This window comes from Melospiza melodia, chromosome 1, assembly GCF_035770615.1.
Source record: "Melospiza melodia melodia isolate bMelMel2 chromosome 1, bMelMel2.pri, whole genome shotgun sequence".
NCBI classification, from domain to species: Eukaryota; Metazoa; Chordata; class Aves; order Passeriformes; family Passerellidae; genus Melospiza; species Melospiza melodia.
Window position 1 is genome coordinate 30,082,312 of NC_086194.1, and position 143,299 is coordinate 30,225,610.

Genomic DNA, 143,299 nt, shown 5'->3' on the forward strand with positions numbered 1-143,299 from the left:
ACAAAAAGGGCGGTTAGACATTGCAATGAGCTGCCCGGGAACGTGGTGGAGTCACCGTCCCTGGAGATGTTTAAGGAAAGACTAGATGTGGCACTCAGTGGCACGATCTAGTGGAGGAGGTGGTGATCAGTCATAAGTTGGACTTGATTATCTCAGAGGTACTTTCTTAAACCGATTCCGTGATTCCAGGTGCGTGTTGGGGGGCCCCGACAGCCCACTCCAGCCTGGCCCGGCCGTGACCCGATCGCGTCTCGCGATCCTGCCCGGCGGCCGCCCACAGCGGGGCTCTAAGATGGCGGCGGCCGACACGGCCGGCGGGCAGGTGAGCGGGCGCGGCCCCTCCTCTCCCCTCGGGCCGCCCTGGCCGCTCCTCTCCCCGCCCGGCCCCGCCCAGAACGGCGGCCGCCCCGGCTCGGCCCGGCCCGTCGCACCCGCCCGGTCCCAGCGGCCTAGGCCTCGGCCTCTCGCTCTGCTCGGCACCGCCACCGCACCCCGAGGCGAGGCGCGCTCCGTCCTCCCCCGCGGGGCGGCAGCGAGCGGCTGGGGTTCTCCGAGAGAGCCCGGGCAGCCTTCCCTGTCCTTCCCGGGCCCGCGTGGTGCTGCGGCGCAGGGCCGGGGCTCCAGGGTGAGGAGAGGATGAGCTGTCGCCTAACGGAGTGTGCGAAATACGGATCTTTGAGCACAGCCTTCCTGTGAAACGCTGCCCCGGGTTGGTGCTCTCTGCCGTAGGTGTGCTTTCCCCGTTGTCATGTCGGCACTCCCCATCGCTGTGTCCCGCAGTGCCGGGGCCTGACTTGGGGTGTCTCACATCTGCTTTTCTCCAGAGATCACCTGGTGTTCCATGGGCACATTGTGCACGTGTAGTAACACAACTATGGCCATTTTTTCCAGACCCTCGCCCTTCCCAACACCTGCAGTTGGCAGCTGGCCGTGCCCAGTTCTGGGCAAAAGGCAGGGTCCCACAGGCGCTGTGGGGAATAGGCGGCCTGCGTGTGCCTGGCTGCCTCTAGCCGGAGACTCCCACACGTCCCACTCATTAGCAAATTATTTTGTGTAGGTTTAGCACAGCCAGAAACACGCTGCAGTGCTTGTGCAGCCAATACAGGCCACTCTCGACATGCCCGTCAGTGATTCCGAGCCATTTTATGCTCGTGAGGTTGTATCAATTTTGTGTTTTAAACAATAGTGGTCATAATGATGTTGGGCACAATAGCTCAGGTATTAAACCCATTTTTTCTGATATGCATTTTAGTTTTTATCAACCACTAGTAAGAGAGATCCATAATTCTTACGATAATGGGTTTTGTTGCTTTTGCAAGTTATGACACAGGGATATACTCTGAAAATAAAAATCGAGTCTGCATTTTTCAATGTTAAAGGTACAAGCAGAGTTTTCTAGATGTGTAGTTTTAAAAGCTCACGTGCATCGTTTAAAGTAAAGCTGCATAAAATAAAGTTGCAACTGTAGTGCAAAGTAAGCAGTTTCCTTGCTCATCACAAGTACTGGGCTAGCTGACCTGAGTGAGAAGCCCATTCTCCAGTTAACATATGTTAATTTCTTGTTTCATGTCTATCATCTATGATTCCCCACAGGAAAAGAAAATTAGTGTGAGTGTAGCCTAATCACCAGAGTATTTAAAATACAGACTGGAAATTTAATAATGCTCTATCTCTCTTAAATTATGTTACAGTTTGCTGTAATAAGGTGCTGTGATACATGTATTAATTTTGGTTACTTTAAACGCTGAGTTCACATATGTTACAATGTAATGACTCCATAGTGATACAGCATGTTATACTGACAAATGTACTGTGTACTGTCAGGCAATAGAAAAGCAGCTGAAGATTTGTGGCTATAAGAGCAATGTGGATGTCGTGGCACTGTATCTGGCTAGACAGTAAGTAAAATGTTTCTTGTTTTGACTTTTACTAAAAGTAGAGCACGCAGTAAATGGAAATCTCTCACAGTGCTTTCTGTACCAGGAACTCTGAACATCATTTATATGTGAAATACCAGTAAATCATATTCTTACATACTCCATGCATATTGTGAATGAAGAAATGGTAAAAGTGCACAGACACACAGCAACACTGTGCTCACAGCTAACAGCCTCATCCCTAGATACACAATCTGTCTCCAGCAGCCCAGAGTTGCTTGAGGGTCTGTGAGTTCCCAGAGTTGTACATGAATTTCTGCCATGGGGAGCAGAGGAGGGAGAGCTGATGGGCTGATCTCTGCCTGTTCCAACAGGCACATAAGGCTGGGTGGAAGGAGTATCAAGAAGGCAAATGAAAGAACACGGGACCTGCCCAGTCTAGGAACTGCCAAATTTCTGACCTCCCTGAAGAAATGTGTTACTGCAATGGCAAAACTCAGTGGTCCCACCCTTGAAATTACCTGCATCTGTACTGCTGAGAACTGAAGGGAGGGCAGGGCAAGATAAAGTGAATCCAAGCACAAGAACACTTCTTTTGGGCAGGCAGTGCTGATGAGAGAGCTGATCTCCTCTGAGAGCTTAATGAAGCAGCTTGAGATGTAGGGCAGATGAGGAGAAGACATGCTGAGTGAAGGAAGGCAAACTTTCATGAACCTGTGGGTGATCTGGGTTGATAGAGGTGTGTGCTGCAGCATGAACATGCTGAGAGGCTGCCATAGGGATGGATACATGACAGGACATACTTCAAAGTTTTGGGAAAGCGTGCTTGGAATTTCTGGCCAGGGCACAATTCCAAGTGTTGCATACCTGTCTGCAGCCTCACAACTGCATCCACTGCTCACATGGTTGATGGCATATAGAAAAACTAACGTAGTTTAATAATTCAGGGACAAGGTTTTTAAGGTCCCTTGGTCCAGTGAGTGAAAAAAAAGTCTTAAGGGATTAAGGGATTTCAGTATTGTCTAGTCTGTTTTTAGTGGAAATTATATGGTCTTGAAAATCTAAATGTGCTCACTAATATGTTTAAATTCCTTATCACATCTCCTGATTTACATCAAGAAAGTATTTGATGCTTTGTGAGGTAAAACATATAGTTACTGTCAAATTTCTTAAAATGTGCATTTTAGAAAGAAGAAAAAAGATATAATTTAAGGGAGAAGTTTCAATAATGAGAAAATTACAAGGGGCATATATACATACTTTCTGAACAATACAATTAATATACCACAGATGTAAAGAATTAAGACTGTGTATACAATCTTAATTGCCATATTTTCTGTTTTTAAATGCTTAAATGTGTGCCCTCACTAGCTTTCAAGTATTTTTTTGGTATAGAATAAAAAGAAATGCTCACATGGCAGATAAGTAAGTGATCTGTCTTCCCATTAAACCATTTTGGTAAAGATGATGCAAGATGGATTCTTTCATGATTGGATAGAAATGAACTCCTTTTATTCTATATCAGTTTATATAAACTTGAACCCCAGCCAAGCTCAGTATCAGATCATGCCTCCTTTAGTGTTGGTTTGGCATATTTTTCTGATAGCTGAAGTAAGAAAATGGAAAAAAAATTAATCAAATAAGAGGGAATGAGTTTATGTTTTTAAACGACTACCATTAAAGGAACATGAAACAATGTATTTTGGACACTGAAAGCTGTCATCCCAGGAAAACTGATTAACTTAGCAGTAGGTAGAAAAAGAGTGCTGCAGGCCAAAAAGGATCAGTTTATAAAAGACATACAAAGTCTGGAAGGCATGTAGAAAAGGACAGGCTCTTTTAAAATGTTAGAGGAATTAAGCTCTACCTGGGGCAAATTAAATGCCTTAATATGAAAAAAAAAAAAAAAAAAAAGCAAAGCAGCAAACCAAAACCAAAAAACCAACAGATTGAGGCTTGGAGATAGTGAAGACGAGGCTGTTACTAGACAGGGAGTAAAGCCAATTAAATGTAAATCTATAATCTAGCTATAGAGTGGCAGTGACCAAGAATATAAGAAATTTTGGCTTTTTTACCTGAAATGCAGTTCAGGGATGCACAGAAGAATTAGATAAGAGCTCTGTAGGAGCTCTGCATGTCCTGTCAACGGCCATCTGCTTGTCCCTGCCACTTGCAGTAATGTCTTTTTCTGTTACTTGTGACAGCAGACACATTAAGTATGTGTTTGCAGGGTTAGTTCCTACGGCTCATCTGAGGAAGCCAAAGAAACAGTTTAAAGTAGCAACACGAGAGGATAATCTGATTTTCAGTAGTACAAGGGACTAAAAGTATAGTGCCTCAACTTTGTAGGGTTTGCTCTCGACAGACTTTTCATTTGCAAGATGCGAAAAGGCATCCACCCTCCCTTTGTCTGTACCTGGAGGGTGTGTTGGGAAAAAAACAACCCAACAAGTAAAAAGACAGCATGGAAAGATAGAGACCAGACTATACAGTTGGAAAACAAACATGCCTTTGGCCTAATGATATGAGGTGAATTTTTATCAGTCCTATTACCTTCTGAAACACTGGCCTTCATCTTGCAACACATTAAAATCCACAAGAAAATTTTTATTATGGCGATTAAAAATTGTCAGGTAAAAGTAATTATAATTTTTCTAGTGGAAATTAAGAGCATTTATTTATAGCAATGAAAATAAAGAAGAGCAGTTAGTTAAAATCACTTGGTAGCTCACTAATATTTTCTGGTCAGTAGGCAATTTTTTATTTATAGCACACTAGCAAGCTCAAAGTGCTAGATACACAATGGAACATAAAACCATACTAGCACAGGGGAGATCATTTCAGCCTCAGTGGATGTACTAAGTTTCCATGAGAATAGGACAGGAATGGAAAAAAGGCAAATTTCACAATATACACTAATAGGAAGAATAATAAAAAATGCACATTGACATGCTTGATGTCTGCCTTCTGTTGGCTCCTCTGGCACTGTGGCTGGACAATCCCCACTGCACCTTCAAAGCAGTTTTGCTTTTAGCTTCATGTCCCCAGGGTGCCAAACCTCTCCTTCTGTGTTCTGAGCAGGATTTCTACAAAGTGCAAAGTACATGTGACTCAGACTCATAACTCATGCTGTTATGGAAAAGCAATTAATGTATCACTTATTTTGTTCCTGTTTCTTTGCCACCTGCTGCCTTGTTATGTTTGCAGGTGTGCAGAGTGCTTACACTGTCTCTGCCACCTTCTCTTTGTGTCTTTCTGTACTATAAATTCTAAGGAAGTGTGCCTTTCTGGTTCTTGTCTAATATTATTTATGGAAAATAAAATATTTATCAAATTAGTAAGCATTATTAATGTTAAGAAATTTATTACTCTTTTTTTTTTCTCCCATCAGAGGACTGAGAAGTATCCCAAGTCTATCCCAGTTTCGCAGATTAAGGTATTTGTGGATTAACAACAATAAGGTAATTAGATATTCCTTTAAAGAGCAGAACAATGCATCCATACTCCCTGATTATTATTTTGTGGTCTTTTCTAGCATAAAGTATTATATCTATTGTCAAACAAATAGATTCTTTTCAATTTCCAGGCTAATTTAACTGTCAAATATACAGATTTGAAGAAAACTCTTTTTTTAATTTGACATTGCAGAGCTAATATATTTTCCTTTAGATTCACATTAGATTTATAAATTCTATTTAAGGAGCTGAGGTTTTGTGCTAATTCCTGAGCTCCCAGTGTAATTGGAGCAGGCAGTTCTTGGAACAGGCTGAGGAGTGATGCAGCTGTGGGACAGGAGTGGACTGCAGAAAATGCAAGGCTCTTCTTTTATATTCTGGCAGACGTGCATAGTTTATTTCATGGCAGGCTGGTGGTTGAGGTGAGGCCCCTTTTTGATGTCATGCACATGAGAGTGACATAAAACTCTGTGAAATGAGTTTCACCCTGTGCACAGGAAGCAGCCCTGCAGGTCTAGGGATGACAGGGTATGAATATTTTACTGTACTGTAGTTTACATGACTTCTACAGTGGGCCCAAATTCTTCCATCTCCAGAATTGCTTGCTCAGGTAAATAAGTAGATCTGCAAGCAGCAGAAAGAATAAATTTGCATTCCCTGTCACTTCAGAGTACATGTATATCTGATGCCCCAGGCTAACATCAGTTATATGGCATCTTATGTCCAATTCATCAGAAGATCTCTACTAACTATTTATGAAAAGAGAAAATGCATAGATATATTAAAATGTTAAACTAAAATCACAGGTATAATAGGGCTTTTCCTTGTATAGTGGAAGGACATTAAAGAAAAAGAAGAAATGGCCTGATGACTAAGCTGAACTGATCTTGCTGATCAAAAAAATAAATAAATTGGAGTTTTCCACAACTCTCACTTTTCTTACCTCAGCAGTAACAAAGAACATTCTTTTGTTGTTCTATATAACTTATGTGAAGTCACTCAGTGGCTTTTCATAGGAGAAGTCTTACTGAAATGCCTCAATAGGAGCAGCATATTTTTCTGTACTTAATGATTTTATCAGAAAAAAAGCAAACTTCCAATGATTCTGAAAACAAAACTTGCCAAAAATAGGGGAAACCATTGTACAAGGGAGTGGAAAAACTTCTGTCTTATGCTCTTCCTTCCAGCTCTTAGGTGCTGTTAATACACAGAGCAAAGCACATTGATTTCAGAGTCAGTGGCAAAATTCAAGGACTGAAATAATTCCTTTCCTGACAAACTACTTTTTGTCACAGAATTCAGAATCAGGAATAAAATTCTGTTTGTTGTTCTTGCATTTAAACTGTAAGATACAAAGTTCAGCACCATTATAACTCCCATTTCTCAGTGATTATAAAGCTCAGCTTGCTGTCCCACTGCAGATACTTTACCTTGCACTGGAGTCAGAAGTGTGTTGGAATTGAGCTCTCCAAACAAGGTGTGATTCCATAGGAACTGAAGACAACTCTTTATTTGGAATACACCCATATTCATACTGATTTTTTATTCTGTAACTAATTGATTCTCTGAGTATGATTGGATGACATTTCTGATGAATAAGAACCATAAGAACCATTTTGTGCTCTTTGAGCTTGCTGGTAAAATAGCAATTTAAAAACAAGATGCTGGGCTTATTCAAATGACATATTTCAGGAATATTCTTAAACCAATGTAGAATTATTATGCTCTACAAGGGTCTTTTAACAATAAAAATTATTTCAAATATGAATAGAAGGAGAGAAAATGTGCAGACCAGTCATTTGAAGAAATCTCTTTCCAAATACAAATGTTAAATGTGTAGTTCAAAAAATTAGGTAAGGCTCTACTGCTTATATTTGATTTGTAATTAGTACTTCTAATGAAGGTTCAGTTGTCAAGAGAATCCTTAAACCAAGAGTCTTAAACAGAAATATAAGGAACTACCTGTGGTTAAACAGTTTTCCAGAGGCCATGTTTATAATTCTCCAGCACCACATTCAGAGTGACATATAACAGTTTGCCTAACTCTAATTTCAGATCCAAGATTTAACCTTCTTGATCAAAAACTATTACTTGACTGAACTCTATCTCAACAATAATGAGCTGACAGATATATCAGGTACCAATCCTCCCTTTTTAAGTTGTTGAGCAGAGGCCTATACTTTCTTTTTTCTGTATTGGCATTCAAATTTATAAAACTGGATTACAGCGAGTAATTTACTGGTTGAAAGATCCTATGTATGTATAATTAATACATGATAATTATTAGATATTTAATTTTTCCAACATACTTGAGTGACAATAAGATGATCTGTTTATTCTGGTTTAAGGGATGAAATGTCATTCACTTTATGTCAGGCAATTGTGAAATATTTTTGATCTTACATGATCATATTTAATATTGAGAATTTATAACCAGAAGTATTTTGCAAAGTTACTGCCAAACCTGATTTATTTTAAAAATGCATCTGTCTTATACTTCTATTTTAGTTTTGCTTGTCCTTGTAGATTAAATGGCTTTACCAGACTTCTAAATTTGTGAATGAACAGGCCAAAGCATAATACATTTCTAACTATTTTAGACATTTAAAATGTTAATTTATCTTTTTTTCTGTCCCTATGAAATGCTGGATGAGAAATGATGTTGATTTGTTTCTGTGAGATTTCAATCAAACTTTATCTTTGAAAGACATAAACATAGATACAAGAGACAATACAGGTGATAACAAAATATGGATAAACAGAAGGGTATCATTAGTAAAGAAATGTGAATAAAATGCTGTATATTATTTGGAAAATGGAATATCTTGATGTGTGAGGATGTGAACACAGTCTGGGTCAAAGCAATATTTTGTAACAGCTTTTTAATACATCAATAATTACTTGAGACAGAACTATTTTCTAAGGAATGCACTATTTACTACTTGTGAGACAAAGGTAGTATTAGGTATATACTGTTCTTTGTCAGGCAAAGGCAATATTAGGTCAAGGTAAAAGGAAATTAATTAACCAAAGATTACAGGGATATAGGAGGAATGAAAGGAGGTAGAAGAGAGGTTGCAATTGAAGCTGATTTGTTGATGCAAGGTAATGGGGACAAATGGAAAAAATTGGAATGAAAAAAAGGCATGTGCTTAAAGGATGTGACTAGAAAGGTGAAAAGGATATTGAAATATTTTTAATTTATTGTTTAATTAATATTGAACTATTGAAATATCTTTTAATTTGTTGCTTAATTAACACCTCATGCAATGTGTTACTAAAAGACAGGCATACATAGATAACTAAAATACCAAATTCAGTGTACAGCATAGCAAAATATTGTTCTAATAAAGGCAGCTATGGTGAGAATGATTAATGATTTTTTCATTTTATTTCAGGTGCTCTGAAACACCTATGTTCCTTGCAGATTCTGTTTCTTCACAACAACGAGTTAAGAAAACTTGGCAAAACAGTGAAGGAATTGAAAGGAATGATAAGCTTGCAGACTCTAAGTAGTACCTTATTTTTATTTTGCAGAATAGCAAGTAGTAGCTTTTTAGTTTCTTACCAGGATGTTTCTTGTCTATTTCCACATCATTTGCCAATAGCTTTTGAAGTTAATTAGCAATTTCAGCCAAATTTGACAGAAGAAAGAGATCTCTAAGACATGAAAATTCCACAAAGAGTACCTCAACTGAGAAAAAACTGCTAAGTGAGTTCAGAAGTGAACTTTTTGGCTGCTGGCTGCCAGTAGCTTGGATGATGTCTAAGCAGTTTACAGCTGCCTCTCTGTAATGGAACCCAGGAGTAGGGTGAGATTATCATAGAGGTGAAAGGAGTTGAAAAATGGGTGTTAACTGCTGTTGAGACTGTGAGTGATAGCTTATAGAGCCCAAATTCCTGCCTCATTAATTCTCTTGCTTATAGAACTTCCTTTCTGCATCTTTTTGGCAGACTGGATTTCTAGAGTCTAAGAATAAATGTACTTTAGGTGTTATTCATAACAATGTCTGTTAAGGAGCATACTTTCTGATACACTGGCTGAAAATGAAAATTGCACCATCTCTGAAATTTCAAATGAAGTCATACAAGACAGTGTTGGTGCCACTAAGTTACAATATAAGAAGGTAGGATTATATGCTAATAAGGTATTGAAAATGAAAATATAATCAGTGTTTTTCCATGATTCTTAAAGGAATGTCAACATAGGTCATGCCAAATGCTTAGTACTTGGAGAAGACAGTAAACAAGTTTTGTGCCTTGGTGACATGGTTAAGGAGGTGAATGTCTGAATGTCACCAGGCCACAACACCTCCTTAAGCATTCAGAAAACTGAATGTGTGATTGTGGGAAAGGAAAATATGAATGAAAAATTAAACTTTTAATTGAACTTGACCCTGAACTGAAACTAATAAAAACAAATCAAGTGTTTAGGAAGACAACATGCCAGCCAAACTATTGAAATGCTTGTCATTATATGCAAGATAGAAAAATGAGTCCATTTAAGAATGCAGTTGTTTGAAGTGATTAGGCAGCGTCTGGAGAGACATCCTATGTATGAATGGTGCAGTCACTTGAATTTAATGTTAGCTCTACAAATTAATAAGGAGCTTCAACAAGCACAGGAAGTTTGTTGTACTTTTTGCAACCATCTGTGGGAAATACAGAGCAGATAGTTAAAGTGCTGCTGAGTTATTATAAATGGCAGTTACAAAGGCACAGTGACAATCGTATGCAAATTGGACCAGCCACCACCACAGAAGTGTCTGAAAGAACAATCAAACAATATATATAATATATTGATCTACCCTAATTTAAAAAAATTGTTGTTTAGTTCAAATATTTGTACAAGAATAAAAAGTAATCAATGGGAGAAACTTAATGACCTTAATAATCATAACTTTAAAGTCATTCCTTCATGATCTTTGCAGTCACGAAAAAAATTGTCAACATGTTTGCTTCAAGGGGATTTTGTAATAATGAATTCTCAAATTAACAGGTCTCTACTAGGTTAATAAAATGCTCTGTCATATTTGAAGTAAATTAAATTAGTAAATGAACAAAATAAATTCTAAAAGTCATATCCTATATATCGTATTACTATATAATTTATCTGCCTTCTTGCAATATTAATAAATATTGAATGGGTGCAGAATTTGCACTGTGTAGCTTTGCAAAGGGCTGTGTCCACAACTCACTTTTATAAAACAAAACCAGTGAGGCTTCTCACTGTTATGAGGTAGATCTTTTTTATTGCTAATCTGATTTAAAGAAAAAAAGTCACTCGCTAACCCTCAATAGAGCTTCTGGATGCTTAACAACATTTTATTATTTTGTAGCTCTTGGGGACAATAGAACTATTAAAAAACACACTATTATTGTTTGCTTCAGGAGTGGCATCCAGCTGCCAAAATGTTGCATTTCTCTTGCTGAAGGCTCTCTTGTGATTTTAGCCACTGCCCTGCACTGGATGTGTAGCATAAGAACCGTCCTTCAGCAGGTGTCTAGGGAAGACACTCAGCTTCAGAAGATTTACTGCACGTGCTGCCTGCAACTGCAGCCTTTTGGGAGACTCAGAGTGCTGCCTTATGGGCTCACCCTGTGCTCACATATCCCTTTTGGAATCCAAGATTTTTGTTACGTACTCTGTAAATTGCCTCAACTGATTTATTGTCCACAGCTGATAGCATGCTGCTGCTAGACCTCAGGAAACTCTCTTGTTCACTATGTTTCTGCCCCATGTGGCAGAGGCACACTGTTTTCCTACACTCCAAATAGAGAAAACAGACAAAACTGTGGAGGAAGAAAGCATTATCCTAATTTGTACAACTAAAATTGCATGACCTTGACAAGAAAGTAGATAGCTCAGCCAGAAACTGATCCCAGATGTTTTGTAAAACAAAACCATCTTGATCTGTACAAGGGTTGAATTTGTTGTAAAAATGAGTAGTAGAAAAGTGCACATTCTCTAAAACAAACCTTCAAATCAGTGTTGTTGAGCAGAGACATAATCCAAGCAGCATCCAGATTCACAAGTTTAATATCAGACCTGTTTTGTGCCTTGGAAAATATTCTCTTGAATATTTTTTTGTTCTACTACCAAACATACCTGCTTTTAGAGATCTTTCTGAAACATTTTTCTGAAACATTTTGGAGTGCTGTGGTATATTTTCTCAACTCAAGAATAGACTTATCAGATACATACATAATATTCTTTCTGATTAACACTTTCTAGGAAAACAATTCATTCAGTTAAAAAAGAACTTTCTTTTGCTGCCACCTCGTGGGTGTTTAACTAATTTTAAGTACAGCAATTTTTAAAAATACGTTCAAGAATGAAAATAAAAAGTTCTCTGAATACATGAACAGGTGTTTTCTATGAAGGAGAGGACAAATGCTCATTCCAGCCTTGTTGCATCTTCAAAATACCTGTTAAATCCCATCAAGCACTGAGCCCTTTCAGCAGTCCTGAAGAACATGAAATTACATTTTGTAGGTTACAAATCTGTGTGGAATATTTTCCAACTTTTTTCTTCTACTATCTCTTACTTGCTTCTGTAATACCATCTTCCTCTCTGCTAAATGACAAATTCTTTTTTACCCTAGAGCAAGTATTAGCCACAGCCTCTCCTCAGAAAAACAGGTGACTGCAGACTCTAGCAGTAGTTGTAAAGATGATTAATTTAAGATTTTTTACCCTGCTTTCATGTCAAGGTGACAGCCTCCTGATTTTTTTTACTGTCTTAGAAGAACAGCATTTGTATAAGGAAATAAAAAGCATTATAATGTTTTTTATTTAGAAAAGAGCTCCCACCCTACAACACTTGCTTGTTTATTAGCTCATCTGTGAATGAGCCAGTTTCTATTTTAATCAGCCTCAGATATCACTGTCACTTATCAAACTGATTTGGCATGTGAGCTAGGCTCATGTTCCACATCTGGCCAAGCAGCAGCACAGGGCTGATACCTGTCTCTGTGTTGCAAAGGTTTGGTTAGACAGGTAGTGTGAACCTGAACATAAACATTTTAGCCAAGTTGCTAATGAGCTTTTGGAGCTTGGCATCTCCAGTGTCAAGGAATGCAACTAGAACCCAGGTTCTTAGGAATTAAGGCCCTCTGAAACATTATTCTCTTATGTTTCTTGAGTTTTCAAACTCATCATCTGTCAAAATATCAGAAGGCTGTGTATTTGCATTTTATATTGTATCTGTGGGATACAGCCTCTTATCAGCTCTGATAGTGTCCTAGGTGATCATCTGATATTAAAAACTCCTGCCTCCTACAAATTTTGTGTCTTACATTTAAGCTGTCACACATAAAAGACCATTGCCATTTAAAATAGGGATTACCTAACACTCCATAAGAAAATCAAAGGCAAACACCTCAGTATTTTTTGCTATAAAGGTTTGGAGTGCATGATGACACCTTCACTGAGTTCTTGCCAGTGGTATTTTGCGTCTCTGCAGTAAGTCAGTTCCTGCAGTCCATGTTTAGATGAGTAATTTCACATGTGAAAAGTGCTTATGCAGCCTGAGAACAATCTGAATTTGATATTTTGTACAAAATCTTTGGCTCCTAGTGACCTTTAATTGTCCTGCCTTGCAAAGTTGGTGTTTTGCTGGATTTGCTTTTTTGTGACATTGGGGCTTTTTTTCTGTGTTTGTTTTGCAGACCTATTCCATAACCCTCTGGAATATGATCCAGACTACCGTCTCTATGTGATTTACTTCCTTCCTTCAGTTCAGCTCCTGGACAGGAAGTGTAAGGACTGCTTTCCTCTCTCACAAAGCACTGTCAGCTCCTTTTGGTTCTAACCAGTTTGGAAACATAGCTGAAATTACCCTATCTGTTGTTTCACATGCATTTGTTGATAGAGAAAGAGAACTAATCAACCAGATACCTGTTTTTTGTAAGATTTATCAAGAAAAAAGAGTTTGCATGGCATAAACACTGTCAAATGTTTTTTATTTCTTTTTAAATTATGTTGGTTTTTCTTGTATCTTTGTTTATTTGAGTAAAGATAAAAACGTGCTTAGAAATGTGTACCTATCTCTGTGCATTCACTGGTATATTCACATGGGTGAGTGTGCTTACTTAGGTTTGTACATGTTTCTGTACAGTTTAAGTACATATATGCACATTTTTTGATAAGGTAAATGCAGAACAAGCTTTCAAATATAATAAATGTCCACAAGTTATCAAGAGATCTTTCATAGCTTGTCTACTGAAAATTCTACAGAAAAAAAAAGTTCTTAAGAATAGCCAAATTTTAAATCAGTGAATCCATAAACATGCCACAATGTACCCAGAAAATCACCTTTGGTGATTTTTATCTCTGGTATAAGGAGAACTGTGTGACTGACAGGACTGAAAATTACTGGAGAGCACTGAGAAAGTAGCTGATTCCTACCTCAGCTCTGTGAGGAAGCAGTAAGGAAAATCCAGCACCTTGAAAAGGGACTGAGCAAGGCAGGTGCAGGACATGTGCAGGTGCTGGGGAGCTGTGCAGCTGTTGTGCAGGAAAGCTGCTGCATGGGCCCCAGCAGGTGCCAGGGGCTGATGAGGAGTTGCTGGATCTGACCAGGTGCCCATTTGCTCACAGAGTCATCATTCTGCACAGGTACCCCCACTCTCCTGAGCACTTGCTCTGGTGTTACACTTGTGCTTAGCACATCTGCCAGGCTGTTACTAAAATATCACTTTTTGACTGGGGAGCGATGACTGAAGCTTAGTGTGCTGAAAAATCCGTGTTGCATTTACACGTCTAGAAACACTTCCTGAAAACTTCCTGGACTTCATCTCCTAACTACAGTTCTACTCTAATCAGTCCTGGATTAAGACTTGAGGCAGTAATTTGTATCAAGCTGTATCCTGGACTTTCTATTTAGTGAAATATTTCTCTAAAACATCACAAAGCTTCTTCACCATCTGTAGAACATTACCAGCATAGTCCTGGCTGTCTCCTTCACACAAGACATGTGCTCATGTTCCACTACCTTCAGGCATGACTACTGCAGTTCCTTCCTAATTGGTCCCCTAGACACCATGACTCCAAAACTTCCCTGAACTGAAAATCCTTCTGCCAGTTACTTGTTCTAAAAGTTTAGCTGACTTCTGTTCCATAGCTAAGTACTAGATTAGTTTAAGGTTCATAAAATTAAGCCACCATCCCCAATTTGATTTAACAGCCTCAAACCATTTGTTTAAAAATTAAAGTTATTTCTCTTAAAGTGGAAAACAGGAAAAACTTAAATTTTTCTTCTGATTGCACTCCTAGGGTTTTCCCTGTAATTGACCAATGGGAATTGAACTGGTCTTAAACCAAGACTTGTTTTTGCTATTCATAAAGACACTTCCAAATCTTTACTTACTTCTGCAGGAGATCTCATTTAAGCAGCACGAAAAATCTTGCTTTCTAGCATCTTCATTTAAAACTTCTGATCCTACTGCACTCAGAAGGAAATACTTTACTGTATAAGGCTTCACCCTAAAGCCTTAGAAAGTATCACTCCATGTTCCCATTTTGAATTGCCATGAAATTGTGTAATTATTATTATTATTGTTAAAAAAACTGCACAGAAAATGTATGAATCACCTTTTGTATGCTGCCTTTTCAACTGATAGAAATAAAATTAATTTTTCCGTATCCCTTTTAACAGTAGTTACCCAAAAAGAAAGGGAGTCAGCACTTAATCTCTATAACCCCAAAAAGGCTTGGATGATGCAGTCAGTGGCTTTTGAGAAGAGAGCAGACACATCCCTGGGGACAACAGTGGGATCTGGCAGATGCACTCAACCAGCCAGAAGACCAATAATGCCCTCAGGTATTTATAATGCTCGAAGGAAGGCATGCATTTTTAGGTCATTTGAATTAGAAATGTTTTTTTTTCATTCATCTGATAAAACATTATTGGTTTTAGTAATAAAATATAAATGCATCAAGAACTCAGCTGGTTTGCTTCATAAAGTAAGTAGTCGTGGCAGCAGCAGGCAACAAATGAATCCTTCTACTGAGACTATTGTGGCAGATAAATTCTAGTCATACCCTGTAGTTACAGAATTGTCCTTAAAGATAACTGAAAAATTTCTGTCAGTAAGAGTCTTGTGTTTAGTTTTACTTTTATTTAAAACATCTCAATCGACTTCTGACTCTCAGTGCTCAGCATCATAAGAGTTTTGATGCCCTCTAGTGCTTTTACAAGATCATCTCCTGAAGAAAATATTTTCTTCTAGTGTTCTAAATTGTATGTATCTGTTTTGTAAGCAGATTCCTCTTTATGTTTTCCAAGCTAGGAATATTTTAATGATGTCTTATAACAGCATGTAAAGCAATTTTTAGAGTTCCTAAACCATCCAGATCTTGAAGGCAGCATGAAAGCAGGTGAAATACCAGCTGGAACCATGAGACTTGTATCACAATCCAGAACCAACTTTGAAATCCCATACAACCTTGTCAGCTTCTGATGTTTTAAAGATAAAAACCCCACCGTTGTGCATAGATAACTGAAACTGTAGCACTTTATATAGTGTAGATGAAAGTTTAGAAAGTAATCAAATACTGCAAGTTTTTTTTAATGTATATATCACAATAGTAAAACTGAAAGCAGTGTATTTAACAATGATTTTGAAGAGGTTGGGGAAAGGAGGATAGTTTAAGCATATTTAATCATTTGTTTTGCTGATGATTATCAAAGTAGGCAGACAGCTGTTTATCTCTACCCTGCAATCTTACACATCTACAGTGGCATCATTTTCTGTGAAAGGAAAAAAAGCCTGGATATGTCTGTCTACAGGAAATAAAATACAAAAACCTTAAAACTACCTACACTTAAAACCCAGCAAATACTTGCTTCCATAGTAATTTAATAAAATATTATCTTAAACATTTGAAATCATGTGCTAGTTTTCAATTAATTTGAACAAGCAATTTAGGATCAGGATAGCAATCAATTCTCAGCTACTCAAATTGCTGTACAGCCATTAACATCATAATTTGAACTTTCTCTTATAGGTCATGAATTTGGAAATAACACTAATAGGTAAGTGATATTTTCAGTGTCTTCTTCCTTTTGCATCTCTGAAGCATTTAAGTTCCTCTTCCTCTTCCTAACTAGAGAAAATGTCTAGTAAAAATGAGCATTTGAAACAGTTTCAGGTCTTTGCATTCAATATCAGTGCAACTCTACCCTAGGTTTGTTGTCTAAATTTTAGTATTGAAAGGTATTCCACATTTGGGAATGGGTACATGAAAATGCCATTTATTTGTAAGATCAAACACTGATCACTAGAAAAAGCATGCTCAAAGTATTAGAGCATCAGAATAGCTGTTCTGTATTATGTCCCAGAAAATGTTCTCCTGACTGGCTGTTCAAAAACACACTCTCTGGAAAATATTATGAATTGTAGAATGAAATTGTTTTATTCTGTATAAGATGTTAATTTTATTCTGTTCAGTTTCAAAATCATAGAAATAAATGTAAAAGTTTTATCTCTGTGTCTGGATTGAGACAGGAGAAAAGTTGCATTTTAATGTGATGACATTTTAGATGCAAACTTTGTAAGAGCAGATTTAGGTACCAAAGAGCAAACTTTAGGTATCAGGCTTGGCTTTGCTTTCTAGCTTTACACATGAGAAGATTTGAAAAAGGCATTGAAGTAAATAATAAAAGCCTACATATAATATCCTTTAACAGTACTCCGAGCAGAGGTCTTTAAAAATCAAGTTATTTCTGTTGAACAATTAAGTCTTACCTGCCTTCAGTGCAGCAGGCTGTCCTCACTGCTAGAATGGATGTACAGCTGCCTGGAGTCATTTATGGAAATGCTGAGGCTTTGCAAGGTGTCTTTCCATGACAAAGTGCATGACACTCAGTGAGACAGTCCTGTGGCTCCTATGAGGTGTGTTAGTACAGGGACATCTTTAAGAAATAAGTTCTTGTAAGACAAAGTTTTAACATTGTATGTGAGTTGGAAGGTTTTGGTTCCCTGTCAGTGCTGCTGTGGTGGTGTGAATCTGCTGCTTTTCTCTCCCAGAATGCAGCTGTGGCAGGATACACCACCACCAGCTCACAGCTTGGAGAATGGATATTTGCCTGTGGGCTAGTTAAGAGATCCACAGTGAAATAAATGTGCATTTCCAGTAATGGGTACCAAATCACTTCAATCATGTCCACTGAATCAGAGCATTAAAAGTATACAACTTTTGTGAGGGAAAAAACTGAAAACAAAGAAACATTTTTAAGTCTACTATAAATGTTTTAAAAATAATTTATAGCATGATTTTTTCAAATAGAATCTTATGACTCTGACCTTTTTTCATTTTGTTCTGCTTTATTAAATTTGGTAGAAGAAAACCTACTGAAAATGAAAAATTTTTAAATCCTCCCTCTTTAGTGTCATCATGACTTCTACTTTCATTTTCCAGAGAGTGTGTCTTGTGAATTAGTTCTGAAGGGGTTTGGGAATGTTCAGGTAATGGACTTGCTTTGTTCTTTTGGCAGAGTACCATTTGAGGACCCTGAAGATGCAGTTTTAGTGCGGGCAATGACAAGATCTCTAATGGAATTTTCCTCTGTGGACTGGAACAAAGTAACCACCTGTCCAGAAAGGCGGCTTGAAAACAAAGCAGAAGAGCCCCCTGAGAAGCTGACAGTCCAGTTTAGATGAAAAAACCCTACTTTTCTCTCTAATGTTAACCCCATAAGTAGGTTAACATAAAACAAGTATACACAACAATACACATTGAATTGAGTGAAATTCCAGAAAAAAAATGTTAGTGTAACATTTCTTTTATCATATGTTGTATAGAGAGCGAAGAAATTAAAATATGATAAACAGTGGCAATATTATAATAAAAGTTGCTTGAAATGGAATCCTTACCATAATTTTGTCATCCAAAAGTACTAAACTGCTCACTAATTTTTAGGAAACTAAGGATAAATTCTTTTATTTCTTATAATACACTTCCTCACGTACTTCTTCCATTCTGTCAAGGCCTAAGGTCAATGATGCTTTCTAAACATTTCCAAGTCCTTCTTTCAGGCTGTAGCTTGTCTGCTGAGTTCCTTCCTTCTCTCCTAAGTTAGCCCAGAGCCACAGGACAGTCTGTGTTGGCAGGGATCTCTGGAGCTTATCTAGTCCAGCTTTCCTGCAGGAACCAGGGTGGAGATGAGGTCTGATGGGGAATCAAAGATTTCCAGTGAGCAAGGCTCCACCATTGGGAGAATGAAAGCAGGATTTTGGTGCTGGGGATTTAGCACACTTCCAAAACCCTGACCCTTTTGCCCTGAAGGGATGGATTTCAGAGAATCCTTGAACAACAACACCCCTGAGAGCTCCAAAGGCTGTGAATGCAACAGGGAGGCAGCAGCACTTCTGCATTCCCAGACCCCAGAGTGGAGGGTGACTACAGCATGACTACACATCTGAGTTCCAGGCAGGCATTGCTTGCCTGCCAATTGTCCAGAAGTTAAATTTGTATACTCAAGCTACAGGAGTCCCCTGCATGTCACAGGAGAATGTCACCATGTTACAGACACAGGAAACATAATTGCCACATAGCCCCTTTCTTTTAAAAAAATTCCCTTTATTCATCACAATCTACTAATCCTTGAAATTAAAACACAAGTACATTCCCTGCACAGGTGGATTTATGTATCCTCATTCTTACAGTTTTCAGAATATTAAACAAAAACTTTCAACATATTAAATAGTAAAAAAAATTAAGAGTGTTTTCTCTGTTTTGAGGATGGTCCTTACTCCTCTAATTAGAAGAATACTGCTATTTTTAAAACACCACTGATTCAGCTGACAATAAGCCTCCAATTTTGCCATCCATATGCAGCAAGTGATATTTTCAGTTGTGGCATGCCCATTGATTTCATGAGACACAGAAATAAATCTGAGTGAAAAACGAAGTTGAGGGGAGCTATTTTCTAGATCTGAAAGCCAAAGTGAAATCCCAGTTGTTTCAATGGACACATGAATTTTCTTATCTAATTCACTGTGACCAGTTCAGCATGAAAAATACTTAGCATTTTTTGTTTATGAAATAATTCACAAGCAACATCCCACTGTGCTCTAAGGCATCTTTATCTGAAAAATTAAGAATGCATTATTCTTGCCAGTCAAAATATTTTGAGTCATTCTGGTCTTCCCTTCATTAAACTTTGGAATATTTCTAACCAAACCAATAGTGAAATACACATTTCACCATCAGCTTGAGACACCTGGAACAGCAGTTTCATTTACTACAATTGCCACAAAATAGACATTATTTTTGTGCTCTGACTAGTCAAAAATATTTACAGTAATGTCATGAAAAACTGGGAGTTCAGATGAGTATCTTCAGAAACTTAATTGCTACTGAATTCCTTCAGATAAAGCTTCATAAAGTGCTGAAAAAAAAAGCAATTTAATAGTTGGCCCTCCAGTGCTTTTATCTACAGGTCTATGCACTTGCAGAAAAAAAAAATTAAATTACAATTAAAGCAAGTTTCAAGTTTGGAAAACATGAATAATCCAAATCAAATGCTGTTCATTTTTCACTATGTGGCTCATTAACCACAGAAACTCAAGAGTTTCACTGGGCTTATGTTGGTATACATACAGATGGATCTATGCCACTAATTTTTAGCAGATAATAAATACCTATCTTGACAATTTACAACAAAACCTGGAGTATTTAGAGATAAAGTAGCCAGTATTCTATCTCTTGATGAACAGAGACATTCTGTATTTTAAAAGAAGTCTTGCATAAGCCATGCTCCAAGAACTCAGACATGGTCAGCATTAAAAATTCTTTAGTACCCTTGAGAACTCTCAGTCCCTTCCTACCCTCTTCTTACTCCTCAGAATCTTGAATTTTTTGAAGATCAATGTCATCTAAGGCAGTTTCACTCTCCAGTGGACTTTCGGGTTGCAGGGCTAGTGCCTCCATCTCTTTGGTAAGTTCAGGTTCTTCTGTTCCATCAGTAGGATGATTTGGATCCTCGTTTTTTGTAGGATCTGGACCAGGATCTGACTGTTGTTCACTTGTAGAACTACCCTCTACTTGTTGCATTTCATCTGAACAAAAGAGAAATCACATAATTAATAAACACTGAACTCCTTTAAAAGCAAACATTTTTATTGTTGAGAAACAATAACACTAGGATACTTTGCATCAATTACAGAAGTGATTTAATTAGAAAATCTTAATTGAAAAAACCCAAAACACTAAAGCTTTACTTAAGTTGCTATAAGGTTACTCTGGAACTAACCCTATACAAAGCTCTCATTAATTTATCTTCCATTTTTACCAGACTACCTTTTTTTTATTATAGAGTGTTGCAGTGTGTTGCAATTTCCTGTTTTACTTCCCAGTCCCTTCCCAGGTGTGGCAATACCTCTCTCCCTTCTCCCTCGCCCCCTTGCTGAGTGAGTTCTGTCAATCAGGCTTAACATTCCAGCAAGGCCTCGTGTGGTTGGTCAAGTTCAAAGGATGCTCTTCAGGCCTGGGGTCATTGGCCTGTCTCGGTGTCCCTTGTCCCTGAGACCCTCCTCCTCCCACCTGGTTGGTGCTCACCTGTCCCTTCCCCTCCCCTTGTCCCTGGGCTTAAATTCAGCCAGGTCCATGTCATTGGGATTCTGTTGGAGCTGTTACCAAGATTCAGGTGTCTGTGACCATGGAATAAACTCTGGATATAAACTCTCCAACAGAATCCGTCTCCTTTTCCTCCTCACCCTAGCCTGAAGCCTTTCCACCTGAGGTGAACTGAGTTTCTACAAGCCTGGACTTGTTTCAGCACCCAGCTGCAACATCCAGCCAGCCAAAAGTGTCTCTGAGGTGAAACACCACAGTTGCCACCTTTGGTCCCGCAGCAAGGGTCAGACAGGGCCAGGCACAAACTACCTGCTAATATTGGAATCATATTCCAATATTTTGGCACCCAGCATGATGCTATAGAGAGGAGCAAAGTAAGATACTATATTCTTTTAACTTTCAATTCAAACATGCTTTATTGACGCTATACTTATCACCAGCTTCTCAAAGAATGGCTGCAAGGCAGTTAAACACTGAGTACAGGTGGGGTTTGTTTTAAATCAAAAAGACATGGACACAACTATATAGGAAGCATTTCTGCATAAAACAGACTGAAGAAATTATGTGCTTAAAAACATTGAACTTTGGTTGAAATGAGTCATCCTAAAATTCATAACATGACTGCATGGAACAGAATAAGCTATTGCACCTTTACTCTTCAAGCAATGTTTTCTGAAAAAAAAATAAGTGTTAAATAACTTTTTTCACCTGATTCGACTAAGTAGGGCTTGCATGCTAGGACTTCTGAAAAGAAGGAGGGGAAAGCCTAATTGGGAGAAGTAGTTATATCTTGGTTTATTGTTCAGAGCTGTGATTGATAGCCAGCCAAGAACAGTCACAGCCAGCTAGCCACAGCCCTGCCAAAGTCTTACGTGGCAGTGAGCTCAGAGCCTTCAGCACAGGCTGAAACGGGCACTTTCTTGACACTCGCCCCTGTACAGCAGAAACACTTAAACTCATGGGGTTTGCTTGTAGTGGCAGCTGTTGAATTTGTTTGTTTTTTGATTATTAGTTTCCTGATGTACAGGATTTGTAGGGGGTATTACTAACTTTCTGAAATAAAACTGCTGTTGATATGAAATGCTCTGATACACCACCATTCACAAGGTGACCTGAAGCTCAGATGACTTCAGTGTCTTACTAACAGTGCATAATTGGATAAGGTCTGTAATGTGCTGGCTGTCTACTTGAATCAATTAATGAAGATTAACATGTAGATAATGGAGGAGGAGAAACATAACACAAAATGTTAGCTTCCCTTTTTAGGCAGGAAGGGAGAAGAGCCATCCACCAAGATCCTGCCCCTCCCTCTGAAAAGGACAGCCCGTGAGGCATCACTGCTCACAGCCCATTATGTTTTGATGTACTGGTATGCAATATATCCAGGGATTTCTAATATCCTTGTCTCCAATTTCCACAGTCATCCTGATCTCATGCAACAGCAGCTCTCATAACAGGATCAACTGAGGAAACTGTTGAAAACTTTAATTATTACTGATTCATTACTGATTTATATCCTGCTATTTTGAGTACAGCTGAAGTGAACATTACCATTGTAAGGCAACATGATTTGTGCAGTGCACTTCTACAATCCTTAAAACAAAGGAATGGAAATCCAGTAAGTTGTAAAAGAGAAAAAGTGATTTCATCCCCTACTTTCCTATTATTTCACTTGGAGAAACATGGGAAGGGGCGATACAGTGTTTATTAGGTTATTATGTTTTAATTACTTGTTTCTCAAAGGGAGAAAACCACCATGAGCAGTTTAAAGACTACTGCTTGCTTTCCTCACACTCGAAGCACACAACACAATTAACTTGATACTGTGATTATGAAGAGAAGTATTATGGGAGATTTAACATCTATGTTAACCTTTGCAACTGGAAGGAGCAGGCTGCTTGCTTATTATCCAACTTGTCTTAACACCTCCAACAAAACATAGAGCAGCATTAAAGTTCTGCACTAGCTTCATTAAAGATCTTGATTTTGAAACAGTGCAGTGTGAATCAAAAGGCTTCCATTGTAGAAATCTGTGTAACTGCATCATTAAAAACTACATTTGGAAAGTATACAGCATTTGTAAATTTCAAGGCCAGAATCCCAACAAACCCAGCTTTGCTGTTATGTTTCATCAAAGATTTTTCTCCCAACCTCAGCTGTTACAGTTTTAAGACCTGTTAAATTGCTCTTTGTGATGCAGTTAACACAGCATTAGTTTCAGCAAGGGAACAACAGATCCTAACCTTTCTTTTGCTTCTTTTCTTGTTTCCTTTTCTCTTTGGCAGCTTCTAGTTCTTGTTTCTCATGAATTTCCTTCAGGGTCTTGCAGACCTTTTTGTGGGTAAACCAGTGTATTTTCTGGCAGTTCTGGTCACAGTACATCACCTAAAAGTTACCAGAGTTACCAATTAATTTTCACGTATGAAAAGAATTTCTTCGCATTTCTTAGTGCAGCAAGTTAAATGTCTATGTACAGTACTTAATGTTATTTTTAAGCAATTTTTAAGGTTATATGGAGCGGCTCGAACCTATATAAGAATCTATAAAGAGCAGTTTTTTATTAACTCTAAACATAGAGAATTTTTGCTTCTTCTTCATTCTTAAGTGTTCACACTTGGAAATCCAAGTACTCCTTCCTAATTGTGAATTTCAGGCATCTTTCCCAGAAGTAGACGGCCTGAACGTCTTCAGTGCAGGCATGCATGTCATTCTTCCTAAGCCTACACACACAATGAATAGAGAAGCATTCAAAATCCTCAGCACCTCAGTGCAACTATTTTTTTTTATTCTTACCATTTTACAAACTGAGCATCTTTTGTCTGCTCCCTTTCCCCCACAGGTTGTACAGAATTCAGCATCCACAAAACCCACTTGGCCAGTAATCGCTTGTGTAAGCACAGAAAAAGCTGTGGGGTCAGAGCCCTGAAAGACAAGAGTGGAAATGAGATTAAAAGGCAGCACTGGTGCAGAGAGGGACGTGCAAGGGAAGACCAGAAACGATCAACACAAGCGTCGGTCTCACTGAAGCTGCTGCAGCAGTAAAAATCATAAAACCAAATCAGAGATCTTCAACTAACATGCACAACTTAATATTTGTCTTTAGATAAACTTCTGTATGTGAAGTTAATGTAAGCCCTGAGCTTCTCTAGTATTTCCTCTGTAAGTCATTCATAAACTCCACATTCTTTACATCTGTAGATCCTATGCAGCAGATTTTTGCAGCTCAGTCTCTGTGCTGGCACACAAAATAAATGTTTCATTTGTCACTGTTGTGCTCAGTGCACACAGGTGCTACAGACCAAATGGTCAGAACTTGAAACTTTCAATTATTTGCGTATTACTATTTAGATGTTATTTGCAGCATCCTTCTCATGCAATGCAAGCAGTAAGGTTTAAGTAACCATACATTAAAACTATTCTTTTGGGCAATGATGTAAATATTTGAGGAACAGTGCCAAGTTGTTCTGGCTCTAAGTAATTCCTTCAACTGTCAGACTACCACGGAATATGCACAGTCATAACTACTATGACAACACTGAGACGCCCAGACTGAATCCAAGTAATTGTGCAATGACAAAGGTGAAAGGCTTACACATAAATAGAAATTATAGTATGTCCTTCTTTGCAGCTCTGCATAATGGACAGAAATCAAATGGAATAAACCATCATTGCTTTAAAGGCATGAAAGACTGCAGGCTCTCCCAAGAAAAAAGTAACAGGAAAGAAAATGTTTACTCTAAAGCAAGTTGTAATGCATCACAATGGCTTATGTTTTCACACTGTGTTTATCTTCCTGGCTTAGGCAAACAGTAGAGATTGCGCTAAGCCTCAAGACATTTTAGCAGACCTGGAGCCACTTAAAATGGAGGCTATTTTTAATTGGCTCTGAATAATCCAAACACGTCACAAGATTGTTCCAATTCCCCAGTGTTTGTGCGTACAACATCTCGCTCTCAGAGACCAGAGGGAACATGCTTAAAAAAGAACAGCCACTCTTGTGTAAAATTTATTATGAAGCAATAAAGAGTCCTAAAATGAAGTGTGTGCTAGCAAAGACCTAAGAGGGCAACTGAGGTTAGATTTTTAACTTGTAATTTTGATTGCCTAATTGAGATATAAATTATGCTGCACATTGCATCATCTTTGCTCTCCCTCTCTGTGACAAAAGGAGCCCCACTGAGCGTTTCTACCATCATATATTACCAACTTCTTGTGTACAATAAAACAAATGAATGCATTAAATCTAGGAAATTATTCAATCTTAAACTGAATTTAGACATTGTGAAAACAGAGTGCAAATTAAGTTGCATTTTTTATCTGAATCTACCATTTCAATAAGTGAACTGGCATAGAAAAACTGAACAGACATACCAGAGGAGGAAAAGAAAGCTCAGAGACAAGATAAAATTGCATCAGTTTTCTTTAAAAGCAGAGATGTTTATGCATTTGTTATGGGTACATGAAAAGCATACTAATTGAAGTAATTTAGACCATTTTCCTGCAATATAAAAAGTGAAATCCAAATACAGAGAGTTTAGGGACATCAAACCCTTTGCTTAAGGGTTGCAGGGTTGTAATATGTTGCAAAAGCTGAGGACAGAAAGATGTCTCAATCTGGATTTACTATGCAAGTCACTGAGAAAGGATTTTCTTGACAGGAAAAGGTCCCTACTCAAACTACTTACTATTTCAACAGGAGCAATACTTCTCACAAGCTGCTGGAGCAACGTGGCTTCACAGTAAGGAAACTTCCGGATACTTTCTCGAATTAGCTTCTCTTGATACACAGGGAAACCATCTTTATCTCTCCCTTTCAAGAGGCTAAATTTTTAAAAATGCATGTAAAATCAGAAATCACATGGTAAATATTCAAGAACAAATACATACAGCATGCTATACTCTGTCCCCTTTCAGATTATAGAGAAGAATTCATAATAATTTGGCAACTTTATATGTCAAGTTCATATGTTAAAATGCAAATGGAAGTGTTTTTATTCTAATGCACAGTCATTATTAAATACACAATATATAAATGCTCTGAAAGCAGGACTTACCAAATAAGCCACAGAGAAAAATAATAATCTATAAGTATACTATCTACTATCTATATCTGATTAAAATATCAAAATGCTTTGTGCTGTTTAAAAATTATCATTGTCATAATAAACACTGATAAATGAACAGTACCTTCAAACGCAAATTCCACTTCATTATAATAACATGTTATAATCCTTACGCCGCTTTGGCTACTGTTTTTTTGTATGGATCACTGATAAACTATTTGATTTCAATATGTGAAAGCTGACTTCATAGTTTATTTTCAGTCTCACAGAGGATTTCAGTAAAAATCCACAGTGGTGTATGGGGAATGTTGTCCTTCTAAGAAGAAGTCAGGTCGCTTTGATATGTACGATCAGGCAGCTGGTTTGTAACTCAGTAGATTCTGAAGATCTATCTAAGTTATTTAAGAGGATAAGTTTCATCCAGGGTCTGTGGGATTTACAATTCTCACTTCTTTAGATGTTTTGGAAAAAAAAATCTCAACCTGCATGACTGCTGGAGAGCAAAATGGCACAAGAAATGTTCCCAGATGAACCATACTGGACACTGAGTTGTTCTTTTTTCAAGCCTATCACTCCCCTTTTTTTCAATCACACATTGCTGTCTGCTGCTTCATGGTGCATATGTAAATGCCAAGTTCTAACCAGTTAAAGCAGAACTGAAATTCCAGAAATGTTTCCTTTCTACCCAGGAAAGGACAGTGTCACTTCAGACACAGAAAAAAGGCAGACAGTGCCACCCTGAACTAAATGCAGCTGGGATTACTTAACAAGTTATTTGCCATAGCCTTTATCCAAACCAATCCAATCTATTCCTTCAGTTGTCTTTTTCCAGGGCATACATGTGCTTTGAGACCTCTCTGTAGAAATACTCACCTTTTGATAAACCCATCTAGTTTATCCTCTCGCTCTTTTAAAAATGTGATACATTTCTGGAAGATGCAACTGATATAGTGCATTTTCATAGCAAGAACTTCATTCATGTCTTTCTGCTTCATGCATTTCTCACAAATGAGATCCAGAACCCTGTAACATTTCTGCAGTGCTTCTACTTCAGCCAACAGAGGGTTCTCTTTCACCAGCAACACGATCTAGAAGATTGAAGAAAATGTAATCCAGTTAAGACTTGTGCATTGGTATTAAAGCTTATATAGCTCATTGTAGCTAAATTTCAGTGGAATTTCTAATATTCTTCTACTTCCTTCTTATGCAGTCTTCCCTCTCTTTTCCCAGTCATTATTAACCATTTTTATTCAACATATTGTAATCACAGTTCCCATACAAGAAAACATTTACAACTAAAACAAGTATTAAAAATAGCAAGTTTGTTTTATTTCTTTTAGAATAAGAACCTGAAGAATCAAAACTACTTCTAAAGAAAGTTACAGAAACTACATACACTATCCTAAAATCTCTTTCCTTTTGAACACTACAGTCTTGTATGGTTTAAGGACTTGTATGATGTAAGCAGTTGCACAGAACACATCAACCTCACATAATTGTAGAGTACTTCCTGTAGCCTAGTAAAGCACTGGATAAAACAGTCTAAGAGGAAACTGTGTGCTCTAGTCACTCAAGTAGCTGCCACTGGTGCACTACTGTCTCTGTGTATTGTAGACACCTGGCTGGAAACTGTTAACAAATGCTGGACTTTGACTGGCAAGCCCAAGGAATTTGCTTTTGAATTTAGGTGTATTCATTTCTCTGAACTACACTGGAGAGCAAACCATAAAAGACATTATTGTCAGCAATGTCCTGGGAAGTAAAATAAACATTCTCCTGCACATACTTTCAGAAACAGCAGCAGTGGTAGATGTTACTGTGGCAAACCAGTGATGTAGGTAGGAAGATACATGCTGAGAAAAGCACTGAGAGAACAATGAAATTTTGTTAAGATTGGAAATTGTTGTATGTTTCCACTTCAAGTGGGGCTGAATAATAAAGCCAAAAAAGACAGCTATTTATGGTTACTGATATAAGAAGTAAGAATCTCTCCAATCAAAGGTGTTAGTTCAAGATTCTGGTGTATACAAACACTGAAATAATTTTTTAATCACATCTGAACATTGAGCCTGTTTATTTCTCATTTTCAGAAGTAGCTGAATTAGCAGATAATACTTTTGATCTCAGCTGAACTTGCAGAAGAGCAGGAGGCTTTCTGACACAAATAAACTGCTCCCACACCAACAAATACATACAATTTGCATATTACTCCACCTTAACAGGATGCATGTTGGAAGTAGTAATAATTTTATGCAGAGGCCCAGCTAATTTTACTGGCAGTTTTGGTTCTTTGTCTAAGCCTTGTGGTTTAGTGTAGTAGTCCAGCCTTTCACGTGGAAAGAAGTTGTTGATGACAGTCACACAGTCATGTTGACCTAAAGGCACACAAGAAAAAAAATCACCAGTGAAATAATAACAAGAAAAAGAAAACCAAAACCACCTAAACCCAAATGTAATATAAGCAATACAAGTGAGAATTACCCACATGCAAAGGAGCTCTCCATGATATATTTTGCACTGCAAAGAGGCAACTCTTGTCATTCTCTTGTGTGTAGCTCTAACCTTCAGTAAGTGTTATTAACTTAGTGACTCCCAGCAGGGAAAGGCCCCATGAAAATTAATTTTGAATATCCTGTCTGCTTCCTGCATTTTTTCCCTGGTAAGCCACAACTAGGAGAATAGTCACTTCTCCCCAGATTATACTATGCTAGTAGTCTCATACTGGTGCTATAATTTTTCAAGATAAGATTTTTCCACTTTGTACTTTTGAAATTAATGACATTTGCATTGAGATTCGTAAGCTTTCAGATCTGCAAGCAGGTATTACTGTATTAACCTAAGGTGGGAGAAGTTGTAAGAACAGAACAGGTTTAAAGTTTACAAAAAATAAAAGGACTGTAATGAAAGTAACAAGATAAGAAAAGTTACACCCTCTTCTTGTTTTCTACATCTGACAATACAATGGATTACTTGACTAAAGGGAAAGTAAAACTTATCTTTTCTAGTTCAGGACCACATTCTTTAAATTGATTGATTTGTCTTGGCACTAATCCTATAATCACCAGAAGACACAGCCAATCAAATTCCAACCTATAAAATCCTCCACTGTTTTAGAAGAGACAGTTCTGAGCTAATAGAGCACAGTGTAAGACAAATGACAGGGGAAGAAGTATCCTCATTTCCCACACACAGGCAGATGAATTAATGTTGATTGGACAAAGAATAAAAAAGGAACAGGAATAGATTCCAATGTTCAGACCTTTACAGAGTAGTGTATCTCAGTATGCCTGAAAATATTTATGCTACCTTGGTGATGTGATGAGATTTTTACAAGAATTCTTAAAAATTCTGTTGGAGATAATATTCCCCATTCACTTCATACAGCATCACATGGCAAAGACTCTCCAAATCCAAAGGAGAATTAATAGGAATAGATTTCTCTGATACTTAAATGAATAGTTAAGGTTTGGCTGCTTGAACTTCAAGTGAGCAATGTCAGCCTTTTCTTCTTTAAAGAGCAGAATAAGATAATGGAAAGTGAAACAGCACTAAATCACTATTCAAGGAAGTAAATCTAAATGGCAAGGTAGCCTTGAATTCAGACCACCAAAAGCACTTGAAAGGGAATTCTCAGGCATTCAAATACCATGAGAAGGTTGTGTTTGAAAGGAAATACAGGTCCTCATTTTTGGAATAGCTGGGCCATTGAAAATGACTCCACTTAACCTCATAATATTTTATCAATTCTCCCTGCTAGAGACGAAGTGGGACATTAAGCCAGAAACCTAGTATGGTCAAGGAGGGTAAAAAAATTGAAAAGGGCTTAAAAAACAAACAAAAAAAGAGCAAAAAAAAAAGAGAAAAAATCAACAGCAAAAAAGCCTATTGCATGTTTTGCCAGGGATTACTTCACATGCTGGAATGATAAATCTCTCTCTTACTCCAGTGAAGTCCAGGTCAGTAAGTAGTGAGTGCCTCAGAAGAGGTTCCAAGACTTTGTCCCTCTCCCAGAAGCCAGGGAGAAGGGCAGGGGGTGGCATGCTGCCAGCACACAGCTGCAAAGCTCAGCTGAGCTCCTAACTCCTGGCACTACAGTCATCCTTTCCCACAAGAGAAGCTCCAGTGAGCACTTGGTGCTGCACTCTGGATCCCTCCAGTGCAACCAGCTTCCTCTTACTATTTCCAAAGCAGTGGCATTACAAAAACGTACACACTTGTGTAGCATCTGTTCTCACAGGTAAGATCATCTGTGTTTTCAGGAAATCAAACATGGGAATAGGACACAAATTGACTTACAGGATGAGATGTGGAAAATAAAGATCAACAACATGTCAGTTCAGAATAAGTCATTAAATGATGTTTCTCCAAGAAAAAGCATCAGACTCTAACACTTCACTTCTTTAGGAGTTCAGAAAATGATAATAATTTTCATCTTACCCACAAAAGCAGCCATCTGAGCAGCTGTCCTTCCCACAGAGTTGACAACATCAGTTTCTGCTCCAGCCTCTAACATCATCCAGGTGATTTCTTTGTTTCCTGAATTTGCAGGAAAGATATAGGGAATGAGCAAGGACAAATCAGAACCTGTAATTCTCTATGCTTCAGAAAAAGATGTACTAAATTTCTTGAAGACCAGGAACAACACTGAGGAAAATGAATGCTCTTAATGTCACTATTTTAAGCACGAATTAAGAGAAAGGCATGTGCTTATTTAGAGTTCCAGCAAGTGCAACTCTGCTCTCTGTAATGCACATTCAGCTTCCTGTGGAGCTTATGGGAGTGCTACTCATGTAGCTACACTAGAGGTTGGTCCCTCAGGACAGCAGTATAGAAGGAAATTCTACTAATCTAGTTTAACAGTTCAACTACATTTGCTATTCTAAGAAGAAAAACACATTCAGGACTATGATGTAGCAGGAACACAGAGAACAGAACAGATTGTTCCTTTCTCCAGTGGGAACTGGGTGTTCAGACTGGGCTAAATACCAAGGAAAATGGAGCTAAAATTTGATGGGAAGATTAGATGACTTAATTGGTGCCCTTCAGAGACTAAAAAAGGACACTTGTCACCACTCCTGCTGGTTCTGCTTTCAAAGGTATTCTTACTTTATCCATTTTTGTGCAGATGCTAAGTACAGAAAAGTGAATACAAAAAGGGGATGGTGGATGAAAATGAATGTTTAAAAACAAAGTCACTGCGTCAGTAGTGCTCATGTACCTTTTGAGCTCACAAATAACAGACTCTAAAGTCAACACTTAGAAGCTTTCACACCCAGGATGACAGGCTAAAAGCTCAGCTGTGAGAAAATGGTAAAAATACAGCATTTTCTATAAAATTGCAGTCATTTAACAGCCTCTAAGAGTTTGTCCTCATCTATCTGCTGCAGCTGTGATATTGCTCAATACCACAGAACACTGGAATTTCACAAATCTTTTTACCAACGTGGTAGCTGAAAAACAATCTGATGATCTAGTTAAGGTTCATGCACACACATAAGCCTTTTTAATAGTTATGATGAATGAAGGCAGTTTAAACTCTACCTGCTAAGAACCCTGACTCCCCTAGAATTTAATTTTTGGTAAGACATAAGTGGCCTAGTAAAGAAATTACTTAAAATAACCTAATATTCCCAAATCAAATATATTCTCCAAAAGGAACAATGTTTTAATGTAGTGTCATTTTCTCACTCAAGGAAATTACTTTACCAGCCATCAGGGGAAAAGAATAGCAAGAGGAAAACTGCAAACCACCACTTGAGACAGGAGAAGATATATACAGCTATAAACATGCCCAAGAAAAAAATAATAATGTAAGAGGAGAGTGAAAATTATTTTGGGAAAGTGTGGTTTTAAAATTTACTAAATACATTTTTTAAAGCCCACACAACAGTTGAAAAAATAATGTAGGAGAAAGACAAAATTTGAAAAATACTGGATTGAGAAGTCTTATATATTACCAAAAGCTACTGGTGCAGCATCATTTTCAGTGTAACACAGTCTAAGTAAGAAGACTGCACAGTTTTCTTTTCTAAGTAAGAAAACTGTCCCAGGAAAGTGAATGCTGAGATCTCAAACAAACAGGACAAAGTAGGTACAGGACAAGAAGACTGCATGCCTCAAAATGCTGAACAAAATAAATTTTCATATGTGTCTGAACAGAGGCTCTCCTGTTGCACTGCCCACAGGGTTTTATTGAACGTAATGTAGCTGCATGGTTCATATAAATAACAGCAAACCTGAAAAATAAAAGCATGTCAACACTTTTAAATTACTAACTGATGGCAAATTGTACCCATTAATGTCATAAAAATCAGTGATCTGAATGTAGTAAGAAGTTACCTGAAAGTCCAGCAAACATCAAGGCAGTGTATCCGTGCTCATGTTCATTGCAGTTTACATCAGCTCCGTGTCTCAACAGCAACCTGCACATGTCCACCTTCCCTTTGTAGGCTGCATGCATCAGAGGGGTCATGCCATGCTGGCAAAAGGAAGGAGAAGCAAATAGCATACAAAAAAGAATGTTACATCTCTTGATCTTCATACCACTGATCATTTTTACTTGGCCATACGTATTCAATATAACTACCAAAGCCTCACGTAGTATTTTATTTACCAAAAACCCTCACAAAATCTTCATGAAAAAATATGGTTACTAACATGCAGCAGATTTCCATGTCAGTTTTCTTATTATGCTGTGCTATAGATCTGAAAACAGAGCATGGTTTAACAAATGAAAACCATTTACAGTCAATTTATCATTGTCCTTTCATGAAAGACATTAGTGTTGAAGACAGCTAATGTTTCTGCCAGTTGGAAAAGCTTGGTTTAGAAAATTTCTCAGCTTCCTATGTTACTCTTTTCTCCCCTGCTGTGGCTTATATGATAAGCAGCAAGAAAATTAGAAATAGGCTCTTGTTGTTTTAAACATTACAAAGACTTTCAGTCTCTGAAACCCATCTTGTTAATTTTTAGTCATGATTACTGATAGTTTTGCCATCCTGGCACTGTGTCCATGATCACCCGGAGCTCTGACAGCCCTCATAAGGACACACAGCTCTTGTCAGACTTGGACAAACCCGGCTGGTTTGCTCAACTGCCCCAGTACAGAAATGTTCACTTCAGCACAGGAGGACTGGGGATCTGGGGACGGAATGGCTGGATAGTGCCCAGGTGGAAAGGGACCTGGGGGTGCTGGTTGACAGTCGATTGAATATGAGCCAGCAGTGTGCCCAGGTAGCCAAGAGGGCCAATGCCATCCTGGCCAGTATCAGGAATGGTGTGGCCAGCAGGAACAGGGAGGTCATTCTTCCCCTGTACTCGGCACTGGTGAGGCCTCACCTGGAGTATTGCATCCAGTTCTGGGCCCCTCACTTTAGGAGGGACATTGAGATGCTTGAGAGTGTCCAAAGGAGAGCAACGAGGCTGGTGAGGGGCTTGGAGCACAAGCCATATGAAGAACGACTGAGGGAGCTGGGGTTGTTCAGCCTGGAGAAAAGGAGACTCAGGGGTGACCTCATCACTCTCTACAACTTCCTGAAGGGTGCCTGTGGTGAGCTGGGGGTCGGCCTCTTTCTCCGGGCGACAACAGATAGAACAAGAGGACACAGTCTCAAGCTGCGTCAAGCTAGATGTAAGTTAGAAGTAAGAAGGAAATACTTCACAGAAAGAGTGGTCAGATACTGGAATCATTTACCCAGTGAGGTGGTGGAGTCATCATCCCTTGAAGAATTCAAAAAAAGACTGGATGTGGCACTTGCTGCCATGATCTAGTTGAACATCGGCTGGACTTGATGATCTTATAGGTCTCTTCCAGTCTTGAACTTCTGTGATTCTGTGACTGAGGTGGGATTATAAAGGTAAAGCTGGGCAAACCCCTGGGGAAATTTTCAGAACTAGGGTGAACTGTTAGTGCAGGCTCTCTCTCTATCTCTCTTCCAGGGCAGGGAGAAACATGCTGCTGGTTGATAAAACTGCATGATACTCCATTTTCAGAATATAGTATGCTTTTTCCAATATGCTGTTTGTTTTCACTTAACATCAGGTCAGAATTCATGTTATCAGCCAAGACACTTCAGCTGTCCAAGAACACACTCCAGCACTGCATGTCAGGAGAGCGCTTTAGTCTGTCCCTCAAGAAAATCAAAATGGTGTTCTGTTCCTTTATTTGCCAGTCAAGGCTGTGGGCTTGAGCACACTCATGTACAACATTACTGCATCTCTGTAAATGCATGGTAATGTGATGCTCTGAAATACTGTAATTGTCAGTTTGAACCTTAATGTATTTCTTGTTTCAATTTACAACTGAGTGAAACCCAAGTAAGTTTAATTTACCAGTATAATTTTCAAAAAATTTCTAAAGGTGAGGGAAGTTGGAAAAGTTAAAAGTATAATAATTTTAAGGTATTACAGTTTCATTACTCTCCATCCTAACTGAAAATAACACAAAGTACTTACTTGATGCATTATATTTTAGTAACCCACAAATTTTGGTAAACTGCAATATAAAATGACATTGAACATCCAAAATAACTAAAGAGATCCCTTCATGAATATGAAACAGACTGCTTTTCCTAGATTTCATTTGGGGTGTCTCAAATGTTGAATAAATACTTTCTGTCCTACTATAAAATGTATTTTATTATATTACGTTACATAATGTTACATCAAAAGCAACTTTACAGGCCAATCCCAGCCTGGAGTCACAGTAGGGATTTGCCTCCCTTAGCAGCACAGAAAGGTACTGCAGTAAGGCAATACAAACACAGCACAGTTTTTGATGGGAGAAAGATCTTTAAAAAACAATGACTTTTTAGTTTGGTTATATCTTGAAAGCCAGTTGTTTCAATTAAGATCTGAAGATTATATGACAAAGTAAAGAACTGGGATTGTTTTATCCTCTCCTCCCAGAAAACTGTTTTTTAAAATCCTTTGATTTAATTTTGGAAGTGTCAGGCTGTGGTGAGAATCAAAAAAATGTATCAGGCAGAAAATATGTGGATGGTTGCTATAAAATTGGATTAGAAGTCACATTAATATCAGTTTTTCACATTCACAGCAAACAAGAGGGTCAGACAAGACACAAATTTATCTGGAAATGCTGAGTGTCCTGTATCATGTCCCCACACTGAAACTGGATTGACTGCAAATAGTTTTCTCAGCCTGAATGTCAAAGACAGGTCCAGCAACACTCTGTTTTCTCACAGATGACATTGGGATTGTCAATACAACGTACATAAAAGACAAAACTTGCAGATGGTTTATTAAGCATACAGATGAAACAAATTTTTTTTCCACTACAAAACATCAGATGAAGGATCCTTTTTCTAGCTGTTATCATGCAACATTTTTCTGACCAAAAAAATCAAACTTTTTAATCTTACTGCCCAGGACAAAAGTAAATCCTTCCCAGCTTTCTTTTTTTGGTAGGTATGTTACACGGTAACTTCTCTTCTGCAGGGCTGCAAGTATTTCCTGTATGTCTCACCATTCAAGAGGAATAGAGTTTGCTGGAGAGGCATTTTTAGAGGCATTTTAGGGGCATTTTTAGTGCCTCTAAAAATTAACTGGCACTTCTCTTGACTGGTTCTCCAGCTCACCAACCAACAAGGCCCCACTGGCACAACAGGGCTCAGCCAGCCTGGCCATTACAGACCATCCTTCCCAGTTCCTCATGCTGAAAATAGCCCAAAAGCAGACTGAGGAATGGGATTCCAAGAACTTCTGCCATGGGGGGGAAGTCAGTTGACTGAAAAAACCCCAAACAACAAACTATGGGGTCAGTGGAGGGGCAGAGAGATGAGTACCAGAACCAGGGAGGGGCTGGACTCCACCACCAGCACAAAGGAAGAAGAAAGCAGATCAATCTCTCTTCAGCATCCAGCTGAGGTGTGCTTGAACAGGATGAATAAAAACAAATTCATGAAGATAATAAAATGGAAAAGCAACCTTCTGCCTCCTAGGAACTACAAAGGAAGTTTCCAACAAAACTCCTGCTCAACCTTCATCAACCAGAGGAATGGAGAAACATAGGACAAGTAGGGAACAGGAAGTGGGACAAACAAACAAAAAATACACACTATCTCCCACTCCAGTGACATGTGCATATTTGGCACAAAACCTCTCAATTCTGTGAACATTTAAACACTCATTATGTGTTAAGAACAGACATCATGAGTGTATTGTTTTGTGGCTAACACAATGACAATCCACCACTGCAGTAGCCCATAAACCTGTGTTACTCAAGCAAAAAGTGCAATCCAAGTGCTCCCAACATTCCCATGCTCATTTCACCCTTCTTCTCAAGCATGGAACCTTGCCAAGATGTGGCATACAGGCTGGATGACACTGGAGCAGTCCCTCAGCAGCTACTGGGGTACACTAAGGCATTGCACATGTGAGCACCAGCTATTTAAATAGAGTGGGAAAAGTAAAAAAAAAAAAAAAGGAAAGTGAAAGGGCTGTCAAAACCCTAGCTGAAAACGTGCTGTAGACAGCTGTGTGCCAGCAATATTAAAGCATCCACCTCTCCCTTCTCCAGGGAGAATTGGAATCATTCCTCCAATGAGAAATGCAGCCCCACATTAACACAGAAGAGTGTCTTCTTTTACCCTTCAGGTTCAGGCAACAGTTCAAGTCAGAAAATTACAAACAAAACACGTAACTCTGGGTTTGACTTTTACTTGAGACAGTATTTGGGGAATGGTTAAAAATGATGCAAAAAGAACAGGTGCTACAAGGCAGAAATACTTGTTGATGTATCTCTTCAAAAATCAACTCTCTTGTACTGAATGCTGTTAGTCTAGAAATACAACTTGATTCTTCACTGGATGAAAGCCTCTAGAAATCTCACCCTTCAAGCTTTTGAATAAGATTGCCCTTACACATCTCAAATTTCCTAAAAGCAGGATTTGGAAGGAGGTCAACAGCTACATGCACAAAAAATTTTAGCTGTAGCTAAGTATGGACTAATTAGAATATGAAATACTGTTCACTAAGTGTCGATCACAGCTATAGTTCTCCTTTACAGTCATCCCGCTCAGCTCTTGGTTTCACATATGTAACACATTAGATTCCTCTGATGATCTTTCAGTTCATCTGTAGTGATGAAAAGTTAAAGCCTACATCAATCAGCAACCTGAACTGAAACCAGGTAATTCTTACTGGCAGTGGAATTTTCTTTGGTTTGTGTATTTTGAAGTATTATGTAAAAAACATCAAAAGACAAACCCCTTCCTCCTCAACAAGGGCCAAGGATCTGGCATTTTCTGCTAGCATAGGATTTTCACACTAGGATAGCAAGGCAGATTACCTGAGAACCCCTCCATTGAACACACTCACTATGAGTGAAGCTACTCACATCTCAGCCAGGAATAAGCAGGCTGCTGCTGGAATTCCCAGGAAATGTTTGGTTCTGCAGCATAGAGAAGCAGTCTGTTTCTAAATGATCTATTACCAAACTGAACAGCTCAATTACCAAACTAGAGGAAAAAATTAATGCTGCTAATGCCAGATGATAGTTCTGTAAGAAGATTATGAACAACCTTACAGTTATTTTAAATAGAGAAAAATGATGTATTTTTCAGGTCAAGTCTGTTGGCTTGATCTGTAGAAAACAGGGGATATAGTACTCCACTACTCCCTTGCAACCTTAACTACCAACATGACCAGAGCAAACTTCCACAGCTGGAAAGCTCATGTGTTTCCTTGAGCCTGCCTTTCTATATCAATCTGAAATATTTTAGCCACATGCTGCAGATGAAGTTCAAGTCAGCAAAGTGCTGACAAAAAGTCAGAGTTATTTACAAGCTCTGTGCTCTCAGAGCAAAGAAAAGTTCTGAACACTTTCTTCAATACTAAGTTTCCAAATTATCAACCACTCCATTAAAAAATGACTAAGAAGTGTGCATTTAAGTTAAATATATTTGATTTTATTTTACATCCATTTCTACAGCCCATCTATTTGTTCCAATGTTTGAGGACACCTGAACTTAAATGTCCCTGAAGTTTTAAAGTTGCCAAACTGTTAAAGACCAGTTTTGCAGAAAAGCCATTGCACTTGTTTTCATAAAGACAGTGATTAAGACACAACAAAACAATTGATTTGGTCAGAAAGGGTGCTGAGAAAAAACAGACTGTATCTGCTGGATATCTCCAACCTTCTGGAAGATGGGCATCTGGGAAACTTGTCTGAGTGAAGGGATCTTACTCTGTGCTGACACTCCCAGCAGAGCTCAGCAGACAGCAGGAGGTGAAGGGTATGAGGGAGTCTTGGAAAAAGGGCAGGAAAAGCAAGCAGACTTAGAAAGTAATTTTTTTTTATTTTTAAATACATGTACCAACAGCAGAAGCAATGCTGAAATACTGCATTCAGCTCCTATGTACATTTTTGAAGTAAGAAGCCAAAACAACTGGAAAGGATTTGAAAAAGAGCCACTATTACAGCTCACTTGCTGCAGAAACATAACTTTAGGCAAGATACTTAAAAGGTCACTGCATCTGAAAGATGTTAAAATGTGACTTGGTCCTTGTCTAAAGGTACATAGAGAGAAGACAGCTGATTGTTAGTAGCTTTTAATCTACAAGAAAGTGGATCCAAGCAATTAGAATATACAGTCAAACTAAAAATGAAAGGAACAGCTTATGTGTGGGTTCTTTTTAAATTAGGAAGTTCACCATACAACAACCTGCTTCTGATGCTGAGAGTTCTTCAGTCCAAAATTACTAAATTGTGATTGCATGCTTGCTGTACCACAGCTGGAAGACAGAATTACATTCAACCTGGGCTCATTCTGTGAATTCTTCATGTAAAAAAAGTCCTCAAGGATGGAAATGAACTCCTACTGAATTGAGCTCCCACTTTAATACCTAAGCATTCCATCTTCAGGGCTTCCTTACTTCTTAACATTAACAAAGTAAGTAACAGTAGTAATGTAAATGTGAATTTCAAGATAAGCAACTAAGGCAATAGAAAAAAAAATAAGACCTGATGCACTGAGAGCAGTCTCCAGTTGTGGCAACAATGAATAAAAGACTGAGCTGATGTTTAGCAGGGATTTCACACAAACTTATGTATGGATATTAGAATAACACATTGGAGCACAAATGGGTTATAAAAGAAAAATTGTAACACTAAAATAGCTGATGGATTTAAGAAACCTGAACCCTCTCCTCTTTAATGAGCATGATTGCACACCATTCTTGGGAGTAAAAAAAGAGTCTGCAAGAAGTCCATTGCATAAAGTTTTATGGGCCTTATTTGTATTTAGTCAGATAGGAGCCTTAGGTAAATACTGTTAACTATTTCTTCTACAACAGTAGCCTGAGGCATAACTCAGACATGCTTTTTTGAATAAGCCACATCCTTTTAACTCTAATCCTGGATGTTGCACTAATACTGCAGCAATGCTGCCATCATTGAGCACAACCAGCAACTGCACTTAAGGAAAACCTTTTGATGTCCATACAATAATGCACACTTACAACCAGACTTATATTGTGTCTTGGGTTCCTAAAGTTCACTGTAAAGCTTGACTAGTTTTACAGAAGCTTGTTGAAATTCATACATTAGAAATTCAGGTTTAGTATTTAACTTAAGAACAATCAGAAAATTGATCTGTTGGGAGAAAAAAAAGGCTAACAACATGCCATGAAGATACCTGGCAGAAGAACTGGCAATTTTTCTCCATTCAGCATTTATGAGGCCACATCTACACTATACCCTGTCCCATTTTGAGCCTTCCAGTGCAATAAAGACATGGAGAAACCACAACAAAATCAATGCAGTACCACCACTACACAGTAGGAACCTGAGCACTTGTGCAGTGAGGAGAGGCTGCAGGAGGGGCTTGCACAGCCTGGAGAAGAAATGGCTTTTGTGGGACCCAACAGCAGCCTGCCAGAGCTGACAGGGAGAAGACAAACTCTTCACTTATGGTGGTAGGAGGGCAAGAGACACAGAGCCTGAGCTGAGGTTCAGACACAAGTGAAACACTTTTTCACCAAAATCACAGTAGGAGAGTAGAACAAGTTGCCCAGTAATATTTTACAGTCTCCATCCTTAGAGATTTACAAGGCCAGACATGTCAAAACTCAGAGCAATCTCATCTGACCCTGCAGCTGAAGCTGCTTTAAGTCAGAGGCTGAACTAGACACATTCCCAGAATTTCCCAGTGATACCTATGAAATTATAAAGCTGTGAAAACAACCACAGATTAACATTTAAATGGATAAATTACACGTAGATTTAACATGCATGATGGGGAATTAGTTTTGCTTGCATGCTACATTTCATATTAATGTTGCATGCTTTAAGAAAACATTGTAAAAAGAAAAATAAGAGGAAACATGAACATCACATAAGGTTCCTTTCTCCACAACCTTATTCCCACCTCCAGGTAGCACTTCAGGATTTAATCAGGTACATGTTTACCACACCCATTTGTATAAAAGGCTGTGGTTCCATTTCTGATTGAGCTACTCACCCTCAAAATATGCCCACGAGACCCAAGCATGGGATGGGGACTGGACAGGCGCTGTGCCTGCCACTGAGGGACAAGCACAGGGACTTCACTGCCTGTGAAGGTGACAAGAAGTCAGGGAGCACCCCCACGTGTTTTGCTGCAGCATTTATCTTACCTTACAGAAAAAGCTCAGGCTGGAACTTGAGACAAAATACAGTGTGGTACTTTAAGTAACATTAATCTTTAACCTTTCTTTAAAACACAGTAAGAACTATTCAAAGGTTCATTACTCAGCTGCATGCTGGAAATATCTTGAGAGTAACTCTGATTTTCAGGGCTATAGCAACTGCTGTTAGAGAAATGTTATTTAACAACAGGAAGGCCTTCACAGCTAGCATTCTCCTTATTAAACTCAGCATAATGCTTGCACAGGTTTGCAGTACCTCATCCAGGCAATTGACACGGACATTCTTGCTTCCCAGTAGCCTTCCAGCCTCCTCAGTGTTTCCTTCAAATAAAAAGACACAGAGAGAAAAGGAGATGAGAAACAGAATAAACTGAGAATCTGGAGGAAAATGGTCATTTCCATTTCTCATTAGAATCAAAATCTTTGTATGTTACCTGCTTAGGACGTGGATTAACCACCAATAAATTAACTGCACTTAGTGAAGAAGCTTAGGAATGAACAGTGTTATGTTTTAGAAAGTAAATGCCAAGAACTCACAACATCAAAGAGCAGCTGGAAAGCATGAACTACAAGTAAATATCCATTTTTTGTGCAGTAACTGACCTACACACACAAAAATGGGACACTCACATTAACAGCACATGAACAGCTCCAAATGAGCATCATGATACTGAACATTTTAACAAATGTTGTGCTTTCATCTCTTCTGGGGCCTCTTTTGTCTAAAAGAGCAGTCTACATTCTCAAAAAAAGAAAATACCTCACTTTAAAGACTTTTTGGTTTGAATGAAACAAGCTTCATCATTTACTCACATCATTTTTCCTGTTTCAATTTGAAATTTGCAATCTGACACATTCACAAAAGTGGAATGAATTTGCTTTTTTTGCTAATAGAGAATAGAGATAGAAAGGACAAGGACCCAGGTAGCTTGATCATTGACATTTCTAAAAATTGACAAATGCATAAGAAGACTGAAATCTGAAAAAAAAGTGTGCCAGGAAAAACAGGCTGCACCTGATTTTCAATTCTACCATCCTACTATTTTTCAATTCCCTACCAAAATCCTTTTGGCTAAGCCACAGGTCTAAGAACATGATTTAAAGCCCATTGGAGGACAATTCAGATATTGCCAACACAGCTTCTACAGGCACAAAGAAATAAAAGAACATTCCAAGAGTCTGAGTTTGGAGAATAATATTGCAAATTAACAGAAACTTCTAATTACTGATTCAATCATCAGCAAAGCTCTTTCAGCAGTGATGTGCTTAATAAAAATAAGCACTGCAACACTTATTTTAATTATTTTCATGTTTATCTTCACTCTTTCAGAAGTCATCCACCAATGTTTCAGCAAAACAGCTCTTGCAACTTCAGTTTTGGCTAAAAAATCCCATTGAAAATACTAGAAATAATTTATTTTCATAAGGCTTTTTGATGTGTTTTAACTACACTACATGGGCTTTTACCATTTTTCTTTTAATTCACTGATTTCAGGAAAAAAAGACAATTACCTGAGTCATCTCACACACTTAATAAAGATTCCTGACTGGCAGTCAGGGAACCATCAACTAACTTACTCCCCCAGTAACATACATATATTCTAAACATGTTAGAAGCTTCTGAAGAACTGGATCAGTTTTCAGAAGAATATCCCAGCCAAAGAACAAACATCAGTAAGAGAAAGTCTTCAAGGGCTGATCTCCAAGCAAATTTTAATGCAAGCAAAGCAAAGCTGCATTTACAAACTCAGAGTTCTGTATGACAAAACACTGAAGGATTTTCAAACAAGACCCTAAATTGATGGAAGTCAGACTTCCAGAACTGGCCAGAGGTGAAAGCTGGAGCCAGGCTCCTCATAGTGGTGGCATGGTAGGAACACAAGAGATAACAGGCAGCAGCTGAAATGAAAGGAAGCTTCAGACTGGAGACAAGGAAAACGACTTTGATTATGAGCCCAGTAAGGCAAAGAGATTGCCCAGAGACATTGTACAGCATTCCTCCTTGGAAGTTTTCAAGGCCTGACAGGATAAAGCCCTGAGTGATCACACTTGACCTCACAGCTGATGTGTTTTCAGCAGGAGGTTGGCCTAGAGAACTCCTGCGGCCTCTCCCAACCTGAATTATCCCATCACCCTTATCAGAAGCATCAGCTAAGTTAGACAGAGGTTTCTGCAAGACCAAGGTCTGAAACTCTTATTAAAGTGAGTCAATCAAACTGGTTCTGGTCCACAATAAATTCACTGCCCATTGTCCTTGTCCTATGCCTGTGTCTCTGACACAAAGGAACATTTTAATACAACTGAGAGTGAAGCACCAAAATTGCAGTAAAACTTTCATGGGTTCAAATTGCCTGGAAACTACATCTAGAAATGCATGGAACACAAAGCGGTTGTAGTTTGCTTACAACTAATGAACGTTGCTCATGATTTTCAAAATACCAGTTGGAGGGTAACTATTTAGTTGGGGTTATGAAATTCATGTTGCTGGACCAGGGAACCCAAATGACAGAAAGTACTCTGGCAACAGACATGTGTGACAGTGCAATGAAACTGTGACACTCACACGAAAGGTAAAACCACAGAATGGGTCAGGTTAGAAGGGACCACAGTAGCCTGGTATCTGCTCCAACCTCCCTGCTCAAGCAGGCCCAGAGCACATGGCACAGAATTGCCAGAATTCCAGACAGTTCTGAGTATCTCCAGTGAGGGAGACTCCACAACTTCCCTGGTTAATCTGTTCCAGTGCGTGGCTAACTACACAGTAAAGAAATCCTTCCTCTTATTCAAGTGGAATTTTCTGTGCATCAGTTTCTGCCCCTTGCCTCATGTCCTGCTGCTTGGCACCACCAGGAAGCACCAGGCTCTATCATCTTGACACCCTTCCTTCAGAGAGACATTGATGCCCTCTCCTCTCCTCTCCTCTCCTCTCCTCTCTCTAAGAGGACAAGATACTATAAGGAATAGTAAAATAGAACATTATAAGGGATGAGAGGTGCACAACACCCCAAACAAGCTCAAGTGCTGAAAATGTGAGAATAACGTGTCTGCAGAGACGCCCTGGTCTGACAACAGCACATGGGAAAAACCTCACAGCACGCTAGAAGACTGGATTACCCCCAAGAAAACTTTTTTTCTTTTTTTTTTTTTTTGGCAGTGGACATTAACACCAATAATGAGGCAAACATCAACAGACCCTGCCGGTAAGAAGCAAGCTTTCCCTGGCAGAGTTAGACCCGCCCAGCGGAGCTTCCCCAGCCCCGCAGCGCGCCCCCCGCTGCACTGCCCGGGTGTCGCGGGCCTGCCGGGAGGGGAGCGCCGCTCTCCCCGCCCGGGAACAGCCGCTCTCCCGCCCGGGAGAAGGAGAAGGGTGACGGCCCGCAGGCGGGCCGGGGAGGCAGCGGCCCTCAGCGCCGTGACCCGAGCAGCGCGGTGGGGGCGAGGGGAGCCCGCGGCGAGCGGCCGGTAACGGCGCCGCACCCGCCGCCCCCAACGTGCGGGCACACGAAACCCCTCCCGGGGCACGGCCAGCGGGGCCCGTGGGAGCTGCGGCCTGGGGCCGCGAGCGGCGTGGGCCGGGAGGGCTCACCTGTGGCGATCACTGCCAGCAAGTCCTTCTCCTCCGCGCTCAGGTCGCCTTTCCTGAGGGGAGCCATCGCGACCCCCGCGCAGGGTAAGGCGGGATCAGCCCGGGACGGCGCCCGAAGCGCCCCCGCCCGCGGCACCGCCCCCGCCCCGCTCCTCACGGAGCCTTCCGCCCGCAGCCCCGCCCTGCCGGGGCCGACTGCGGGGCGAACCATTCCTGCCCAGGGATGGGGGGCACTGCGTGCCAGCCTCTCGCCCTCCGCCAGCTTCCCGCGCGGTGCTGCCAGAGAGAAGGAGCCTGTCCGCTTTTATCCCTTGTTTTCAAGTCGAGAAATGCGTTACGCTTTTCTTTTTTCTCCCCTTTTTGACTTCTCCGCGGCTCGTTCGTTTCTCCTCCCCGGGGAGGTGCCGGCAGTGGTTTGGGCGGGCGGAGGCGCCCGTGTGTCAATGTGTCCGTCCTTCACTCCTCCATTGTCTCCCGCCGTCGCTGCTGCCGTCGCGCTCGCTTGCCCTCCCCGCCCCGGACCGCGCAACCACCGGACAGGTGCGGCCGGGATGGGGAGAGCGCCGGGCGGGAGCCGTGCCGGACCCCGCCGGAGCCCCGCGGCCGCGCTGCCCAGGCCACGGGGGCTGCTGTGGGGCAGCTCGGGCCGGGCGGGCGGGCGCGGCGGCCATGGCGGGGCAGGGCAGGGCAGAGCAGGGCGGGCGGCGGCGGCACAGCCCCGGTGTGGGTGCTGGAGCCCGGCTTGGGAAATGCCGCCGTTCGCGGGTTTGCGGAGCACCGGCGGCGCCGGGTCCGCTGCGGGAGGGCGGCGGTGCGGGCTCTGGTGCACGCCGGCCCTTCCTGCCGTGCTCCTGCTTTCCTGCCTTTTTATGGCAGCGGTTGGTCGGGTGCTTGGGCTTTTTGTTGTTTCGTTTTTCCCAGGCAGGAAGAGCGGTTTGTTCGGCTAGAGCGGCCGCATGGAGCCGTGGTGGTGCCGCGGCATCGTGTCCGCAGGAGGAAGCGGGCGCTGATGGACCGGGAGGGGAAGGAACGCGCTCAGCGCGGTCAGAGCGGTGCCTTTTGTTGGCGCCTTTCTAAAATTAAACTGTTGGTGGAAAAATAATCTTTGTTACAGATCCAACTTTCCACTCTTCCAGTGGAAGCTCGCTAGGCACAGGGACCTGTCCCCTCCAAGGGACAGAGACTGAGGTTTAACATCTTTGATTTTTGGCTGTGTTTATACCAGAGAAAAGAGCAGGACCTTGATACTTGATGCTGACTTTTACCCTCTTTTGTTCTACTCTTAAATGTGTATTTTTTGTATCCTTCCTTTTAAGGAACCTGTTTTTTCCTGTAACTAATTTTTGAAGGCATGGCTTTATCAGCAAGCCGAGTTTTTCTGTTCCTTAGTACTTGCAGGTCTCATACTGAAATATTTAATTACGTTTTGGAATTTCTCTTTCTAATACTGATTTTGTTCTCTATTTTGATACCTGTAGGTGACTTTTTGACTGACTTTCAGAAATGGTGAAATCTCTCTCATAGAAGAGCGTGCTCTCTGAAAATAGTGTATCTCTGTAACTATTTGAGTAAAAAAAAAACAAAATGTGATACAATTTTATTTTAACTAACCAACCAAATTGTGTAGGTTGCCATGATGTTAAAAATCATGGAAATACAGGGGTGTACCACCATCTAGTTTTACTTGCATCAACACGTGTAAATAAAAGAAATTGGCTTGGACTTCAGATTATAACAGATTCCCTTGACGTTTTTTGTGGGAAACCAAAAATGTCTTGAAGGAAATGCCATTGAAGCACAAGTGCTTTTAATATTCTGATCCAGAAAACGATCCCCATGTAGTGCTAACAGAAGTATGTCACTGGCTCAACCATGAAGGCTGAAATTGGGATTTAAGTGGTCTTTTGTTGGTTCACTGCAGGGTGCGAATTTTACCTGCTGTGAACAAATTTTGTGATACTACAGTGCCCCAATAATCTCTGTGGCACTATTAAATAACAGCCTTCAAGCTTCCTTTTGCATTTGAAAAAAACCCACAAAAACTGTCATGCATTCAGCACAGAAAAGTGTGCATATGACATTCCTTTTATTTAATATGAGAATGTCATTATTGCCATCCTGCCCTTGTTCACAGAGTGAACAGACAGTTTTTCCTTGGCAGCCTCACTGGATCTCACTTGGTGACTAAGGCTACAGGAGTGTTCCATCTGCAAGGGTAATAAAATACTTTCAGTGCTGGTTAAAACATGTTTCTCACTCTTACCTGGCTTCTGTGTGACCTTCAGTCTTGTAATGTGCAGATATTTCACAATCTTCAGATTATCCTTGTGAGAGTGTGAGGGAGTGGTATTGCCTCCATTTTATGAACATAATTTGAAGCATGGAGGCAACAAGTGATTTTTTTTTTTAAGGCAATGTAGGGAGTCATTGTCTCAGCAGAGCACTGGAACATGAAATGTAGGTTCTGTGCCTTTGTGTCTTTCCCTCTAATGCATTTTCTTTTATTTGCTGTATCTGTTTCACATATTTAAGACATGTGCATTACTGCTTGGTAATTAATAATATATATTTTGGGTATTACAGAGGGAGAAGAAATGTTAACCTTACTGTGATTCAGAATATTTTCCTGATTTTAAATAATATGTTTACATATTAAAAATTCCCTATTTCCTCATCAGGTGATACATCTGGTACTTGTGATTTGTGAAGCAGGAGCCAGTGGTGACATTTTTCCCCAGCAGTTTGCTGGTTTTACTGCTCACAGGGATTTGTGATAGCTGTTGTTACCAGTGTGTAGCTGATCCTCAGTGCCCTGTGCAATTGTCTGGGGTAAGATTCCTGCAAGAAGATAACAAGGATTTCTTTAATTAAGTAACATTCATTTTGGAAGAATGTACAGAGCAATAACCTTTTTCTCAGGACAGTTTGGGGGGAAGAGACTGCCCTGTGCCTTGGAGAGTGCACCATGAAGCTCTCAGTCTTTGGACAAGGAAGAGAGGGAGAGGAAATGCTGAACTGGTTTCACTGTTTTCTCTCAAATGACCTACCTTCACTTCTGTCTTGGAGGGTTGCCTGAATTCTGGGTGTGTACTCTGCAGAGGTCAAAGATCCCATAGTCAGTGCCTGGGCCTGGCAGGGTCAGAAACCTGTCTGACCCACTCCATTTTGTCTAGGGGAAAATAAAATAATAGGTCAAACATGTATGCATATTTCTATGACTTAGTTCCTAGCTCCCATCTCACTGGTTCAGCTAGGGATTTCCTCAGCAAGAAGTGGTGTCTTTGTGTTTACCTTTACAGCCTAAAGCAGGCTGGTAGGCTTTTTAAATTTAGATAAATTGTGTGTATGCAGCAACCCATGATTATAACTTCCATGACTGCTTGAAAGAGGACTGCTTCTTTCCTGTTGGTGTACGTGCTGCTTCATGGTTTTGTTCAATCCCCAGCCCCCAGTTCCTGTTTTGGGAGCCGATGAGGAATTGGTTCCTGTTCAGCCTTGACAGACCTGTGGTGTCCCCTGACATTGTCTTTTTGCTGAGCTGAAGTGTTGGGTGTATGTAAAATCCCTTACATATTGTTGCCAAGTGCATTTTTGTACACTAGCTCTGTCTCCCTGCATGCCCTGGGCAATAGGAAATCTCCTTCAAGTGCAGTTGAGCCTTGCAGACAGACCCCCACTGGGTTTTGGTCCTGCTGTCTCCAATCCTTATAATTATATCCTGGCCAAAGTTAAGAGGATCTAATAGGATTATTCATTTAGATCAATTCAAGTTCATGCAAGTTCAAGGGGTTTTTATTGCTAGAAACATCCTCTGTTTTTTCCTTTCAGATCTCACAAATAGTAATCTGTGGATAAGTTACTTCCCTGACCCCCCCAGCCCAGTTGATTTGCATTGTATAACTCAGATTTCTTGAAGTGCTTTTATTATATTGTAAGGGATGTTTTTCAATTTTTATCTGTTTCTGGATCTCAGGGCAGCCACTCATCTTTGTTATGATCTGTCAACATTGCTAAGGCCTGTTTTACACCAGAGGGTAGACTGTAAAACCACGGAAAAATAACTGAAACTGGTGAGCACTGATACATGTTTTTGAGCACAACTGGTGTATCCACAATAGCTACACACAAGGTATTCCTCTGGATAAAATGCTAATCTGAGACCTCAATAGAGATCTCCACCTGTTACTGATTCCTTGTGAGACCTTGCACAAAGTTAGGCTTTCTCTTCACTTTGACCTTCAGAAGCAAATCTTAGAACTGGACTCCAGCTGTATCCAAAGTCTGGCAAGATGAGGTTTATGCTGCTTTCATCTTCTCTTCAATCCTGACTTGAAGGATTCTTACATATATGGGATAGAAGGACACCAAAGTATTTTCCAGAAGATTGTCTGGTGCACACTGTAGGATGAGCATGGTCGAGGTGAGCAGTGTTCTCCAGCAGGAAATACAGGTCAGAGCAGTGTGAAAATACCAGTTTGGGGCTTGAATGTCTCTATAATGGTAATGCACTCCTGTCTGGGCTTAGTGGTCTGATTTAACTTAGGTGTTGGTTTACTCCAAGACTTGACCTGATTGAGCAGAGCCAACTTCGGTGGTTTTGCACCTAAAATATATCCAGAATAGCTATCACCTATGGAATTTTCTTCTAAGAAAACTGTTCAGCTGTTCATCTGTATATGTTGCAAAGTGCAAAGTGCATTTTTGAGCATATGCTTTTATTTTTGTGTGTCTTTAACTGCTGATCATGCCAGGGCATCCAGAATCTTCCCACAGGGAGTGAGGATTAACAGAGCAAAGAAGAAATTTCGAAGTGCTCAGGTATTGTGATGATGATCATGGGCAATGTAGGTGCCTTAGATGAATGTGCATTTGTACTACCTGGTTAAAAGCTTCCTTTGAAAACGTCAGCATTGTTTTCGCAACAAAATCAGATATGTGTACTTCTTTCTTCTTTTATATACCCAGCATAGGAAAAAAAATAAATTGCTCTTTTGCAGATTGAGTTCACATTCTCTTAATTGTTTTTTCTAGGTGGTTCTAGTATGAGTGGCTTGCTCAGACAATACTTGCTTTGTGCTTTTCACATGTAGCTCTAAGTCACTGTGGTTTTATTGAATTAAAAGAAATCTAAGCTTTAAACAAATTGTTTCGTGCCTATGAATTCCACATAGTTAGGTACTTGCATTTTTTGGAACAGATGGTGTGCAAGCAGCTTTTTGCTGTTAAAGACTGAGATGTGTTTAGTGACAGCAGAGCAATATGTGTCAGAGTATGCCTGGGCACCTTTGCAAGACTAAATTCTTTCCCTCTTATGCTTTGCAGGTGGTAGCAATAACCCAGTAATTCATTAGCACAGCTTCTGTAAGAGCTGGTTTGCAATTGCTTTTCAGATGGCTGTTCCTAAAATAAATTCAAAATTTCAGAAATATAAAGCGAATAAAATTGCATAAAGGTGCTAGGGAAATATATCTGTGTGTGGGAGAAGATTGAAAAATTACAGCACATACAGAATTTGTACTGGTTTTAGGGATTCATGAGTGCAGTACTGGGAAAAACAGCGTTAGCAGCATTTAGTCAGTGACAATCAGACCTTTCTTTGGTGAAGAATGGTGGAGGCACTTGGGTTAAATGTTTAATTAGATCTAATTAGTGAGTAATTTTTTTAACCTCCAGACAGGGTTATTAAACTCTGCTTACAGTCATGTGCAGATATATGTACCTCTTTGTAGGCTTAAGGTTATTGTTTAGGACAGAGGAATTAGATCATGCATTGAATGGCTATGTGCTGTTAAATTCAGATTGCTTTAAGAGGCATCATCTTTTATTCCTTACTTTCTGTCCTCATTCCTCCTGTGCAAATTCAAAAATTCCTATATCTGTGTGGCTCATACGGCAATAGACAGTCACCCACATCTGTCTCTCTACTTGAGCTTACAGGTGAAGTAATTCCATTTTTATATTTTATGAGCAATAAATCAGCTGTGAACTGTGATGGTTGCCCATGAAATTTTAGATTTGATTTCTGAAATGGTTTATTTTTCCATGTGATTCAGTGTTGATTAAAAATTACACTTCTGCTCAACTGCAACAGTACTTACATATTAAAGTAGTAACTGTCTGTTGAAAGATAAATAAAATACTCAAGGATCACTCAGAGGTAATGCTGGTGTGTGAGAGGAAGATTGACAAATGGAAAAAAAATCTATTTTTTCCTCCCTAGAGAAGTCTGTGGAGTGCAATAATCTTCTACCATGCCTGAAAACCCTTTTGAACTCAGTGTACCATAGTTCTTAAATGTATCTGTAGATCCTGTAAGAGACTGCAAAAGTCAAAATAAAAAGCCAAGCAGAGTTCAGTAGCTATGTGCAGTGGTGTGGTGGCCATTTTACTGCACTGAAGTGCTCTTTACCATTCTTGCATGAATGAAACACTTGAGTTTCAGGGTTTAACAGCTTTGGTCTTCTGTAAAGTGTGGTTGTATAGTGCAAGCACAATACAGGGAACTCATATTTTGGTAGCAGTTTGCTGGTAAAACCTCCAGCTTGGGTCACTGTTTGTGATAGGGATGGCTAAGCCCAAGTGTGGTGGTTCATGTAGATCAAATTGCAGGACTGTTTCCATCTTTAGATTCATTTTTGTTGGCTAAGCTGGTTTTAATAAAGAAAAACATCTTCTTCACATGTGCTGTATAAAACAAATAATCACTGTTTTGGTTTTTAAATTGCAGCAAGTCAGGAAAATACTTCCAGGAAGTAAATCAGTAGTAATTTCTACTTTTTCTGTGAGAGCTTTTAGTTGCTATGTGTCTAAGAGTTTTTGAAATTAGAAATGAGGTTTTTTTCTACTACAGAAATTAGGGAAAGAATTTTAAAATTCACCAAGTCCTTCATACATCAGTATGTTTTGTCATTCTGTATAAGGATTTCCTCTGCAAAATCTGAGCTATTCTTAGGTTGGATGGAGAAGTTCTGTATAGAGATCACTTACATTTTCTGCAGGCTCATAGTGGCAGACAAAGATTGCTGCTTTTATTCAGCCTGTAAGATGATGGATTACCTCTAGTGAGAATTAGTACTGAAGACAGACAGATCAGCAAAGGAAATGCTAGACACAGTCTGGGATAGAGGTTGGCCAGGGGACATTGGAAAGGAAGCATCTTCTGTGATGTCTTGAATCTCAGTGAGTTACACCCTTCTACAGTTCCTTCAGATACTGCAGGCAGAACAATTAAATATGACTTTGGGGTTGTACTTGCTTGTAATAACTACTCTCTCATGTGTTTTCCTTAGATGTGTTTTCATGCAGAAAAGAAGACTGAGCAGTTCAGCGGTTTGTAATTTGCAAGCTAAAGTGATCCTTTCATTTTAGGTTTTGTTTCCATAAATAAAGTCCTCTAGTTCTCTAGAAATGTTTTTAAGAGGGAAGATACATTCAGTGCATTCAAGTTATATATTAGTCATTTTCTTCTGATAAGACATGGCTGAAATCTTGGGAAGATATTACTGAGCATTAGATATAGGGCTTGTAATTTATTTTCACTGCCATTTCATGCCTTGAGCAACAGAAAACTAGAAAAACAAAGTATGTTACTTCTTTTAAGTGCTTGAGAGAAGTCAGCCCTTTAGAAGAGGGGTTGGTGAGTTTCTTTTCAATTTACAACCTTGCCTGTATGCACCAATATTGGTGTGAGTTTGGTTTGAGTCTGGTTTCTAGTTCTCTCTATGTCTCTGCACCTTTCTGAAGCCTGTGTTAAATCTTTTTTGTCTTAGGTCTGCTTTGGCTATTTTCTTAATGTGTAATTTCTTGTGACTGTGACCTGAGGATCCCCAAATCATCAGCCAGTGCTATGAAAACCCAGTGTTGTGCTGTTGAATACCATATTCTGCCAAGATGTTTGTGGCTTTCTTTCTCTACATTTTGTATGAGAAGAAGTGCCAGTCAGTGTGCCCCCTGGGCCATGTGAATCCTTGGCTCTGCCCTTCAAATTTATCATCCTGCCCATGGGTCTCAGCTGCTTTCCCAGCATGAGGAAACACCTACTTCTATGCTCAAGCACATGCATGAGGTCTTTTGCCAAGTTTTGACTTTGGCTGTCCTGTTTTGTGGGGCCTTGTTAAAAGGCTTCCTGAATTAGAAAAAGGAAAGGATGCACATAGTTTTAGAATTGAAAAAAAATTAATTTAGGTTGTCACTCCTACCTTTGTAATTTTATCCTCCCATAGCAAAGAACATATGCTAACTTTAGTAGTTCTTCAGCTCTACAGAGTGTATCAAACTATGCAGAGCAACGTTTGAGGTGGGATATAAATGCGCTGGTTTGCATGGCCTTCAGCAGTGAGTTCTCTGACTTGGAGAGTTTGACTGTATCCAGTCACTCAGTGGTTCTGCATTCTAGGATTTAACTGCCATGTCTTTCTGAAGCCTCAGAGGGACCAGCCAAGCCTTTCCTTGTGGTTTCTCAGTCCAGCAAAAAAAAAGTCCTCTAGCTGTCTCATTAGTAAATCTTTTAAATTATTCATAGTTTGTATCTTCATAGGAGGTGGGTTGTAGAAATCTAATGTAGCTTTTACTGGTGTTTTTGCTCTCTTGTACAAATGTATGTATGCATACACCTACAGATACGCATTCCATGGAGCCCTTATTAGGTTATCTGCAGAAGTAGGTTGCTGATATTGGTCTTCCCAGTGCATGAACAGTGATGTTGTAAACAAGAAAATAGATTTCCCTATTAATAGTGTCAAATATCATTGTGCCAAGCTGACGTTGACATAGGCCAAACACCACAAAGTGGATGCATGCTTTCTCTGAAGGAAGCAAGGCTGTCTGGCATAGTGATGCTTTATGCCCTTTAAAAAAGATACTAAACATATTCTGGTTAGAAATCCTTAACTCCTGCAGCAGTGCTTGGCTTCAGAAACTGGGTTGGGAGTGGGTGGATGGCTGTGGTCTGATACTGAGGCTGTGCTCTCAACTTATTTGTGGTATGCTGCATTTTGAAACTTCTCAGCCAACAATGAAAGTTCTGTGAATTATTTCAGAAAGATGAACAAGCAGGTCTAATGAATTAACTACAGAACTGAATAGGATACAAATAGTAATTGCCTTATAGTTAATTTTGGGTGGGGAACTAAATTCCTATCTCTGCCTGAGATGTTTGTAGGTATCACTGAGCTATAGACTTTCACACAGATGGCCGATCTGCAGGTGTGAAGTTTGATCTGATTCAGATACATAAAAAGTGACTTAAATCTGAAGCTATGAAGCTGTTCATCCATCTCACTCTAAGATGGGCAAGCAGAACATTTCAGATTAGCTATTTTCTGGAAGTGTTTGTGTTTTTTCTTATGGTGAAAATATGCAAGAATTGCAGGGTTACACTAGGTGTCATAATTAATTTTTAAAGGCAAGTCAAATACACCCCATATTTGGGTTCTGCCAGTTGGCTGTTCAGTCAAGAAAAGTCAATAGGTGTTTTGGTTTATCTGATTGCCTTCTAGAGTGATTGACAGCGAAACAGGGAGTGGTGCTCACCACCAGTAGTTTCAGTTAAATTGCTGGGTTTGGCATTGAGCTGAGCTGACTGACAGCATCTGTGCTTCCATTGCCAGTGCGTGGGCACAAAGCACTGCAGTGTATTCAGCACTGCGTGCTGCCTCTGGTGGAGGGGGGCAAAATATTCTGTACCTGCTCTGATCCACATCTGGGTGAAACAGATGTCTCACTAACTTCTACGAGCTTCTTGTAATGTGATTAAGCTGTTAGGAGATGATGCTAATATGGGAAAACAGATAGAAATTACTGACACAACAGGCTAGTTGCTCTATTTTTTTTCTTCTTCAAGTGATTTATATTGTTGCTTTATTTGACTTCCTTTTGTGGCAGTGTTTCTTAGTTCTGTGATTTTGGCCACCTGTATATATAAATGTGGTTTTGAGAACTGAATTTTCATCTGATTGCAATTATGATCAAAATTGCATATAATTACCACTTTTTGAGAAGCAAAACTTAAGGAGCATTCATAATAGCCATTGCTTGCAGTGCTGTGTTTATAGACAACTGTGAATTCTTTGGGTTCAGTTTGATGTATTGCAAAGTCTCCTGAATATAGATTACCATCAAGGACATATTCTTGGTTTTAGGCATTTAAATTTTCAGATAAGTCTTACGTTTAATATCATTTATGTTCAAATACAGGATGGAAGAAGATCAAGAAAAGCAAAATTAAACTGTCAAAATTGAGAGAAGATGCAGCACTTTGAGAATTTTCAGGACTGTGTCTGTGTATGATACTCCAAAATGAAGGAAACTTTGCCATATATGATTGCTTGGTATTTGAGCTTTGGGTTACCAAACCAAAACTGATCTCCCATTTCTGATATGTGCAAAGTGTCAGAGTCCAATACTCTTAAGATCAGCATCTTTTAGATATTCCTCATGTGGAGGGTATGATGTTTAATATCTTAATTTCCCCACCTGAGGATAGTCGAGATTATGTGGGATTTCTGATTTTGCAGAGTAACACAAATTATACTGAGAATGTCATACAAATGTAAATGACACATAACAAAGTAAAGCAGTTGCAATCACACAGTTCAGTCACAATACCAATGTGATTCACATTACCAGTCTTGACAATATTCTCTCTGGGCACCCCTGTTTTTGGGAAGAAATATGTGGCTTGAATCACAACATGTCTCAAAGATTTTTGCTCTCTGAAGAAAACTGGTTTGATTGTATTCCCTCATCTTACAAAAAGCAACTAAAATCCTCCTGCAAAATTAGTAAGCTGACCCAGGATAGTCCTCTTGGGATTTTTGTTTCCTTCTCCTAACCTGACCTTACTCAGGTGCCACCCAACTCTCAATGCTGTTGTCCTAGTACTCCTGGGTGGAATTTGGTGTCATGGGTGAGTAATGTGAGTAATGCCTTGTGTGTTTGTGGATCTAAGAGACAGCCTTCTCATACCAAAACCTGGCTTACTGGGAGAAATTTGCCTTGGGTCTGTAGTCTTATCTCTGGAAGTAGCCTGTAGTGTTGGTAGGTGAAAAACAAAGAGACCAAAACAAAACCAAAAAAAAAGCCAACACACAAAGCCAGTGTAGATAGAGTGAGTGCTACATTTCTCTTTCATGTCCTGTCAAACTCATAGCAATTTCTCAGGTTTCCACACAGAGGTGAAGAGATGCTGTTCTGAAGTAAGGCTGAGAGTGCTGGTATGGGAGCTGCCCAGCAGTGGGTATGATAGCAAGTGTCTGCTCAGTCTGTAATTGCTGCTTTTCTGACTCACCTAGCATAACAGTTGACTGTGTAGGCACCCCATGGGTGGCCTTTATTTCTTTTTTTGCCCCAACACACAACTTGGATGTGAATTGGTATCTATTGCCATCTTAGCTTGATCTCAGAGGAGTTGTACTCACCGTTGCCTAGAAAGTAACTGCTTGCAGGTTGAAGTAGTCCAAGCATTGATTGCTTCTATTCCCCACTCCAGGATTTTATTTACCAAAACTGGTGTGTTCTGTCAAAATGTTCACCTGCTTTGAGGAGGAAGAAGCAGCCTCAGGGAATATGGGACTGCTTTTGGGATGCAGAGTGACACAAGTCAGTTACAGATTCCTTTTTTTTTCTCCAAGTGAATACTGCTAACAGCATAACCAATGTTAGCTGGTATGTTTGGAGTAATAGATACGGTGAAAAGTGTTGTATGTTTTCACTGCTGGCCCTTTGTGCCAAAAAGATCAGAATTCAGATACCTGGCAGCTGATTCATTTTCCCTCAGGTAAAAAAAAACACCCCATGCATTGTCTTGGTGAACTCTTTGCACATGCTTTGAAGAAATAATTAGGGAGTTCTGAATTGAAACTTGCTTTATTGCTTAAAGCAGTTGCTCTATTAAAATCAAGGCCTTCACCAATTGCAGGTGTGTAGGAGGTGCTGGCTATTAATACATCCCTCCTCCCATTACTGTATTTAGTTCATGAAATAATGAGCTGCTAGCATCTGGGGAGCATTTCTTTCTGGAGAATGCACAGATTGTATTTATTTATTTTTAACCTTAGCCCCTTAGTTTATCAGTTTTCAAGTGTTGCAGTGCTGTGTCCTGGAGGCAGAAGCGATCTCCAGTGCTTTTGCTGCTTCTCAGAGCTTTGAGGTAGCAAGAATAATGGAAGAGGCACATCTTCTGATTTTATTGTTGATACTGAAGTTGTATGAGTAGCATCAACATTATAAAAACTTCCAGTGGGCTGATACATTAAAAAAAAACAGAAGCAAGATGGACTTGAACAGAGGAGTAGTACTCTATATGAGAAATCTGATCTTCCTGCCTTCATTACAAAACTGTTACTGTGTTTTCTTGTGTCTCAACAGGCTTTGTTTTTGGCATTGAAGCCTCTCTGGTACTTTTTGAACATGTTTTCTTCCAAATACCTGTGTTTATTGGTTTATTAGAGAGCTGGTTCAAAGGAACCCTATAAAGTAACTCCATTAATGATTTCTTGCAAATATATTGTGAGCAGTGGCTTCTGTAGTTCTCCCCCAAACATTAATGAAGGATTGAACAAAATTGCTGCAGTATCTTTACAGTCATGCTTTTGCAGAATTTCAGCTACACCATTTTCCTGTAACAAAATCATCTCTATAGCAATTGCTAAGACAGTTGAATTTTTCAGGATGATCAGGACATGTAATGTCTCCAAATTTGAGAGCCCTGTTTTAGCATTTACACAATCCATTGAAAGTGGTGTCTTGTGTGAGGAGAAAACTTTGTTAGCTTTGGAAGAGTTCTCTCTTCCATTGTTTTATCAGTTCACCTCACCCTGATCTCTGCCTGATGCTGTTTATCCCCTTCTTTTTCTAAGAGGTTTTTCTATTGGCAAGGTATGCAAGCTTGGAGTTGGTATTTTACCTTCAAATGAATGTTAATTGGATATGAATTGATTTGTAGCAATACACCATCTCCATTATCACTGCCTATTCCAGTTAAGAGTATAGCACCTAAGAGAGCTTTCAACAGTGAGAAAAGCTCCTGCTAATACCTTGTTCTTAAAGAATTACATCTAATTCCTCCTCTTTAGTTCCTGGAAGAAATCTTGTTACTGAATGACAACATTTTTTGTGTGTCACCCTGAGTGTGTGATTGAATTTTCTCAACTTGTATGTCTACCTGCCAGTTATTAGGAATTTTTTACTCTTTTTTTTTCCTTTTCTTTCACTGACTGTGCCATGACTCATGCACTTTTTATATGATTCCTGATGACATGACAGAGAAGTCCATTGTCTCAGTGCTCAATTTACAGTTCTCTTGACACCATGAAGTGCATTTGAAAGTGCTTCAGTGGTGTTACTCATCTGAGCCACTTCTGTAGCAATTCCTGGTTAGTGACTTAAGAAATACCTGCTGTCCTGAAATAAGTGCAGTGAGGTGGCTCTCTAATGCCGTGTGTGGTTGTACATTTATTGATGGCAGTGGAAACGGGGGCTTTTTCTGACTGTTTTTCAAGAAACATCCCAATTTAGCTGTTAGGTGGTGTGGTTTATGGTGCAGACTTCAGTGAGTCTGTCTTCTCATTTTTTCTGGGTTTATCATGTTCTTAAGTGCCATCTGCATGTCTACCAAGTCCATCTACATGTGTTTTAAACAGTGACAGTGACTCTACCACTTCCCTGGGCAGCCTATTCCAGTGCCTCACAATGCTTCCAGTGAAGAAAATTTTCCTGCCACCCAATTTAAACCTCTCCTGATGTAAGGTGAGGCAATTTCCTCTTGTCTTGCTGCTCCTCACTGGGAAGTGACCAGCTCCATCTGGCTCTGGCCCCTTTCAGGCGGCTGCAAAGAGCAGTAAGGTCTTCTCCCTCCTTCTCAGGATAACTCTTCACAAGCTGCACGCCCATTTCGTTCCTGGAAAACCTTGCATGAGCACAGGTTTTTATTTATTATTTACCATGTGGTAAGTTTCATTCTCTTCAGGTATTCATTTTGCTGCAGAATTAAATCAATTCCTTCTGTTTCATCTCCTTGTTTTCTCTTTCCCACTAAGCATGCTAATAAGAGAGAAATATTTTTATTGAAGTACATACACTTTTTACTGCAGACCAATACTGTTCTGTGATTAAAAAATAAACATTTTTAAAATATTTAAGTGCCTTGAGAGCTTCTGGGAGGCTCTTTAGGGAAAGGCAGGGCATGTGGTTCAGCAATATTCGTATTTCATGTAAACATTAAACCCCCATGTGAATTGTGTTTACCCTGCAGATTCTTATGTTACTGTTTTGTCCCTGCATGTTGCTGCTGCGGCTGTAAAACCAGGGAAGGGATTTTAATGTGGCAGGAGCCTGGCTCTGGCTTTATCGTTCCTGATGAACAGCACCTTTGGGTTAAAGGTTTCATAAACATGGCAGCTGTGCTGGTGCCTCTGTGGCAAGTCTGCTGGAGAAACCTGGTTGCTGGTGCTGCACTTCCTGGTGATTTGTGCCATGGTTGAATTTATGGACCTCCAGCTTGTTAGTCACTTCTTAAAAAATCCCAGTGTTTTAGGAACAAAAGGTACAGTGTCCCAGTGGAAGGCAGGAAGCCTGATGAGGATTTGTTGAGAACCTGTGTCTGGATTGCATCTGCTCTGTCTTCTTGTCCCCTCACATTGCTCTGTTCTCCCTACTGGTAATGATTTATAAGTTTTCCACCTACAGATTTTGTTAGCTTATGATCTAGCTGTCTGCTGCTTTTCAGAGAGCAGAGACAGCTGCTGGCTGCATGCTGACACGTTTCCTCTCTGGCAAAAGTGCAAGGACAGCTTTTCCTCTATGCTGCTCAAGTTCAGTAATTTGCATTTAATGTAACTTCTTGGCTTGCTCCTGAAAGGGGTGGAAAACTCTCTTTACCCCAAGCCTGGAACTGTAACTGTGAGACAATGAAAACACCCAATAACATTGCTGGATAAAAAAGACCCAGTAAAGCTTTTTAATGTCCTGGATATTCTTTGGTGGGAAAGAAAAGATTGCCTTTGATATGTGGGTTGGGATGCTTCCTTCGTAGCAACTCTACCCATCTATGCTTCTATTTTATTTGCCTTTGTGATGAGTTCTGCCCGTGTCTTACGCGATATCTGAGCAAGGGAAGGAGATGGAGATAGCTGCTGCCAAGCCTGTGTTGCTGTGCAGGCTGGTGGTGCAGTGTTGGTGTTCTGGCAGCTCTCTCCATCGCCCTGTCAGTCAGACGCCATCGGCGCCAGTCCCCGCAGCAGCAGCGCAGCATCCTGTGCAGCTGTGCCCCCCTTGCCTCCCCAGTCCCCTGGGCTGCCCAGAGGGTCACTGCCTGCCCTTGGGCTGCACTTTGTGCCCTGCACACCAAGAGCCATAAAATGCTGGTCGTTTTTATTAAAATGTTGTTCTTTTCCTTATGCTGCCTGGCATTGATTCCCTTCTCTCTGTAACTAGGGCAGTGAAGTTTTGCTGCTGTGAAGCAACTGTTCCCAGATTCATCTGAGCATGTTAATGTTGGGAGAATCTCAGATGATTCTGATATTTTGGTGAAAGGAAGTGCAAAATGATGCTTAGAAAAATAGTGTTGCTTTGAATAAAGGTTTTCAGTATTTTTTTTTTTCAATTTGAGCAAAATGTTTCCAAGAACAAATGGTAGAAACTTCAGCCTTACCAAGGCTTTAAATAATTGAGGAGTTAATCATCATAAGAATTTCCCTGTGGTGTGGATAAAAGAGTACATTTTACTAACCTATTAAGTGAGTTCATACTTGCTGAAGTGGTGAAAAAACTTTTACTTTGTCTGTTGCAGGTTTTATAAATGTATTTTATTAATTAATGCTGGATTTATTAATTGAAACTGTTACAATTTTTATTAGTTGTGTGAGAAGGATTGCTTGATTGGAGTAACTGCTGTATAATATGTATCTGCATATCTACAGCTGTATATGTCCCTAAGTTTTATTTTAACTATTTAGGGTCTTTAGCATGAAAATGAGGAGCAGCTGTAGAGAAAGCTTAGTTAGCTCCTGGATTTCAAGCAGTCTCAGGAGAATGTGCCAACTCACCAATTTATGAATTTTTAAAGTATGGATCTGTTTTGTACAAGCCTCTTAACAAGAGTGGGAGTGGAATTTGGTAAACTTTAAAGTCATGCATTTTTTTATTTTTCTGATGAATTTTGTAGCTGCAAGTTAGTAATTAGCAGGCTTAGATATTTTTTGTTTGTATGAAAAATGAACCCATTGTGGAGCGTAGTGCCAGGTTCTGTACTGCCCTGACATCTGCTTGAGTACTGAGCAGTAAATTGAGAGGAAAGCTTCTATTGCTGAGCCTCTCCCATCTTCTGCTGAAGAGTAGAGTCTGTGAAAGGAGAGAGCTGACATTTCCATATCTCTTACTTGCTCTCCTGCTGACAATTCATGTAAATTGTGGAGGATGTTTGGCTGCAAGATAAAAGTTTGGCTGGTGGTTTGGGTTTTCTTTGGAGGCAATTCCCTTCCTACCCACATCTGTCCTTAAGATCCTTGCTCTGCTGAAACCACTATGACTGCTTAGCTGCCATTTCAAAATTGGCCGTTGGCTTTGAGCCCAGGTGCTGTACCTTTCAAAATGGAGAATATATGTAATAGTTCAAGGTCTTGAATGATTTCACGGTTTTACAGCTATCTGACACCTGGGAGGCAGGCTGCACTCTCTGATGCAATCAAATGTGCTGTGCAAGTTTATATGCTTCCACCCTGAATTTACAACCTTCAGGCACCACTTTTGTACTGTTGTTGGTTTCTTATTGATGAAAAAAAAGTTTGCATTGCATTCACTTTTGTAAATTTTATTATCCAGGCATCTGTTGTGGTAGCAACAGCACTTTAAAATCTTGTTTTCAGGACTTGATGCCATTCTCAATTCTTGTATAGATCACTGGGTTGGTTTTGCTCAGTCTCAAGATTGTGTTTCTTAATGAAGGATCCTGGGCCATTGCTTGAGGCAGTGCCTTATAAAGCCAGACCCTCACTCGAGCAGATTAAAGCACAGCACATTTAAAGCTAAATATAGAAGAATGCATATCCTGTGTTCCTGGTAATTAACTATTCAAGAGTCTCTTCTATTGCACTGAACCTTTAGTCATTAAATCTGCCACAAGTTGGGAGTCCTGCTTTAACTGCCTTTTTTTTAAATCTTTTTCCCAGCTGTCTTAAAGGACATACATTTTGTTCACAGGCAACCGATAAAATCCATAGTCAAGCTTCAGGTGCATGCAGGTGTTTTTGCAACTTAAAAATACACTGCATCCAAGGAAAGAAGTCTGGTGTTAGAAATTCAGTGTATGCATTTCTGTCTTTCATAGAAACTGGGAAACTGTCCAAGTGTGCTGGGTTGAAGGCTTTTGTGTGTTGCTTAAGGAAGTGGGCACTGTGACCCCAGCCTGACAGCAAGTTTGTGCTCTGGAAGAGCTGTGAAAAGTGGAGTTCTTACCTGCTGTGTGCCTTGCTTGACATTTTTTTTGCAAACCTTTTGGGTTCCTCTTGCCATCTCTTGAAATAAATGTTTTTGGAATAAGGTGTAAGGTGTCCAGGCAAAACATAAAAACAAGTCAAAAATACCTAGGTGAATGTTATAGATCATTCTGTTTACAAATAACTGAAGGACAGAAAGACAGAGCAGATAAGTATGTCAAATCTAGGCAGTCCCTGGCTAGAGGCTGGACTGTTGCTCATCCCTGTAGATTGCTGGATTATCTGCCTAATTAACTTATAAAGCACCTCCTGTTCCTCTAACACCGAGCTGTCTCATCAGGGGAAAGAGCCTTTGGAGCTGTGCTGTGAAGGCACTCCTGGATCCTACAGCACTTTGAAAGATCCCATGTTACCTGGTTGGCCATGTTTAACTCTTTGCAGATTATCAGAACGTTTTTTCCAGAGGGCTGTTGTGTTGCAGTTGTTTTGAAATGCTCCTTGGTCCGTTAGAACTGCAGCTTGAAGTCTCGGTGATGTGTGAATCTCAGTTGAACTGCTTGTTGTGTGTTTGTGGTTTTGTGACTTACAGGATGCAAACCTTTACTCTGAACTCCACTGGCTATTTCCAGTTCATGTGCCTGCATGCAGAGTTTTTGACTGGATAAGTGGTAAACCTAGACTAGAAGGAAGTGATTTGCCAAGTAAAACATTTGAAATGCTGCAAAAGTGGCCAGCTAGGGATGCTGCCACTACAAGTCTGGTGAAAGGGAATACATCGTATAGCTGGAGCATTGTTAAGAGAGTTAAATGAACTTTCAGGGGTAGAGAAAACACTACTTGGATAGTAACATGTGATTGATGGCTTTCTCAGCCATGGAGCTTGAATTTCTTTTCATTTGTGGTAGGAAGCATGTTGGCAAATCTGTGTACTTCTAAACTAGACCTGCAGAGTCCACAATGAAGAAATACAAATAATACAGATTTATGTAAAACTGCAGTTATTAGAAGAACATGCTCAAAGTCTTTAGTGAGAAGGTTTAATTCTGGACAAGCAACTCATATGTAACAGTGACCAAATGGCCTGCAGGGTGTGGAGTAGGTGGCCTCTAAGTGTCAGGGCTGGCAGGTGCTGTGGGCAGGACAGGATGATGGCCTGTGGTGATTCCTAGTGCTGTAAAGCTTCCTTTTAATTGCTGCTGTTTGCATTCAGCTCTTGGTTCAGCTGCTCTTTGCATAAGCTAAGTTTTGTGCGATGAAACTGATTGTATCCAAAGCTTAAAAATAGTTTTGTTTTCTTTAGATAAAGTGACATTAATATATTATCGCTTCCTGATTATTTTGACATTGTGAGTTGAGATTTGTTGTAAAGGTCTGAAGTAATACATTAATATATTATCACTTCCCAATTTTTTGACATTGTGTGTTAAGATTTGCTGTAAAGATCTGAAGTAATAGAAGCTCAGTATTTTTTACTGTTGTATGATGTGCCATGTAGGTCCTTAACTCTGTATGTATGCTCAAAGTTGATGGGGTGAGGGATTTGTTTATCTTCTATTATTTTTACAACACCCACATGCTTTTCAGAACTGAAAGTTGCTAAGATACAGTGATGCTTGTAAGAAATGTTTGATTAGAATTTGATGATTAAAACACTGTCTTCATGGTTAGAACACAAAATCTTGTCTTGAGCTGGACAGTGCATAACCCTGGGCATGCCTCTGCCTGGTGGCTGTGCCAGAGGGTGGGACCTGTGCCATGCTGAGCCTCACCAGGTTGGCTCCCAGCCCTCTGCCTTAGTGCCCCCAGCATCCCCACAGGCTGCATGGGCAGTGGTTGTGTACCCCTGCCCCAGGAGTAAGGGCAGTGACTCCATCACCTTCCCAGTCAGTTCTGAATCTTCACAGTTTTTTGCAGAGATGCCAACAGCCAGGTTTTAAGAAAAACACAATCTTATTGAAGTTATCCTTGGATTGTAGTGCTCTTCATCTTAAAGATAATGTGAATTACTCTTGGAAAATGTGTTAAGAATTTTCTTTACCTGTCATATGTTGGGATTTTGCTACCCTGAGTCTTTATTTTGCCTTTAGATTAAATTGGTGCTATAAATGATAGAGTATAAATATTTTTCCCTTTCTTTCTTTCTTTCTCCAGAAATTTTATGAATAAGAATCAGAAGCCGGTGCTAACAGGCCAGCGGTTCAAAACTAGGAAGAGGGGTAAGTTGCATTACAATTTTTGCTTTATTTTCTTTGTTAAAATGACTAGAAACAGAGCAGGTGGAATGGTTGAAAGTTCAGCTGAAGGATTTTTCTCCCCTTCTTTTCAGCCATGTTAAGATTGAAGATGTTACTTTGAACTAAGCTCTATGAATTGTATTATTTTCACTATATACCCTAGGACTTGATGTAAATTTGAGTTTATGAGATATGAAGTCTTGTGGAGGCTTCAGTTAAAGATTAGATGCTAAATGAATTTGTAATATATTTGCATATGATAAAGAAAACTTGTTAGATGTTTGGTTTGGGTGTTTCTTAAAATGTCCTTTTCAACTAAGAAAGCAAAATATGAGCTTTTATTTAAAAGTTTAAAGAAAACTACCTGGGCTTTTTTGGTCTGATTTTCGTTTTTACTTCATTGACTCATACGAATGCCATGTCTGTAAGTGAACCTTTCTTATCTAAAAAGGAATTTTCTCACCTTCCTTCTCCGTGAGATGGTCAGATCATCTCACTGGCCCTGCTTTCAGGTCAGAAGGAGGTCAGGAACTTCCTCTTTCACAAATATTTATTTCTCCTGTGTTAGTGTAGTTTGTTTTTTTTTTAATTGTTTAAATAAAACAATTTTGTGAGTCTCAATTTACTCATTGTGATACTGATTTTCTGTAAACATGACCAACAGTTTGTTAAGTACAGTAGAGCATCAATTTTTAAAGAAAGCTGAGTGGTGTTGATTGTACTGTCCAGATATCTGGCACAGCAGATATCATCCTAACATGCTTGCTTATACCATACTCAGGATTCATTTGTTGCAGTTTAGGTGGCTGGGATGAATGCCCAACAGTCTGAGGCAGAGTGACAAAATACATCTAATTGTTTATTTTATTCCGTTCCTCCTCCCCCACCAAAAATCCAAGTCTGGTTTGTGAAAAGAAGGATTAGATTTTTGGTGGTATAATAGTAGATTATTGCAGCAGACAGGTGGGGTTCCTGTCTGTCATGAAACAGACATTTTCCATCTTGACTTTCCTGTCTCTGATCAAAAGCTAACATGTCTTAAAAGCTTATCTAAACGTCTTGTGACAGAAAATGTAAATATGAGCATTTTCTTAGTGTGGATGAGAGAAACAAAGAGAGTTGGTAACCTTTCTCAGAAAATTTCAAATTCTGTCACAGCTCTGAAGAGCTGAATGATGAGTGTCTAGAGATCTAGGATGATCATGAAGCTTAGGTAGGAATTGCAAAATAGTTAGTCATGTTAAAAAGCAGTGCCAGCTTTCTCTCATCTTTCCTGCCTTGCACCCAGCACTTCAATTTGTTTCACTAGTACAGTCTCTTAAATGCAAAATGCCTTTCCTATGGTACATATGCAACATTTGTAAGGATAACTAATTAAAAAAGAAACCAGTGTTGTTTGTAATTAAATATCATGGTGCTCCAGTAATTAGTGGGATTACCTTTCTATCAGTGTCTATCGAGGGCATTATGCAGTGGGAGCTGTACACTGCAGTAACTCACAGCCATATAGATGTGGCCAGAGGAGTGGAATTAGCAACCCCTAAAGAAATCTGTCTGTCAGATCAGCCAGTAGAAGCACTCAGACATGCACAGTGCTGGATTGATCCCATGTATTTTTCAGTCTAGGCCAGTCAGTTGTGGTAAATGTTTTTTGATAAACTTGTCTTAGAAAATATTCTCTCTCTCAGAGACTTTCACTTTGTTTTCCACTGAGTTTGGCATAATCTGTCATAGTACAGATTTGGTCTTTCACTCCTATTTAATGCAAGCAATAATTAGAATAAATAAAGATACTTGATTTGCAATTCTGTGCCTATCCCTTGGATTACTGTTTAGAGTGGTTGGAGGTAGCCCTAGATAACTCACTGATTACATGGAAGAAAGAAAAGACACGGGGGGGTCGTCTGAAAGATTGGTTGGGCTTTTTCTTTTGAGAGAGGTTTCTTAAATGGGATTGTGGATATTAAATGGCTTTAATATAGAAATTTTAACATGCAAACACTTTTTGTACTCAAAACATAAAATCTCTTCTTCAAAAGGGGTGTCATCCTTGTTGCCTTAAGATTTTAATAGCCTGCTTGGAAATTTGTAGGTACTTAGTTCTTTCTAGAGGCAGAGTGTTTAAGGAAAAGAAATGGCTTCCAAGTATGTTTATTCCCTTAGGTTTTCAAATACTTTTGTATCTCAGCAGTGCCACAGGTTGTTAGGTCTTTGGCTTAAGACTAGATGATACTATTGGGGTTTTTTATGCTGAGTTTCAGTGTATCAGGGAGTCCTGAAATGTCACCCAGGCAGGACAGAGTGCAGTAGCTGTGGTTTGACTGTGACGTTGTGGTTTTTGGAGACTGTAATGTGGCATGTAACAGGCAGACAGGTAGGGGGTCTGAAACATGCACATGCTGGGGACAGTGAGCTGCTTGTTTTTACCCACTTGTGTCCCATGGTACTCCTTTTTCCCTTCTGCATATCCCTGGAGCACTGCCATCTCAGCAAGGTGTGACACTGCAGTCAGGCATCCAATAAAATTAATGCATATGTGAGTTCTTACCACTGGTCAGCTAGCTGCAACTAATCTCAGGTTGTAAAAAACTTCTGAGCCTTCAGAAATCAAAAAGGAATAATACAATATTTTCGATTTAAAGTTTGAGTGTATGCTTAGTGTGTAAAATATCTTTGAGAGAGAACCATGGAAGAGGAGCTTGTAAATCTCTCTCTAGTTATATTGATTAACCAAATGAAAGAAATAAGCCTTGCATGCAGCATATATAGTGGCAGACATTCAAATCACTTTAAAAAGATTTGAAGGAAGAAAAATTATGCTGTTAAGGGAAGAACCTTCCAAGGGAGGGAGGCATCTCACAGTTCCTATCAATCTAGGCAAATAAAATAGTTTGGTCAGTTCTTGGTATAATCTCTGTACCTGTTGAATATTCCTTTTTCAGTGAGGGTCAGCAGTAGTTGGTGTCTGGCCAGTACTTGTGTTTATGGAGCTATATTTGTGGAGACAAGAAAATTATCTAATAAAAAGTCAATATTAACACCTTTATGTTACCTTGTTTGGCCCCTCTTCTTACTTCATATTATCTTGTTTCTTCCACAGAATTACAGTTGTGGGCCTTCTGTTGAAGTGATAAAATTAATTAAGGACAAGCTATGAATGTACTTGGTGATTTTCTTAGAAGCAAAAGATAGGAAATAAGGATCTAGGAACATGCTGAAAATGAAAAGCTGTGTATAGCACTGATGCAGTGGATATTGTGTGCATCACATCTGCAAGCTACACCTGCCTCTGCCAGCCCATGATTGGATCTGTGCTTGTTTAGTAATTGTGCACTTGACAGCTCAACAGACTGTCACCACTTGTTGGTGATGGCTTCTTACTCACCCTCTTGTAATATATCAGCATATTCCTCTTCAGTACATTAGCTTGGTAGGAAAATGTTTCCATAAAATTATAAATCATTTTTCATGCAATGAATTCACCTCTTGTTGCTGTGTAAATTTTTAGATTGTGATAGGCAAGAAAATAATAGGGTACTACAGATACGAGGAAGACTTCTGGGGCAGGGAAAGAATCTATTTTAAATAACTAAGAAATATTAATCATGGTATTTGTGTTTGTACTGAGCACTGTGTACCCATGATACCAAGCATATAATACCTTCTAGTTTAGATGAGAACATCTTAAATTTTTACATAAAATACATTTTAAAAAGTAAACCAGGATTTTTTTTTCAGCTCTGAAAACAAAGGTCTGTGTTCTTGCTGCTTGATGTGTCATCAAGCATTTTTAAATTTTTTTTACTCTTCAAATAATACATACTTACTTGGCAATCCCAAAGAGAATAATTGCACTCAGATGCTTGTTTATGGGTGGAACTGTGTTTCTTGTGCACAAGTAAAACTGCCTGAAGTACACATACTGAAGTACTTATTTCAGTAAAAGATTGGTTTGTTTCTTGGTTGGTTGGCTGCTTTGTTCTTTGGTTTGGGTTGGGTTTTGTACTTCAAGTTGGAAGAGAGCTGCAACTGAGTGTTTGGTAACAGGTCTGGTGGCTTGGAAGGGATTCCAGTAGCATGCTTCTCTCTGGGTGTTTTTCCCTTGGAGCAAAGGCACATACTTGAATTCTCCTCTCAACCTCCTGGTTTGTCCCTGATGGCTGTGCCCTGCAGATAGGACGAGAGGTGGTTCCTCAAAACACAGACTCCAGGGTTTCATCACAGCCAAAGTCAAGATAACATGGCTGAGAGACTGAACATCTCCAAGGTCTGGTGTGAAGTAAAAGCCTGGGAAGAAGTCCAGAAAAGGGGCATTATTGAGTAGTGAGTGTATTGGGTGCTGAGAGCGTGGTGGTGGAGAGTCTGGGTTGACCCTGTGTTTGTGTGCATCACTTCATGGGGAGCCAGAGTTGGGAGTAGATGGTTGCTTGAGCATATGTATGGGTGTCCATGGAGTTGTCTCAGTTTTGGTCTGAGGTCAGGTTTGGGGGTTGGAGAAGCAATCCATGTGGAGATGGGTTGTAGACTCAGTCATGAAAAGCTCAGGAAAAAAGGGGATCCTACAGTCTTCCAGCGCTTAGTGCTTGAGAGACAGCCCTTGAACTGCAGCTGGCTCCTTGAAAGGACAAGTGGACTCATCCCCTGAGCTTCCCAGTGGCTGGGACACTGAGTGGAAGGGACTGCTTTGTGCCTTCCAGGTACAATTGCTGTGGCAGAAAGGGATGCATTGGAAGTGGAAGAGAATGTGCGAGTGAGGTACTGAAGGTGCTAGAATGAGTGCTCCCCACGTACATGCAGCAGAGGAGAGAGAACTTTGCTGTATGAGAAATAGAAAAGCTATCAAAAGTAGGAATTGTCTGTGAAACAGTTATTCAATTGCCATGAAAGTACCGTGGCAGGAAGGAAGAGATTAGGGAAGAGAGGCTGTTAAAAAGCAAGGTCTCTTGTTTAAGGCCTGGGATGAAAAGCTGCTTTATGAGTAGCAGGGAACAGAAGCCTGCAGCCAGAGGATGCATAAAGGCCAGAACCTCTCACAGAAAGTCTGCAAGGTTGCAGCTGGCATATTTCAGATGGCATTAGCATATGTTTTGACAGAAATTTAACCAATCCTCAATTATCTTTATGAGTAAAAATCTGTGAATTGATCCTGTGGATATTTTCCAATCTTTCAAGAACTTGTATCAGTGTTTGTGTCAGCAGGTGATAACAGCCCTGGGTATGAGTGCACAGAACAGCTTGCAATTTTGTTTCTGAAGTTCAAGTTATTTTAACAGTAACAGGCATTTCATTTGTGCCCTTTTGTAAAGGCAGGGCAGGTTTTCTTAAGAAGCTTCAAGTGGCCGCAGTAAGCTGTTAGCTGCGTGGGCAAAAAGGCAACAGGAGGTATGGGTAAATCTACATAAGAGTTATCTGGAGGCTGCAGTTGTTTGTGTTGTGACTAATGACCTTGACACAGGGACTTTGGGGGTCAGGCTGTGCCTTAACGGAATTCAGCAAGGGACAGCTGTGGAAAAAGCAATGTGAGTGCTGTGTTCATAGTGCTGCTTAGGTCTGTGAATATAAAGGATAAATTCTTGGTTGTATTGTGTTGCTTTAAATGTTTATTCAGAAACTAGTTTTATTAATAACTCAGTCTCCTGTTTTTCCTGAAGACTCTTTTTGAAAACGTTTTAGTTATGTGACCATAGTTATTAGAAGAAAAATAGCAGGAGATGAAAAGTGAAGTGTTCATACCTTGAGATTATGTACTCATACCTTGGCATTCCCATTATTCTGCTCTCAGAACAAGAGAAGAGTGTGAAGTTAGAAAACAATAGTTGCTTTTCCTTTATTTATGTTCCCATATGTTTATGTGTGTTTTAGTGTTGGGAGATAATGAGGAGAGGGGAAGCAAGGGTAAACACTGCAGAATTTCCAGAAATTATACAAGCCAAACAAACTTCTGGTGTGTTGACCAGAATGAGAAGAGTATTTTAGGTGCCACCGTCCTTTCAATTGCTGACTGATACAGGATTTTAACAAGTTTTAAAACTGACACTCTCTCTCTTTCCTTCTCCTTCTTTCTCTCTGTTTCAGATGAAAAGGAGAAATTTGAACCCACAGTCTTCAGGGATACAATTGTCCAAGGCCTCAATGAAGCTGGGAATGACCTGGAGGCTATAGCCAAGTTTCTGGATGCAGCGGGCTCCCGACTTGATTATCGCCGCTATGCTGACACACTCTTTGATATTTTGGTAGCTGGCAGCATGTTAGGTAACCTGCAGAATATCTGACAGAGAATGTTGATGATCAGCCTTGCTTGCTTCTTTTGAGATGCTGTCTTCCTCTACAGTGGAAATTATAGCCTGTATTACAATTTCAGTGCTTGCATCTCTTATCATAGCACTGTTTGTTGTTTGTCGTGCAGTAATACCTCGGTACTTTCTGGATATTTCTCTGAGAAGCCTTCAGTCTGAGCTAAACCAGCATATAATTGCAACAGCAAAGAGAATGAGACATGCTAACTAGGGGAAACAGAAGGATTTATTAGCATAAAAAGGTGCACTCCAGGTTAAGAGCTGCTGCAAATCTTGCTTTGTAGATGGTGCAACAAAAGGTAGCTCAGAGAAGTGAAGGATAATGAGGTGTGCTTTGTGGATGTTCATGGGACTTTTCTACAGGTATCAGTGGCAGCTTCTGGCAAAAACCATACTTTTCACTTTCCTCTTTATTTTGAGTAAGTTGTCTCCTTTTACTGGTCACATTGCTTTGACTCCTGCTTCCTGCTCTTTGGTATGTAAGAAGAAAATATGTTTTTGTAAGATTTGAGGTAGTGCAGGAAACAGCAGCTATATACTTAGAAAATACCTAGGGAAAAACTCTCGATGAAATAAACCAGTGTTTGGAATGTTTACATGAGCTTGTTAAGCATTAGAGGGAGTTAGCAGGGTACTCCAAGTACTCAGATTGCTAACACAGTGCTAATACTTTTCTCTTTGGGAAGGATTTACGTTATTGTGGTGTTTAAAGAATTGAAATAATGTGTAAGGGTTTTACTCCAACACATAGTTGTTTGATCACTCTGTGTTCTCAAGACCAGCTGAGATTCCTTAGGGTGAGCTGAATCACTCAGCTCTGTGAGGACTGTGTGTTCTGCAGTGCAGCATATCAGCCAGGTGTTCCTTCTGTCAGGTGCCACCACATCTTAGCAATGTTAGGTCTGTCTCTGTTTCTTCCTCTCCCCTGCTAACTGTTGATGTGGCCCTTTGCCTCTGTGATATTAACATAAGACTTACTAGTCTTACTAAATCTTACATTCTTTAAAGTAAGAAATGATTCCTTGCCTTTTTTTTTCTCCTTTCTCACAGCTCCCGGAGGAACACGCATAGACGACAATGACAAGACCAAGATGACCAACCACTGTGTATTTTTTGCAGATGAAGATCATGATGCCATCCGAAATTATGCTCAGGTCAGTAAAGGCAGAGCTGATTACTGTTTTCCATTTATGTGTCAAAAGGGATTAGAGTGGAACATCTGCAGGCTGCCTCGGCTGCACTAGGCTAGCTACAGACCAATTGAAAATCCCATTAATCATTAATCTGCCCTAACACAGACATTTTAGGTAAGAAAATAGGATGTTTGAGATAATCTGATCACAGCTGGCAATGCTTTCTTTACAAAAAGCAGTCTTGCTTATCACAGTCTACCATTGGTTGAGGCTATTTCTAGACACCACCCTTACTAATTTTGTTGACCTTTTCTGTGTGCAGACTGAAATATTAAATGACCATATTTAAAGAAACACATGCACTGTATCAGAAATTCAGCTTTTATAAGCAATGGTGTGGCCAGCAGGATCAGGGCAGTGTACATCTCCCTGTACTCAGCACTGGTGAGGCCACACCTCAAATCCTGTGTTGAGTTTTGGGCCCTCACTACAAGAAAGACATTGAGGTGCTGGAGAGTGTCCAGAGAAGGCCAGTGGAGCTGGAGAAGGTCTGGACCACAAGCCCTGCGAAGAGCAGCTGAGGGAGCTGGGGGTGTTTAGCCTGGAGGAAAGGAGGCTCAGTGGAAACCTGATCACTCTCTACAATTCCCTGAAAGGAGGCTGTAGCCAGGAAGGGGTCGGTCTCTTCTCCTATGTAACAAGTGACAGGATGAGAGGAAATGGCCTCAAGTTGTGCCAGGTGAGGTTTAGATGAATATTAGGAAAAATTTATTCACTGAGAGTTGAAAACATTGTATTAGACTGCCTAGGGAAATGAAGTCACCAGTCTCAGAGATATTTAAGAGATCTGTAGACATGGTAGCCTAGGGCCATGGTTTAGTGGCAGTTGGCTGGGATAACAGTTGGACTCTGTGGTCTTCAAGGTTTTTTCCAACCTAAACAATTCTATGAAGTGCATGAATGACACAAACTATGAAGCTCACGCCTCCAACATTTAGTTGCATAACTTGTTAGGAGTTAGGCATATATTCCAAGAGCTTTCATTTCTCCTGCATATGTGATGTCTAATTTCTTCCTGCAGGAATAAGGCTTGCATAAATAGGCCTATGTGAAATTAATACAAAAAGCCAGTGAACCCTAAAAGATTCTTGAATAGAAACTAACTTTGCACAACTCCTTAATGGAAGGTAGTAATTATTATGAGAAATTACAGTAAGAATTCTATGGAAAGTTCAAAGCCACCATGCAATTCTGGATACCAGTAGGATTGCATGAAATGCAATACCCTTGCAACTCCCCTATGTCAAAACCCTTACCGTTAATTATGTATGTATTTATCTTTTTAAATCACTGGATATTATTGGAATGCTGGAGACAGTGACTAAAAGAATAAAAGCTGCTGTCCCCGCTAAGGACTTTAGGGTGCTAAGTTCCTGGAAAGGTGCATAGCTGATTTAAAGAGTGCTGAGGTCAAAATCTGCATTGGTGAAAAATGTTTGCTTAATAGCAGAAAGCTCCTTTAAAAAACATCTAATTAATAATCTAAATCAGTGAAATATACTTATTTTTGGAAAGGGAGTCAATATTTCTTACGCATCAGCTTTATCATCTCTTGAAAACAGGGTATGCTGCTTCAGGAAAATCTCTGTTATCAGTAAATGCATTGATTCTTTCTTCTTGAATTTTAATATTTTAACGATCTTTTGAACAAAAATTGGCAGTTCCAGTCCTCCGAGGAGAAATTTAAAGTGAAAGATTGCATATTGAAAAATGGAAAGGAAGGCTTCACCTCAGGATTTGAAGGAATGGAATTTTCAATGGATTCTCTGCACTTCAAACCAAAAGCCACCAAAATAAATCAGCATTTTGTAATTAATGCCTGAAGAGTTGTGTCCTTTTATTGACCTTGCCATTTTTTTGTACATCGTGAAAAATAGAGCTCTTACTGTATTATGAAAATGTGGAGTTAGTCTAAAATAGTGTTAAGATCTTTTTTTAATCTAGAAGATACCTAGAAGGTAATTTCTTACTCTGTGTCCCAAGTAGTATGGCTGGTTTTTTATGGATTTAGTTATGGAAACGATTATAAGTGAAAAGTCTTCAACTCAAAAAACTGAAGTTAGTATTAATATTTTAGCTGATTATTTGCATATGAAGTCATGCTTCTGTCATTTACAGAGACTTAAAAGATATGCAGAATTTTGTTTGGAAATACTAACAAGAATATTACTTTTTCATCTTTATCTTATTTCATTACGATTCTGTGTGTGTCTACTTTGCAGCATGGCCACATTTGATTTTCCACTTTTTCTGAGGCAAAATACTACCAGTTAGGATGTTTGGATGTGTTTTATATTATGAAAACTGAATTGAAGCTTTCTAAACCTAATTTTCCTTCCTCCCCCATCCAATGTGGCTATAATGTCATTTGTTCCCCACATAAGCCTTTTTACCTGTGACAGTGAGTCATATGCGTTGTGCCTTCGTACAGCAGTGCAAGTGATGATTTGTTTATTTAATTTCTTATCTTTTCCTTCTTCACCTTGAATGAACTCTGCACCTGTGCTGTTTCTGGTTTCATAGTCTGTGGTCACATGATGGGAAACAAATGGTCAAAACTGGAGAACAAGTGGTTCCAATAACATAATGGTTGTAGAAGCTTTGGCAAATGTTCTTCCTCTTTCTGTGACAGTAGTGTGTTTTGCTGTAAACATTTATGTTAGTCGATTTGCCAAGATGTTGCATCTTTTGAAGATGCCCACCACCCTTACTGCATCAGCTGAGAGCTTCCCCAGGGCTGCATTATTGGAGGAAGGGTGCAGTTACCCTCCTCCTTCTGTCCCTTGCTTTTATCTATGGATAAGGTGAAAAGCAGAGAAGGAAAAAAAAATTGAAAAACATGAAAATACTCAAACTCCAATAAATTCTCCCACTCAAGCATTGCTCTATGAAGCAAGAATAACAAAATTGAGAGAAGGATGTTTTGTACTCTCCATGTGGCAGACAACACTAGAGAAATCATTCTGCAAGCTGCTTATTTCCCTTCACTTTTTTTTGTAAAGAAAGATGGCTGTAATTGTTATACGCTTTTTAAGTTAATCTGTGTTTATCTCTAGGTCTTCAATAAACTTATCAGGAGATACAAATATCTGGAGAAAGCATTTGAAGATGAAATCAAAAAGGTAATGTTGATGGCAGTCTTTACTGCAATGATAATATTTTTACTATATTTCTAATATAATTGTATATCTACAAATGTGATGCTGCTAGGTGTTTTATTTAGCTGTGTTGGAAAAGAGGATGGAATCTACAGGAGGCAGCTTTATTCTGCAAATTCAGCTCTGTGGGAATACTGCAGGAAGCACTTGATGTATCATATTTCTGAATTAATGAGTCCTTTGGTTGCTGTGACCAAACTCACTTTCTTATTCCAGACTTTTTTGTGCAAAAGTTTGATACACTTTGGAATATACCTCTTAATGAGAAGTGGTATTACTGTCATGCAAATAGAACATCTTTCTGGTTTTTTTCCAAAAAATGAATGCCAGTCTGCTTTGCAGAATGTCTCATGGCGTATGAATATTAAACCACTCCTGCACTGTGAAATGAATCCTAACCACAAGTTTTTTGTATTTGAGACCACAGGTATGTGTAAGAGAGAGTCCTCACCAGTGGCAGAGTGCTCAGGATTTGTCTCTTAGACTGTAGTGGCTATTTGTGGATACTGTTTTGTTTTGTGATGCTGAATTCTAAGGAGACAGGAAAAGCCAGGGTAAAAATGTTTGACAAACAACATACAGATTTATTTTGTCTGTGTTGAGTTCCTAGTAACAGATGTAAATACCTTTTTCTAATGGCCTGAATAAGTAATAAACACTGTACTGTTCTGTAACTTAACAGGCATGCTGGTAGTGGCAAAACTTGTCCCATGACTAAAGTGTCATGTTTGTTAAACATAAAAATGTGTTTCCATATTATTTAAACATTAGAAAGGTTGCTGCAAGGGTCAAATGAGGGCACATTTGGAGCTTGGTACCTCACCAGCACTTCTTGTGCCTGAATTAATTTGGCTTTGATTTATACATTCTTGCTCATACAGGAAATTATTTTTACACTTGTGGCCAGCATGCCTATCAACTGATGCTGATTACTCAGTACATCATTCTAAAGACCTAAATTTACCTCTATCCCCACACAAATCTAATGTTCCTGCTGTTAATTACTGTAATCACTGACATGAGAAGCGCTGACTCACAGCATTCAAGTTTCAGAGAGTGCTCAGCATATTAAGTAAATGCCATGTCAATTCAAGCCGCCTCCGCTCATTGCTGCAACTTGCTTGGCTTTGCATCCTCTTCAGCTTCCAAAAATTCACTTTGCACTCTTAGTGACAAGATGAGACTATGGCACCTCCACTGTCATTGCCTTTAAAACCCTTGAGGACTACTTGTAGGTGCTTTTGCTTACCTTCTCCCTCCCCCTGCTTGTGTGAATCCACAAAGTGGCTGTTTTCTCATTTAGGAGGCTGCAGGGTTTTTAACCACTTAATCCTTTAATCCCTGCATGGTGAAATTTCTACAGGAGCAGCTGCCCATGGAGGTCCAGCAAATAGATACATTTGCATTTCCAGAAGGTGTTTCTGCTAGACCAAAGATGACTGCAGTTAGTCAGTGGTTTAATGTGTAAGAGAGTGACTCGTTGACCTTTTTTTTGAGGGTCGTTGTCCCAGCAATGAAAGTGGTGTTTCTGGCAGACTCATTAGGCAGATAGAGCACTTGGGGGATGATTAGCTCTTCTCATAGAAAAAGGCATGCCAAAAAAAAACAAGGCAATACCAGCAGTTTCAGCTAAAGAAGCAGATGCTGTCAGTGGGACTTTTCTTTCAAGGGAGATTATGTTAGATAGCAGTATTTGCACGAGTATTTGCTTTATGTCTTCTAGATCACAACTTCCTCATTAGGACATTGTTTTCTACCATCTTTCCCCTTTTTGTCTGCTTCTAGCCTTCAGTTATTTTATTTCTTAACTGTCTCCCCAAAATTGCCAATTACTCATTTTTCTAAAGGCATCAGCAAACCAGATTTTATATCCAAGTTTTACATCTAAATTATTTTGTGCAAGCAATTTCAACAGATGTTGTTTAGATGCATTGCTCACTTGCTGTGTTTTGATGTAGGCACCTTAAATTCATACGAGCATGGCCCAGTGTACTGGTATAGACCATGACATTTTGCAATAATTTCAGTCAAATTCTAAGTTAAAAGCTTGTGTTCTTCTTTCTCTACATAGGTATTTCCTTGGATAAAGAATGCAGTTATTTTCTGTCTATTTAGGATGTTTGCATGTTTAGGCAATTTTCTGTATAAACTTTTTTATACCAGATTGGGATAAGGTGCAGTTTTATTTTTTTGTCTTAACAGTGATAAGTGTTACCGAGTCATAACAGGATGTTTGAAGTGCTGGGAGATGTTGTGACATCCCCTATTTGTGTTCCTAGTTTCCCAATGAAAGAACTGTAAATTAAGGTAGGAATTAGGAAATAAGAGGAGAATAACATTCTGAGATTGGATAGGGAGTGAGCAGAAATGCTTTAAGTTAGCCAGATGAAAGGCAAGACTCAGTCAGCAGGTGTCTGTTGCTGTATTAGCTGCCTTCTCCATTGCTGACAGTTCAGTGCTGTCTGCAGATGTGATAAACTGTCAGCAGCAGACCAGATAATGAAGACATAAAAAGACACCATGCTCCCTGTTGGGTAGAGTTCCTTAATTTTCACCATTTAAGATGTCTGGATCACAAGAGGTGATCAGAAGCACTTGTTTTTCTTGTGTGCTTTTTAATGTTGCATGAATGTTTTAACTTGGGCACATCTTCTATACCCAGAAATTGTGCTTAAAAGACTTTTTCTTTAATGACGAAAACAACATGGAACATCACATGATGCCTGGTCTTGTGCTTATTAGGTATTCTGAATTTCTGTTTATGTGGTTGGGAGTTCTTAGAGATATCACAGAAATACAAAATAATGAGGCAGAGCTGCCCTTTTTATGCCTGGAATGAGTTTGTATCTAAGGAAAGCAGTAATGTCTGTGCTTGGCTAGCAGCAGGGAAGCATTAGCTTGGAGAATGTTCTGTGGGTGGTTGGGAACTATTCTGAAGTGTCTTGGACATTTTGTGACTTCCCTACTGAGGTTTGTAATTGTGATGCTAAAAGAAGAGTGCTTAAATTAATCAGCAATAAAAATCTGAAGTAGCAACTTTGAACTCAAATTTAGGTTCTGTTTCATGTTTTTTAAAATGGGTTTATGGAAGATTTGGGTTTTCCTATCACCCAGTCTCCCCCTAAACTGTTTCACAACTGCTAGAAAATATAGAATAGTATCCTTAATCAGCAGAAAAGGACAAGTCTAGGTTTGAACAGCTTTTGAAAAATATTAGTAAAACAAAAATTAGGCAAGTAGCACCAACAATACTTTAAGTAGCAAGGGATGTGTAGAAGATAAAGGTTCTGTTTAAAACAGAATTTTACATGAATGGATATAACTGTTCATGATCTACACGTTACTGATAAAAGGATGGAGGTTGGAGCTCAGAAGTATATCAAAACCTGGTCTGTTACATTAAAGGGGTCAGTGTGACCACTTTCTAATCAAAATCCTCATCTCTTGGTTATTTAGAAGCAAAAGAAAAAAGATTTAAGTGGGGTACAGAGAAATCTGAAGCTGTTTCCTCTTTATTAACAGTCTCAGTCCTTCCAGGAAAGAGGTCTAATTCTCATTTTTTTTTTCTTGTGCAGATCTCATTTTAGTACATTATTATTGATAAAGCTTGTATAAAGAGAGCTTTAAATCCACAGGCTTCCAGCTTACACTAGGATTATATTGAAATTCTGTAAGAACATTCTGTTTTCCATTAAATGTGGCCCTGGAGTTCCTTTGCCTACACCATTATGCACACCAGTTAGTTGCTGCATTTGGAAATACAGCGCACCATTTGTTTCTCAGGCATATATTTAGAAACAGTAACTCCATTCTTCTGCATCCCAAATTTTCATGCATTTTGTGGTTGAGCCACAGTTTGCTGAAATAAAATTACACCTTGAGATTTGGTAGTTTCATAATTGTTCTTTTAAGCTAAAAGTGTGTGTTGCAGTCATTTGGCTGAAGCCCACTGGAAAAAATAAAAATTCCCAGTGATTTGTCTGTGGCTGAGTCATTCAGTCCTGTGTAAGCTGTAATTTAAAGCTGATGTTATTATGTAAGTACTGTATGAATGAGGGTTTTTTTCAGTTCTGTTCACTGATGCAGAGCAGAACTATTCATAAAACACTGCATGAGATTTAATAACTTCGTTAGTTACCTGAATTTTTAAAACATCACTGCATTCAGAAAGTTTTACATTTGTTGATAAACTGTTTGGATAGCTCAGAGAAGATCTCTCACTGTCCGTGGTAATAAACAAGTTCAGGGACATGTGTCATATTCTGTCCCTTTGTATGGATAGAATCTGATAATTAAGAAATACCCTAATGTGGAAACGTGGTGAGAATTTTCTATCAAAACAGACTGTTTTGCTTTAATTGCATTTGTTGGTCATGTAGAAAAGAAAAAAGGGTGTCCTGACAGCAGAAGGTCAGGACATCCTTTTGGAGGGGTGCCATTTGTTCTTCCTTATGAAGAAAAAAAATGAATATTCTTTTTAACTGCAGAAAATTATATCTTCAGTACTTTTTTTTTTCCCCTTCTTCTGTGGCAATGGTAAATTTGTAAGCTAGCATCTGATGGAATCAGCAGCTTTTTGCATTGAATGAAGCTGTCCTTTATTGTCTCTGCTCTTTTTTTCCTATCACCCATATTGTGGTAACTAACAACACATTAAGAAAACATTTTTGTTAACAGTAATGCTATTGACAAAATCTGATTCTGCATGGCTTTTTTTTTCTGCTATAAAGGAAAAAGGGCATAAAGTACTTCATCAATGTACTCTCAAGGCAGTAATTTTAACATATGAAATTAAGATTTTAAAAATAGACTTAATTGCCAGTTTTAGAATTAAAAGGTGTATATATAGCTCAGATCTTCCAAGATTGAGATTTGTAATTTTTTTCTCAAGCTATTTGTTTTCTCTTGTAATTAGTACTGGGAATGGCAAGGTCTTAAATCAGCCTGTGTTCCTATCTGTCCTTTGTCAGCTTTATCAATAGTGTCTGAACTTGAAATATATTTCTTATTTGAGCCAGTAAAAAAATCTGTTGTAATTGTGCTGTGTTCCCTAAAAGAAAACCAGGAAATTTTCCCATCCTTTCATTGTTTCCATGAGCAATAGTTTTCGAAAGCTAGAAAACAAATTGTAACTCTGCATGGCTTAGCTGGAAGTCTGAAAATATGAATAGGCAGGCTCCTGTCTGTGATCCTGTAATTGCTGTGTGTCTCAAGCCTGTGGCAGGTACTTTTGTCTTTACACATGCACATATATTTGGAGAAGACAGGTGTTTTATGTCTAAGGCTGTATCCTTCACAGAATCATAGAATGGTTTAGGCTGGACGTTAAAGAATCATGGAATGGTTTTGGACCTTAAAGACCATCTAGCTCCAAACTAGATGGGCCAAACTGCTATGGGCAGGGTCATGTTTTACTAGACCAGGTTGCTCAGAGCTCTGTCCAACCTGGCCTTGAACACTGCCAGGGATGGGGCATCTACAACTTCTCTGGCAACCTATCCCAAAGCCTTGCCACCCTCACTGTAAAGATTTCTTTCTAATATCTAATCTAAACCAGCTTTCTTTCTGTTTGAAGCCACTCCCCCTTCTCCTGTGAGTACCTGCTCTTGTAAATAGTCTCTCTACATCTTTTTTGTAGGCTCCCTTCAGGTACTGTATTGTGTTCTTAGAGAAAGTGAAACTACAAGAGATCAGTGAAATGACACTGTCATGCTTCTGGGTAGATTTTGATGTGATTGCTGTGATTTGTATTGAGACCTCTCAAGAAATAAGAAATAAAGGTGTTAATTACTGCCTGTTGTCTACCTGTGCCTCAAATAAATACTTTTTTTTCTTGTCTGGCCCCCAGCTCCTGTTGTTTCTTAAAGCCTTTACTGAGACAGAGCAGACAAAACTGGCAATGCTTTCTGGCATCCTGTTAGCCAATGGGACTCTTCCTGCTACAATTTTAACAAGCCTCTTCACTGATAATATTGTCAAAGAAGGTAATGTTCCATATCTTTTCTTATCTTAGCTTTCTTATAGGAGATGTATTTTATTGCAGTATATTATATATGTTGCAATAAAATGGAAGTTGGAAACTTGTGAATGTACAACAGAATCAGAATTTTAAAACAGAAGCACACATAGACAGCAGTGCCCAGCATACTTTTTGAAATCTTGTAAGAGGCCAATCAGACAGAAAAAAGCCACAAAACAAAAACAAACCCCAGAGGATTTATGGTTTTTTGGAAGTCATACTTGTGTATGCAAAGTTGTAGAATTTATGTGTTAGTGTGGTACTATAAAGTTGTGAAGTACAATATCTGTTCCTGAGATAGATCTGGCATTTCTTCAAGTGTTGCTAATACCTTGTGAGTGAGAAGTGAGACAGATCCCATGTAGGCCAATGGGATATTGCAGAAGAAAAATCAATCCCTCATTTTACCTTCATACTAGTAGTGATCAGTGATTGATAAACTTTCTTACGAATTTTTGTTTATGACATGATGAGTAAGTGAGTTCTCTCAGTCTTAGGGTACAAAGCCTTTTAGAGATTACTTTATTTAAGGATTTTGTTATATATTTATAGGACATACCTTGGAGACCTGATTTTAAACTGCTGGCTCCACAATTTCTTTCACAGTTCTGACTACCTGGCACAATTGCAAATGTACTGGTTGTGTTGAACAGTTTTCATGACCTTTTTTTGTTTTGTTAAAGAGTTATGTATAAGCTAAAATGTATTCTAATTTTCATTTTAAAAAATTATTCTAACTTCATGTTCTCATTTGCAGCATGCTAACCATTACATTTGTTTTCTAAATGCTGCAGAAAAAAAAGCCACAGCTGCAGCTTTGCTTTGTCATCACTCATGGCTTTTGAAATCAGAATTAAACTAGGGAAAATCTCAAACAAAAGCACTAATCCATGTGTTTAGGATGATTGTCTGCAATACATTTAAATGAAAATCTTCCTATTTATGGGAAGACAAGAGGCATTGGAAAACCCAAATTTTTAAAAATCATGGAAATTGTTATATTTTAAATTTAGTATTTTAAGAATACAGTTCTTATTTGCATTAGAAACTTAAGTTTCTAGGAGCCTTAAACTTTTGTCAGAGCTTACATATACTTTTAGTTCTTGGTTTGTATATACTAAAAATGCATCCATGACAGCATTTGAGGAAAGATTGTTCAGTCAGTATCCTGGGGTAGATATTTTATGCAAGAATAATTGAAGATGCAAAGTTAGTTTAAAAATGGGGATCAAAGCAAGGCAAAACAAGTAGATCATACATGAATAAACTCAAAGATTTCTTTGATTTACAAGAAAACAATGCTGCAGGCAGGTGAGGTTAAAATGCACAAGGAAACAGGTGAGCAGAGGGACTTGTTGATCAGCATGGGACTTGTAACATTGGCTAAGAAATGGCTGAAAGTGAGATAAGGGTAGATTGGACAGGAGGTCTGTCAAGTTTGAGTGCAAATAGCTAATTTATTTTTAGATTACCTTATTTCAGTGTTGTGATTACTTTTACTGTTATATATAGATGGAAAACAAAATATACTTTTGTGGATTGCTGACATACTTGTAGTAGAGACAGAGAAAGGTCTAGGTGGTGGTGGAATCTTGCCAAGGTTGAGTGTACCCTTCTTGTCCCCTGTGCTGGCAAAGTAATGCAAATGCAAAGAGCAGCTAATGGGGCTAGTCAATAAAATATATGACTGAAATTGCTTTCTTCAAATAAGGGGGAAAACAATGAAGCAAACATAAAGAGAAGAGCTATTTAAAGGAAAAGAGTGGCAGCACATGCACAGAGTATAGGAGCAGGCTTGTGATAAATTTGGGCTGTAAATGAGAAGTAAGTTTGAAAATGTGTGGGTAGTGAAGCCCTAGAACAGCCTTCCCCTGTTTTGGTGTAATCCCAGCCAGCAGTCAAGCCCCACACAGCTGCTTGCTGACTCCCACACCAGCAGGATCAAGGAGAGAATGGGAGGGGTAAAATCTGGAGAACGCATGGGTTGAGATAAAGTTTAATGGGGAAAGCAAAAGTTGCACACACAGGGAAAGCAAAACAAGGAATTAGTTCACTGCCTCCCATGGACAGGTGTTCAGCCACCTCCAGGAGAGCAGGGCGCCATCACATGTAATGGGTGCTTAGGAAGACACTTAAAATGTTCTTCCCTTTTTGCTTCTTTTCCCTACTTCTTATGCTGAGCATGATGTCACATGGTCTGGAATATCCCTGTGGTCAGTTGGGGTCATCTGTCCCAGCTGTGTCTCCTCCCAGCTTCCTAGCCAGCAGAAAAGGTCTTGGCTCTTTGTAAGCCCTGCTCAGGAATAACAAAAATGTATCTGTATTATCAATCCAGTGTTCAGCATAAATCCAAAATAAAGCCCCATACAGCCACTGTGAAAAAAATTAACTCTACCCCAGCTGAAAACAGCACACCCTCTAATACTGATACTGGCATAAAACTTACTTTGTTTTAAGCTAAAACTAGCAGAAATGTATAGGATATGTGTATTGGGACAATGCTTGGTGACAGAGACCATTCCATTCAAGTTTGGTACTGGGCACATAAGCTCATGGATAGGCTGAAGGGTGTTTGCAGTAGGTGCCTAGGTCACCTACTGGCTGACCAGGCTTTGTTAGTCTTGGTTAGTCAGCTTGCAGCACTTAGGATTGCTGCATCATGTCCAACATGTAAACCAAGCCCAGGAAGTATTTTGAGGCCTCTCTTGGTCTGGCATGGTGCATCCCTGGTTCTGTACAATATTTGTCTAAGGATCATGTCTGACCACTAAGCTCCTGAAATAAGCTTGCCAAAACTTACACAGTCAAGATGTGTAAAGTCAGTGAACTTCACAGGGTCTGGGAATAATCTCTTCTGTTCTTGTTCAGTGAATCATTTAGTCAAACTATCCTAGAAATAAAAATAATGAATATCTATCTATAAAGTGGCTAAGAGTGATGAAGCTCCTTCTCACCAGTAGGTCCTGTGTAGCTCTGAGAGCTTCTGGACTATCTGGAGGTGAGACAGAAAACCACAGTGGGCAGCTGTAGCCTAGGATAGTGCTATTGGTTATGCATTACCATTACCACTGCCTTCAGTAGCCCTGGTGTTGGTGTGAGTGTGGGATGGAGAATCATAACTGACCTACAGGCAGCATTCCTCACGGATGAGCTCCATCTCCCAGACCTTCAGCTTCCTTCAGCTCCCTGCCCTTGCAGTGGAGAACCTGGAGCAGTTGTGGTGGTGCTGCTGCTCTAGGAAATGGGACATGTGGGCTTAATGGTTTATTAACTCCCCTGGGAAATCCACAGCTGTGGAGGTAGAGTTAGTTTGATTTAATACACAAAATACTAACTTTTGCCTCGAGGAAGGAATTTTTTCACTTGAACTAGTGTTCGTGCCTGGTAAAACTGGCTACTAAATGCCTCCTAGGAGAACATTGTACAATCAGTCACCTTGAAATGCAAAGTTATTTAACCCAAAGTTATTTAACCTATTCCAGGATTTGCTAAGAAAAAATCTGAATATGTGTTTTTTTAGTTCTTGTTCTTGATTATTCTTTATTGCTTTATGCCTTTGTTTCCTGTCCATTTAATGCATAATTTTTCCTCTTGCATTGTACTTAGTCTGTGAATTGGGAATGTAGGAAAAATAATTGCAAGGAAAATATTTGAACAACTAAATGGAGATGGGCAATACCAAATGAAAAGATTTTCAAACAATCTAGCATAATTCAGAAAACTAATTTTGCATTAAAGAAGAAAATAGGCATTTCAGCTCTATATGTTTGTTTCTGTTGTCAAAAATGTATTTTCATTCCACAGTCTTGTAACTTTTTTGTAACCTTGAACTTCTTATAGTCAGCTCTAATTTATGTTGAAAATTACTGAAACAGGTTTTGTGCTTTTCTCTGATAGGGATTGCAGCCTCTTTCGCTGTAAAGCTTTTTAAAGCATGGATGGCAGAGAAAGATGCCAATTCTGTTACCTCTGCTTTAAGAAAAGCCAACCTCGATAAGAGATTGCTAGTAAGTACAATGTATTTTCAATAATCTTTATCTCTCCCAGGGAGAAAGAAGGAAATGAAATGCAGATGGTAGTTTGCTGTAAGCATGTTAACTCCCCCTCAGACTCTGTTAGCATTTCTAAAATGTTTTGAAACACAGCAATATTGTTATGGCTGTAGCACTGATACAGGTTCAGGAATATTAAGTATCACATGGTTTTACATTCTGTCTCTGTTTTTCCTGTAGTCAGATGCCTTCTGAGAGGCTGTATATATGGGGCTTGGGAATTAAATAAATGGTGTTTTTTTCCTAACCACTGCTAACTAAACATACCAGCATATGGGCATGAGAAGCTCTATTTCTTTAAACATGTTTTCCTTTTGCAAATGGTATATAAAGTATAAGGAGTTAGATTTGAATGTAGCTTTCTGAAGCAGCAGTGTTTAAATGGTATAGTAAATGAATAGTAAGCTCATTTTCTGCAGCAGTAGCCATCTAGGGAGCATAAATGGTCCTGCAGTGGTGGCAGCAGACCTGGTAGGTACAGTGCAGAAGGCTTTCAGCCTTAGGACTCAAAACCTGTGTTCTGGGTTTGTAGCAAGATATTCAGAGAATAGATGAATATGTAGCAATTTCATGTGCCTTTTTCTCTCAGCATCTTTCTGAAGAGCATTTGGGGTTTTTTAATCCTTCAGAAAGATTGCTGCTATGATAATGCAGCAAATACACATCCTGTGTAGCAGTGCCTGGAGACTCAGCAGTATTTCCTGTTTCTACCTCAGTAATATGTAATTAAGCAAGTATCCTAAGTAAGGAGCCTCCCATGCTCCTCCATCTCTTCAATTTGTACTTGATTTTAAGTGTCCAAGTCTTAAATAATTTGCCATTAACTGGGAAAGGGGCTAATTACACTGGTTTTTGTGTGGAGAGGGCAGGGAAGAAAATTGCATCTTATTTCTATTTCAGGCTTGACTGACAAACTTTCAGTTGTTGGCTCTCATTACTCTGCTCAGTTAAACAACTGGAAAGTATCAGATGATGTTGCCTAGCATAGATGCCTTCATGAAAGTTTCTTAATTTAATTAGTCAGTAAGTAAATAGATGGAAAGTCTCCAGCTTCTTTATTAAAAAAAGTGTTATCCATCCCACAGATCATTGTTAAGACACCAAGAATGGATGGTGAGCAAATGCCATTAAATGCTTCCCGTGATGGTGCATTTGCTGTAGTGATTTTTAAGAATAATTTTAACTTTTCTAAGTAGCTGGGCTTTAATAAATTGACAGTGCTTTTTAATTAGAAATGCTTACAGGAGTTAATGTTAACAGTGCATAGTGGATTTTGTGATTTTTGTTAAATGATGCATTAGTGGTAGGTCAGGGTGCCTGGGCCACTTATGTATTGTTCAGTATGTATTTTTCTTAAGAGATAAATGTGTGGATGCACTGGGAGAGAATGATAAATGTGCTTTGCCATCTATTCCTTTGTACTTTCCCTACAAGACTCTTGGAATCTGGAAAAAATATGGTTCTCTTAGGACTGCTTTGAGCAACATGTTTGGCTCATGGCTGTTCATAAGTACATGCACTTCACATGGAGTGGGTGTTAGGCTTATTTGTGTAACTGGACATCATTTTTTCCCTCCACTACAGTGAAACACTGCAATATGAATGAAGTGTTGACTTTTCAAGTGTGCATACAAGCAGTGTTTTAAGTGAAGTAACAGATTATTCCCACTGTTCATTCTTAAAAAAATGTTCTTTCCATTCTGTCAAGAGTCATAGATGGTTATTTAACAGACAGCATTCCTGTCTTTTTAGGAGCTATTTCCAGCCAACAGGCAAAATGTGGACCATTTTGCCAAGTATTTTACTGAAGCAGGTCTGAAAGAGCTCTCAGATTTCCTTAGAGTTCAGCAGTCACTGGGGACTCGTAAAGAACTTCAAAAAGAACTGCAAGAACGTCTCTCTCAGGAATGCCCAATTAAGGAGGTAAAAACTTTCTGTTTATATAATAATAATCAAGGACTTAAATCAACATTAGGTAGAGAGGAACAGATTTCCTCTGTTTTTCTTTAAACTATTTTAATTTATTCATCCGTTCACTCTGTGCTTGAGACTAAAGCAACCAAATATTCTCTATATTTCCAAATGTGGTTGTCTGTGGGATGGGGGTGGTTTTCCTTCACTTATCCTTGAGGATGTATTTCCTTTAACTGCATTAACTGTTAGGTTGGAGGGAAGGGTCAAAATCTTGTTCTAATTTTGTTTCTTAATGCTTCTACACCATGATGTTGAAAAAGACTACAAGGGTTTGGAAAGTCAGCATCATTTCTGGTTCATTGGAAATGTCCCTTATTTCCTTCCCCAGGTAGTGCTCTATGTAAAAGAGGAAATGAAAAGAAATGAGCTGCCAGAGCCAGCAGTGATTGGTCTCCTTTGGACCTGTGTCATGAATGCTGTGGAATGGAACAAGAAAGAAGAGCTGGTGGCAGAGCAGGCCCTCAAACATCTAAAGGTGCGTGCATGGGTGAAGAGGGGAAGAATTTACAGAACACATTCTTGGGCTATCAAAGTTTTTTACCTGTTTAAATCCAGGAGATTTAGATTTTTGAAGGCTGATGCTGAGCATACCAAGCATTGTGTATAGTCTGACTTGTGTCAAATGCATGCTGAGGGCTGAGGTATTCCAGATCATTGAGTGCCCTGAGTCCCACAGTGCCAGGGCAAGCCAAGGTGGTCACAGCCTGAGCCTCTCTTCCTTGTGCTTTCCCAGGGTGCCAGGGCCCTGAGAGGCTCCTTGCACTGGGGCAGGGCTAAGTGACTGCAGGGACTCAGCCTGCTCAGACCTGACTAGTAAACCTGCAGGAACTGCCTTTGCAATGTCTTTGCCAGGAGCAAAGACATTTTGGGAGCATGGTGAGGCAGCACCTATGCTGGCTGTGCAGAGGGCTGGGTAGATCCAGGCAGGAATGCCAAGGCCAGCATCTGTGAATTGGTTGTTGCCAATGTTGGCTGTGGTAGCTGGATGCTCAGTGACTTGTCAGGTGAGCTGGCTTGGACTGTGTGTACATACAGTGTGGTTATCTCTGATCCAGCTACTGTCCTTGAGGATGAGGGAACTGTATACATAGAAAGACAGGCTGCAGTATTGCAGTACCACCACTCCATGTTGGTACAAAAACTCTGAAGACCTTAGGATGGAAAAGAAACACCAAACCAATGCAGAAGCATCAATCACTGCCATCGTTGGTATTCCTCATCTAAGTCTGAAGTAATTGTGCAGTGCAAGACACTGGATGTGAGAGCAGAAGCTTTTCAGCAAACTTAGTCTTTGAAGCAGGTAATCTGTGAGCAGGAGAATGCTCCCTCATAGCCAGGGCTTCAAAGGTTTGCCTTGGAACAGAAGCAATCCGGGATTTATTCTTTATGGTAAAATAGATCTTTCTTCATATTGGATGTCTCCGTACTTGGGTGTTCCCATGTTGGTTTAGCTCCTACTGCTGCTGTCCTTTTGTCTGAATTTGGTTTCCCAATCAGTAATCCTAGAAATGCAGTCTCTTGGGATACTCTGTAGTCTTTGATGGTAAGAATGAATGCCTTCAAGTTTTCTCAAGTAATATCTGCTCAAATAGCAGGAGAAAGACAAGATAGTTTCCAGAAGGAGGAGAGACATTGTTTTTCTTGTTCCTTTGATGTAAAATTTGATTATCTCTCTTTGAGTTGTAACAAAGTTTCCATTGAGATTTATTGTCTAGTACTGCAGGGCAAATTAACAAACACTTTCTGGAATATTTGAACTCTGGGAAAAGAGAAACATAGCTGGCTTTGTACAAATCTTGCTGACTGGATGTTTAGTCCTATGCATCACCCCAATGAATTAGGCAAGGCATCTTGCCTGCATAAGATAGGAATCTTTCTAGGTGCATCCACTTTCTAAAAACTGAGGAAAATTTGTTTGGGTTATTTACTATTTGGACTCAGGAGTAAGATTTTAATAGAAGCAAGAAAAACAGAAATAAAGACTTTGATAGCTGATTCTTTACAGTTCAGTCTTTGAAAATGAAACAGCATTTTTCACATCCTTCCTCTTAGGATAGGTGGAGACAGATCTTGGATCCTTCTCTTAGGGCTCTCAGCTACCTCAGTGTCTGAGCCAACCCCAGAAAGTGGAATAGCAGTGTTAGGATGGTACAGAGCTCAGTTCTGTGCCCTGCTGTGTGTCCATGTCCCAGGAAACAGGGAGTTGCTTTGACCTGGTGCTGTGATTGGGATGTGTGTGAATACATACTTGATGTGTGACATGTCAGATGGTGGGGTTTATTCTGGTGTGGCTCCATTCTTGTATGACAGGTGACTTTCACAAACCACGTTGCCAGAGCTTTCATATCTGTCTCTAACTCACCACATTCTTTCAATCAGTTGTACACAAGGCACCCCTGGTGAAAAGATGAGATGGGTCAGAGCACAGAGTATTATTTACTTAGTTCACAGGTCTTTGAAAGCCGTGCTGGATGGGTGGCTACCTAACAGCAGGGTTGAGGTGGGCAGCCATGGACCAGCACACTTGGGCAGTGCAGTTAAAGCCATGTGTGCCATCCATATGGCAGGACCAGCAGGAGCTGACCTCAGGAGGAGACAGGGCAAGCTGTTCAACCCTGAATGTCACAGAATAAGCTCCTCATTGTCCCAGTAACCTCACTGTGACACTGGAGGGGCTTATTGGCTTGGCCTCCTCCAGTGCAGAGAAGAGATGTTCTCCATGGGTGAGGAGAATCTTCCAGACAATTCTCACTGCAGGCAAGGTTCTGGTGAACTTCGCAGCAAAGTGGGTGCTGAGCCCCTGCTCCTTAATATGACAGAAATGGATGATATTGCCACTTGCTCAGCCAGCAATAAGAAGGTTCCTTAGTCATTTAGACATCTGTAAAACTCATAACTGTGAGCCTGTACCAGTTGAGAAGTGAGGGAGGAATGTGGAGGGGCTAAAGTCAGATGTGGCAAAATGAAGACAATTTACTTCCAAACTGAAAACCTAGGATTTTTATTAGAAGTTATTAATGTTTATAGACAGCAGCACTTCACAAACGAGTGGATGGGGGTGAGTTCTGCTGAGGGTATTAAATAAACCCAAATGCACTGTATATTGCCCTGCCTTCCTACAATTTGGATTAGCTCAATGCTACAAGAGCTAAAAGGGGAAAAAGAGCTACTCACAGCCTGCACAAGTTTTTCAGTGCTCTAACCAAAGCACTGACATTGTTTCTAAAGATGTGGCTGTACGTGCTAGGAGTGGAAAAACCTGGCCTCTGGTGTTAGCTATATCTGGCCATTTTAAGGCAGTTCCTTCCAAGAGTAATAAATACTGTCAGCCTGCTGAGCTGCTTGTGGCTTTTGTGATTTCATGCTCTCTTAAACAGCTGATAATTATTGCAAAACCCATTTTGGAACAACCTTTCAAATTTCAGTTGATTTTCCTGTGTTTTACTAATTATTTCCATGGACCATTTTGGAGAAAACCCTCAGGATTAGCCCTTTGTGGAGAGGTGCTGAAGTGTACTTTTAAATATGCCCATCAGTGCTGTGGGTGATGGGTGGTTTGTCACCTAAGACCAGCAGCAGCCCTGGTCACCTAGACCACAACTCTGTGACCTCAGGCTATTGCAAGTCCAGCTGGAAAATGCCAAACTGGGGGTTCCTGAAAACTTGGAAGAAAGGCTGATTAGTACAAGAGCAGATGAGATAGTAATATGCAATGTATATTTGGCTGAGGTCTCTGAAGATCAAAAGTAATTAAACTTAATCTCTGAAAAATGCTCTTAATATTATCTTAATTTTAAGATTGTGGTCTTAGCTGAACTCATCAAAGGCTAAGATGGCAGAAAATTGGAGAGATATGGATATAAACACTAGCTTTTAAGGAAAGATAGGGTCCTTCAGTGTAATTTTTAGTTTTAGGTTCTGAAATAAGAGGGGAAAATTGCAAAACAAGTTTTTGCCTTTTTTTATGATATTAACAAACACCAAAAAAGACTATGAAATGTAACATTACTGTCTTGTCAGAGTAACATGAGCAGTTAATACTGTGCTTGGAAAATGTTGCTGTTTACCAAGGGCTGTCATGATATTCTTGATTGCGGTAATGAGAAAAAATAAAGACAGTTGATCACAGTTAACTTGGAATAATTTACTTTATTTCAGTTTCTTGGGACTTCTAAAACCCCTGTGAAACTAGAGACCTTTTTTCATGTATTTCATCCTGGGATGTCTTACATTGTGAACATCTGTAAAGCATCACTCCTGAATGAACAGAATGTTGCATTGTGAAATGTATGACAGAAGTAATGCCAGATTGTGGGCTTTATAAATTGATTTTACAGAATTCAGTTACTATCTGGTACTGAATTTTAGCTTTAAGCATGCAGGACATGCAACAGAAAACCATGGATATTTGTGTATATGCATTGTATGTGTTTTAGAAAATGCAGTGTACGAGTAAATCTGAGATTTCAGTGAAACATTTTCAGGGATGAAATTCATGATGTTTATTTTAAAAAAGTTTATCTATTTTTAAGTATACTGACATGCATTTTATTTTTTACCCTCTCTTGCTTTCAGCAATATGCGCCCCTGCTTGCTGTGTTCAGCACTCAAGGCCAGTCAGAGTTGATCCTACTCCAGAAGGTGCAGGAGTACTGTTATGACAACATCCACTTCATGAAAGCCTTTCAGAAGATAGTGGTACTCTTTTATAAAGGTAAAAGTGTGGAATCCACTGTTGTACTCTGTGCTTGGATTCTCAGTGTCAACCACTCTCTTATGATGTTGAACCAAGCAGTGCATATGAGAAGGCTGTGTTGATGTTGAATTCTGGAATACTTTGTGCTTTGAGCATTCAAAAAAGTGTGTGCAGCAGGAAAAGCCAAAACAAGCCCTTGTCTCCCTCTGTTGCTTTCATCCCGTTCAAGAAGTGTGAGCAGGATCAAGCACTGTCCAGTCTTTTCAAGTGCAGTTTAGTCCTTGTATATAATCAGTTCTAGGAAGATATTTCTATAAATTTCTGGCAGATTTCAACAGTAGATCAGAGCTTGGCTTTAAGAGACGTTGAGAGTGCAGACCCTCCTAGCAGGAAGATTTTTCAGGGGTTTGGAGTTGGAGGTTTTTTTTATTCACTCTCTACCAGAAGGAGCTTTTCTTATTCTTCTTTTCCTGCCAATTTTTTGCAGGTGCTATAGTTTTGATGGATTTCATTTTTATTATGAAATTGACTTCTTCACAAGTTTATTCTGATCAGGTTGTCATAGAGACTAATGGTCTTGCACCGCGTGTGATGGGTGGGTGCCAAACAGTTTGTTCTTGCTATAAATAGTTGGAGGAGAAAAGTCAGCAGGAGTAGAAACCTGTTGATCTTTGTTCACCCTGTTGAGTCCAGGTACATGTTCAAGGCAAATGAGTTCCAGTTGTTACAATCATTTCATGGTTTCAGAAGGTAGAAGGAAGTGAGTCATGTGGATTTATTTCTATCCTTCTTTCAATATAGTGTGGCCTCCATGATAAATGAAAAAGCAATGCCCCTTGTCCTTCTGCCCTCAAATCCTACAATTTGTAAATACTATTAATGACCGTAGAACAACTTGAACCTGCAAGCTGCAGCAGTCACTGGATTCAGTTTTCTTTGGAAAAGAACATTTGCTTTGGACATGGTGAATGAGAGGCGTAATTGCTGTGCACTCAAAGCATGACTGATGGTCAAGCCAGAAATAGGCTTGTGTAGGATTGCTTTCAGAATTTTTGTAGATTCATTACTGTGTTAGCCTGCAAGAGCAGTCCTGAAATTCCAAAGCATTCTAAAATCAAAAAGAAAATAAATCACTGAATTGAATATTAAACTTCATATGCTTGAAGAGCCTAGTTCCCATCTACTCTGCTCACCCCATGTGCTCTTGTCCTGACTCAGGAGATTACTTGGGCAGGCTTGTTTGGAGGGCTGAGAAGAGTTCAGCCTCAGCATACAGGTGCCTCAACACTGTTTAGTATTCGCATGATGTCTCGAGGAGTGTTTGGAGCTACCGTATGGTCTGTCCAATATGTGCTGTGCCTGTATTCCTGCCTGGAATACCTAGGGCAGGCATGTGGAAGCACCTGCTGCCTCTGCCATCTGATGCAGTCATGTGGAAGCACAGCTGCCAGCCCTTCCTGGCCCTGTTTAGGCTGAAGCTGGATCTGCCCTGTTTGACAGACCTGCTGCCTGCTGGCAACTGTTTGCCTGACCCTACAGCCACTGCCATAGGGCCCTGCTGGGTGCTGGATGCAGGGAGCATCAGTTCCAAATGGTTTTGGCAGCTTTGCAGTTAACAGTGTCCATTAGGTGAGGACATGCTACTTTGTCAACCAGGGAAGATTCTGGGAGCACTAGGCCTTCAATTCCTGTTTCTTCTACCTGACTCTGTCGAGCTTTAGTGGCTCATGGTGTGGTTTGTGCAGTGCTATGCTGTCTGCCTCCTCTTGTTTCGGTGCTGGTAGATTTCACCCTCTCCTGCTGCTCAGTTCGTATCTATCCACTAAAAACAAGCCATCGAGTCTTTTTGTAGACATGTGCTTTATTTAGTTAACTTCCCAGTTACAATGTATCTTCTGTTTCCTAATAGCCGAGGAAAAAAGCCTCTAAAGCTGGTACTGGCTGTGTCAGTGCTGAGGGAGCAGCAGACACCCCTCTTCCCCTTCCTGTTGTTCTTAAGTGTAACATGCACAAGGTCTGGAGAGATTTCAGGGTCCCTAATGAACTTCATCTAGTGACAAATAAAGGTATCTGAATGGGCAGATAAAAATGCAGCTTTGTACCAGCATGAATCCACATTCAGTTTGTTGCTTGTTACTCATTATGAGGTGGGAGTGCTTCCTGGGCATAAAAATAGCCAGCAGTGATGATAGGCACCTAATGCCACTCACGCTTTGACTAATTTAGTGCTATGACTACTCTCATCAGGAAGTCCAACATCTTGCATCTCCATGCTTTCCATATTTCCATCATGAAATAGCCCTTGGATTACTTTCCTGTGAATTACCTGATAATACCTAAACATGTTGACAGCTGGGGCTCATTAGCACCTAGAAGATCTTGAAAGTCTGTGGTGTTGATTTTTTAAAATTTCTTATTCTGTCTCTAAACAAGATGGAGCATCCATTTTTTCCCCAATGTAAACCCAAGCCCTATTTTCCTTTAAGTAACAGCAGCTTCTTACTGGCTTGTAGGTATAATTTGCAAAAGCTACAGTTCTGTAGTTGGTTAAAGCTTGTTAACATTATTATTATTATTATTACTCTACCCTTGTGTTCCTATGACAGTATGGACAAAAATAACCTGTGCAGTTCTATACTGATCCCCAGCTATGATGTTGCTTCTCTGGTTTTCACTTTAAGCCAGTACAATTGTTTATCAAACAGCTGCATTTTGACCAAGATCTAAAAGCCAGCTGCAGAATAAGAATTGCTGAATTCTGAGTGGCACTCAGTAAGTTTGCTGGCTTCCTTGCTTGCATTGCAAGATGTGTGTTGTTTGCTAGTTCCTTCGGTGTTGCAGTGTGTCCCTTCACTGTTGGTAAAATAAGCACTGTTGTTATTGGAATACATGCTATATATCATATTCACCTGTTGGTCCCTTTCCTTTAGTTTGTGTATATCCTTGAAATTTCAAATGTGAAATCTTGACACTGTTGAAATTAATGATCGTCCCTTTCATGAAGATCAGAATTTCACCCTTTGAATGGCAAACACAAAGCCTCTGTACTTTTTCATTAGAATTCAAGACAACATTTGCAAAATACAAGAAATAACTGATTGCAAGTGCATATGAAGTAGGACTCTGGTTTGAGGCATAATTAGACCTCAGAGATATTCTTTTGCAGTACAGAGATACAGCAACCAAATGATGCAGACTGACAGAGATTCTCAAATTCTGCAGGGAACACTTAGAAGAAAGGAATCTTCAAGTTTCACTTCATACAGGGTTTTATTTTTTTTGATGGATTACAATTATCTTTAAATATCTTAATTATTCAAGTACTTTTTGTGGTACTTGATGCAAAATTTTCCTGGGAAAAACCCAAAACAAACCAGAAGGGCCTTAACTGTACTGTGGGTGACATTCCTTGCATTGAAAGAAGCCTTGTGTGAAGGCTCTGTTCTCCCAGCCGAGTTAGCTGCAATAGAGTTGAATTTTGCAGATTGATTGACTGTGTTGGCAGCTGCCAGGGTGTGCTTTTCCCTCACTGCCCGTGGCTATGTGGTTTGAGTTAAAAGCAGGAATTCATTTGAACCGGGTGATTGAGTGCAAAGCTGAGACCTGAACTTCAAGTAACTTTCCAGTTACCCCTGAAGAAAAGAGACTGGGCTGTTCAGTCTGTGCTCTGCAGCTTCTCCCTTTCATGAGGGACATCCCTGGAGGCTCTGCCCGTGGGTGGTTTGAGTGGCAGTTGGCTGCACCTGCAGGAAAAGCAGCTCTGTGGGGCTGACATCACCTGGCACTGCAGTGAGAATGATGTGCACACGCCCACAAACTGCAGTGCTCAGCTTCAGCCATTAAAGTATATCTATAATCAACTTTAATGAGGAATAACTATATATATATACAAAATGAGTCATTCCCTTCCTCCTCCTTCCATTTTCCCTTCCTCCTCCTTCCATTTTCCCTTCCCACTGCTTCAAAGCAACTTAGAGGTATGATTAACTAAACCCTGTCCTGCATGACTGTTGAATTGAGCAGCTTTGTGCAGGTGGGAGAATGCCATCCCTTATGAGCACTGGAGGCATGAATGTATTACACATAACATTTCTTAGAAATTAAAGGAGCATTGCAGTTGCCCTTTTTGTAGTTCAGGACATTTTGTTCTTCTCTGTTAGGGTAGGAGGTTTATTGCCATGGAGTTAAATACAGGCAAATTTTTCATCTTCCAGACTTGAGAATGTTTTAATCTTTGAGGCACACAGTGAGAGTGCATGCTGCTTTTATCAGATGGGGGTTTTGGGAAGGGAGGGAGAAATTCCACTCTCCCTTTTGGCCACAAAACCATTGAGCTTACAGGCTTCAAATCAAAATAAAGACAAAAACCAGACTTGAGTCCTGTTTCTTTTGAACTGAGCTATGTTCCTACCTGAAGGTGCTTCCTAGCACAGTATCAAAATGTCACCTGTCATGAAGCAATGGGATTCAGCACTTCTATACAACAGCTTCATACTTGTGAATGTCCACAGTGCCCCAGAGCTTGAGCTCAGGACAGGGTTGCTCTACTTTAGTTTTTTTGGTTGTTGCTTTTTTTTTTTCTGAAATCTCTCCTGATTTTCTTTGCCTGTCCTGTGTGCCATACCCTGAGTAATTTTGCAGATATAGTTGTGTGAACCTCAGGACTCTGAGGTAAATGTGATCTTTTCACATGCACTTTTACATTAAACTTCAGGTTTATGAGTCCATGTGAAATATTTTCAGGTTTGCTAAACTAAAATCCAGATTAATGAAATACTGTAATGCCTTTGAGCTGCTACTAAGGACTACCAGCAAGTAGTTAATGCAACATGTTCAAAACCTCTTTCTTCTCTCCAGTGTTTCTGTAACATTAGAGAAAAAGTTCCTTGTGGCAGGTTGTGATTTCAGGAAGATGGTGGAAATTTTTGGTCCCTCTTGTAGGTTCACCAAGCACAATTTATATATATGGAAAAAAGCCTAGAGCCAGCTCAGTCCCCCTTTTCCCTGCATTTTCTCAGTATTACTGTCAGCTGCAGTAAACTGCAGAAGAGGTTTTATTTTGGAAAAGTTCCTGAGAGACAAGGTAATTTCCAGTCACACAGTCTTACTAAATTCCTAATTTTCAAGGAGAATTCACATTCAGTTACTGTTGAATGTCTTGGAATAGTTTTGATTAAGTTCAAATGTATCCCTGGTTGCTTCCATCTGTTTATTATTCAGCAGCATATGTGAAATGTGTCTCCTCTGTCTCATTTGATCAGATGCTTTGGGGTTTTAGTGTCATTTATTTCAGTTTGTCTCCTTCCCTTCCCTGCCACATCTGCTCTAACTTTAGGCTGAAGCAGAAGGTGATGGTGAGGGTTGGTGCCTTGGCAAGCAAATACCCAGGGGGTGGGACAGCCCCTAGATGCTCAGGGAAGCAGTGAAGTTCATAAATGTGTTGATTTTGGGCAGGGAGGGTAGTTTGTTCAAAGACAAAAAGAATGGAAATTTTAATGAGGTGTAGAAAGCTGTCTTTAGTCTTTTTATAGAACAAATACAGTTTGATTTTTTTGTTCTTGTTGATGATGTTGTTTGTTCTAGCCTCTTGTATTACATAACTGCCAAAATGCCATTGTGGATCCCAGATTTTGCCTTTACAGCCATCAATTACTGAGCTACTTGGCTTGGCTGGATCACAGGAGCTTTGTCCTGGGGCTAGAGGTCTGTTGCTAGACCTAAATTTGCATATGTTGGTAACAATAAGTGTCCTTGCTATTTATTAGTATTTCTTTATTCTGAATTGTACTCAGCCTCACATCTCCTCACTGACAGCTGTTTTGTTCCTGATTCTTGACATAAAAATGTCAGCTGTGCTGTCCCTCCAAGCCAGTCCCTTAAAATGGGTGGTCAGAATAGTGACCTTAAAACTTATTAGCTAAAGACAATGTAAGACCTTTAGGGGAAAATAATTGCAAAAAATCCCTACTGGCTGTCTCTTAAGTGTTCAGTCAGGAAGAATCTGTCACTTCAGACTTCTAGAAACATGCTCAATTCTGTGATACAACAGCAAGAAAAAGCATGGTAATTCTTATTGTGGTAACTTCCAAGATGTGCAGGCTGATTATTATATTTCTTTTATCCAGCAATCTTATGTGGTATATTTAAAACAGATGAAGAAAGAACTCTTCTTGACAGAAGCACAATATTTGATACTTTATTTTAAGCCTAATACATTACACATTTTATTGCATCTGGAACCCATTATATGCATCAAATATTCTGTATTTGAAGCCTAATATAGATGATGCAAAGCTTGTTCCACTGCAATCATATTAGCTGTATGCTGCCTTATAAAAAATCTTTGTCCTCTCATGTTCAAAATCTGCTGATCTCTAAAAAATACATTTTTTTTACAAACACTGATCTGTGTTTCAGCTGATGTTCTGAGTGAAGAAGCTATCCTCAAGTGGTATAAAGAAGCACACGTTGCTAAAGGCAAAAGTGTTTTTCTTGACCAGATGAAGAAATTTGTGGAGTGGCTGCAAAATGCTGAAGAAGGTATGGGTTCATTTGAAGAACTATAGTAGTCTCTTTGCAAAACAAATGATTATTTTTTCACATTTTAGTTGTACCAGGATACGAAGTATTCAGGACTCAAAATACAAAACAGCAGGCATGACCATCTCAATTGTTTCCAGGCATGGCTAAGCCTAACACCACTTGCTGCTTTTTCAGTGATTGTGGTGTCCCTGTGAAGTCCTTTATTCATTGAGTACCACTTGTCTATAGATAAACTCTTTCAGCTTCTGCAGGGAGGAACTCTGCACTGCTGACAGCATCGAGTACCTTGGTGCTAACACCTGCAGCCAAGCAGTTTTCTGTCTCCGTGCCTTTTTTGCTCCAGTCATGTTTAATGGCACAGAGCATGAGCTTGCCTGCACCCTGACTCTTGCAACTGGCTTCAGCTGAATGGTCGGGTTAACATTATGTGGTCTGTATTTGCTGCTTTAAAATGGTTGTTTAGAAGGGGAACTAGTTTCTTTTGTCCCTAACTTGGTTTTCCTCATGTTGATAGAAAAATACTTCTACTGAATAAGTTACCTTTTTTTGCATAGAAAAATAAAAATTCCCCATCAGTTGGGAAGGTAAATCCATGTGTAATAGATATGGATAGAATTATTAGGGTCCATTTGCATCCATTTAATGTAATTTATTTTATAAACTTGGAGGAAATATGCAGGAACTGATAAAACTTAGCAGCAATTCACATGTTCAGGTGGCAGTATAAAAATGGCAGCTGCTTTCACACTTAGATTTTGGATGGGCAAGCTTGGTCTAATTAAACTTTTCTAAAAAATTTTCTGCTTGCATGCCTCGGCTGCTCTTTATTTTTATCCTTTCCTGCATGTCCCCTCTGTCAGATGTCCTTAATTACAAAGTCCAGTACAAACGGAGACAAAATGTTTCTGTAAAAACACGCAGCCCATGTTTGCCCTCAGAAATCTGATCTGTGGTGTAATGTTTGCTGGCAGTGAGCCCTTTCCTGTCAGGTGAGCACAGAAATATAATATGATGCAAAGTAGCTTTAGGTTACAAAACAAGCATGTGTACTCCTGCTTCTAGGTTACTTCTACTTCTTCTGCTTCTGTTACTAAATGAACTTTATCTTGTGCCATAAAAATAATTTAAAAAACTGATTTGTACATGTTTCATACTTCCTGTAGGGTAGCCTTTCTAGATAAGCTGGATGGTGATGCTGATTGATATTTGCAAAGCAAATAGTTTCAAGGGTGCTTCCTGGGTGAGAGTAGTACAGTCTACTCATAGAGATTAGCAGAGTGAGCAAATAATGCTGATCCTTTATTAAACTCAGCTCCAGTACACATTGGGGCTCCGTAGATGAGGACCAGAATCATTCATAGCAACATGTTGAAAATTTAGTAACAGATCTGTAAATGAAGAGCTCCACCATGGGGGGCAGCAGAGTAAACCTTCATCTCCTGAAGCTGTGTGTTTCTTTCTTGTTTTCTCTGTTTGATCTACCAGTCTTTCCTAGGAAGTACTAGGTGTGGTGAAAATTTTCATTAATGTTTTGGAAGGATATCTTGTTATTTTCATATAATTAGTCACATCAGTGTCCTTGTGCAACCTACATGAAGTGTTTTGCTCTCTTCTCTTCCAGAGTCGGAGTCTGAAGGGGAGGAGAACTGAGGTGGTTCCACAGCACAGTCTCAATCTAGGTTAATGCCAAATGCGCTTGGGAATGCCGTACTGTTCAAGCAAAGAGGCTTTACTTCAGTGTCATACAGAAAACTATAGACTAGACTTTCCTTTTGTTTAGAAGAATAAAGGTTTTTAATGGAGCCCTGAGGCATTAGATGCTTTACTTGGGACTCTACCTCTGGCTCAGTGTACACTAACTTAGGCAAAGACATTCAGCAAGGAGCCATATAGAAAAAGTGAAATGAAATACTTATGGACTCCTTTTTATTAACGGTCTTTTTCAGGTACTATGGTATATGAACACTCCAGTTTCTGTTTATAAAACTGTTTGGTCTGTGTTTGTAGCTCAATATTGGCTTGTGTATGTGATTTGACACCACCACATTTTTTTGAATAAATGGCTTTTATATCTTAGTTTTGTGGTATTAGTGTGTATGTAAAGTTCTGGCTTGCCACAGTTTTTATGATTCTTCAAGTAAAAATTACCCAAGAATGCCAAGAGGCCATTTTCATACTTCTTCCTCAAAAAATCAGCAGCTGTAGTTAACTGGTGTAGGGAATCACTGCCAAATCTTTATTCCCATCCTTACATTCACCTTTGGACAGATTAACCATATTGCATAGCAGATATTGATCAATTCTTTTCCTTAATTCAGAGAAGATATACAGGAACAAATCTGTGGAGTCCCAATTTTTCAGATACAGTTTATGCAAATGATATATAGAATAATATGTTGTGCTCCTTTCAAACTATGGTCAGTTATTGGTGATTGCTGAATTTAGAGAGTGAAGTTGTCTCATTTTAGAAGAATTAGCTTCAAAACATGTGTGACTAGAAGTCATTACATGTGAAATCTGAAATTTTTTTACATCATGTTTAGAAAAGCCAGGCTTGTATTCTTACAGGGGGAAAGCATGACAGGGCATAATCAATTAATGAAGTGTTGTATTTTGTCATTAGAAACCAGTAAGCTAGCAGATAGTACAGATCTTTCTGAGGGAAAGTCAACACTTCATATAAACCACAGATGAGTCTCAGTATGTATCTAGCTTTACTGTAAACAGCAGTTAGCAAGTGGAAATCAAGTGCTGTTGAGTGCCAGCTTTCCATCCAGTACAGCATTTATTTCCCAACAGGCATTGATCTTTGGAAAGGGAAAAATGTCATGGTGCTGTTTCCAGTAAGTTTGAGAAGACCAGAGCCAGTCACATTAAAAAGCAGAACTGATGCATTAGCTGCATACTTTCCATTTTGGTCCTTGTTATTACAGAAAATAAATTTGCTGGGCATGAAAACACATGCACAAAATGCTGCAGCTGTGACGTGGTAGTACTGAGTCACTGATATGCAGCCACTATTGCTAAAATCATCTTAAATTCAAATTTGCTGTTTCCTGAGGTACTAATGAATATTTAGTTTGGTGTACATAAAACCACTTTTCTGTATAATCTTAAACTTGGGCTGATTTTGAAGGTGCCAGTCTGGAGTAGTGTGCAGAGATCACAGTCCCCTTCCCTGCTCTCAGACTGCCAGGGAGAGCCAGGCAGGGCTGGCTGTGGGCTGGCTGGGCCATCTGCTGGAGACACAAATCATGTGTGCAAGAGGCTCTGTGTGCCTGTGCCCCAGCACACTGCAGCTGCAAGCAGAGCTGGGTGGGTCACTGCACTGAAGGTCAGGTGCCTCCAAGCCACGCACCCGATGATGCTTTCAGGTCGCTGCCAAGTTGAGATACTCTGTGATTGCTGACACAGTTGTCCTAGCTCCATTTATAGACATTGTGTTGGAGAGAAATGGGTGTTTTTAGCACAGGGCTGCTGGCCAAGTTGAGACTTGTGATTTAGAGCATGGTGAGGAGTTGCACTCTTGGCTGACAGGAGTTGTTCACTTTTCAGTCGCACTGCCCAAAACCCTGCATCTTCTGTGTTCATATCATGCCTAATGCGTGGTTCCTGGGAGCCCCTCTCAGCTTGCCTCCTGCAGGAAAATTATTAGGCACTAACAGTTTCTCCATCTAGTTTTCAGGACTTTTTCCCACTTAATCTCTGATATCAGATGGGAACTTATATGTGTATTTTTTCATCCAGCATTTCACATATATGCTGGTAACTGAGCTAGGTAGGGGCACAAATAGATCTGGTTTGTACAAATAGATCTGGTTTGCATCAGACTGAGTATCAATACAAAAGTGTGTAATGATAAGGTTTTCCAGGAAACCTGTACATTAGAAGCTGGGCAGAGCTTTTGATGTGACTCCCTTCAGGCAAAGTGCCTATCCCTTGAAGCCTTCAGAGAGGGTACAGTTAAAAATATTCCCAACCCAAGGCATTTCTTCAACACAGCTCTTGAATTAGTGTTTCTCTGCTGGAGAAATCAAAGCTACAGTCAGCACCAAATACATGTTTTAAATATGGAACCAGTTGTCTTGCAAAATTAAAGATACTTCATAGAAAATGTGCCTCACATAACATATTACATTCAATTTTGAAACTGCAATTTTAAGGTCAGAACTAGACATATTTTACTTTACAATAAATTGCAATAGAGTGCACTTTAAAATGTGGATTGCTGAATTTGAAGGTGATTCTTCTACTCTGGCCTCTCCCTGAGGTTTTAACTAAGAAAGCCAGTTACATTGCTTCAAAACATTCCTCTGGTGTACAAATGCTCTCCAGGAGAGAGACCACATCATCCTTGGGATGATGCAATAGTGAGCTTGGTTAAAGCACTGGTTATGAATCTGACAAAGTTCCTATTTCTTGCTGCTCCAGCTACCTTATTGCATTGCAGGCTTGTCCAACTATGTCAAGCCCTGTGCAAAGGGAGTTTTCAGCCCACTGCAATCAGTAACCCCACAGATCACAATCTGTTTTCAACAGCAATCTTGCTTCACCCTTAGCATGCTTTGGCTGATAGAGATTTACCCCCAGGAAAGCAATGACCTGCTGTGCTAGCATCCCCCTTTTCTGCTTGGCCAGCACATCCCAAACCCAACAGTCAGACCCATGCCAAAAGGAGTGATGGAAACCTCTCCAGCCTCATCCCTATGGGAGCCTGCAGGCTGGCTGAGCATTTAACACCCAGGGAAACCAGCATCTGCCAGGTGAGAACCCCTACAGGATCCCAGGGTCCACTCCATGACCACACCTGGGAGAGGAAGGGGTATGTAGGTGGTCTTGTGTGCGTACACAGTTTTTTCCACAAAAGTGGCTCTTCAAGCAATATGGAGCCATTTTCTCAAGTCTTTAAAAGCCTTCCCTCCCCAGTCCATTTAGTGACAAGGTAGCATTAAACAATGCCTCATAAATGGATGTGGGAGTCGTGTTTTCCTTCAGTGCTGCCATAATCCCCAGTTTAACAGGCAGAACTCTGATAGAACGAGCACCCATGTGTTGTCATCTTATTGTGAAAGTTCCATACCTTCTCAGCAATTTCTCATAGGTAACTCCTCACAGCACTGACTCCTTCTTCACAAAGCAACCAACAAACTGCAACTCTCTTCACAGCACGACCAACAAACTCCAGCTCTTCACAGCCCAACCAACGAACTGCAGCTCCCTTGTCAACCAGCTCACCCATTCTTCTGTAGCACTATGCTCCTTATTGGACACAGCTGTGGCCTGTTAAGGGCAGGGCTGTTCCTAATCTTTGGTGATTGGCACAGCTGCAACTCCTCAGGGATAAGATTACCTTCTGCACTATCTTTATTTTCTTACATTTTATCCCTCCACACCCATGCACTGAGGGGCTGATGGACCAGGGAGTGTTGGAGGCCCTTCCTCCCCACTCCAGGTTACACTTGGGCTGAGGGTGGCTACTGCAGCTCTTTGTGGGGCTCCCTCTCCCAGCACAGCTCCCCAGGGGTGATGCCTGGGTCAGGGCACTGACAAGCAGCTTTGGTGTTTCATTAGCAGCACAAAACAAACTGCTTTGTGTCTGCATTTGAGCAGCACAGCTGTGTTTCAGGGCAGCTTGTGCACTTCAGCAGGGACAGACAAGCACTTCAAGGCAAGCAAGGGGCAAGAACATTTGGCCCAATCCTTTATGTTCACTATTGTCAGTGTGTTCACTAATGTGAACTCTGATTTCTGCTTTGAACCCCTTCCTCAAAATGTGACCTAGCAGAACCAGTGGGTTCAGCCTAGAGTGGCTGCAGATGGGCCAGGTGGTGAATCAGTTGTCCCAGGTTTGTCTGAACAGCATTTGGAGAACACAACCTGTTGCTCCCAGGCATGCCATTAACTGAGGCTTTTAAGCTCAGTTAAGCTTCAGGCTTTTAAGCTCCTGTCATGTTCATGGATAAGAATAACTACCTTTAAAATCACATTTGCACTTAAAAATGGTGATTATCTAAAATAAGTCTTGTGGGCTGGGACAAACCAGTCCTTTCTCAAAAAGAGCTACAAATAACATTACATGGGTTAATTGCAGCAACCATTCAGCTCTCACTGAGCTATGCTGGTTATTGAGAACCAAAATTAGGACAAATTACATAAGTATATATTTTCCAAAAAAAGCCACATCTTTTGACTTTGAAGGGGGGGAAAAAAAACCCAAGACCCCAAGAGTTGACTTCTTCCACTTTTCCACTAGGCTTTTGGTTTTGTTTTTGCTATGGTATTTTAAGTAAAAGTTAGTTCTTGCTCCTTACCAGCCCCATGGGCCTTTATAGCTTCATGTAAATGAAAACAAATCCCAGGAGGGGAAGTTATGCCAACACCTGCAGAAGACACGATTCAGGCAGGCGAGCCCTCCTGGGCTGTGCATGTAATCTATATTTGGTACATGTCACAGAGCCACTGCACTGCTGTCCTGGATGACTAAAATAGCTCACTTGCTATTTTTTCTGGCAGGAATCTGATTAACACCACGGTGACGGCCTCAGGTTCCTCCCACAGAGGACTGGCAGCTCACATCACGCCACACGCTAGCAGGGGGTTCAGATGCTCCTTTCCAGTTTCCCAACGTTATTCCCTGATGAGAAAGAAGTCCTGAGCTTACAAAAGCTCAGCAGGAGCTGTGCAGGTTCAGCCTCACCTCAGCACTGCTGCCCTGGGGCCCCAGGGGCCATGCTGGGAGAGCAGTGCCCTGAGTGCTCATGGCAGGAGATGAGGATTAGCGAGTGAAGGGGACGGGCTTGTTTTCCTGCTGCCTGGCCCACACGGGGGCAGGACGGAATTGCACTTGTCACTGTCAGCCATCAGCAAGCAGCACCCACGTGTGGCTCTGTTCCAGACATACAGGATGTGTCCCCCACCCGTGGAGAGGCTTTGCTGGACAGTATAGAGGGAAGAGGCCAGGGCTGGAGCTGCTAATACGACCCAGCTGCAGGCTGACAGGTAACATTTGGGTACCTGGATCTGTCTCTCCCGTGGCTGCCAGAAACTCAATAGTCTCAGCCCAAGTGTCTCAGATAAGGGTTCAGTGTTAACAACTGCTTGCTGTGCCCTGCACTCACCACAGCTCTTCTACTGATGGTGTTACAAGATTCAAGTGCTACTCAGCACCCTTCACCCCACAGGACTGCAGGAAACTGCAAACTGTTCTGGAACATCACCAGCAGGGAGAAACACACCCTGAACACCAAATTTCACTGATTTAGGAACACACGTGAATAAAAAAATAAATTGATTCAATCCACAGTGAACAAAAGACTGTATCATGGCAACTTCATAACAAGAAGATACATTTGTTTTGCAGTGCATCTCAAAGTGCATCGATTGCCTGAGATTTTTCTGTTTATTTTTCCCTGATGAAATGGGCTAACATAGCACTCTCCGTATCATTACTACTTACTGCTGGGATATTTGCATAGCACTGACAGCCATAAATTATGCTAGAAGAAATAACAAAACAGTATTGTTGATGTATCCCAGGATATTATCAAAATAAGGTTTTTAGCCAGACCTATGTTATTAAACCCACTAGTCTAGGTGGGAAAAATCAATAAGCTTTCAACTATACTTCCTTGCCCAGGTCCAAAATAGAAGCAGCAGCCTTGAAAAAATAAAAACTGACTGTGAAAAACTGATCTAAAATTTAGTTAGATTTGTATCAGTAAGACCACCCGAGAGAAAATAGATGGTTTCTGTGACACTAAAGGAGATTCAAAAGGGAAATGAGAAGGCAGATAATTTACAATTTGTGGAGTAAGTAGGACAGTCAGTGAAAGAAAAGGTAAAAAATTGTCACAGAATCTTTCTCTTTTATTGATGATATAGATAAAGAAGGCGAATTTATCATGAGGCTTGCTGCCCATTCCTACACCAACTCTGTTCCCTGCAGTCCCTACGATCCAGGCCCATGGGATAACAGCAATGCAAATACATCTGAAAGAGCCTGGAGACACTCTACTCCACAAACAGAAATTTTTCTGGTATCAAGAAATGGAAGCAGTGGAAGATCTAGAAGATTATACTTCTCCCACCTTTTGAAAACAAACCCCAGTTTTCTGTGGTTTTATCAAGACAATGGTATTCTGGGATTAATAGAAACAACCTTTTGTTTTTTCCTTCTTGTTATCACACTTTGTATCTTCTGCATTTTGCTTTAGGAAATTAATGGATCCAGAAAATCAAACCTGCAAAGCTTTTCCAGAAGAACCCATTAATGCTGACTTCTAATCAAAGGGTATCTCATCCTGTTTCCAGCTGAGAAAGTCCTGATTTCTCTCTCCCATCACAAACCACACATAACTCAATAAATCCAACATGGAAATATCTTCTGCTCCCAGACAGATCACCTCTCACTTACTGTGGTTTCTTACCTTCCCTCAACCTCATAGGCTGGCCCAGATTTCCAGAAAGACTGGGAAAGCATTTTGTCACACTCAGCTGAACTTCTGGACCTGCAACCAGAGCTGTCTGCTCTGAGCGTGTGGAGAGAGACATCCTGAGTCCCTCACCTGGAGGAAGGAAAGGGGATCCCCCTTTCCCAGGGGCTGAGGCAGGCACCAAAGCCATGGCTTCAGCCCCCTCTGGCTGTCCCTCCAGCTGGCACACAGCCTCCCTGCCCAGCCCAGGGGAAGCAAAGCACATGAACCACATCTGGCACAGCTCCGCTGCTCCGCAGGGAAATGTGCGATGGTACTAAAATATCACAGCAGCCAGAGTTGTAGGGATGCAGTCCCTAGGGATCCCAAATAGGCCAGCAGCTTGTCAGGGGAAATGCCAGCAAGCACTCCAAAGACAGAGACAGAGAGAGAAAGAGAGAGGTAGCAATCCCAATACAAGTATAGGACACAAAAAACAGGACAGAAAGATAATTGAGGATACCTGCATCATTCAAGGTCATGTGTTGTCCCTTCTTGCACTAAAAGCATTTATGTAACACTCCCATGTGTTGCTCCTCTTACAGTCACACCAGATCCCTGTTACTGATGAACAGAGACTGCTTTATTTCTACTTTTTTTTTTCCTATTTCAGCTTTTAACAGCATTTTATGCATAATCACATCCACAGTTCTCCTTACTTTTTTTTTTGTGGAGGTGAGTTTTAGTATTTTTATAATAACTGGCTATAATTTTGTGATTTTTGTAGCATTTGTGTCATATTTATGCTATAATTTAGTTGCTGTAACAGCAACTAATTTATTTTTAAGAAACTTTCTTGAAACAGCAGCTCATGTTAATCCTTTAAACTGAAGGATTCTTCAGACAAAATGCAGCTCAGATGATACAGGCATTCATCTGGATGATTTATTTAAACAGAATAGAACTATCCTCCCTTCAAGTACTAAAAACCCAAATGTTTGTTTATGCTCTGCCTGTGTGCAACTTCACCTTACTAAACTTGCATTACTAAACTTCACTAGGATGGATGAAATGCAAGAATCAGATGTAGGCAAGAAGAATCAGCATGGATAAATCAAAGACAAGGATATATTTACTAAAAAAGTCCTAAAGCAACTGTTTCTCATGACCCCAAACTCCAAATGGCTTTAACAGGGTGTGGGAGAGGTCTGAAAGCTGTATGGGCAACTGACTGAAGAGAAACACATGGTGGTGCTGATGCTGTAAAGCAACCCTGCAGTTTTAACATGAGAAAAGCACAGAGGAAAAGTGTGGTCTTCTGGGGAACACTAATCCTCAGAGAGGAAGCAAAAGGACAGCAGCTTCCCATATCAAAGGAAGAATCCACTAGGGACAATTTTAATTGTATAGATAGGAACATAAATGTAAACTAGAGGAAAGGCACAACAGCATGGCCTTCTACAAGCATAACAGACAGCAGAGCAACAACTTGCCTGTCCTGCAACAGTGGGAGGTCTGAATCATGCTGTAGATGACCTTTAAGCTGGAAATTTGTTTCCATACTGAAATTAATATTAACTTCTCTCACCAGAAGTCACTTAAAATATCAGGAACTCAGAGATATTCTGAATTCCCAAGGAGTTTTAGTCCAGCCCATAAAATGGAAGAATCCAGATAACGCCCCCAAGATGAACAAGATTCTCTCATCACAGCCAGAGACACCTTCCTATTTGGAGAAGGTGTTTGGAGACAGATCATTATATTACTCAGCCACTTCTCACCAATCACTTTTTACTGCTGTGCTAGTCTGCAGTAGAGAGAAATATGTTCTTCAGAGGCAAAAAACCCCCAAGAAATCATCCAGCTCAGGAAAATGATATTAAACAGATAAAGTGATAAAGCACTGTGGAAAAAAATTGACTGCTGAATAAAAATATCGGGTGTACTCTACCCCAAATGCAGAGGTGCTTTGGTTAGTGCAGTGTTTGGTTAGTGAAGGGCACATGCCTTTGACACAGTGTCAAATAAAATACTGAAATGAAGAATTGTCTGAGCAATTAAGGATTTACCCAGCATTTGGAGTAAATCCTTTAAAGGATCTTAGCTGTGACCTTACTGCCCTTTGACTCAGAAATGGAGATGACACTTAAGAAAGACATTAAGGTGCCTGTAAATGCTGGATGAATTCTGACAGCACAGACTTAGCAGGGTGACGTGGTGCTGTCTAGCCCCAGCACAGGTACAGCAATGAGAAGCAGGTAAGAGACCTGAGCTCCATTCCTTTCTTTCTCAAAGAAAAGCTTCTTTGCACCCATAGCCAGAACTGAGACTAGAAACAAACCCTGGCCTGCTGCTGTTGACAAGATGACCATAAAGTCTGTCCCACTTTTGTCAGCATGTTTCTATTACCGCTTGTATTACCTAATAGCAATCCTTTATCCCTCATGCCAGCAATCCCACTGAATGGGTGCAAGGCAGCCCCACAGTGCACCCAGAGGTGCCAGTGCTCCAGATCTCTCCCCTCCTAACATGACTGACTGCTTGCTCTCCCTAAATCACTGGAAGAAACATCTCCTGGGGAAAAGCAGCCTTCAAGAGCACTTTATTCAGAGTATGTATTAATTTAAGGCTGAGTCCTGTAAAAAGATTGGTTCATATTTAAAATGGTTTCCTACTGCTGAATGAGCCTTGTTTCCCATCAGCACCCAGGTTATTGCTTTGTCAGTGTCTGTGTCTGTCTCAGGGGCATCAACAAGGAAGCAGCACCAAGTGCACTGCCAGCTGCCAGGACTTGGGCTGCTCCAGAGAAACTGTGCCATCAACTTTTCTCTAGGAGAAAAGCCACCCCTGTGGCAACAGGCTGGCAGCTTCCCGAGCTGCCATCTCTCACTCATATATAGAAGGTGTAAATAAAACACAAGATGGTGTCAAAACTACTTTCCAACTGATACTAGGAAGTAAACTAATTATTTTAAACTTGAAATTCCACCATCACTTAAAATTGCCTGCAGAATTAAGTTTAGATTCACCTTTAGATTTCAGTGTACATTCTGTAAAGCACAGTAACTGTAAATACTCTATTTTAGGATTCTTCACTTACATTAAAAAAAACCAGAACAGTATAAAACCCACTTTATTCTTCCTTCATTCCTAACTGTTTGCTTCTCCTACCCACTTGCAGAGGGGTTCTTGACCTCTGTGAAATACACAATTAAATGGAAACTGTATTACCACATTGCAGAACAATTCTCTTTGTGTAAACTACAGTAAAAACAACTGCATATCAAAAAAAAAAAAGAACAAACCAAAGTTAATAGCTGGCTAATTAATATAAAACCATTTCAACTGATGGCTGTCTTGATTAGCACTGACAGAAACCCACAGTTTCAAAAGGGCAAACCCTAAACCAGGAAGGCAGATGGTAAAAAGAGACAAATCTTGTGATGCCAAGAAGAAACTTTGGTGAAAGATAAGCCATGACCTATCAGCTTTATCTTTATTTTAGAGAAATTGTACCAAGACAATTCGACTGACAGAAAATTCCTGTGTGCTTAAGGGATTAATTACTTATTGCAGATACCAGTATCTGACTGTCAGCTTGGGTAATGTCCCTAATGCAGATGTTTGGGCACTGATAGCAAAAAGCATTGGCAGTAGACTCCATAAGCAGCTAACTTGTAAGATAAAATAGGAAGGTAAGTTTAAATGTGTAAGCCTATATACTGCTTAGCTTACATAAAGCCAGAAATGCACTCCACACCAATACAAATGGGCTGATTTTCACAGTGATATGTCTGCCACTGTACTGGAGCTGAATTTATATAGCTCAACAGCAAAGCAGAGAATTCAGAATAAGCATGAGAATCCAGGGTTTCACTGTCAAACCCTGGGCTACCATCTGACACTTCCAGTAACAAACAAGGTTTGTTTCTTCTATTTCCATGTTACTAGATACCCATTCTGCTGTTAGTGTCATCTGCTTACAAGAAGACTACTGGAAAATAAAGAGCTGTTCTTATAGATGAACATACTCATGAGCTCTCTTGTTGCTTTAAATTTTTATGTGAGGACCTGGTACGCTTTTAGTGCCGTCAAGGGAAAAGACCAGACGAGGAAATTGCTTCCCAGCTTGTCCCCAGCTTGCACACAGATGATGGTGGTGATGCAGCAGAGCTGGCAGCAGCAGCAGGTCGATTCCTAACTAAAGGGCCGTGGCTTTTTCTACAGGCTCCTCACGCACGCTCAGAAGGGCTGAACTCACATTACTGGCAGCTCACAGCTATAGGTCTTCTGTTTGCAAGAAAAGAAGCCAGGCTATTCTAATGAGATATTTTAAAGAAAGATGACTTGCTAGAGGCATATAGCATTATCACTGAACCAACTGCTTCAAAATGTATGTCAGGTGTCTAAATTACTTATGACACTGGTTTAAGATTTGATATTAGGAAAGAAATTGGGTTCTTTAAATTTAACTTCTGAATTTTGAGCCATTTACTGTTCACGATTTCAAGGTTTTGCTCATAACCAAATAATCTATTTCTGTAAAGCTCTTACCTCACCAAAGGAGCACAGCTGCTCACCTTTAGCACAGTTAAGCCATGCTAATAGAGCAGGGTGAGAACACTGACTGTGCTTTACAGAAACCACAGAAAGATATAACAGATAGACAGAATACCAAGTTCTGGTGTTTCTTTTTGCCCTGTGAATTTGTTCCACTGGGGTATTGCTGATTTGGATGAAATGTCTCTATTTCTCCTCTGTTCTTTAGCAGGATATTAAAGGAAAGTACCAGTTGTGGTATCACAGGGAAAAAAAAAAATCACTGTTCTGGCTCCTGGACAAATGACATAGGAATGAAAATGGAACTGAGTTTATTTAGCCTAAAATGAATAAGGCTGGGGGTAGATTTTACTGCAGTCTTTCACTCCAGAAAGTGAAAGACTAACTCCAGAAAGGACTTAAAATGAAGACAGAGCCAAGCTTCTCATTTGATACAGCAGAAGAGCAAGACAGTGGGCACAAGTTGCAACAAGGTTAATCCTGATAATGGAAAGGTTTTCACAGTGAGAGTACTTAAACCACTGGAACAAGGTGGGGTTGCCCTTCATCCTTAGAATCATTCAAAATTTGACTGAATGCCTCTCTGGGAAAAGTGCTTTGGCTTTCAAGCTGCATGTTGGATTAGATGGTCCCCTGGAGTCCCCTCCAAACTGTGTTTTCCATGGTTCTGTGACAGGCACAACACAGCTCTTATCACACAGCTCACATGCACAGGAGGAACAGTGACACAGCCAACACACGCACCTAGTGATGATCACTTAGCAAATCAACTTACATCAGAACCTTGGCGCTCAAATTTCCTTTGTGCAGCTTTTCTCCCCACCCTTACACTTCCACCATACAAAGTCCTGGTCAAACACTCCTCTTCTGTTCTGCTATGTACTTATAAAGAGTTAGGATCTCTGCTTCTAAGAATTTCTCCCAGGGAATCAGCTGGAAGGGCATTCAGCAGATGGCATCCATTTTCCCTTGATGAAGTTATAGTTTCCACCTGAATGTGATAAATGGGAACTCCTCAGGATGCAATGGTAATGAGAACCCACAGCAGACATAGCATAAACCCAATAACACCTGCAATTAATCTGAAAGCTATTTACTCTCTCACAGCTTACACCCCAGGGTTAGTCCACAAGCATTAAAATGTCCTGTTAATCACAGAGTTGTTAACTTATATTTGCCATTGAAGTTTGCTGGGTTTATTTCAGACCTGAAAAAGAGATGTGGCAGTGGGTCAGGTACCAACACATTGCCATGATCCCTTCCCATGGAAAAAAAGTATGATACACACAGTCTCCCAGAGGCCAGTTATCCACCTCTCCAGAGACACACACAAGTGCCTTACATGTAACAGGCCAAGTAAGTTTGGATTTGTCTGAAGGAAGCCCAGACCACTTCACTTGCAGGATCTAGAATTCTGCTTTTCTCTCTTCCAGGCTTAACTAAAAGCAATTTCAGAACATTTCTGAATCCTGCTCCTGAATAGAAGGACTGAGTTTTCAGTCAAGTATTTTATATACTACTATTCAAAATACCATTATACTGCTATTTTCAGCCTCTGGTTGTTTCTTTAATACATTGGGTGTAACAAACTGTCCTTATCCTAATCCTCTATCAGCTTAATTCAGAATGGATCTTAAATGTGATGAAAGACAATTCTTACAGTTAAGATCTTTAGCAACCCCAAGGCATAGCTTCTGAACTTATAAGTATTGCCTCTTTTACTATTTTAGCAGGCTGGTCTCTGAAATACACTTTGCCTTTAAAGTCTGTGTCCTGGGGCTATTTTAGTTCTTTGTTTTGTAGTTTTGCTTTTTTTCACCCTCATCTGTCCACAATCTTTAGAGGGACAAACTTCACCAAGCCTGTCTTCCCTGGCAAGCACTACCCATGAGACAATTCAAAAGACACAGGCAACAACTGTTGAGTGTCTTGTTAACTGAGTTAACAAAGGAGACATACCATTGTTACACTCCACTGTTATTTTCCACCATTGCACGGTGTATCTGGTGGGAATGGTAAAGAATGGCTCAAAAAGCAAAGCTGGGCATACAGCCACTCCATCCAGGACAACAGTTTTGCACTTGCCTGTAGCTGCTTCTGCTTGAGTAAGTCTCCCTTCTAGGTAGTTTCCCAATAACAATTTAACTTCCTAGGCTTGATCCAAGAGCTTTATGCCATTTGGATTTTGGTCAGAAGTTTGTCAAAGAATACACTCATTATCTGTCTCTCCAAGGGCAAAGATGAACAAACCATTACTTCCCTTGTAACCACTTGTTAGATTTATTAAACTGAACAGGAGCTATGTCTTTGTGCTTTTGGAGGAGCTAATTTCTGACCTAGTTGTGGGTTTCTCTAGCCACACTACTTAAATGGCCTATTTTCCTGTCCTAATTTCCCTTTCTCAATCTACAATGCTCCACTTCACTAAAGAAATAAATAAAAATGCCAAACAGTTTTGTACAATTTTTCTCTGCAGAGAAGATTCCAAAGAACACAGACAAACTCATTCTGTATGCCAGGCTCGCCTCTCCACCGTGTCTGGCTCGTAATGATCATTGACAAGACACAGCACCACAACACCTTGTGTGTCAGCCTGTAAGACAGCAAAGATCCCTGCAACAGCTACGCCTACTCACGCTGCTCCTCACTGCCTGCTGCCAGAAAGGGCTTCCTCAAGGCTGCTGATGGAATGGCACAAGTGCAGTGGCACTGCTGGGAACTGGTTTTGTTCCAGGAAGCAGGGAGAATTTCATGGCTGCAAGCAAACACCACAGCACAGCCAATTCATTACTAACACCTCAGGAAATAACTGGGGTATGTCCACAGGACATTTGCACTGAATTTGAGAAAAAAATAAACTTGAAATTACAGCAGATAACGTTTTAAATGTATATTTAATTGATTCCATATGTTCAGTCATAGGTTACAGCTAAGGCGACTAACTGACATGACTCAATAACTGAGGCAGTTCAGGTGATGGAGATGACTCAGATTTTCCTGCCCAGTGACACAAGAAATGACTGGACACTGGAAATTCTACATCCATGGAGAAAAATGGGTGATGATAAGCAGCATTTTACTTCACAGCTATTTTTGAGAGATTCTGTAGTCATGACCAAGCTTCAGGCATACTTGACTGGCACAGGAACGTGCTTTAATGGTCAACTACCAAGGCAGGAAAAGCAATTTATTTATTCCAGGTAAAGCCAGCTGAAACCCTGTCTTATTGTGCGTGTACACTATTCACCTCAAGACTAACATCTAAATGTGTCAACTGTACACAATAAATATACTCCTGGAAACACCTGGCTTTCTTAAACCCTATTTTCCCCCTCCCTGATTTTGATGTGCATGAGAGACTTTATACAAATGAAGGGAAGAAAAATTACTTTACAAGACAAAGAGTGAAATGAAATACCTAAAGTGCTGTCAATGACTTATTGTAAACCTGGGAAAAATAAAGTGATAAAAATCAATTTCTGCAAACAATGCTTCACTCACAACATTTTAGACACTCCTTAATAGTAGAGAGTAACCAAAAAGGTCATACTGTCTTAATTTTAAGACAATAGCATACACTTTAGGAGCACTTTGTATATACTTGAGCCTTCACTTTTCAAATTTGTGCCTCAGAAGTGGCACAGGCCTTTAGATTTCAGGCACATAATAGGTAACAGAAACCAGCAGTACCACATGATCCACAGCCTACAGACACAGAACAGATTTGGCTATAAGCTGAGTTTTCTTTTAGTGTGTTACAGTAAAAGGCTTCATGCAGCAATCCTCCAGAAAACAATCCAGCTGATGTGAGTTTACTGGGAAATGAAGAGTAAACAACCCAAACAGCTTCAGTTTAAGCTTTTTGGGCTAGTAAGGAGTGTACCAATATTGAGCCTCAGTAATTCTGTTGTTTCCACTCCCCTCTCCCTTTGTAGAAGCATTTACTGTTTGTACTGTCTTGTAAGTGCACGTCAGCAGCATTACAAGTGCCCAGTGCAGTTTCCCCCCACTGCAGTTTCCCATGAAAGAAAAACTAATCCACACTGTTTGTAGCTCCTCCTGCTGCCAGCACTGCCATTGAAACACACCATAGAAGGGCAGGAGAACAAAGACTGTGCAAGGAAGCAGAGAATAAGCACCAGAAAGACAAAAAAGTGAGGAAAGAAAAGGCAAATTCTGCTCTTGGTTATGTCAGACAGCTCAAGATTTGTGTAACAGATGGGAGTGCAGGATTTATCCCCCATAAAGACAACAGCAGAGAAGACAAACACGTAGAATCCTCACTTGGACCAGGTACTTTAACAAGCTTAAAAAGTATCAAAGTATTGCTATCTATATTTCCCTACAAAAATGACATTTCCCTCCAACTGCAGGAGAGTCTTTTCACAGCTAGCAAGTCATAATTAGCCATTTAAGAGAATTGAGCCAATTTAGTTCTAGCCAGAATACAAGCTGAGTGCTGAAGCCTGATGTGAAATGGGAGCACAGACACACTGCTGACCACCATCAGAAATTACAGACATCAGCACAGCCAGCTACTGTATCACCAGGAGTGTTATTTTAAATCCAAACCATATTAGTCCAAGCTTGTACTATAGCCTGTGAACAAAATTGGAAGGGGGATGGAGGAAGGACCCCTGCTACATTTGTCATTGATCTATTTAAGAGATTTATTTTATCTCTTAATTGGAGCCTTTGAGTGCTTACATCAGCTGAACTGTGCCCCAGAGTTTATGGTCAGAGGTGGGTATGAACACATTGCATCACACATGGTCAGATGCCTACCTGAACACGAAGCAGGGAACGTGTAAAAGGTTCCTCCCACCCATGACAGGCTGCAGGAGCTGGGTCCTTTAATAACAAACACCTGCATTAATTAAGAAAGTGGAGGCACAGCTTTTAATAATTAATAGTGAAAGAGATCTTCTAAAATGAAGGGCAGTGGATGATGGTATTGAATAATTCAGCACTATAACCAAAGCAACAATGGCACAGTAACTTTAGATGTTAGCATTTGCAACAAAATCCAACAAAAACATTTGATATGCTGATGGCTGCTTGTGTTCAGGAAAGGGCATACATCCAAAATACACTTTCCTATCACGTGGACAATTTCTGAAACCAGTCTTTACTGGCTGGTAAAGCTGCTAGCAAAGTTACACTGAAACAAGTGATTCTTATACTGGATTTATGCTCTGCCAGAGTTGGGCCCAAAGGATCAGAAGCATGGCCCAGTAATCCAGTAGCTCCAGTCAGTAAATCTGCATTCCCAATAGGCCAAATTAGCCACAACATTAAGTCAGTTTAATTATCAGAGAAAAAAAAAACCTCCACAGATTTTTAACGCTTCCTGTCACTTCACAAAGCTTCAGCAGTAGGGATGTCAAGTTTAGAACTAAAGAAAGGTAAAGCTCCAGAAGGCTGTTGAGCATTCAGATTTAATTTGTGGTCACAAATATTGCAGAATTTGAATTTGATGTCCATCTAGCAGCTGAAAGGTTGATCTATATGAATAGAAAAGCAACAAGTCTTTGTTACTGCATGAGAAAAAAAATGTGTATCGTATTTAAATGGAGAAGTCGAGCAAAATACCAAAGAGCATGTAAAAAAAGATGTTTAAAACTAAAAATAAAAGATCTGAGCAATAGACTAGGAAAGACAAAGTGTGCTGTTGTTCAATGTCTCACTGCTGGCAAGGATTATTTGCCTGCTGGGGCTTCCTTAGCACATGAAGGGCAGCCAAATTACGGAAAAAACCCCCCACTTTTGGAATTTCCTCCCTGAACTGTTTTGATGACAAGTTCCTACTAAGAATTGCTGTGAATTCATCAGAAAGTAGATGTAGCTTCCTTTGCTTACCAGGAACTGACCATCACAAGTTCTGTGGCACCAAAACCTGATAAAGTGAAACTGCTGTGCCACGTACCCTTACGGACATCCCGAGGGAGAAACAAGCATGTCCTTGTCTCTTTGTGAAGCCCAGCAAAAAAGACAAGAAGCTATCTTGGACACTAATCCTGCAACACTGGAAGAGCTGGCAGATATCAGATCTGTTGTATTTATTATAAAGCATCACTCAGCAGGCTGCAGCCCACAAGGACTGTGGAGACAGGATTTTGGATGGTTGGAGTGAACCAGGACACCATTGAAGCCAAGTACAAACATTGAACAAAAACTAGCTACTGAATAGCAGGAAATTATCAGTACAGGTGGAAGGTTTTGTAAAGTAGAATGAACGCAATTGAAAATATTTAACCCTCAAACTAAGGAAATATACAAGTATGTAAGGAGGTGCAGTAGAAAGATAACTTAGTAAAAATAAATAAACAGATAAATAGAATATGTTAAAATAGAAATAAGATGACAGCAGCAGTGCTGGGCTGACGGTTGGACTTGATGGCCCTTTCCAGCCTTGATGATTCTATGAAGCGCTGGCAGAACTATCAGCACTCCGAACACTTTCACGGTCTGTACAGGCAAATCCCTGCATGTTTTCCTTGGGATCACACAGGCCATGGACTATAGGGGTGCGCCAGCACCGGCGAGGCGCCGCCGCTCGTGAGGGGACAGGACGGGGCCGCGGCGGCTCCGGCGGGCGGGGGCCAGGCCCGAGCCCCTGCCGTCACAGCAGCGGTAAACGGGGAACGGGGACCGGGGCTGGTGTCGTCACAGCCACGGGGAACGGGGACTGTGGCTGCTGTCGTCAGAGCAACCGGGACCGGGGCTGGTGTCGTCACAACAAGGGGCAACAGGGATAGGGGAGCGGGACGCGTGTAGTCACATCACGGGCTACGAGAGCAGGGGACCGGGGCTGGTATCCTCACAGCAGCGGGGACAGGGGACCGGGGCTGGTGTCGTCACGGGAACGGGGCCCAGGGACGGAGCAACGGGCCCCGCCCGTGCGGCGCGAGCCGCCGGATAGCGGGTGACGGCGCCGACGTCACAGGCCTCATTTGCATACATTTACCTTTGCGCCCCGCGGCGGCCAATCAGCGGGCGCCGCTCACCTGCTGCGGCCGCACCCGCGCGCGGCCGGGGGCGGGGCCGCGGCCTCCTGGCGGAGCGGCGGCCGCGCGGGGCGGCGGTGGCGGCGGAGCGATGGCGTGCGGGGGCTTCGCCTGCTCCAAGAACTGCCTGTGCGCCCTCAACCTGCTCTACACGGTGCGTGCCCGCCGCGCTGCGCTCGGGGCCCGCCCGCCGCCGCGGGCTCTGCCTCGTCCCGCTGCTCCCGCCGCCAGCTCGGCTGGGCTGGGATAGGGAGGGGAGGTGGCGCGGCGGGGCTCGCTGCGCTTCTGCCGGCGGGATGTGGCCGCAGGGGCCGGGGGGGTCCGCGCTGCGGCCGCTGGGCGGTCGCGGCTTCCGGCTCGGGAGGATGGCGAGGGAGGGATGAGGAGGTGACAGCAGCGGTTAGGCCGGGCTTTGTCACCGCGCGGACGTGGCTGCTCGGGATCAAAATCCAGCGAGGCCCGGGAGCGCTGCCTGCCCGGGGCGGCGGCGGCGGCGGCTGGCTCGTCTGCTGCGGGGAGCGGCCCCGGGGCCCGGCCCGCCGGTGCTGCCCTTTTTGTCCGGCTGCAAAGGGCGCTGCACCAATCCAGGCGTGAAGCAGGGAGGGTTTGTTCTGTTGTTGCTCAGCCAAGCATCAGCGCTCAAAGGAGTGCAGTCGGGTCAGTGATGAGGCCCCGGCACCCCGGTGTTCCTGGGATAAACCAGGGAGTCACCAAGTCGGGCTGCCTGCGGTGCGGGGAAGATACGTGAGGAGGGGGAGAAGTGGGATGTTAAAGTGAAATAAATGACTTTGCTGGGGAGGTGCAGGCAGGTGCCTGGTTCTGTTCCAGAGTGTTGGAGGGCCTGTTTTAAACAGAGAAGAAAAAATCTCCAATTGTGGTGTAGCTACAGGATTTTTTTTTCCTCGATATCTATTTTTAAAGGGCTCAGAAATAACACGAAACGGGAGTAAGGGTAATGGCTTCCTCTCACAGAACATCTGGAGAGGTAGACTGTCCTCTAATGTTTCAAGTTTAACAACTGAGCTTGGGAGTGACTTTGAGCAGACTGAAATTGGGGTCACCCAGTGCTTTTGGACAGTGTATCTGTGCTCTTCCAAAAGCAATGCCTGATCTGGGCTGAGAACAAGACTAGAGAACAAGCAGGTCACCACTGTTCATCAGAACAAACAGTACCTGCCAGTAACTGGACCTGATGAAGCGCAAAGGAATGTGCTGCATCCAGAGCTGGTTGATGTTCTTGGGTGTGCAAGGTGACCCAACCCCCCCTTTCCTCAGAAAAGAGCAGAAGAGAAACCTTTATGTAGGAAGAGGCTGCATAATTACTTGGCCTCCATCCTTGGAGGAGCTTTAGGAGTGAAATACGTCCCCGAAAAAGTCTGGAGCACGCTAAGGCAGCCCAGCCTACCCACTGGAAAAGTTAGCTTGGATCCCTGTGATGCCTCCTGTTGTTGGGCTACACTTAGAACAGAGGGGAGCAGATAGATGTTTGATATCTGTAGTTGAAGGTAAGTTTAATGGATGTAGAGTGTCACAATTGAACTAAGTTAGAATCATAAAATAGCTGAGGTTGAAGGGGTCCCCAGAAGATCATTGTGGTCAACGTTTCATGAGATTTTCCTGTGCCAGAAGGTGGTTTATGGGTGCATTATCCCATCCCAATTTTGCTTTTCAGCTAATGCAACACTTCTTTTGTTATTACTGCTATTATTCCTTGTGTGACAGAGGAGTGAGAGAAATCTGAATCATTCTCAGAGGGATGCACAAGTAATACTGTAATGTCATGAGGACAGCAGGTGTTTTTTCCTGATGACTGCATCATTAATTCTACAGTCATATAGCCATATATTAACCAGCTGTAATGAGTCTGATAGGTCTTTTGGGCATATCTGGCCATAGCAAGGGTGGGTTGAACTTTTGGACTTCTGTAGTTCTGTCTGTGGTACCTGTACAGTGTATTTACCCCTTTAATCTCTGCTGTGATGAATGCTTGAGTAGACTTTACTTTGTGGGTGTCACTTTGTCTTCTGCCACTTGACTTATACAAAACATCTGTTTTTGCTGAAGGGAAGGAATGACTTCTTTAAATCATAGTTACAAGAATGTCCAATTGCTATTGCTAGTGTTGTTTATTAATAAAACAAGTTACAAGACTTAATGCTTTTAAATTCCTAGTTGGGGAAATAACACTTAATGTGCTCACTTGGCCTGGTAGAGTTGTAAAGTGTGTGGGCTTCTCTGTTCCTTGGTTAGACAGAAACCTAAAATAAAGGGTTGAAGCAGCAACCCTTTGAATGATGGACTTATTTTTTCCCAGCTGGAAAAAAATAGAGAAGACAGCTAGAGCAATAACATAATGATTGTTTCTTTGAAATAGTATTGATTCACTAATAAATGGTGAGAAGGGAGTAGTGGTGGTAAGAAGGGATAGGTGACACTTCTTGGATGTTTTTGTAGCCAGCATTGATGTGTCTGTATGTCATGAATTAACCTTGAAAACTGTATATTGGAGGTTTCAATTTACATTCTGCCTTTCATTAAAACACTCTAGGTAAAATATTATATTGGAGTTTAACTTATTTTTAATTTTTTTAGTACTGCTTTTTTTTTTTGTTTTTTTTTGTTGTAGTAGTAGTACACCAAGAAAAATATATGTCCTGGCAGTAATAAATCAATTACTGGTTTAAGGCAAGAGACCAGAATTCCACTAACCAAACTGCTCACTTGATCTCCTTTCAGATGTTACTTTGCCAATGACTTTTGGTTCTTCTCCTGACTAAGTTAGGGTCCTTAGGCCCTGATTCTATTTTTCAATCTATTTTAGATGAGTAATTCTGGCATCTATGCTTAGTCTTGCTGACCTCAGTATGGTTCCTTATGGGTAGAGGAAGTGTAGGAAAAAATAATTGAGACTCTTTATTGTATCTGAGTACATGATGATGTATATTGTCAGAATAAAGACCTACATGGAAGAACTGAATACAAGAACCTTTAAAATACTAATTTTGGGTATCTGGCCTATTTAGTTTTTATTCAGTCAGTCATATTTACATTTCCCATCAAATGGCAGGTCTATACAAACTTTAAAGTGCCTGTTCACAGAATTAATCCTAATTCAGGGATATGTTTGTAGCTTAAAACTTAAGCTTCCAAGGAAGTCTTCAATGTTTGTGTTGAAGTGCAAACAGTGAATATCTTTGTTCGTATCTGATTTTTGGAGAGGAAAGGGAAGTTCCTAACTAGTGGTGAAAGGCTGAAGTGGTAGGTGAGCCACAAGATCAAATATTCAAATAAAAAAGCAGTACTTAGAGTTCATTTGGGTGTTGTGTGCTGGTTTTGTCACCCAAGCACGCACTTAGCTATTGCTGCAGCAGGAAACATGAAATGTTTGTTGGCAGTATGCAAGCATCTCACATTTTATGAGCAGGCTTTATGTTTTCTTACACTTAGCCATTTGATTTCAATTAAACCATACAGTACCTTTTCCATTAGAAGTGTGTATTTTTAGTAGCACAAAGCTTATTCAATAAAAGCATCCACATTTACTTGTAACACTAGAAAGTACCATATCAAAATAATTCACTTTTTGTATTATGTCATTCTCTGAACCTCTTTTTTAATTGCCTGTTAAGTGGTTTTTGCATCCATTTTCAAAGCATTGTGTTTTAAAGAGTTTTTGGGCTTGTTTGTTTTGTTTTTCCTATCACTGTCTCTTGTTCTCTGGGTGCTTTAATTATTGAAGTTGCATTTGGGCTTTCTGCCCTCTTTATCAAACTTGGTTTCCCTGTATTATGGAAATAGCAAAGATAAATATAGAAATTCTCAGATTTGGATAGTGTGTGTTTGGTATCATAGAATGATTTGGGTTGGAAGGGACCTTCAAAATCTTGATAGTCCAACCCATCTGCCATGGACAGGGACACCTACCACTAGACCAGGTTGTTCAAAGCCTCATCCAACATGGCCTTGAAGATTTTAAGAGGGTTTTTAATTACTAAGGTATTTTATAATAATGTTTGTCTTGCTTTCAGAGTTCCTGATGCAGAGAAATCAGGATCATCTTCCATGCAAATCTGTCTGCTTCATCTTTTTGCTGCATAGGGAAACTTAGTGTCCGAGGCAGGGTGAACATCTGGATTTTCCTCAGGAAAGGGAATGTGTCTTTGTGTTCTCTGATATTTCCTGACTGGTGTAGTGGCTACACAGAGCCAGCTACAAGCAGACGGGAGTTAGAGAAGCACAGTTCTTGCCTCAGATGGCAATTTCTTTCACATTTATTAGTGAACCTGCAGTCTCTGAGTGCAGCTCTGTTTTGATTTTCCTAAGTTTGTTTTCAGCTGTAGGATAAATAAGATAAAATACCCACTGCTTGCCCTGTCTGACGGGCTCTGGTCAGCATTTAGGTGTGCAGCATCCAGAGTTTGCCCCAGCAGCAGCCTGTTCTGTGCTGGTCTCCCTCACTGTCACGCCTGGATGCTCAGCAAATGGGACAGGTTGCCTTGGAGGCATTTCTGTTGATCCAAGAGCATTTTGAAGATGGCAGTATAAGCTGGGCTGTCTAGTCTTGACATGTAAGTAAAAGTGGTGCAGAAGTTGCCAGGTATTGGTCAAGGAAGCTAATGTTGGTCATGTCAGTCTTGTGGCCTCTTTGTTTTCACTGGCATTTTGGGAAGGTTTCTATGCTCACGCTTGAGAACACACAAGAACACAGCAATAGTACAGATATTTAAAGATGTTTTTCCAGGGCTTGGAAAGGCCCTGGGCTATGCTGTGTGTCAGTTTATAGCCAAAGTGACAGAGGTCTGTGGTGGTGGGTCAGAATCTAGACATGTGCTTGGTCCATAGACAGCCAGGAGAGAGTTTTGGTTTTCCATTGTCCTTTGCAGAGTGTGCAGTGGCATGAGGAGCTAAGAAGGCAGCCTGTCCTTAGGGAAAGAGGAGAATGACAGGGCACAGAGGAGGAGGGTATATGGAACACGGCGTGTTTTGGTACTGCTGGCCTTTTCAGCCATCCTGGTGGTGCAGGAGGGCTCTTTAAAACCAGCACAATTATTGTGAACCCCTTTGAGTGTCCTGCAGAAGCCTTGTAGCTTATATCATTAGCTGTGGGGTTTTGTACTCCTGGTTTTGTGTTGAAGGAGATATGATGGTGGGCTCACCAGGCTTTATGAAAACATTTTGTAACCTCTTAAACAATGAACAAACACACAAGTAAAAGTAAACATTTTAGAACATAATTGTTCCTGCTGCACAGCAGAAAGCTTCCATTTCCAAAGACCAGAGGGTGTTAAGCAGGGGTTAAATCTAACTGACATTTTAGTATGTAAATAGTTTTGTTACATGACCAATAAAGTGAATAACTCTTTACAAGGCCTGAAACTTAAAGAACAGGCTTTTGTGATAGGAGCCAGGAATGCTGCCTTTCACATAAATTGCTTGTTCCACACTATGTGTCTCAAGGCTGTTCAGTAATCAGACTGCTGATCACTCTTCATTTAAGTAAGTCTCATAAAGGTGGAGGATTTTGCTATCTGTTAGAAGTCCTTTGGAGATACCCAGAGCTTTCCTTTGCTCTCGGAAAAGCTGAAGTAGTACTATAAGGAAATAAAGTTGCTTACAGGTGGAGTAGCTTACAGCTATGAGAGAAACCAATTTATCTTCATTTTAACTTGCTAAAGGTTATGGTTACACCACTATGCACTGCCTGTTGTTTTAATGTGGTGTTTTTAAATTAAGTGCCAGGAATCAGAATTGTCTTCTAGATTCTCTGTGGCTGTGCAGAAATGGTTACCCAAGTAGAAGGGGAGAGTAGTAAAAGCCTCTAGCTTAAGTATATATGTCATTTGACATTTAAATTTTAAAGCACCCTTTAAAGTAGTAGAATATGAACTTGTATGTGGGGAGAGAGGTTAGGGAGGATGTATTTCATCATTTGTGTAATCTCTCTGGTTTTAGTTCCTGTTCCATATTCACTTTGACAGCTATTCTGTAAATATTTCCCTTGCTGATATGAGAATAAATGATATATAATCTCTTTACCTAGGAAGGGTGAGTCAGTAGTTTGTAAAATTTAAATTCTGAAATGTGGTTTTTACCATCTCCTGTTAGCACTGAGGTGGTAAGGAAGCAGGGGGAATACCAGCTTCTGCATATGACTTCCTTCCTAGCCAGCAGTCCAAGCTAGTTGAAATACCAAAAAGTTGCCAGTTAGTCAAGACAGCAGATTTGCTGATGGCTTGCTGTTGTAGGAAGGAGGAAGTGGTTTGAGCATTTGAATTGTTTCTCAGGGCATTGTATAGAGAAATAGTTTGTCAGTATCTTTGTTTCTTTTTTGTAACGCAGACTATAAAATTCCACATAAGTACAGGAGGGGCATTTGTGGAAAGAAATATGTTTTTTCCAGTACAGGAAGGAGGGAAATGAGCAGCTGTGTGCACGGGAGAACTTGGATTTAAAGAAGAGAGCAAATTTGGAGATTTGTTAGGGAAACTGTTATATTTGGAACAGCTCTGAAGTTGAAGTGTGTGTATGTATGTGTATTAAATAAAGGGAAGTTGCCTAAACTGGGGTCTGATCTCTTCCACTGATCTTGAACTTCAATCCTCCCTAAAGTTTTCCCTATGCAGATACTGACGTTGGAATAATGTTTTGTCTACTGACAATATGCTTGAATTTTTTTTCCATTTGTTTTACACCAAAGTAGAAATACTCTAATCTCACAGGGAAAACCACTGATCTTCACCTAGAATTTGTGCTACCTAAAGGTTTGTTCTGGTAAAGCATTTACTTAAATTTCAGAATTACTAGTTTAGATATTGAATTGTGCTAAGCCTATATTTGTGTGTGCCTTTAAGTAAGGTAGCTAGGGTTTGAACTGGTAGAGAAGATAGTCCTTGGTCAGTGCTAAATCCACCTCTTATCTATCTGTTAAAACTTTGGTTTTTTGGTTTGGAGAGAGTGGCATGGTCAAAGTGCTGGCTGTGGTGTGTGGCAGTGTTGGTTGGAAGGCATTTTTGGGGCTCACCAGTCCATGATCCTGATCAGGATTATGAGTAGCAGTACCTTGCTGTCTGTGGCTTAGCCTGTGGAGTCTTGGACACCCCTGAGATCATCCCCAGACCACCTTGCAGGTGTGTTTTCTCATGTCCACTGAACCTCCCAAGCTGTTACTTACGATACCCAGAAGAGTTTGCTTCCACGTTTATGTGATGTGCCTTCAGCTTTAGTTAGTATGTGATTAGCCCAGGCAGCCTCTGTCATACTAAAGAAAGCCAGCTCCATCCCCTCTTCTCACACCTCTCATTAGCAAGGCTCCATGCTATTTTACTGACTCCTGCCAGGTTCTCAAATTCCTTTTCTGCCTGGGGGACTTGAAATAGAACACAGTATTTGAGCTTCAGTCTCACCAGCATTGTGTTTCCTTTGATTGCACTCTTCTTGGTTTCCCTGTTTGCAGTGAGAGCTGACTCCTGGCTTGTGTTCAACCTGACAAACAATCTGATCTCTAGATCTGTCTCATTAAGGCTGTTGTTCAACTGGTCTGATCCCAGGCAACACTGGAGCACCCAGGAGCACAATTTTTTACTTTGCAAGGTTCCTGAGGTTGGCTTATTCCTCACGTTTTTCAGGGTATATCTGAGTTAAATCTCTTTTTGGAGAGTCAACCACTCCTCCTTGTTTAGTATCATCCCCATGTTCTCTGAAAATTAATTTTGTGTTATATTCAGGTTGTTGATGAAGATACTGTGTGATATTGGCTCCAGCCTTTGTGGTGGTGCTTACCTGCTGCTAGCAGCGTGCTGGGCCATCAATTGCTGCTCTTCAAGTTCAGCACTCTGGCCTGTGACTGTTCAGTCCTAACAAGTCATTTCTCCAGCCTTCCTGTGGGCAATTGGATTAGCCCTAATCACTAAAAACTGGTCTGTGATTTCAGATATTTCTGGTAAATACATCAAGCAGATATTTTAAGTGTTACTAACCAAAGCTTGCTTTGTCTAAGTAAATTCATATAGGTAAAATGACGTTTCACAGATAATTTAGTCTTCCAAGGATGGTACTGTTTACTTTGGGAGGCTTCTGCTGCTGTGAAATGTGATCTCAGTTAAATAAAATGTGACATTCAGAAGCTCCATAGAGAGTCCTTCCTCCTTCATTGAACAGAAATACTTGGCCTTTTTGCATGTAGGTAAAGCTTGTTGGTTTAGAATGTATGTGTTACTCATTTGAAGTGGTTAGGGTCACTGATTTTGTTTCAAGTACATCATACTATAAAGCAATAGCAGCTTCAATTTTAGATATGTTGCATTAAAATCCTTTCATCTCAAAACACTGGAATAAGCACTGTTGAGTGGTTATTTCTAGTGGCTAAACAGTATGTAGCACTGTGAGTGTTGTATAGTTTTACAGACTTTAAAATCTCTTTTCAAAGCAGCTATTTTTCCTTTTTGTAGTAGTATGCTTTTACTGTAGTTTTTTTACATTATGGCACTATAAAACTACATAGAGAAAGTTATTCCTCTCATTAAGATGGTCTGTGCCAAACCTGAATATAAAGGAACAACCATAATATCATCTTTTGGTAAACATGTGGAGGAGACAGAAACTTAATATTAAATCAATTTCTGGACTGTTTAGTAAATCTGTAGTCTCCATTTCAGTTTTGAAACAGTCAATTTTCCACAATTTCAAGTGGCAAGAAAGGAGTGGCTGCTAATGATTTTGATCCACATCAGATTTTGATGTGGATCAAAATCATTGATCTGCCTGACTGGAGACAGCATTTTCTTATAGCTTGTCAGCCAGAGCCCAGTAGCATGGATCTGTGATCACACTGAATTTCCAGGTGTTTTAAGGAATTGGACAATTCCTAACTTTGTCAAGGAAAATAGAGCCTTGGTATTATGGAGGTAACAGTTAAAAATGAGATTGATAGCTCTAAAACTTGAGCTCAATAATGGGTTTAAAATCCAGAGAGACTTCTTTTCCTCACTTGATCGAAAACCAGACCTTTTCTAGATTCAAAATGTGGCTATTTCTACCAGAAAAGCTTTTTGTGCCAGGGTGTCAGGACAGTTCTGGTGTCATGCAGATAATTTTATGCATGCATCATCAGAGTAATGTAAGATGAGATCAGTAATGGCATCAAGAAGCAACTGGTACCCTGCACTTCACAGACTGTGTTTATCCAGGAGATCTTAGAGGCACAGATTTTGTCTCTTGTTTTGATTTCAGTATTTTAAGAATGAGCTAATTTAATCTAATGCTTTTGGACCTGTTATGAACTGAGCAAAGAGCTGAGCAAACATGTATTTTGGTATCCGGGAGGCAGATTGGTGGAAGATTTGCCCTCAGACAGAAAAGTATCAGTGAAAACTATTAGGAACAAAGTTTCATCTGCTCTTCTTTGTGAAATGAGCTTTGTCATTGCTTGTGAGATTTGTTTTTTAAAGACCTATGTAGTGAAAGTGTGAGTTCAGTATTGAGGAGCTGATGCAGAGCATGGGATGTCAGACAGCACTTTTTGATTGGAAATTGGGCTGTGGGGTTTCTTTAGTTACTTGCTTCTGGTACTTACATGGAAGAATCAATCTTTCCAGTGGAATGAGACAGTGAAAAAAGTAAGTGGGCATAGATCAGAAAAGGTACATCTTGCAATAAACTGTTTGATTAGCCAGGCTAATTTTTAATATACTGGTATCAGGAAATTTATAGCCTTGTGCAGCATGGATTCAGAAAATTTGTCTGTGTAAGAGCCAAGGTGTTTTATTTTAGTTTTGTCTTCAGTCCTCTCTGTAATTTTGATTCATGACACCTTGGCCTGTTATTTTGGTTTTAAATAAATGTGGTAATTTAGGCTTTTTGTTTAAGACAAACAAAGACAAATGTGAAATCATGCTAAACTCTGCTGGTACTGAACAATTCCTTTGAATTTTATATTTTTTTTTTTATCTTTATGTGTTAAGAGAGAAGTGTAGGTATGACAAATACTCTGCTTTTGTTCTTGCAGGCTCTTGAATTTTTTGTATGGATTACTGGCTTTTGGTAAAAAGTTTTTTGAGATATATTCCTGTGTGAACACAAAAAAAAATTCCACCTGCTGTGTTTAGATCTTGATGAGCATCTCTAGTTGTTTTAGTAGCTTTCTTGATGTTATCTTAGATTTCCATGTTTCAAAAGCTGCATTACTTAGGTAGTTCTCTAAAATGTACTGAAATGGAAAAAAATATACAGATGTATTTGGCATTAATACCAACAAGAATTCCCAGATGTAGGGTAAGTATACTAAAGTGATAAGTTGGAAATTATCAAATTACCTTTTTTTTTTTTTTTTTAAATTCTTCCTGCCTCTGGGTAAGCAGTAAAATGTGCTTCATGAGAATGTGCCCTGTTTGAATGGAAATGGTGAGCAAGTGTAAGTGCTTGCTCTATACCTGTTGTTAAGCGAAGCCAAGTAGTTGAACTAGACTAAGTGCCTACTCTTTTATATTGTTGGTTTGGATTATTTTAAAATAGCTATAAAGCTGAGTATTTTTTGGTGAGATCAGAGTTTTGGAAAGGTAACACTTGCATGTGGAATTGGTGTCATTTAACAGAGAATGTAATGAGCAATGTTACACATAGGTCTGTTTCAAGCCAGAGAGTCTTGGGCATCTTGTGCCTTTGCACATCTGGATTGGCTTTGTCAGCTGCTTCCCTCCTGCTGGACTTCATTACAGATTTCTCTGCAGCTTTTCATGTTGGAATTTCTTTTTTCTTGGGGTTGTGTTTTTTTGGTGTGGAAACAGGAAAGGCTGGAGCTTCCTGCCCATATAAACAATAAATCTCTGTGAAGTAACTGGGACAGATTCCTGCCTGCCTTCCCTGAATACCTTGTTTAAAAGGAAGGAAACAGCATAAGTGTTTTGGGTATTAAAATAGGATTCACTTATTGGTAGAGCTATTTTCTTGAAAAAATATGCCGAGGAGACAGGATACCTTTATTGTTTTAGTACTGTATAAAGTCCTTGCAATTCAGATCTGAAATGTGTTTTTGTGACCATGTTAACTATTGCGTTACATTATCAAGTATGTAGAAACTTCTTTAATGAATTAATACAGCTGATTAGAGTAAGTTTTGGCAAAGTGCCCTTTTTTACACATTCAGAGCTCTATAGCTGTATATTCTGTTTTCTTTAAATATACTGCCACAGTTTCACAAAAGATCTGAAATTTTGGTTCTTACTCCACTCTGAATTAAAGCTGATGATTTTTAGCTTATTTGTCAGTTATGTTATGATCTACAGTTTAGTGTCTCTAGTCAGTCACTGATAGTACAACATGGCTTCATTTACAGGTGATTTGAGTTGTAACAGTTCCACATTGACAGTGTGGAAGAGTATGTATGCCTTAAAACATCTGGAACTGAAATTACTTATACAATTTTGCGGAGGATTGGTTTGTTTGGGATTGTGTTTCCTCTCTTCCCACTAGCAAGAAAAATTGTACCTTTTTAAAAACAACTTAAATGCAAAAAAATTACCTGTGTGTGGGAGCCTGTTTTAATATGCAGTCTAACTTTGTGTTTTCTCTTCCCTCCAGCTGGTGAGCCTGCTGCTGATTGGAATTGCAGCATGGGGAATTGGCTTTGGCCTCATCTCTAGTTTCAGAGTTGTTGGAGTGGTAATCGCAGTAGGAGTCTTCCTCTTCTTTATTGCCTTAGTTGGATTGATCGGTGCAGTGAAACATCATCAAGTATTGCTATTCTTTGTATCCTTCTGATGCACTGCAGTGTTTGATGGCAGCGTGGTTCGAGCTGTGTAAACAGAGTTCTGTGTCAGCTGAGACTGCTGGGGGAGGGCTTCAGAAACAGAACAGAAATTCGCGATCTTGCTTTGCTCAAGCTTAGACTTCCTTCCCATTTAACTTTATTTCAGTTTCCCTTTTTCCCTTCCATTGTTTGTGCTCTGAAGATAGAAGTATTCACATCTCTTTTTATAAATAAGGGTCTTTTAATTCTTTGAGAGCTTTTTATGGTATCTCACTTTGTCACAGGTGCCTCTTACTGTGTACTACATGGGGCTAAAGTAGGTGAACTATTAATGTTTAACTTTTGTGGTCTGTGAATAAGAACTGACCTCCACTTTACAAACAGCTCAATTGTGTGAAGTATTTGCCTCTGAACACAACAGCCACATTTTGAAAGTACTCCCTGATTTTCAAAACATGATCTTTTGTATCAAAGTTTATTCTTTTTGTTTTATGCCATCTTCAGATGCAGTAGTCCAAAAGTGTGTGAGGCTGTGTTCCAAGAGCAACTCTTATCTTTTTTTATTTTTAATCTACACTAAAGTTTTTTTTTGTAATTAATTACGGGACTTTGTCATTAAAAAAAGGCAACCTGAATATGCAATACCCCCAAAAATATCTTCTCTACTGCTTTATTTAAGTGAAGTATGATGAAATTACATGAGTCCCTAAAGTTGGAGCAGATGGCTGGAGATCTTGCTCTCAAGCTCCTTTTATTGACCTCTCTGCTCATGTTTTCTTCCTAGGCAAGAAATACCTTACAAGGAAATACCACCAATGTATAGTAGTAGCCAAAAGAGATAATACATGATGATTGGGTTTTGGGAACATTGTTTAGGTCATCTTTTCCACATGGAGTCAGAATTTGCTTCCACAGTTCTTTTGTTTTAGAGGACTTACTGTTACCTGGTGAAATAAGGAATACCATTAGGTGCATATGTTATAAAAGCAAAATTAATTTGCGAGTGTATCCTTAACTATTGATTGTTTCCAGTACATGATTATTCTTCTGCTAGTCTTTATTGTCCAGTTTTCTGTCTCCTGTGCCTGTTTGGCACTAAATGAGGAACAGCAGGTAAGAAAAGTTTCCTGCCTTCTCAGTTAATCCATAGCATAACACTATAAATATATATGTACACAGGCACATGTATTTGTATGTAGTGCTCCATAAAATGAGGAGAGCAAGCATATTTTAAAAAAATCAGCATTGTCCTATTTATTAAAGAGTCTACCTTGGTCAATGTTTGGCTCTGGTAGATAGAAAAGAATACATTTGGGTCCTAAAATTACTTTTTTTTTTATTTAATTTGTTTTTAAGCTTCCTTTCTAGGTTTATTGTCACAGGTGTAGCAGCATGATATCTTGATTATATCTTGTGCTCAGCAATTTCAGATAAACTGATGAAATCTTATCTGAAATATACAGTAATCAGGGTTGAATTGTTAGTGTGTAACTGGAAAAGTCATAACTACATTAAGCAGTTACATGTGAAAATAAAAGAGTCTTCTGTGTGGTATGGAGACCAGTTCTTAGTGCATAAGAGGTGGGTAAGGGCACAGTGACTAAACAATAGGTTTCTGCATGTGAGGGTGCTTTTTGTGTATAGCCTGGGCAGTCCCAGCTAGATTAGTCACATTTCCCTTTACTAGTGATCTTGTTGGGTTCAGCAAAAACAAAGGAAGGAAAGGAATTATACCCATGAATGTGCTGGTGTTAGGTGATGTTCTTTCTTTAGCTACACAGCCTCTTTGGACACTCCAGTTGTTTTTAATATATTTATATTCTCCTGTTAACCATCAAGATCTGAAGGCTTTAGTTAGGACATTATCAACTAGATTTTGTATGTGGGCTTGCAATGTAAAACAGTTAAAAAATGAATGTAATATGTATTTGCTTATGGCTTCTAGAGTGAACTTCTAGAGGTGGGATGGAGTAACACCAACAGCGCAAGAACAGATATCGAGAGAAATCTGAATTGTTGTGGATTCAGAGTTTTTTATCCCAATGAAACCTGCGCCGCTGTAAGTTCTTCAAGTGGGAAAACCCATAACTTATTCACACTGTGTTTGTTCAAAAATGTTTCCATAGTTACAGCAAGCAGCATTTTAACAGGTGTGTAACGTAGTTGTTACAGTGACACTAAGCTCTTAACTTACTGGAAAGACAGTTTCAGGGCACCCTGCAAAGTTTGTACTGTCATTTATTTATACGCTTGAGCTCTTGAAGTCTTTTAAAACTGCTGTAATTTTGTCCATGGGTAGCAGTCTCTTCTAGAACAAACTAGATGCTTTCAAACAACAGTGTCATCAGCAAGTGGAAAGCAATTCTCTCTATCTGTTGCAGGATTGTCTTAGAAATCTCCACTGTAGACCATGTGCACCAATAATGGAAGAATATGCTGGAATGGTGCTGAGATTTGTTGGTGGAATAGGACTCTTCTTCAGCTTCACAGAGGTGAGTGAGTGGTTGGAAAATTGAGTGCTTTTCCCCCACTTTTAATGCTTTGCTTTGTGAAACACATTTTTAGGGGGTTTATTACAGGAAACCTCAGTGCAGTCTCAGGAATTAGATAATTAATTAGGCCCAATTTTTCAAAGCTAGGCCTTGATGACAGACCTGTGTCTGTCAGAAGGAAGGCTTTTCTTGCAGCTTTGTTATTTAGACAACAAACCTCAGCATTAAAATGTGGTGCTGTAAAGTTCAAGCTTTTCAGAAACTTAGCTGTTCAAGTCTACCATTCTCCATCAGTATTAAAAGAGTGCTGTTGCTTTACCTTGTTCCCTTTTTTTCCCATCTGTTCCCCACTCTAGCACACGTTAGGTCTTTGAGGATTTTTTTTTGGTGCCACCTGTAGAGCAAAGATAGAGTTGCACAAGAGTGAACTGTATTTTAAACAGTAGGTTAAAATTAAGAAGGTCTTTTGGCTCTTTGCTGTAGTACCATGATGATGCATAATTTGCTTTATTGATTGGAGCATAAAAATCCTCAGAGTAGGCCTTTTCTAATCCCAGAGAAGAGCATGTGAAAATGCTCTTCCTGCTGCTTAGTGCACTTTTGAGAAGGTTTGTGAATAAGACAACAAGAAGAGAGATACAGCAACTTAAACAGTATCACACTGATCTCAGCCATCTCAGCTAAAAATGTGAAGGTGCTGGGGGGAATGACAGGATTTGAAAATGCACAAGAATAGCTGTATAGTTAGGTGGTAATGGTAAAATGTTCAGAGGGTTTTTTTATCATTATATTAAAAGCAGCTTTATGAGTATTTATGATTTGGGAAGGGGGAAGAATAATTTAACTTTTGTTATAAAAACAATGGGAAATTTTTTATTACATTGTGAATATGAATTTGGCTTTTGTTGTTCATAGTTTTGTGGGGTTTGTTTTGTTTTTCTCTCTGTTGCTAGGGTATGATTTTTCTTAGAGAGAGAGGATGCATTCTTTTTTCTAATTAAGAAAGATGGAGTGTGGTTGTACAATTTTAGCAACAGTAAAATATCCTAAACTTGTATCCTACACTGAAAATTCTTTGTCATGATTTTATGTTTAAAATAAATTTTGTAAAACTAGAAGATGAGACGGAAACTCTCTGCTTAATAATATCTTTGTTTTTTATTTTCAGATTCTGGGAGTTTGGCTGACTTACAGATACAGGAACCAAAAGGATCCCCGTGCAAACCCTAGTGCATTTATTTGATGAGTTTATAAAGGACTAAATCTTCTCTCTGCACCATCTACTTAAAAATACTGATTCTCCACAGTTTGGTATTTCTCCATAATAGGTATTCTACATGTACTCAAAATAAAACACAAGTCCTGTAAGAAATGTGTAGTTTTCATATTTAATTTCTACTATTTTTCTTCTAAGAATCTCTATCTTAAAGTAGATGGGTGCATTCAGTAGCTGGGCAGAGTTGAACTGCTGATTAAGACTTTGTTAATTGTTATGGTAAACTCTGTACAATGAGTTTTATAGCACTACTGGGTTATCTGCTGTAAAAAAACCCCTAGAGGTATTTTCTGCTGTATTCATTGATTACAGAAATTCACATGAATTCTCATTAAAATGATAAAAATTTACGGTGGATGGTTGGGTATGATTTACTTAGGTTTTAGGATGTACTCTAGTAAACTTTTTTGTCTCCCACTTTCCTGTTAAGGTAAAAATTATAGCTAGAGATGTTATTTTCTATAGTGCACAAAAGTGTATGTTAATGACTACTGTAGTCTTCACCCCTCCCCTTTCCTGATTGTTTTGGTTTTCTGGTAGCTTTAGAATTTTGTTGAGAATAAAAACAATGTTAATGAATATTGTCATTATGAGAACAATGACTGAAGAAAAGCAGGAGAATGTAATCTGCAGCTGATTAACTTGAAACTTTTTTCCCTTGACAATGAATGAGGTTTGGTATTTGCACAATCAATGTCTGTCATCTCTGATATAAGAAACTTGATGTCTGGAAAGTTGTTGTACAGCAATTTTTTTAGACGGTGTTAAGTCATTGTTGTAATAACTCAGCAGTGTTCTATAGTTCTGTGTCATCCAGATAACAGTCTTGATTTCATGAGAGATTGAATGACATGTAAAAAAAAAAACAAGAAAGAAAAATGGCAACAAAACCAAAAATGCTTTCCAGTAGTTTCTTTTCTGAAAACAAAGAATTCAAGTTAGAATGGTATGTTACTCATGTAGAAAGTGTTGTCTGAGCTGAAGGGAAGCGTGGTCCCTCTTGCTGCCTGTGAAAGACGTGGTGCATCAGCTGAAACAGCAGACATCTAAACACCCTAGGTGCATAATGTCCCATTTGTTTCTAACCACACTGAATTGCACATCTGCACTGCACCTTTTCTTCATTCATTCTTCACTCAGTTGCTGCTGCTGTCAGGGGAGGCAGTTGCTGTAGCCTGAAAGACAAATCTACAGGAAGGAAAGGGGAAGAGTATTAAGGCCCTCTGCCAAAGAATACAGCACCTGAGCAAGGTGGAGAGGAAATCTGGAGGCAGACAGAAGTAGATTCTCATACAGTCAGTCGCCCTTTACTGGAGAAATCCCTGCTTACTCCTGCAGAGGAGGCAAAAAGTTGAAACACATGCCCATCAAAGCACTTTCAAACTTTCATGAGCTGAGTGCTTCTGAAAGAGGTATTATCTTGAGGTTTTGAAGGGGGAGAGCAGAAACTGAAAGCAGAGGGATGTCTAGAACTTGCTATAGAACTGCTCCACTTCAGATGTGGCTGAATTTTCAGCATCTGTGGTCAGCACCTTCTCCTGGAGCTGCTCTGGGAGCGCTGAAGTCTAATGAAATGTACACAGTGCTTTTCTTCTCCAGGTTGCTGTGCTGTTGCCCTCAGTTTCTCTCCAGCCATTCCCAAAACGTGCCAAGAGGACAGTGATGATCTCATGGCTGCCTTTAGGAGCAGTTAATTTTCCTGGTCTACACAGGCTCTGTGTTTTGTGCATTACAGTAATAAATCCAAGGAGTTGTCATCTGGAGAGGGTTAATGAAGCTTAAAATAATACCACCTTGCTGCTTCAATGTTGACTTTTTTCCTAATTGTTTTTGTAGTGCTTAGTTTTGGGTGGATCTGGTTTCATAAATATGGTAGATTATACTGGAGTGTAAATGTGCAGCAATGCAAAAATACTGAAAATATTACCACTTCCAAAACTCTCATGTTCTCATAATGTGAATTTGTTTTAGTAGTCAGAAGATAGATCAGTAGATAGTATGGAATGATTAAAAGCTTTTCTATTGTATTAAAAATACATTGTCTCTTTGGGATTTTGGTTGAACAAACCCATCCAGCCACACAAACCTTGAAATTCCCAATCAGAGGTGTGATTTTGCTTTCCAAACCTGATTCTGAAGGGGGAGAGTAAAACACAATGAGTCTGACTTTGTTTTTGGAAGGTGAAGAGTGTTGCCTCTCAGAGGAAGTCTGACTCGTTTGAGTATCCAAGAAATGCCGTACTATTCTGACATGCCAAACTAGAGCACTTAAAATAGTTATTTATACCTATTCTTCGTGGGTTTTGTCATGGAACTTCATTGCTTTCTCTTCTTGAAAAACGTTTCCACCACTCAAAGATTTTTTTGTTGTTGTTTTTTAGAGATGCATTTTAATTTTCATCTGACTGCTTGAGATTTGGACTTCATTTTAACCAGATTTTCTAGAAGCTATTTACAGCAGCACTGTCAAAGTAATGGAGTGATTTAACTTGGAGCATTCTTACTGCTTTCATTAGATGTCTTTTGGCTTTAGTTTACTGAAATGCTTTCTTCAAGTTGGTTATTCTGGAAAAATGTAGAAAGATGTCTTCTTTCAAAATGCACACGGATTTTTATCATATAAAAACAATTGGCTATAAAGAAATCTAATTCTTCACCATTTGTGAGAAAGTGAATCCAGATAACGATTAACATCCTGATACTACTGCACACCTTTCACATGAAAGTAACTATTACAAAAGGGAAGGTTGTGTAACTTGAAGTGATACCTGTAAAAATATACCTTAAACTATAGCTGACAAGTGAATAGGAATGAGTTAGTGTTCTTAACTTGCATTATTATTTTAGACTTAATTAATTAGAAGATTGTCTGCATGCTAGTGGAATTCTTAAAACCCCCATCCTGTGTACTTTGGGACATCTAACAATCATATGTATTTTAGCAATGATAGCCAGGTTTTCCAAAGAAATTGAAAGAGGCTTTTTTAGGTATCTCAGCTTGGCTCAATGCCTCTTTAAGCCCCCCAAAAAATAGGTATTTAGAGGAAAGGATTAAAAGAGCAGGATTAAGTTGGCCATTTATTTATTAAGATTCTTGCAGATTTGGTTGTGGTGAAAAGTAGATGAAAAAAGCATAGCCTTGAGTGTAATAAAGAATTTCAGTTTCAAAAACATTCATTGATACTTTGCATCTAGGCATGTACATTAGTAGACCCTTGTAGGGTCTCTGTGTGCCTCATATCCATTTACTGAATGTTATACATAGTATCAGCACCTCTGCTTAAAAAAATGATGCTGCTTCCATAGTGTTATAAAAACAGTTTTGTAAAACATGATGGCACAGGCAGCCCTTGTTTTATGTCACATAGCTCTAGCAAGACTACTTTGGGTTAAGTAGGTGAAGATGATTCTGATAACCAGCTGCTCTGGCCTCCCTCGGTGTTGTTCCTCTGCTATGTGATATGACCACATTTTTTCTGACTGATAAGTGATTCTAGAGACTATTTCTGCATCTCTTTTTTCTCTGTCTTCTGGATGCTGCAATAGAAAGTAGCATCTTACTGAAGTGCTGAAGGAATGCTGAATTCCATGTCTGGGACCCTTTCCAGGTGCCTCCTTGAGGTTTTCTGGTAGGCCAGGTTTGCACAGCTTGCCAAAGACCTATTAGCAAGTACCTCCCTTCTGATTTTGCTGAGAGATTCCCTCGAGCTGAAAGCCTTGCTTCTCTCACCTGTCCTGCCCTCCCAAGTGTTTTCCTCTTGTAGTTGTGGCAGTAAGTGGTAAGAATGGTGTTATTGCCAAAGAGTTGAGAAAATAATGAAGGCATGGTCCTGGCCAAAGTGTTTCTCACTGATCCTGCTCCTGAGTTCAGAGATAGCAGATATTTGGGGCTGGAAAGTCTTTTTGTGTAAGTCTTTATGAAATGTATACTCTCGTGGTGTTCATCTGCAGCGTTTATTTTAGTTCTGACTGCTCTTGTCCCTTTTGGGCTTATAATAAGCAATCATGAAACCAGCCAATAGTCAGTGTGGTATCCCGTTCTTAATCATCTCAAGGCTTTACTGAAATCTGATGTAAGCTGGAACATTATAAGGGAAGCAGTCATATCTTAAATCACTTCAGAATACAGCCAGTTCAAAAGAAAAACAAGCTCTGTATGCAAACAATGCCATTCTCTAGTCTCAAGTACTTTCCTGTGAAACATTTTTACTTCTTTGCTATCATAGCTGTAAAGAGAGGGCTGATATTGAAAGTTCCACATAGGCTGGTTCTACTAGAAAATAATTTGAGAGAAGGTAGGCTGAGTAATAGAGAGCTTAGCTAGCTTCTGGAACTGGAGATAAAAAGCTGCTTTCCTCTGCTGGGTTTGGCTGAATAAAGTTGATTCTCTTCACAGCAGCTTGTGTTGTGAATTTGGATTTGCAGCTTTGGATTTGCAGCCACAACAGTGCTGATAACACAGGTTGTTTTCTGTGGTTGCTGATACAGAGTCGAGGTCTTTGCTGCTCCCTCACACTGCCCTGCCAAGCAAGTAGACCTGGGCTGCAGGAGAAGTGGGGCAGAGCTGAGATAGCTGATTCCAGCTGAATAAGGGGATGCACCACGCTCACCATAAAAACTGGGGGAAGAAGCAGGAAAGGGGGGCACATTTGGAGTGAGGGTGTTTGTCTTCCCAAGTCACCATTACATTTGGTGGGGCTCTGCTCTCCTGGAGGTGGCTGAACACCTGCCTGCCTGTGTGAAGCAGTGAATTAATCCTGTGTTTTGCTCTGCTTGTGCACACAGCTTTTGTTTTACCTATTAAACTGTCTTTATCTGAAGCCATGAGTTTTCTCACTTTTAATCTTCTGATTCTCCCTGGAGAATCATCCCACTGCAGTGGAGTGAGAGGGCAAGTGGCTGTGTGGGGCTGGGCTGCTGGCTGGGATTGATCCACAGCAGCCTTTTTCTTCCAAAATTCCTTGAATGTGAAATGCAAGCTGTGGTCTAAAGCAAAATGATGATTTTACTATTTCTAATAATGATAGATGAAGATAAGAGGAAAAAAATGATAAGAGGAAAAAAATGAAAACACAGCAATGTTTTGTATGTAAACACTTGAAATGAATTTATTTTTAAAAAAATCATTTTTACAGTTGAATCATACAGTATTCTTCTGTACGCCTTAAAATAAAAGCCTTCAGCTTTTAAAAACGCTTCCCAGTACAAAAGTACTAATGTAAAACTGTAGTGTTTATGTATAGAAACCATCACTACACATCACTAAATATCACTCTAAATAGTCTCTTCACCAGTATCAAGGTGTGGAGAAGACATGGAAGATAAGACTTCATAATATTTAAGGGCTTTCTTCTTCCCCTTACAGTTCAGTCTTCAGGAGCTTCAGCGCTTTCTGCATATTTGAATACACTAGAAATAAAATATTCATGCATGTTATTTTTGCTGCAACTTCGTCTGCCAGCAACCAAAAATGCTGCAGAGAAAATGTCATTATTATTAAAGATTTTAGTCACATGCCTATTGCTGTAGGGATTCAGATGCACTTAACTCTTCCAGGCAATTTGTGAACATCATGGGTTTAATTTTTACTGGTGAGAACATTCATAAATGCCAACACACGGGCAGAGGCTGGAGCTGTGCAGCAGTGAGGGATGGCTGTAGCAAACATCTTTCCCTGCTCCCAGAAGGGTGCCTGACCTGGCCTGTTGGGACTGGTGTGTGGGTTCTCACCGTTGCTTGCAGTGAGCACTGCTGAATTATGCAAGTTCCTACTGACGTATCCTTGCTCTTAAAACAGATGGATGCGTAAAGCTCCAGGGCTCTGCCATCATTTTCTTCACCTCACTGAGTTTAAGTCTAGCATCCTGTTTAATTTTAATCCTGGTTAAATGTCTTTCAGCAAGTACTGACTGCAAGAATCTGTAATGCCTGGTGTTATTCCTTGACACATGAAAAATGCCACTTTCAGAATATTTCCAGAATGTGTCAGAACACTCTACTTACACAGTGAAATGTCAGAGGGCTCATATGCATAGAGACGGTTTGAGTATCTTCCTGTAATATCTGCTCTCACAGTCAGGGAAGGATCTGGGGGAAAAAGGGTGAGAGAATTTGTAGAGGTTAACCTTCAAGCAGAAGGAAATAAAAGGAAATAAAGCTTTCTGCACCCCTGCTTGCTTCCTGAATGTTTCTGTGAGACATGTCTGCTTCTGCTGACTAAGAGATTGTTCTAAAAAGGGTCACTGACATTTCAGTTTTAAGTGTTGTGTTTGCAGGTTTATTAGGAACAGGATGAGCTACCCATTCCAGTGAATGTGACATCAGCCATGGAGGGAGGAATGCTGGACTTGTGAAGATGGGTGATATTGAGTCAATATTTGATCCACAAAACCAACTTGAACCTTTGTATTTGTCATGAAATACATTCCTGTTAATCAGCCCGAGGATTTTAGATGATGGTGCAGCAGGGGCTCTGTTCTGAGATCAGCTTTGGTGCTTGAGGTACTCACCTATGAACAAAACCCGAGGGACGTACTGGCCATCAGGGGCAAGGTTCTTGTCTGTGGTTTCATACTTAAAGAAAACAGAGAAGGTTCCTAGTCAAGGAGGGCACGTTACATGAATATTTTTTTCCTTCACCACACTTTGTACTATGAAATACAGCTCAAATAATACATTTTGCAGTCTAAGATTCACTGTCTGGGAGGCAGTTTTTTAACAGCTGGGATTGCAAAGTGGTAAGAGTTTATGTTATTATTAAACTTCACATTCCCCCACATTCTGAGTTTATGATAGCTACAAATGAAAAAGACTTACTTATGAAATCTGTTATGGCTACAGCAGTGGCCATTTTCCTAGCCAACCCTAGCTATTAAACTCAAGTTAGAGAAGCCATGATTAAAATCAGAACTTTGTAGCTTTCACTTAATTAAGTGTAATTGGGAAACTTACCACAAGGTTGAGGAGAATGAATTTTTCAGCCAGTTTCTGTATGTCTTTGTGTTCAGCAAAGACCTTCTTGAGGGCTAAAGTAGAAAACAATGGGAAAGAAAATGAAAAAGATGACCTTGAAATATATTGTCCTCAAAAAAGAAATTCAAACAAACTGATGAAACAAATGAGAATTTCCACTTTACAACTGCAGCAAACAAACATTTTCAGTTCATTCCATTGGAACATGATCCATTAATTCTTATTCTGCCTTAAAGAGTAATTACAATAGTGCAAAATGTCCCATCTTCCTTTGGAGAGTACGGCTGGCTCTCAAATTCTCTGCTTAGGTTTGAATTTGAGCATTTGACTCTTCAAACCTCCTGTTGTACTACTGTGATTTCTTTCTACAGATCTTAAGGTACTTGATAATACAGCATGTAGGGCTTCAGAGTCAAATCTTTGGAAGGATGCAAATCCTTGTACAAAGACCCTTGTGCAGTTACTGGAGCTATGGATGGTTGCAAAGATCTTGCCATGTAGATTGATTTGCAGGAATGGAAGGCCCTCAGATAAATTCAAAGACACTGGGAAAAGAGCAGTCCCAGGTACCAGAAACCCTGGAAGAGCTCAGTTTCAGCCTGGATTGATTTAGTACCCAGCTGGATTCAGTCTCAGTCACTGATGATATGGTTGGAATATGGTCTTTCTGACAAATTGTTATTTCTTGCTATTGGTCTTGCTATTGATTTTGGCTGATTGTGCTGTGAACCAAATTCAGATCTGTCAGGGGTCAAACCCTACTGACCTGTGCTCATTTCCATATCCATTCGGTATCATGCAATACTGAATTACCGCTTTTATTTTATTTCTACACATTGGAAAACACCTTTGTGGTACAGTAACTTCAAAAACTCTTTCCATGCTTATGCAAGATAGTGCTTCACTATGGTTTAAGCAGAATGGAGGCTGATTATTTTTTGTCAAGCAGAGTTTTTTCAGAAAATTAAAACAACTTTTTTCTTTTTTTTCCTCCCCCTCCCGAGTGCAAAAAGATTACCTTGGCTGTGTGGGCAGTCTTCCAAGTGGTGGATGATCATCAGGGGTTTCTGGCTGGAAAAGAAGAGCCCTCGTTAGGAGCGGGGAGGCACGGGGGGCTCGGGGTGGGCGCGGCAGGGTGAGTACCTGTGCTTGGAGCGGAAAAGCGCCTCCTCGTAGGTCTGCGTCCAGATGAGCTGGTCTCCCCAGCCTGCAGGAGGGACAGACACACAGACACACCCTCAGACAGCGCCTCACGAGGGGCTGGGGACCCCGGGTGCGGGTGCTGCACCTCCTGATGTGAAGCCCTCGGAACAAACCCCTGCCAGAGGGCTTCACATCAGGAGTGAAGGAGGAGAGGGAGCTAGGAAATACTAGAAAAGGTTTTGCAGAACGAGTTGCAAGAAAATTTTTTAGAACAGCACAGTAGACGAAATGTTCACAAGATTGCACTTGTTTAAAAATTTGGTAGAGGTTTTTGTTCAGTTGTGTGTTTTTTACCTCTGGAGAGTGTCTGGGGCAGTTTTGGCTTAGTGGTAGTGTCCTTTGAATCCTTCTTGCCCACATCCTTTGCCAGAGCACAGGAGATGACGATGAGCAGCAAGAGCACAGACACGTAACTCCTCTCCATGGCTGCCCCTGGAACAGGAGAGAGAAGCTCTGGTCACCGCGGTGCCGCAGGTGGGGACAGGCAGGGTGGCTACAGCTGCTGAAGACTCAGGTCACAAATATGAACAAACGGAGTGAGGCTGGGCTGGAAGGAGCAGCTCCAGGCAGGAGCCTCAGGGCATGGGGTGAGGTTTGCTCAGCAAACGCCCAGAAGGGTTGGGCCATGGCCCTTCTAGGATGTGCGTTGTGTCTGTGCTAATTTCTCTCTCTTCTTGTTACATATATTGAATATGCTCAGTAAAATAACAGAGTTACAGCAATTCCAAAAGTTCTAATAAGTTCACAGTTCTACCTGGATCTCCCAGTGCTAGAGTAACCCAGATGAAAGTTAATTTCAGGTGCTGAAAAGTTAATTTGTCTCAGCTCTTCCCCCATTTTGCTGTGAGAGTCACTCAAATGAGAAGTCAGAATGTTTAAGCTAGGCTTTACAATGAACATTAGCATAGACATAGGTTAATGGTGTTTTTGATGCTTCCAATCCTGTTTTTTTTCCTTAAAAATATCACCTAATCCTTAAACCCAGCAGAACGTATAACAAAAGGAGTTGGGAGGAGTTGATGTGCTGCCCAGTGAAAGCTGAAATGGAGTTTGGGGGTGGAAGCAGCACAAAGCAGAGAGCTTTTCCTGAGCCAGGCTGGGACCTGGAGATGAGACAGGTCTAAAGGAAAGCTCCTCATTTCAGCCTTTCAGCTGAAGGGGAAAATCATTTCAGCAACATGACCCTCTGTTTTCTCATTACATTTCCTCCTAGAAACTAGAACCAATATAATGGGCTCAAAAAGAAAGTTTAAGATGTTCTAAAAGAAGTACAGAACATTGAAAAGATTCATTAACAAAAAAAAAAAAAAAAAAAAAAAAAAAAAAAAAAGAAAAAGAAAAAAGGAAAACCAAGCCTACATAGCAACCCCACCCCAACAGGCTGATTGTTTGTAAAGTTCAGACAATGAAAACTAACAGAAGTGTTTTTCCAGGTAGGAACTGCAGGAGGAGACATTAGTTGCATTTCCATGAGTGATACAATGCTCTTTGCTACTGGGATATCCAATAGACCTCAAACATCCAAAGAGTCCCTTTTTCATGGGTATGAAATACAACTTTTGCAGCAGACTGCATTTCTGCCCCAAGAAAAGCCTCCTTGGCAGAGAGGAAAATTGCATGAAGTTCAGTTAAACTCTGGATTGTCAGGGTTGCCTCAAGAATTGTTTTGGCTAGAGAATTGTATGGCGGAAGCAATGCTCCTTTAAAAAGAAAAATAATAAAATAAAAAAGTAAGGGACAACCAGGAAACTGAAGATCAGGCACACTAGGCTGTTGTGGAGGCAGCATGCAGAAAGCAAAGACAGAGGAACATCAAACTTGCTCCTAA

General features: G+C 40.1%; 5 protein-coding genes across 5 annotated transcripts in view; 3 read left to right on the forward strand and 2 right to left on the reverse strand.

The window, feature by feature from the left end:
* The first annotated feature begins 279 nt into the window (after positions 1-279).
* Positions 280-18,204, forward strand: LRRC72 (leucine rich repeat containing 72). The gene is made up of 9 exons (XM_063152471.1): positions 280-322; positions 1,825-1,898; positions 5,269-5,338; positions 7,388-7,469; positions 8,731-8,844; positions 13,004-13,093; positions 14,992-15,156; positions 16,344-16,371; positions 17,833-18,204. The coding sequence occupies exons 1-9, from the start codon at positions 293-295 to the stop codon at positions 17,996-17,998; spliced, it is 819 nt and encodes a 272-aa protein (XP_063008541.1). The 5' UTR covers positions 280-292; the 3' UTR covers positions 17,999-18,204.
* Positions 18,205-18,896: 692 nt separating this feature from the next.
* Positions 18,897-44,421, reverse strand: ANKMY2 (ankyrin repeat and MYND domain containing 2). The gene is made up of 10 exons (XM_063152460.1): positions 44,211-44,421; positions 40,881-40,945; positions 32,318-32,456; positions 30,416-30,514; positions 28,193-28,353; positions 26,852-27,066; positions 25,601-25,736; positions 23,709-23,837; positions 23,159-23,300; positions 18,897-20,398 (listed from the first exon to the last, which is right to left on the reverse strand). The coding sequence occupies exons 1-10, from the start codon at positions 44,419-44,421 to the stop codon at positions 20,175-20,177; spliced, it is 1,521 nt and encodes a 506-aa protein (XP_063008530.1). The 3' UTR covers positions 18,897-20,174.
* Positions 44,422-44,619: 198 nt separating this feature from the next.
* Positions 44,620-99,883, forward strand: BZW2 (basic leucine zipper and W2 domains 2). Its single transcript, XM_063152487.1, has 12 exons — positions 44,620-44,750; positions 63,794-63,858; positions 69,952-70,128; positions 71,223-71,326; positions 74,422-74,487; positions 80,372-80,507; positions 84,440-84,549; positions 86,347-86,517; positions 86,897-87,043; positions 91,144-91,282; positions 97,682-97,804; positions 99,429-99,883. The coding sequence occupies exons 2-12, from the start codon at positions 63,801-63,803 to the stop codon at positions 99,455-99,457; spliced, it is 1,260 nt and encodes a 419-aa protein (XP_063008557.1). The 5' UTR covers positions 44,620-44,750; positions 63,794-63,800; the 3' UTR covers positions 99,458-99,883.
* A 17,947-nt stretch (positions 99,884-117,830) lies between these two features.
* On the forward strand, positions 117,831-134,193 carry TSPAN13 (tetraspanin 13). The gene is made up of 6 exons (XM_063152503.1): positions 117,831-117,939; positions 129,360-129,527; positions 130,561-130,641; positions 131,474-131,587; positions 131,910-132,020; positions 133,189-134,193. Exons 1-6 carry the CDS (start codon positions 117,877-117,879, stop codon positions 133,261-133,263), a joined length of 612 nt encoding a protein of 203 aa, XP_063008573.1. The 5' UTR covers positions 117,831-117,876; the 3' UTR covers positions 133,264-134,193.
* Positions 134,194-138,377: 4,184 nt separating this feature from the next.
* The window catches only part of AGR2 (anterior gradient 2, protein disulphide isomerase family member), a 5,208-nt gene continuing 286 nt past the window's right edge, over positions 138,378-143,299 (reverse strand). The window contains exons 2-8 of the mRNA XM_063152515.1: positions 141,766-141,903; positions 141,412-141,475; positions 141,287-141,339; positions 140,248-140,321; positions 139,806-139,869; positions 139,300-139,383; positions 138,378-138,705 (exon numbers count right to left, since the gene is read on the reverse strand). Coding sequence (XP_063008585.1) covers positions 138,656-138,705; positions 139,300-139,383; positions 139,806-139,869; positions 140,248-140,321; positions 141,287-141,339; positions 141,412-141,475; positions 141,766-141,895 — 519 coding nt within the window. The 5' untranslated portion in view covers positions 141,896-141,903 and the 3' untranslated portion in view covers positions 138,378-138,655. The remainder of the gene's footprint in view (positions 138,706-139,299; positions 139,384-139,805; positions 139,870-140,247; positions 140,322-141,286; positions 141,340-141,411; positions 141,476-141,765; positions 141,904-143,299) is intronic.

Coding starts and splice junctions, on each gene's coding strand:
- LRRC72 (XM_063152471.1), top strand. CDS start 293: ATGGCGGCGGCCGACACGGCCGGCGGGCAG. Junction 8,845..13,003: donor GATAAGCTTGCAGACTCTAA/GTAGTACCTTAT, acceptor TTTGTTTTGCAG/ACCTATTCCATAACCCTCTG. Junction 15,157..16,343: donor AAGACCAATAATGCCCTCAG/GTATTTATAATG, acceptor TTTCTCTTATAG/GTCATGAATTTGGAAATAAC.
- TSPAN13 (XM_063152503.1), top strand. CDS start 117,877: ATGGCGTGCGGGGGCTTCGCCTGCTCCAAGAACTGCCTGTGCGCCCTC. Junction 129,528..130,560: donor ATCAAGTATTGCTATTCTTT/GTATCCTTCTGA, acceptor GATTGTTTCCAG/TACATGATTATTCTTCTGCT. Junction 132,021..133,188: donor TCTTCTTCAGCTTCACAGAG/GTGAGTGAGTGG, acceptor TTTTATTTTCAG/ATTCTGGGAGTTTGGCTGAC.
- BZW2 (XM_063152487.1), top strand. CDS start 63,801: ATGAATAAGAATCAGAAGCCGGTGCTAACAGGCCAGCGGTTCAAAACT. Junction 86,518..86,896: donor AGGAATGCCCAATTAAGGAG/GTAAAAACTTTC, acceptor TTCCTTCCCCAG/GTAGTGCTCTATGTAAAAGA. Junction 97,805..99,428: donor GCTGCAAAATGCTGAAGAAG/GTATGGGTTCAT, acceptor CTTCTCTTCCAG/AGTCGGAGTCTGAAGGGGAG.
- ANKMY2 (XM_063152460.1), bottom strand. CDS start 44,421: ATGGTTCGCCCCGCAGTCGGCCCCGGCAGGGCGGGGCTGCGGGCGGAA. Junction 27,067..28,192: donor CCAACATGCATCCTGTTAAG/GTGGAGTAATAT, acceptor TCAATCTTCTAG/ATCGTGTTGCTGGTGAAAGA. Junction 20,399..23,158: donor AGAAAAGAAGCAAAAGAAAG/GTTAGGATCTGT, acceptor TCTTTTGTTCAG/ATGAAATGCAACAAGTAGAG.